The sequence below is a fragment of the Lampris incognitus genome, chromosome 2 (assembly GCF_029633865.1).
Source record: "Lampris incognitus isolate fLamInc1 chromosome 2, fLamInc1.hap2, whole genome shotgun sequence".
Classification (NCBI taxonomy): Eukaryota; Metazoa; Chordata; class Actinopteri; order Lampriformes; family Lampridae; genus Lampris; species Lampris incognitus.
The window spans coordinates 96,056,244-96,175,520 of NC_079212.1; the positions used below are offsets into that span (position 1 = coordinate 96,056,244).

At 44.4% G+C, this 119,277-nt stretch overlaps 4 protein-coding genes across 4 annotated transcripts; 2 read left to right on the top strand and 2 right to left on the bottom strand.

The window, feature by feature from the left end:
* Positions 1–2,722: 2,722 nt before the first annotated feature.
* On the bottom strand, positions 2,723–15,950 carry LOC130108226 (myosin heavy chain, fast skeletal muscle-like). Its single transcript, XM_056275088.1, has 39 exons — positions 15,747–15,950; positions 15,496–15,639; positions 14,007–14,163; positions 13,892–13,919; positions 13,701–13,809; positions 13,521–13,613; positions 13,354–13,417; positions 13,141–13,239; positions 12,135–12,238; positions 11,801–11,939; positions 11,591–11,709; positions 11,329–11,478; positions 10,982–11,152; positions 10,575–10,881; positions 10,321–10,391; positions 10,061–10,148; positions 9,860–9,977; positions 9,643–9,766; positions 9,391–9,527; positions 8,971–9,226; positions 8,636–8,878; positions 8,356–8,532; positions 8,130–8,275; positions 7,630–7,720; positions 7,120–7,509; positions 6,736–6,862; positions 6,325–6,443; positions 6,008–6,204; positions 5,737–5,920; positions 5,474–5,639; positions 4,902–5,026; positions 4,511–4,819; positions 4,215–4,418; positions 3,911–4,036; positions 3,561–3,731; positions 3,367–3,471; positions 3,165–3,260; positions 2,946–3,077; positions 2,723–2,862 (listed from the first exon to the last, which is right to left on the bottom strand). The coding sequence occupies exons 1-39, from the start codon at positions 15,948–15,950 to the stop codon at positions 2,842–2,844; spliced, it is 5,811 nt and encodes a 1,936-aa protein (XP_056131063.1). The 3' UTR covers positions 2,723–2,841.
* Positions 15,951–23,122: 7,172 nt separating this feature from the next.
* LOC130107337 (myosin heavy chain, fast skeletal muscle-like) lies at positions 23,123–44,357 on the top strand. The gene is made up of 41 exons (XM_056273881.1): positions 23,123–23,357; positions 28,080–28,117; positions 28,558–28,768; positions 28,889–29,032; positions 29,601–29,757; positions 29,845–29,872; positions 29,958–30,069; positions 30,207–30,299; positions 30,638–30,701; positions 30,791–30,889; positions 30,981–31,084; positions 31,360–31,498; positions 31,698–31,816; positions 31,919–32,068; positions 32,167–32,337; positions 32,430–32,739; positions 32,902–32,975; positions 34,479–34,566; positions 34,692–34,809; positions 34,905–35,028; positions 35,143–35,279; positions 36,254–36,509; positions 36,598–36,840; positions 36,946–37,122; positions 37,247–37,392; positions 37,506–37,596; positions 38,139–38,528; positions 38,664–38,790; positions 38,934–39,052; positions 39,187–39,383; positions 39,494–39,677; positions 39,775–39,940; positions 40,156–40,280; positions 40,483–40,791; positions 40,887–41,090; positions 41,190–41,315; positions 41,834–42,004; positions 42,107–42,211; positions 43,711–43,806; positions 43,927–44,058; positions 44,241–44,357. The coding sequence occupies exons 1-41, from the start codon at positions 23,346–23,348 to the stop codon at positions 44,259–44,261; spliced, it is 5,877 nt and encodes a 1,958-aa protein (XP_056129856.1). The 5' UTR covers positions 23,123–23,345; the 3' UTR covers positions 44,262–44,357.
* A 6,880-nt stretch (positions 44,358–51,237) lies between these two features.
* On the top strand, positions 51,238–65,623 carry LOC130107338 (myosin heavy chain, fast skeletal muscle-like). Its single transcript, XM_056273883.1, has 39 exons — positions 51,238–51,441; positions 51,934–52,077; positions 52,183–52,339; positions 52,530–52,557; positions 53,363–53,474; positions 53,667–53,759; positions 53,861–53,924; positions 54,032–54,130; positions 54,217–54,320; positions 54,430–54,568; positions 55,146–55,264; positions 55,466–55,615; positions 55,767–55,937; positions 56,035–56,341; positions 56,439–56,509; positions 56,623–56,710; positions 56,871–56,988; positions 57,098–57,221; positions 57,326–57,462; positions 57,617–57,872; positions 57,961–58,203; positions 58,282–58,458; positions 58,538–58,683; positions 58,763–58,853; positions 58,945–59,334; positions 59,418–59,544; positions 60,752–60,870; positions 60,961–61,157; positions 61,250–61,433; positions 61,517–61,682; positions 61,866–61,990; positions 62,348–62,656; positions 62,749–62,952; positions 63,042–63,167; positions 63,277–63,447; positions 63,535–63,639; positions 63,725–63,820; positions 64,169–64,300; positions 65,497–65,623. The coding sequence occupies exons 1-39, from the start codon at positions 51,238–51,240 to the stop codon at positions 65,515–65,517; spliced, it is 5,814 nt and encodes a 1,937-aa protein (XP_056129858.1). The 3' UTR covers positions 65,518–65,623.
* Positions 65,624–79,410: 13,787 nt separating this feature from the next.
* On the bottom strand, positions 79,411–117,282 carry LOC130106899 (voltage-dependent calcium channel subunit alpha-2/delta-2-like). Its single transcript, XM_056273209.1, has 38 exons — positions 117,167–117,282; positions 106,978–107,059; positions 98,993–99,109; positions 98,032–98,091; positions 94,909–94,953; positions 94,491–94,626; positions 94,216–94,347; positions 94,048–94,105; positions 93,894–93,944; positions 91,371–91,470; positions 91,042–91,203; positions 90,789–90,899; positions 90,136–90,214; positions 89,029–89,078; positions 88,748–88,837; positions 88,514–88,579; positions 87,937–88,011; positions 87,748–87,822; positions 87,266–87,337; positions 87,002–87,073; positions 86,714–86,775; positions 86,454–86,530; positions 86,269–86,329; positions 86,040–86,137; positions 85,587–85,677; positions 85,297–85,359; positions 85,038–85,141; positions 84,087–84,185; positions 83,809–83,900; positions 83,667–83,714; positions 82,519–82,590; positions 82,092–82,244; positions 81,884–81,936; positions 81,598–81,653; positions 81,322–81,445; positions 81,098–81,207; positions 79,846–79,928; positions 79,411–79,735 (listed from the first exon to the last, which is right to left on the bottom strand). The coding sequence occupies exons 1-38, from the start codon at positions 117,280–117,282 to the stop codon at positions 79,640–79,642; spliced, it is 3,291 nt and encodes a 1,096-aa protein (XP_056129184.1). The 3' UTR covers positions 79,411–79,639.
* Positions 117,283–119,277: the final 1,995 nt, after the last annotated feature.

A 119,277-nucleotide genomic window follows, 5' to 3' on the forward strand; every position in this document is an offset into this window, starting at 1 on the left:
CAAGGAAACGCTGTACACCCACAATTTAACCTGTCTAAGTTATCCACAATCAACATTAACGTTTTTAACTCAATCTTTGCTTGCTCCACGTTTGAGCATAGGATACTTCACCCCTTATCATGACTACAAACAAAACGAGCTCCTATATTGTAGTAATATGACTTTTACAAGTCTTACACATTAGCGCCACCTTCAGCTCTTGCACATTAGCGCCACCCTCAGGAAGATGACATATTTGACTCTGTCGTGATGTACTACTCAATGTAACCTTTTACCTGGGGTTCATTCTGATTCTTTGTCTCATCAAGCCTCAAATGCATCACAATTATAATACCAATAACGTATCCAAGGAGCAGAGGCAGACCTTGTAACCTAAAATTGTTAGGTTAGTCAACTTAAGGCTATTCTTTCCCTCACAATCATAATTTCAACCCCATGGTTCACTTTTTAGACGATTCATAAGTTCAAATTGAAGGTAGCTAACGTTAGCTTTGCTTCGCACCGAGTTGATAGTTGATTGTTTCCTTAGCAACGCAGCGGAAATCCGGCGTCCGTTCGCGGAAATCCGGCGTCCGTTCGCGAGATTTGGGACAGGGTACGGGATTTTGGCGAGGGCTATGTAGGGTTCATAATATCGCGTCCCGGTCACTACTCCACCCCCTCTGCCGACCTGACAGTGAGGAGTTTCGCCAGGGGGACGTAGCACGTGGGGGGGGGGGGATCACGCTATGCCTCCCAGTTCCCCTTCCCCTCCTGAACAGGCGCCCCGACCGACCAGAGGAGGCGCTAGTGCAGCGACCAGGACACAAACCCATTTCATTGTGGTTTGATGGAGCAGACACTGGAACGCCGAACTGGGTTTCGGACGCGTTTTTTTGTATTTCCGGTCCCGCCCCGTAACTTCCACAATACCTGACAGTGCATCAGGCTGGCGATTGGCTGATAATTGTCATGCCATGACACTCACATCCTGCTTCCCACCCGCAGACACGGCCAGTTGTGTCTGCAGGGACACCGACCAAGCCGGAGGTAACACGGGGGGATTCGAACAAGCGATCCCCGTGTTGGTAGGCAACGGAATAGACCGCTACGCTACCCGGACGCCTCCGGTTTGTCACGAGCAGTGTTGTGCACGCGCCGCCGGTAGACGTCGGCGGCGAAATGCAGCTTATGCTAAGCTAACACGTGTTTCTTAATATAGGAAGACTCTTTATTGATAGGCTGGCGATCATGCTATTTTGCATGATGTCGCTAGGAAACCATTTCAAAAATAGACGGACAGACCGATGACAGTGACAGTTCATCGACTAATCAAACCAGACAATTTGATGACGGAAACGGTTTAGTAAAGTTGATGACCAGGAAGATTGTTTCTCAAGGGGGCTTTCGTCATTCTTGACCAACAACAGCAGTTTTGGGCAACTGTTCACTAACGGACCTGTTGAAGAATATATCAGGACTGGATAACGTGATGTTCACTGGATTGGACCTGTAAGCTGAACAGGTTAGCAAATTTCCTTGCCTGCAGCCCAAAGCCCCGACGTGACTGCTTTAATTTGTCTCGGCAGAACTGTAGCGTTACTTTGTTAGCTGGCTAAAAATTGCTATAGCGATTTCACTGTCGTAAGAATATTTGCCAGAGTGGTAAAGAATGTACAGGACAGCAATTCTGTGTAGATTTGCGTGTGTATTTAAAAGGATTGACTACAAAAAAATTTTTTGTTTCACTTCCACTACTTTTCTCTGATCGGACAATTGCTTTCTGACCACAGCCCAGGCAAGTGGCGAGCTAATAACTGGAATTTTGTAACGTTATGTAAACTATTAACAAGACACATTATCCCCCTAGCTAACGGGTCTGACCCTTTAGTCAACGCCAATGTAACCGGTTATTTTCTTGCCCGGTGCGGGACTCGATATGGGGTGTACTGCACCGCAAGGCGACATCACTAACCGCTCGGCTAAAGGACCAGAGCCATTATTTAGGGACTAATGTGTGTTATTAGTAGATTACAGTTATAACCTTTTGAAGTTGAGTTATTATGGTAACCAAACAAGCTTCACACGCATTCTGGGTGCATGATCACATCAGGGACGAATGAAGGCCAGGAGGTTTATGAAGGGATACCATGTTCCTTACTGTAATCTGGAACTCGAACGGTTTCCCTGGTCTAATTCAACATTTCCCTATCAAGAAGTTACTTAGCATTTTCAGGGACTTGTATAATCATAGCTTTGAAAATGTTCTCTCTGACTAAGGTTTATTAACCGTTGAAAATTGTTTTCCCTGATGACCAAGGCTATTAAGTTTACTGGTGTAACTGGTTATTTTCTTGCCCGGTGCGGGATTCGATACGGGGGGTACTGAACTATACTAACCGCTCGGCTAAAGGGTCAGACCCGTTAGCTAGGGGCTAATGTGTCTTGTTAGTAGTTTACACTGGTAACGATTTTGACAAAACAAGAGCACAAATCCAACAATTTTTTTCTTCAGTTTCAACATTGTAGATAAGGATATTTGCATACTGATGATAATATATCAGACGTTTTGTTTTCTAATCAGCTTTCAATGATCAAACAACTTTCAATATTTTTTTCTATTTGCTAATATAAGCATATACTTGATGATGAGCTACTCGGATGATGATGTTTGGTTAAATTAATGTTCTGGTAGACTTTTTTGTACTTGTATGTAAAAATAAATGGTTTCACACACGTGACACTCAAAGTTGTGGTAAATTATATACTTTTATTTACTTCAAAATGCTTGACATGTTGTAGAGAAGCTGTAACAAGAAATTCATATTATATGACTACTTGTTACTGGCTCTTTTATGCTATTCACTCCTCTTCGTTCTTGCCCTAGAATGACAAAATAATGGCAGATAAATTTTTAACCAATACTATGTAATTTATTAGCAAGATTTGGTAGTATTTAATCTTACCTTTCCAATTTCACGACTCCTTGCCCTCAGCTTGTTAACCTGGGACTCAGCAATGTCAGCACGTTCCTCAGCTTCCTCCATCTCATGCTGAACCTTCCTGTACCTGGACAGGTGAGTGTTTGCCTGCTCTTCCTGTGTAGTAAGACAGGTTGAAGTTAAAACACATGGACTGAATGGGTATTTTATAGAATGTTCATTAATAGAATTTAGATTACTCACAGCCTCCTCAGAATGTCTCTTGTATGCCTTCATTTTCAGCTGTAGCTTGTCCACCAGATCCTGAAGTCTGTGAATATTCTTCTTGTCCTCCTCATTCTGTTGAAATTAGGAATGATCAGAGCATTGTAACAGGATACCAATAGGGCTAATAGGGCAACTGTTTATATTGACAATTCAGTTCTTAATCAAAATATCAAATTACCTGATAGGTGAGCTCCTTTACTTTTCTCTCATATTTCCGGACCCCCTTGATGGCTTCAGCTGCATGCCTCTGTTCATTATCAACTTCACTCTCCAATTCACGAACCTTTGAAAAAAAATACACGTGTTTAATTAGTAAAATTTAGTTGTGGCATGTAATGTACACATGAATGTTTAGGTTGTTATAACACATACTCTAGCCTCCAGTTTCTGGAGTTGCTTCTTGCCACCCTTCATGGCCAGGTTCTCTGCCTCATCCAGACGGTGCTGCAGGTCCTTGACTGAGATATCCAGGTTCTTCTTCATCCTCTCCAGGTGAGCACTGGTGTCCTGCTCCTTCTTCAACTCCTCAGCCATCATGGCAGCCTGGGGTGTTGCATATTTGTTCAATGTAAGGTTAGTGTAATATTCCAACCAGTATAACACTAGATTTGATGGAGACTCACTGTAATCCAACAGCATGTGCAATGTAATAACATAGAGGATTAGAATGCTTGTATTGTGATTTATTTTTAGCTTCATTATAATGCACTGTGAGCACTCACATCAGTGATGGCCTTCTTGGCTTTCTCCTCAGCATTTCTTGCTTCTTGCACAGTATCTTCCACCTCTCCTTGGAGCTGGACAAGGTCAGACTCCAGCTTCTTCTTGGTGTTGATAAGGCTGGTATTCTAAGGTTATTGTGAAAGAATATATTATTTTTTTATTTTGATATACTTTAATGATCCCCATAGGGAAATTACGCTCTGCATTTAACCCATCCTAGCTATTATCCTAGCTAGTATTAAGCTTTTGTATAATGTATAGTGGAATTTATATTAATTCTTGTTAATGAAATTAAGACAATACCTGAGAGTGCAGCAACCCAACACGCTCACTGGCATCAATCAGCTCTTGTTCAGCTATTTTGCGAGCCCTCTCTGTTTGTTCAAGGGCAGCTCTCAACTCCTCAATCTCAGCCAGCATCAAGTTGTTCCTGCGCTCCACCATGGCAACTTGCTCTTTCATGTCTTCTTGTCCTCTTATGGCCTCATCAAGGTGCAGTTGGGCATCCTAAGTTTAAAATATATATAGATATATCAACAAATGTCACAAGCTTCTTTCCATAGGGTCAAATGTCCTTCATAGTATAAAGTGGGATGTACCTTAAGCTGTCCCTGGACATTTCTCAGCTGTTTCTGGGCCTCAGAAGCCTGGCGGTTGGCATGGCTCAGCTGAATCTCCATCTCATTGAGGTCTCCCTCCATCTTCTTCTTGATTCTTATGGCATCATTCCGGCTCCTGACCTCGTTATCCAAAGTGGTCTGCATGGACTCAATCACTCTCTGGCTGTTCCTTTTGATCTGCTCTATCTCCTCATCTTTCTCTGCAATTTTTCGGTCAATTTCACTTTTGACCTGGGTGAGCTCCAGGTGAATACGGAGAATCTTGGATTCCTCATGCTCCAGTGTAGCCTTGATAAAAGATCATATGCTATTTAACCTCAAGATTAGTAAGAATAGTATTGCATAAGAAGTGTTATTTGTCAAACCATACCTCGACTTCCTCAAGTGAAGTCTGAAGTTCGGACTTTTCTGCCTCTACAGTCTTTTTCCCCTTTTCCAGTTCATGAATGGTTTTTCCACTTTCACCAATCTGCTCAGTCAGGTCAGAGATCTCCTCTTTAAGAAACAGAGCATCAGTGGGTATTTTACTAGTGGGAAGCTTAATTGATTATACATACGTGTATGGTGTTAACACTCAGAAATTCCAGTTTCACATGACTTCAATACAAGATGAATTTATCTTGATTTAACATGAAAATAAATGTTTACATATATTTCAAGTGTGTGCGGTGAAAGATTATGGACATACAGGCTGTTAGTCTTACTGACTGGCACTCACTTCTTTTAGCCCATTTCACTGTAGCCAAAAGTGTATGGTTCAATGTTTTGATAGGGTAATTTGTCTAATTAATAAAATGAAAATCTAACAATACTTTGAATTACCATACAGAGTAACCAACACGTGAATGCTTTATGATAAGGGTTAGGTAGAAATCCCTCTTGACCAGGAACCAGTCAACCAAATGGCTGCATGATACGTTCAGTACATTAAAGTTTGCATACGTTGCAGATTCTTGTTTTCTCTTTTCAGGGTTTCCAAATGGTCCAGAGCTTCTTCATATGAGTTCTTCATCTTGAACAGCTCAGTGCTGAGAGAACGAGCCTCTTTCTGAGCTACTTCTAGCTCAGCCTGGCTCTCCTCATACTTCTGCTTCCACTCTGCAAGAACCTGAAACCACAATGATCAAACGTCATTTATTTTTCTGCAGGACGTTTTTATTTTTTTATTTTTTTTAGCTTACTCAAAGCCCAGATGAAAACCGAACCTTGTCAAAGTTCCTCTGCTTCTTATCGAGGTTAGCAGCCAGAGCATTAGCTCTCTCCACATCAATCATCAGATCCTCCACCTCATTATTCAGTCTCTGTTTAGTCTTTTCCAGAGAGGCACATTTTGCATTCACTGCCTCGATGGATTCCTCAGCATCCTGGAGACGCTGGGCAAGCTTTTTCCTGTAAAAATTGGCAAAGTTGTGCTGGTTGATGTATATAGTCAATACATGTGATCATTTTATAGTTCAATTTCAATAATTTCCTTACTTTGCATCCTCCAGCTCCTCAGTCCGCTGAATGGCATCAGTCTCATATTTGCTCCTCCACTGAGCCACTTCACTGTTGGCCTTGGACATTCCACGTTGCAATTCATTCTTGGCCTCCTGCTCCTCCTCGTATTGCTCTCTGAGAAGGTCACAGTCATGACGAGATGACTGAACAGCATGGGCCAGGGCATTCTTGGCCTTTCAAAAAAAGATGCATACAAAACTGTTAAGCTGAAGACCGATCGAGATAAAGATTTGCTGAAACAGGGTTGTTTAACCATATAATACTACAATGTTGTGTTATTGCTGAGCACATACTTTAATCTCTTCTTCAATGTGCCTCTTCAGCTCCTCAATCTGCTGGGTGAAAGCCTGCTTGCCCCTTGTAAGCTGGGAAACAAGGGCTTCTCTTTCCTCCAGCTGACGACTCATTTCACCTTAAGGAGATGCATTTACTGATGTCTAATACTATTCAAACCTGCCCTGTTTTTCATTCTGAACATATTTTATTTGTGTCCATAACAGTTATAATGCATTTGTTGATTTTTGACCAGTTTTTGAGGAGAAACCTATACTTCATTAAACATTTCTAGAAGAATTTGACAGTAGTTTAAGGAAGCACAGCAATGTAGAGGAGAGTTTAATAAAGTGAAAAAATTTTGGATTTGGGAAGGTGATCTTTTTAGGTCAGTGTCAAAGGTCAGAGGGAAAGACAGTTATATATCTCACCATTTTCTGTTTGCAGTCTGGCTTTTTGCATCCCTACGTCCTGCAGTTGCCTCATATGCTCATCATTTTTGCTCTTGAGTTCACTTAATTGATCTTCAAGAGTACGGCACATTTTCTCCAGATTGATCTGAAATATAGAGATGCTCGTTTGAATTAAGGGTTGATTCAAGATGTTAAAAAGTAATCCTTGATGAATTCATTCAGTAGTGAGCTTAATGAAGGTAGAGGTGAAATAAATTACCTGCCAAAAAAAAATTTTTTTTTTATAAAAAGATGAGACTCAAAGACTTTTAACAGAAAATATTTTTTGAATTAAAGTATCATGTCACAGTACTGATGAAACATTTGGACTTTGACTCACTATAGTCAATGGTCTTAAATTACCTTAGATTTTGAGACAGTTTCCATGTTGCTGGTGAGGTCATCGATCTCCATCTTGAATTCACTCTTCTCTTTCTCCAACTTCTGTTTGACACGCTGAAGGTTGTCGACTTGTTCTCCCAGCTCTGCCACGCTGTCGGCATGCTTCTTGCGGAGAGCTGCAGCCGTGGCCTCATGCTGCAGGGTGGACTCTTCAAGATCACGGCGCATCTTCTGGAACTCAGCTTCACGCTTCTTGTTCATCTCGATCTGAACAGAGGTTGCCCCACCAGCCTCCTCAAGCCTCTCACTGATCTCCTCAAGTTCCCTGGAGAGATCAGACCTCTGCTTCTCCACTTTGGCCCGAGCAGCACGTTCAGCTTCAATCTCTTCCTCTAACTCCTCAATTCGAGCCTAAAATGTACAATTGTAAGAGTGGTAAATAGTATGGACCTTCAGTATTTCTGTTCATATTACTGGTGTTTACAAGTCCAGCTTGTAACTTTTCTCAGAACTGTTATTTGGTGAACCAACCTGAAGTTCTTTAATCTTTTTCTGAAGCTGGGTAGAAAGTGATTGCTCATCTTCAATCTTCCCAAGAAGCTGACTTGTTTCAAAGTCTTTTCTGTGTTTGGACAACAATTTTAAAACGTTTTCAGCACTGAATATTTATAACTTAGATTAAACAAAACAAGGAGAAAATAAGTTAAACTCAGTTAGTCTTATATTTTTACATCCCATCACTTAAGAATTCATCATCAGTGTGAAACCACTGTCAGGGTATTTTTTTAATTGGATAACTCAATATTATAGTGTTGTTCAAATTGATTCAAACTGTAAAGTGTTTTTCTTTAGCCACAGAGAACTTTAACAGTCTGTTTATCTCTAGTGGTTTGTTCAGTACATTATTTTTTCAGTTGTAGAGTTCAGCAAAAGGGGGATTTCACGCAGGTTTTCTAAGGCCAGAAGTGAAATTAGTTAGAGAGATAAAGGACTATGGCCAAGTATTCAGGTACTGGTTACCATTCACTTACTTTTTAAGTTTCTCCTCAGCCTGTTGCCTGTCATTTTCCAGATCCATTATAGATTCCTGGGCAAGTTTAAGATCTCCTTCAAGCTTTCTTTTGGATCGTTCAAGGTCCATTCGAAGCTTCCTCTCTTGTTCCAAAGAACCTTCCAGCTGTTTTAACAAAAATAGGCATTATTTCCTCATTTAATGTTAAGAGAACTGAATTCCCATCAAAATATTTTTGCTCATACATCATCCACTTGCTGCTCCAGCTTAGTTTTGGCCTTGGTCAGAGTGTTAACTTTGTCTTCCTCTGCCTGGAGATCATCGAGGGTCTGCTGTTGAGCCTCTTGGAGGGCTTTCTTCTCTTTAGTCAGCTTGACAATAGTCTCATCTTGAGATGCCATTTCCTCGACAAGGTTTTTGACCTATTTTTGATGGCATTGTGAAAATACGTTAGTATCATAAATAGAGTTGGTATCAGATGGTTGTACTAAAAATCAATGTTATATGCTATTAGGGTCTACCAACCTTGTTCTCAGTGGCATGTTTTTCTTTTTCAACTTTGGCTAGGGTCAGCTCCAAGTCATCAATGTCTTTCTTCAGCTCAGAGCATTCATCCTCCAGCTTTCTCTTTTTGGCAGTCAGCTCAGCATTGACTTCTTCTTCATCCTCCAGTCTCTCTGTTGTCTCTTTGAGTTTCCCCTCGAGCTGGATCTTACTTTTAATAAGCCCCTCACACCGTTCCTCTGCATCAGACAAGTTCTCACCTTCCTAGTTATAAATGCAGAAAGTTGAAGGAATCAAGTATCAGTTTGTAAGTATCTTGTTATTGAAATAATATTTTTCTCCCTTGATTAACTCACAGCTTGAACTTGTATCTGCAAGTCATTCTTTTCCTGTAGGAGTGTCACCATCTTCTCCTCCAGTTCTTTCTTCTTGGCCAAAGCCTTTGCCAGCTCCTCCTTTGTTTTTTCAAAGTCTTCCTTCATCTGGGCCATCTCCTTCTCGGTCTCTGCACTCTTTAGCAGAGGCTTAATCTTGAAGTAGAGCTTCATCCATGGCCAGGTCTTGACATTCATGAATGAGCGGATGTTGTACTGAATGGAATAAATGGCTTCTCTGGTAATGCGACACAGAAGAAGACAACATATTGATTTTGATTTGACTGGATGTTAACTATAAAGTTTTGATTAAAACAAAATATTTGGGTAATATTTGAAGTAATAGCAATCAAATGCAAACATTCACAGTTGTACTTCTGCCAATTGATACCACATTTGTACCTTCTCTCCATCATCTTGACAAACTCTCTCCTCATGAGATGACCTCTACAGAGAGCCTGAGTCATGGTCACTAGGATGGCAAGTTTCTCATCCCTCATCTCCTCCAAGAGACCCAGCAGTCCAGCTTTAAAGAACACCTAATCGACAATGTTGCAGGAAAATTGTTTTTTTTTGTGATCTCAAAGTATGAGCTGTTCAGTGTTTACAAAAAACACTCAATTCCCATGAGCTCATAAGTGAGAAACACATTACCTTTGTGTGTCCAAACTTGTATTGAGTGTGGTCGACATTAATGGAGCCTAAGAGTTTCTCTGAGGCCTTTTTGTTGTCAATGAATTGCCCCTCAGGAATGACACTAGCATTCAATACTTTGTATCTGTTTGGAGGATTAATTGATTTTTTATTAATAACTGATCATAAGCTTGTCATAAATGTTTGAGTAATCTTAGTAGGGTTTTAAAGTATTTACCTCTGCTTGAAGTCACCATAGAGGATTCTGCTGGGGAAACCCTTCCTACAAATTCTGATACCTTCCAATACCCCATTACACCTCAGCTGGTGGATGACCAGATGGTTCTCCATGAGACCTTGAAGATGAATGTTGAGTTCAATAATGAGCACTAAAAGATCTGTAAAAAAAACTTTATCATATTTTTGAAATTAGGCATACCTGGAGTCTTTGATTCATTTGGAATCAAGCAACGTACAAAGTGAGGATGTGTGCTCCTTAAGTTGGTCATCAACTTCCCCAAGTTCTCCTGAAGAATGGCAAAGACAAAATGATGAATGGTACAAAGAGCAAGGTCTAGTTCCCTGAACGTTACCCCTAATAACTTTTGGTTATTTGTTGGTACTAGTTAGAACTCCAGTATACACAGTTTGGGAGACAGTTTTGCTGTAGCAGAACACACAAGCTTTGGGTGTACTTACCCTGAACAGTGCAGAAACTGTTTGAAAAGAGCCACCCTTCCTCTTGCCGGCTTTCCTTCCACCACCTTCACCTATAATGACATTTATGATATTGAATTTGACCTCCTGATATGAAAAATGTCGTGACTTTGCATTTTAACAGTGTTCTCTACCTGAAACTATATAAGGTGTTTAACAAATGAATGGTTTGAAATAAGGAAAATCCGAGCAACATATTTACTTAAACATTTTATTCTCTAAGAAAATACATTTACCTTCAGCCCCAGGATGTGATGCATAGAGAAATGACAGCAGTTTGACTGAGGATTTCTGGTAGAGCTGAACAACTGAGTCATTCAGGGGGTCCTTATTCTTGTCAAGCCAGCCCGTGATGTTGTAGTCCACTGTGCCAGCATAGTGTACCAGGGCGAAATGAGCCTCAGGTTTGCCTTTGACAGGTTTTGGCTTTTGGAACGCTGCAGTTTTACCAATGTGCTGGTCGAACAGCTTGTTCTTGAAGGTAGTGTCTGTCGCTTTGGGGAACATGCACTCCTCTTCAAGAATGGAGAAGATACCCATGGGCTAAAATCACAGTATTACATTAATGTTAGTTTGACTTTTTTTTGTTTTGTTTGATGAGCATGATGTCTAAAAAGGCATTATTTACTGTAGAAGAGCATACCTTTTCTATTAACTCAATACAGGCAGCCAAGTCCATACCAAAGTCTATGAACTCCCACTCAATTCCCTCCTTCTTGTACTCCTCTTGCTCCAGGACAAACATGTGGTGGTTGAAAAACTGTTGCAGTTTTTCATTTGTGAAGTTGATACACAGCTGCTCCAAGCTGTTATACTAAAGCAGTTGATAAAAGGTTAGTTGGTTTATTCAGTGGCTGTCAGAGTATGAATGAAACTATTTGTATGCTTTTAGGTGAGTTTGCAGTTCATGGATTTTTTTTTTTTTTTTTTGCTGAGCTATTTCAATGAAATTTGCCAGGGCAATTGTAGTATTCATGAAAACAAACTTACATCAAAGATTTCAAAACCAGCAATGTCCAAGACACCAATGAAAAAGCTTCGGGCTTGCTTTGTATCCAGCATTTCATTGATTCTTATGACCATCCACAAGAACATTTTCTCATAGATAGACTTTGAGAGAGCCATAGTTGCATTGTGGACCTTAGAAAGTACACGGCAAGAGAAGCTGTTGTCAACAGGTGATCTTGCTAGTGGAAATTGAAAGAGGACTCTATACGTGTTCACTTGTTTCTTGGATTATGGTATACAATACCTGTGTTACAGTTTGGCCTTTAGTCACATACTCATTTCCAACCTTCACTCTGGGGTAGCATAGAGCTTTAAGTAAGTCTGCAGAGTTTAGACCCAGGAGATAGGCGATTTTATCTGCCACTGAAAATAAAAAAAATGCAATCAATTAAAATTCACGCTGTGTTTCTTCAGTGTTTTACATTGAAGGCCAGTAGTTGTGTGAACTCCATACCCTCAGTGCCGTCAGGCTCTGCCTGCTCCTCACGCTGCTTTTGCTTGAACTTCATGTTCCCGTGATGCATCACAGCTCCAGTCAGCTTGTACATGCTAATCTTCTCATCAGAAGTGAAGCCCAGGATGTCGATCGCAGTCTGTGAATAAAAGTGCAAATTGCCACAAAAGATTCAATCACCATAGTTTGTGTTATTCTGTAATTGTGACAGGTAAATAATTTTGCCTCTTTCACCAAAAAAAGAAAAGGATTTGCCTGTTTTTGATGAGAAATCTAAGGATACTATGAGCCTACATTTTGGTAGCGTTAATGATGAAATGTAAGGTAGGCTTACATCAGTGGCCATGAATTCTTCAATGTCATCGATGCTCTTGACTGTAATTTCACCCTGACTAACCATGGGGTAGTCAAAGGGATTGGTGGTGATCAGGAGAGCCTCTGAAAATATATCATTATTGATACTATTGTTAATTTACAGTAGGAAAGCATCGGCGTTGGCGATAAAATGATAGCAATATGTTCTCGTGGTAGACACTTCATTGATAGCAATAAGAAAATTGTTCAACAGAATGTTGAATAGTTTCACTTAAATACATTATATGTAAACTACCATGAAAGCACATAATGTTTTGTTTTTTATTTTGATATACTCTATTGATCCCCGTAGGGAAATTCCTCTCTGCATTTAACCCATCCTAGCTGTGTAGCTAGGAGCAGTAGGCAGCCGCCGTGCAGCACCCGGGACCAACTTCAGTTTGTCTTACCATGCCTCGGTCAGGGGCACATACAGGAGTACTAACCCTAACATGCCTGTCTTTTTTTTATGGTGGGGGAAACCGGAGCACCCGGAGAAAACCCGCCGCAGACACGGGGAGAACATGCAAACTCCGCACAGAAGACAACCGGGGATGACCCCCAAGGTTGGACAGCCCCGGGGTTCGAGGCCAGGACCTTCTTGCTGTGAGGCGACAGCGCTAACCACTGTGCCACCATGAGGCCCATGAACAAGCGTGCTCCGTCCCTGGCTCACAAACGTGGAGACGGTGAGGAAATTGTTGATAAAGAAAAGGCAAGTCAGCTCACCATTATGTCAGTTTTTTTTGGGGGGGGGGGTTTCCTTAAGTCTGACCGATATCAGAACACAGTGGTGGTTGAATTCAAGGTAAGGTGGTTAAATTAAACCCTTTTTCCTCCTGCTTTTTTTATTGTTGAAAATAAAAGTTTTCAATAATTATCAGTATCGACTGAAATGAAACATTTTATCGCGATACATTTTTCAGCTATATCACGCAGCCTTAGGAAAACTCACAAATTGATAACATCAGCAAGCTATCTCACACCTATTAACTCGGGCTTGTGGCCGGTCATCAGCTGATAGAAGATGTGGTAGCTTCTCTCAGCAGACAGCTGGAAGGTCACTCTGGACTTCTCCAGCAGATCTGTAAAGGATTTAGACCATGGGAAAAAAAATCCTCACGTAAGATTAATGAATATTATATGGTATTAGTGAAAACAGAATGAATGATGGACAGTTGGTGGCGGAAAAAACCTACATGTTTCAATATCAGCTGAGGCCAACTTTCCAGTTGATCCAAAGTGAATTCTGATAAATTTCCCCTATTAAGAAACACATTTGTATTAATTCAAAAGCAGTTATGGTGACATTTTATTTATTATATCTCAAATATTGTCAAATCAAAGAATTTAAAAAAAATCTTACAAAACGTGAAGAGTTGTCATTCCTCACAGTCTTGGCATTACCATAAGCCTCAAGCAGTGGATTGGCTGCGATGATTTGATCCTCCAGTGAGCCCTAAAATTAAACATATTCAGTCAGAGTTGCTGTGTACATAAGCTCTGTTGAATAAAGTTTTTAAGTGTTTGTCCACAATTTCCTAACCTTCATCTTGCCAGAGGTTTCAGCTTTCTTTCCTCCAGCTACTGCGATTGTCGCAAAGTACTGGATGACACGTTTTGTGTTGACAGTCTTCCCTGCACCGGATTCTCCACTGGGGGGGGGGGGGTCATGAAAACTCATTTAAATTCAGTTTTATTATGATATTGCAAATGTTCTTCCTCTGTGATACTTACGTGATCAGGATAGACTGGTTTTCTTTATCTGCAAGTGATCAGAATGGAGTTAATAAGCTTCGCTCTTCACAGGGCATAGCTGTATTAAAGGCAGGAAGAAGAAAAAGATGTATACCTGTGAGCATGAACTGATAGGCATTGTCAGAGATGGAGAAGATGTGGGGAGGCGCCTCAATCCTCTTTTTGCCTCTGTATCCTTCCACAACCACAGCATCATACACTGGGAGCCACTTGTAGGGGTTCACAGTGACGCAGAACAGCCCAGAGTAGGTCTGTAACCATATTAGATGTGTTTGCATGTTTAGTCTTTTATAATCCTTTACCTTATGCTGAGCCAAATGAGATTATTTTCAACATGAGAAGGTGGAAATACTGCAGCAAAAATCCTATCACAGTATACATGGTGGTCCATTTCATATTCAGCCTGACTGGAATGTTTTTGATTGCACTGTATTTACATGTTTTTGCTCCAACACAGTGGTGCATCACGGGCACAATTTGCCATTTGTACAAATTTACTATTTACAATACCACTGCATATGTCACCTTCCTATTGTACAGAAATTATCTACTGTAGCACACCGTCCATCAAAGTACATCCAAAGTCTGCAATGACTGGGTTTTTTTTGTACATATCCTGTTCTTGCACTTTGATTTCTCTAAGTACTTGTATCATTACTTCTATTTCCCACTCGTGTGTTGAGCCAGCAAAACAAACATTTCATTATGAGAGTTAGTGTAAACTTGCTTTCACATATGACAAATAAACTTGAAAAACTTGAAACAAATTATATTTGCAGATTGAGTTGATATATTAATCTTATTGTCAAATTGTTCGAGTGTATGATGTAATATTGTTGACCTCCCAAAGGAACAGCCAATTAAATTAAATTAGATTAAAACATTATTTAAATTAATTTAAAACATAATTAAAAAATAAAATTAAAAAATGATTGCATTGTTGACCTCCCAAAGGAGCAGCCAATTAAATTAAATTAGATTAAAATTTATTAAAATTAAATTAATTAAAATTAAATTAAAAATTATCATTGAAAAATATTAAAAATTATTAATAAATTACATTAAAAAGAATCGAAATCAAAAATCCAGAGCCTGTCTCAACCCATCCAAACCAAACCTTCCAACCACAACCCACAGGCCTCCGACCCTCCGCCCCCACGCACGGGGTCGACCCACCCTTGTTGCTGTGCATAACGTTACAAAACTACATTAGTGCCAAGTAACACCGACAGAAATTGTGCCCTCCATTGATTTGGGGGCAGAGCAGAAGAGATGGGGATCACTATCACTCCTCATTCACTACCAGCAGCCGAAGCGTAAATTGCAGCTTTCCCTCCATACTGGACAGCTGTTGTGATATGAATACATAGAAGGGATGCGCTCAAGCTGCAGTGGAGGATCTACAATATTTTGTAAACCAGAAAAATTCTTTGAGCAAAGGACAGGAAAATACCAAGTGGAAGAGGGGTTCATCCCTTTACGGTGTGTTTGGACCTATCGAGAAGATTGGTCGGCTAGACGAGGGGGCATCTTATACAGCCTGCCTTGTGACGATAATGGTAAAGTAACTATTGTAAACTCACATAGATCATCCATGCTGCATAGCGCTCTTTGAGGTTATACAGCACAGTGGGCTCATTGAGGTGGGTCATCATGGCCATGTCCTCAATCTTATCGAACTTAGGAGGGTTCATGGGGAAGATGTCATCCTCTTTCACGGTGAGGCTCTGTGGGGGAAAAAAAATCACAAACCATGAGATAAGGATTTATAGTAATCCCTTTATTTTATTAATGACATCAGGAAGGCAAGATGCTCTATAACTGGCCCACTTACAGTCCCTGATAGAGTTTTGACAGTAGCTTTGCCACCTTCTTTGCCCTGGAGAACACCTTTGACGTACATTTCCTTGGGCTCGCACACAAAGTAAGCTGTTTTGGCATCAAAGGGGAGGTTCTGGGCCTCGAGCCTTTCTCTCTCCGGTTTCCGGAGGTAGATGGACGCCGGCCCAAAACACTCCATATCTGGCTCTATACTCATGATGGCGCTTTACTGCAAATGGTGATGTAAGACAGTAGTTATAGTTTCATTTTTAAATCACGGCTACGCTGTCAAAAAGGGCTGAAGCAGTAGAGCAAGGCAGAGGAAGGATAAGTCAAAAGTTAGTGTAGGGACTTTTACAACTCCTTCAGCTATAGTATAATGGCATTTCCTAGTGTCCCACAATAAAAACTGTAGGTCGAAGGCATGTCAGCAGCATTTGCTATGCCGAGGCAAAGCTATAAAATTATATTCCTAGTAATTATATATTGTTTAAAATCTTAACACCATCTCTATTATTGTGAGAAGCTGTAGGCCAGATACATGTTTTCTGTTTACCTTGGAGGACACCAGTTGAGCAGAGAAAATTTTCTGGCAGGCTTTGTGCAGACTCCTACAAAAATAGGAATCATACTAATAAGTAAGGTTAAGATACTTTCATCTGTCTCAAGTCTAAAGTCTTCAACATATATATAAATAACTATTAAGATGTATTAATGATGCATGGAATAGATTCATTATTATGTTAAGCAACACTTTGCACAAGTGTTAATTAATAACTCACAATATTAATAATAATTAATTAGTAATCCATCCATCCCTCCATCCATTCGTTATCCAAACCACTTATCCTGCTCTCAGGCTTGCGGGGATGCTGGAGCCTATCCCAGCAGTCATTGCGCGGCAGGCGGGGAGACACCCTGGACAGGCCGCCAGACCATCACAGGGCCCACATACACACACGCGCACACACACCACACACACACACACACACACACACAGTGTAATATGTACTATCGTATCAGCCCATGCACCCAGGTTTGAAACGAATCAAAATCCGCATCCTTTACTTTCTTTAGTGTTTGCATGCTACTGTAATGAAAACTCAACTAGCCTGTGATTCTGTTAGCAATGCCAGTCGATCCTACATTGTTGTCCCACATTTTTAAGTATAATCTACGGTGGCTCTTAAGTGCAAAACACAAAAACAAAAACTTTCAGACCTGATGTGCAGATGCAACATGCAAATACAAATAGGTGTGATGGTCCTGAGGTGCAGATCCAACATGCCAAAACAAAAACGTGCAGCCCTGATGTGCAAAACACAAATACAAAAAGAAAATGCAAGGACAAAACTTGTAACCCTGGAGTGAAATACAGCATACAAAAACAAAAAGGAGCAGCCCTGAGGTACAGATGCAACCATTAATTAATAAATAACAACAACAACAATAATCATAATAATAAATATTAATTAATAATAATTAATTAATAGTAATGAGTAACTTACTTTTGCTGGGCATCTGTCTGCAGAGGGGACTCACTCTGCCCTTTATATAGAGGGATGGGAGCCCACTCCCCATGTCTTGCTCAATTTGGTCATGTTGCATGCCATTGTGCTGGTAGTTCTTACCTCTTGTTGTCGTCTTCCTTGTGGTGAATCTCATATCTTCCATGCTAGATCAGTGACAAATTTAGATAAAGGATGGGTGTCGACGCTTTGGCCTCCTTTTTAGGGTAAAATACTGATATATCTTTGTTATTTGGGGACATCTATTGTGAAATACTGTTTTCGGGAAGCAGTGGCTTTCTGACTAATTCGAGTAAAATGAGCTTTGAAAAATGTCGCCTTTTTATTTTCATCTGTTTTGAGGATGAGGACGGCCTTTCAAGGTATTTCTACCTCCGTTTTTATGCATTCTGGTGCTTAATGTGCAAGAACAACATGCAGATGTGAAGTTGGTTCTGTTTGTGTCGAAGGTTAAGTCGGTGATCAAAGGGATGCAGTCCAGAGTTGTGACTAATGCATTATATTAAAGCCCTCTGGCACAAGGGCAGATTCTTGCTTAGCTGTGTGAAAGCCTTGAAATGTCACTGCTATACAGTTGCAGAAACTTTACAAGTTAGGAATTGTTATAAAAAACAAAAAGTGCGCCAGTGAGGTTCAAGCAAAACAAAACATTGCCAAGAGATTATTTCTCAGGACAGTGCCAACAGCTGTACCCATAGCGGCACACCAGGGACACTGAGAAATGTGGACCGGATGAGTGATGGAGTCCAGCCAAAAAAAAATAATAATACACTTTTACTCGAAACTTACTCTTTTTTTTTGGTGCATTTTTTTCCCCACACAGTGTTGTAAGCAAGTCGTTCCAAATCTTTTGCTTTATTTTTCACTCGGTATAGCACTTGGTCATTGATGGGATAGGGAGACGGTGTTGCCCTACTTGCGAACAATGACTGCAGCCAAAAAGTTTCGGCAAGCATGTGGCAAAGAGTCCAGATGGTTTAAATTCAAGGATAGAGAGTCAGTGGGCGCTTTTTTCCATGGGAAACATGACCTTGTAGAAAAGACCATGGATAAGAAGGAGAAATACTCAACCGGTTAGCGACAAGATATAATGGTCTTCTATCTTCAGTGAAAAATATGATACCCGATATCTGCGCTGAAACACATCTTTCTTAATTAGGGCAAAATTCAAATATAGCCGCAGACTTGTTGATGTTCTTCCAAATACCAGACGCTCAAGAGGCTTTTTGGGTTTTTGGGGTCTTTGATCGCCCTCTGTCAGCTTCTTCATTCGCCAGGCGGCAACAACTGTGCTGAAGATGACAAACCAAGGTGAGTTGTAAGCACCATTCCGGTCAGCTAGTTGTCAACAGAAGGCACCTGATGTTGCATTTACAATAACTGAAACGTATAGATCTAATATTCTAAGTATGTGCACTTTGAATATGGTTGAGTGAATGTTAAATGCATTCAGGTGTTTAACTTATTTTTGCAGCAGAATTATGCTTTAGCACCATCGTACAGTTGGTTGAAGGTAAAGCTCAACCAGCAGTTTTGTGCATCTGTGTTTCAGCTGTGTGAGTACATATGAATAGCAAGACGTTGACGTTGGTCAAATATTCGTTTTTGCAGCTTGGATGCATGGCAGTTCTTGAGCAGTTTGAAAACGCAGTTGCAGTAGCTCAGGAGTGTTACATAGAAACCTGTAGGTATGCTCATCAAACCTTGCGGCAGTCGTACCCGAATACAGCAAAGAAAGGCTGCCTGATTCGTTATTTCTTTAACCTTATCATTATTCCTTAAGGAATTTCAGGAATATGTTCTATTCATAATGGAATAAATTTCTCCAGAAAGCACTGTTGAAACCTCAAGCGTCATACATATTTCATGCGGTCCTGAGTTGTAGCGTTGTTCAGTCTTATTGTCAACCGCTCGACCAACAGCCGTAGCCTTTAAGTAGATTTCAGGCTTTTAAACTATGTTGAAACAGTTTTAAAATGTGCCGCTCGAGGTGTAAAAGTTTGGAAGAGTCGCCTATATTTGGTAAAAATCAGGATTTAAGTCCGGGTTTTGGTCATGGCAGTTTGACGCTTCAGCTGAGAGATGCGATGGGAGGCTGGGAGGTCAGGAGTGGGATCTGTGCATTTCTGCAGACATGGTCTATCAGAACCTAAAGGTCTGGTTCTGATGAAAATCATGTGCTCTATATGAAGCATATTGTGATTGAGGTATCTCCTAAATCGAGGAAATTGAGTTGACTGGCCTCACTATAGCAGTTCCTTAAAAACTGAACACAAAATGATGATTGTCGGAAGAAGAGATGTTTGCGGTAATGCAGCATCTCCTGGTTGATGATGACAAAACTACCCCCACCGTCTCCCAAACCCTTTCCATTAACTTCTATTCATTTGCCACAGAATCAGCAATCCATAAGATGTTAACATGATGTGTTATCACCAGAAATATGTACCAGTCATTGTGTGCAAAGGGACCTACAGAATCTATCATATCCTCTGCAAGAGATTTTTGGTAACACTTTCTATTAAGCTTGCATCTGTAACGCCCTATAAGCATCTATAACGCCCTATAAGTGTAGCTGTAAGTCGTTGTAAGATTCATTATAACCATGTATATGCCCTCACAACACCTCATAACCACCTTTATGATACATTATGTCAATTTAAAAGGGATTTATGCATCATATATATGTCACCATTAGCCTGTTTTCTGTCAAATGTCATAATGCATCATAGCCAATTTGTTTTGCTGAAGTTTTGTAGCGATGCATAATGAGACTTAAGTGCTATTTCAGTCTTCAGCCATAGCCGGTAGTCATTGTAATACACATTATAGGAAAGTATGGGCGTTATAGATGCAATAGATGCTTATAGGGCGTTATAGATGCAAGCTTCATAGAAAGTGTTACCAGATTTTTTTCATTCAGGGTGTGCATGTAGTAGCTGCCTCATAGACAGATGCCGTATTCAAGTTGCTTGAAAAATGATTTTAGTGATCGAATTAAGTTATTTCATGCTGAATTAAGGGGGATTAGCTCATATGGTAGAGCGCTCGCTTAGCATGCGAGAGGTAGCGGGATATCGATGCCCACATCCTCCAAATATCGACGTTTACCCAATTTCCCCTCGGGGATGAATAAAGTATTTCCGATTTCTGAATCACCAAAGTGTCCTGCCATAAATTAAGCAGGTTTTAAGAAATATTTGCTGTGTCAGCTGTTGTGTTGATGAGATGTCATTGCTGTGGTGTCCTGGTTGTGTTTTTGTTGTTGTTGTCATTGTTGCTGTTGTTTTTTCTGGCAGTAGGTCTGCTGTTGGTCATGCTGATATTTTTATCCTCTTATGACAGTTTCTTGTGCTTGTAGCTCTGGTTTAGAAATTGCATCTGAGATCAGGCCAGTAGGCGGCTAGTATTAGGTACAGATATTTGCACATATTTTTCATTTTGTCTCTGGTGACTTAATTTTGACTGCTTATCTTAAATCACTTGAGTTAGATGACACTGTTGTCTCTGTCTTTTGGTGTCTGCTTTGCTTTGGCTGAGGGTGTGACGTGTATTCCAGTTCATGTGCACACACCACAGCAGGAAACAATGAGTGCAGGAGAGCTTAGTCTATCTCTTCAGTTTTTAATAAATCACACATGTCTGGAGCTCTAATTGGATAAAATCCAGCTAGAAAAATAAGTGATGTGTGTTTGTTGAGGTATTCCTAGTCATTATGATGTAACTAAGGCTCTGTGGGGATAGTGAATCAGGAAGTGCGGTGGATTAGCAAGGAGGAAGGGAGGGCAGCTATGAAGAGGATGAAGAGTGGAAAGGTGGTTGGCCCTGATGACATACCTGTGGAGGCATGGAGGTGTTTAGGAGAGATGGCAGTGGAGTTTTTAACTAGTCTTGGAAAGTGAGAGGATGCCTGAGGAGTGGAGAAGAAGCATACTGGTACCAATGTTCAAGAATAAGGGCGATGTGCAGAGCTGCAGCAACTACAGAGGTATAAAGTTGATCAGCCACAGCATGAAGATCTGGGAAAGAGTAATAGAAGCTAGGTTAAGAGGAGAGGTGACGATCAGCGAGCAGCAGTATGGTTTCATGCCAGGAAAGAGCACCACAGATGTGATGTTTGCTTTGAGAATGTTGATGGAGAAGTATAGAGAAGGCCAGAAGGAGGTACACTGTGTCTTTGTGGATTTAGAGAAAGCATATGACAGGGTGCCGAGAGAGAGGAGGTGTGATATTGTATGAGGAAGTTGGGAGTGGCAGACAAGTATGTAGGAGTGGTGCAGGATATATATGAGGGAAGTGTGTTAGTGGTGAGGTGTGTGGTAGCAATGACAGATGGGTTCAAGGTGGAGGTGGATTACATCAAGGATCGGCTCTGAGCCCTTTCTTGTTTGCAATGGTGATGGACAGGTTGACGGAGGAGATCAGGCAGGAGTCTCTGTGGACTATGATGTTCGTGGATGGCATTGTGATCTGTCACAACAATCTTCAGATATATACACAAGGATTGACTTTAAACAGGTGAAATAAGAGGTGATAAAGTGCAATGATGCAGAGAATATATCAGAGATGCTGAAATAGATGTTAGCAGGTTACTTACACACACGCCTGAGGTAGATGGACATGACAGAGCGTACCAGTATATGTATAATGTACAGTACAGTATATACAAAATGGTTGGATTTATTGACAGTGCTAAACGTTCATTTGAATGACAGCCTGCGGAAAGAAACTTTTTATATCTGGTTGTTTTGGGGTACAGTGCTCTGTAGCGCCTGCCAGAGGGGAGGAGTTGGAACAGGTTGTGACCAGGGTGTATGGGTCTGCAGTGATGTAGCCTGCCCGTTTCTGAGTCTGGAGGTGTAAAAGTCCTGAATGGAGGACAGGTTGCCACCAGTGATTTTTCTCTGCAGACCTAACTGTCCGTTGTAGTCTGTCCCTGTCCTGTTTGGTGGCTGAACCAAACCAGACAGTGATGGATGTGCAGAGGACAGACTGGATTATTGCAGTGAAGAACTGAATCAGCAGTTCCTGAGGCAGGCTGAATTTCTTGAGCAGGCGGGGAAAGTACATCCTCTGCTGGGCATTTTTGATGATTGTGTCTGTATGGGATGCCCACCTTAGGTCCTGGGAGATTGTGGAACCCAGAAATCTGTAGGTTTTCACTGCAGACACCATGCTGTTGGGTATGGTGAGGGAGGGCAGTGTTGGTGCCCCGGTGTCCTCCCACAGTCCAAAGACATGTAGGTCAGGTGAATCAGCCATACTAAATTGTCCCTAGGTGTGAATGTATCGGCCCTGATGGACTGGCAGCCTGTCCAGGGTGTTTCCCCCACCTGTCGCCCAATGACTGCTGGGATAGGCTCCAGCATCCCATGACTCTAATTAGGATAAGCGGCTTGGATAATGGATGGAATTTAGGCTATAATGCAAAGGCCTAACATGTAAATTAATTTCCATCCATTATCCAAACCGCTTATCCTGCGCTCAGGGTCGCGGGGATGCTGGAGCCTATCCCAGCAGTCATTAGGCGGCAGGCGGGGAGACACCCTGGACAGGCCACCAGGTCATCACAGGGCTTAAATTAATTTCAGTTTGAATTTATATTATAGCTTGTTTGATTAATCTGTCTGAGTTAAAGATTGTCATCATCATCATCGTCGGTCACTCGGGGTCGAGTATGACCATCCTCCCTCTGGGTCCTTCTGTTTTCTCAGGTGGGTGTAGAGGCCGATCCTGGAGCCGCATAATGGGTGGATGCCTGCGTGTGACAGCTTTTTATGTGGAGTGGCTGATGCACCTGCAGCCACCACACGGTCCTTGGCAGGGGGTGGCCAAAGTCCAATGGCATGGAGAACCGAGATTATTGGAGACCACCCTCTGTTGCAGCCTTCATCCGCCTTCACTGCCATTGTGACCTGGAGACATCTTCCACCAGTTCCGCCTTTGAGGTCTTTGTTGGGTCGCGGTTCATCTGGAACCTTCCCCTTGACCTACCCGCCTTGGGTGACCCTACCAGAAGCCAAGCTCCAGACAGCATCACTTTTGGGCTCATTGGTACACGCAAGCTTCTCCACCACCACAACATGGCGTTCCAGGTAAAGAGTGATCTAAGTACACTTTACACTAAGTTCATACCCTCCCTTGTTGTCTATACTGTAATACGTGTGGGTCACATTTGGTCAGAGTCGTTTCAGTGTTCCCAGCTTCGTGGCTACAGTGAATTTTCTGCTAAAAAGCTTGCAGGTAGTTGTGTGGAATATTACATTTTCTTCACTTTCACGCCACATCGGTGCAGCTGAGCATGAATTGTTGGGTCTGTTTTCATGAAGGTTATTTTGTAGTAATATGTAAAGTGTGCATGGAAGACATGGCTGATGACAAATCACTGATGACCAAATTTATTAAACAAATCCATAGCATCCATGTTACATCTATGGGATTCACTCTGCTGACCTTTAACTGCATTTGCAATAAACCCAACAACAGCAAAGCCCCCTGATGTGGATTTCTTTACCAAAGCTAGATGGAGAGTCTAGGTTGGAAAGTGAATATATACTACTATATGTGTGTGTGTGTGTGTGTGTGCGCGCGCGTGCGTGCGTTTGTGTCTGTACGTGTATGTGTGTGTATTTGCATGTGTATATGTGTGTGGTTGTGTGCATGCGTTTGTGTTTATGTGTGTGTGCATGTGCATGCATGTGTATGTGCATGCGTTTGTGTGTGTGTGCATTTGTGTGTATGTGTGTGCGTGCGTTTTTGTGTGATGTGTGTATTTGCATGTGTATGTGTGTCTGCATGCATTTGTGTGTGTATATGTGCATGCGTTTGTGTGTGCGTGCGTGCGTGTGTTTTTGTGTGTGTGTGCATGTGCGTGTGTGTGCATTTGCATGTGTATGTGTGTGTGGTATGTGTGCACGCGCGCGTGTGTGCATTTGCATATGTTTGTGTATCTGCATGCATGTGTGTGTGTGTGTGTGTCCATGAATTGTTGTGGGTGTATCCAAGAGTTGTTGGTTGGGCAGCGTGTACTGCTGCTGTGTGAGTGCCAGGGTAGATTTGTTGTGGTATTCAGGAGGTTTTGGTCAGCATGCCACTACAGGAGAGGCTGCTGGGTCTATATTTGTTAGGGATCTTTTCTATTAGACGCAAAGTGATCGCCAGCAATGTTCCCCAATAACCTTGCTGGTGCCAGGTCAGATTTGTAGTTGCAGTTTATTTCATTTTATTTTAAATCCAGTGTGGGGGCGTCTCTCTCTCTGCTGCTTTAGCAGCAGCTCTGCCTGACATTAATGCCGCATGTTGTTTGGGGGATTGGAAACAGCAAGTAGGCTGCAAGATTTTCACTTTGCAGACCGTGTTGTAAATTCATGCTTTGCATGATCTTCGTATTTGGTTGGATATGTCAGAGGACTGTAGATGTTGCTGCATTTCAACATCCAAGTAAATAAAACACACAACCGCCCTGAAGCTGTTTGGGTGAATGGGGGCTTCGATACAAGGAATTCTACATGACAACAATGGGCTGAAATGTACAACACCCTTCCTCAGCATGCAGCAGTAACAGTTACAGTTACAGTAACAGTTACATTTACAGTAACAGTTACAGTAACTAACTATACAGCACATAATGCTGACAAAGTTAAAAGGACAGGACTGTGAACGTGTGAACAAACAGGTTGTTTGAGGATATTTGCTGTAAATAGCAGCTTCTGAAAAACGTTGCATAACCATTATAGATCATTGAAATCAGAATCAGAATACTTTTTTCATCCCTGAGGGGAAATTGGATCTCAGAAAATAGACATAAATAGAAATAAAATAGAAATAAGTAGAAATAGAAGATAAAATAAGAATAAAAAAACGACCACAGACGGCAAAACAGCAACCCGCTACGATCACAGTGACCATTTCACCTTTTAAATGTCCATATTAAACAGAAACCCAGATGGTGACAGGGTACATTTATAAAGTGAAGTAAAAAAATATATAACTTACTTCTTGATGTTTTCAGCATTTCATGTGTAAATGCAAAGAAAAAGATCACTCCCACTTTCTTCCCCTCGTTCACTTCCCCTCTCTCTCTCTCTCTCTCTCTCTCTCTCTCTCTCTCTCTCTCTCTCTCTCTCTCTCTCTCTCTCTCTCCCCCGCTCTCGCTCTCGCTCTCCCCTCACATCGGAAACTTCCACTCCCTCATATAAGGCATAAACAACGTTATACACATGCTTATGCATCCATACATGCACACATGCATGCACACACACACACTGACATGCGTGCACACACACACTGACATGAGTGCACACACACACACTGACATGCGTGCACACACACACAGACACACACAGACACACACAGACACACACACACACACACTGACATGAGTGCACGCACGCACACACACTGACATGAGTGCACGCACACACACACTAATAGTGCATGCACACACTGACATGAGCGCACAGACGCACACACTGGCATGCCTCCACACACAAACACTCACACACACACAAACACACACACACACTGACATGAGTGCACGCGCGCGTGCACACACTGACATGAGCACACACGCACACACACACTGATAGTGCATGCACACACTGACATGAGCGCACAGACGCACACACTGGCATGCCTGCACACACAAACACACACACACACACACACACACACACACACACACACTATTCTCTGTGTGCTGACACTTGCTCAGAGGTGACAAGTTCATTGCACACTAGGGACACTGGCTCAAATTAAAAACCTTTGTTTTGGATTCATAGAGATTTGTGATCACCCCCACTGATGCTGGCGGCAAACCAACGTTTTACTGAGAATAATAACCTAAACCTTCCTACCCCCTATGCAGCAGTTTACACTTCTTATGGTTACTGTCATCTACTTTTTGTAAAGAATTACCTGTTGTTAACAGCAATGATAATAATAATAATAATAATAATAATAATAATGTTGTATTTCCAACTGAACAGGACTGTCTGTGCAGTCTACTTCCATAATCTGTCCAAGTCACAAAATGAAGGATCCTGAGGGAATTATGTGTACGTTAACTTAGCTTGTAGCACGTCTGAAAGTCTTGTCCTACCCGTAGCCATTTCCCTCTGTTGATCACTTCGTACAACAAACTGCACTTTATTCATGTTACATACGAGACAACTGACACCGTTCTGCAGAAACCGGGGCGTAAGGATGCAGGTGGAACACTGCGCTGAGATTTATACATCACGGAGACCTTTTAGTGCCGAAGAATGGCACGTTTATTGCCTTTCCACCCCATCTGCATGCGTAGAGAAGGACCGTCCGCAGACTGTGGATGTGCCGCCCGCGTTTCCCGGTGGTCACATCCGTTTTACTAAACTGACGTGGTAGCTGTGGAAGAATCTCTGGAGAGTAATAGTGTGGCGATGACGGCGAATGACATGAAAATCTTCATTCATATCACATCTTCGTAGGTATGGCGGGTGCTGGCTAAAATGGCACATCAGTTCATTTAATCCGTTCAGTGACCGTTTAGCTCGCGGTGGGGAACCGACATGGTTGAGCCCTGACTAAAAAAAATGTTAAAAAAAAAACCCAAACTCATAAACCATGAATACACTTACTATGTTAGAATGGCTCTTTCATCCAAACCGTATGAACGGACACGGTTTTGGCGTCGGAGACCCTCAGCAAAGAGCTTAAACGCTGAGCTGTGGAGGAACGGAGAGACTGCACAGACTGCACAGATTTTTACTGACCAAGTAAGGAACAAAAGCCTAACCGGCGTGAACCGATTATGGGCTCATAAGTCGGTCACAAGGATAGCCGGCACCAGAAATAACTGGCTTTTAAGCCAAGAATTTATTTGTTTGAGATGCTCGGTAACTAGATGCTGAAAGGCATCTGACATTTAATTCAGCCGAAGGGCTCGATGCATTTGTAAGAAGTTGGGTATGGATGAGCCGGAGTCTATATTTGTTTTCGGTCCAACTAAGACCATAAAGAAAGGCCAAACATATTGAATATCCCCTTTTATTGCAACTTAATCATGCCACAAGAGAATACATTTAGCCCGCCACCTTAAGTGTCATCTTACGTTTGGAAAAAGAGAACGCACAAGAGCCTAATGAGTCATAATGGGGTCCTAAATTAGCTTCAGCAGAACACTTGTCTCTGTTCTCGAGAGATGTCTGAACAATTGTTCCTGCCGCATGTCCGCTAGATGGTTTCGTGTTGACTCGTATGTGCATGGGGAACGCACAACACGCGAAACGCCTTAGAAGTTGCAGTTCTTAAACTAAAAATTCCCGTAGTCCCTTAAAGTCCACACCCATTACTCCCCCAGAATACAGAACATTCTGATTCTTCTGGTCTGAAGAACGGTTTTGGGGGGGGACATCCTCACGGTGGTCCACTCGACGCTTACTTGTGTTGACAGGGGGCCTCGGGTTGTGTATAGGGTTTCACCTTGCGTTTGTTGTCATTATACAGTAGAAGCTGACACCATTTTAGATGGCCGGATAGACCAGCTCTATCTATGACCAAAAGTTCATCCAAGATAAACCCAATGACCAAAACAGGAAGTCTGCGTCTGCTGGGAGGCTGGGGGTCCCTCTATATAAGAGGTATCCCCAAACCGTGCAATAGGTTTGGACTGAAAGGCTGCCAGCAAAGGTGAGGAGGCTGCTAGTTTACTTCACAGAGGCAAAACAATTCTGTTGCAAGACTTATGTAACTATTGATTGATTGATCGATTGATTGACTGATTGATTGATGCTTCCGATTATTATTTTTCCTTCTGATCAATGATTCTTTTGTTTCAGTCGCCACAGAACAACTGCATCAGTCGGTGTCAGAAAAAGTAAGTATGAAACACATTAAACTGTTCATCTTATGTAAGTATTAAATGAGCGGGGACTCTTGGTGCAGTGGAAACCGATTACTGTGTGTAAGTTTTTTTTGTACGGAAGTCGAGACGTTTTGTTGAAATTATTTTTGTGGAATTTTCCTTTACAATTTATGGAGAGTACATTGTTTTCGTGTATCTTGCAGGCAAAATTAATCAAAAAGCATGCATTAGGTAGTAGGTATGTGTAGTCAAAAGGGGAAAACTGAAATCAAAGTTACATCAGGTAATGTACCTTAGTTTGAGTAAAGATCTTTTCTTGGCATGCTGTACAGAAAATACCAAACATGTACCCGAGGATGTCATTTCAGACAGCCATGGGCTCCGGAGTCTTAATTAAAATGATGAGTCATCTTTCCTTGATAATTAGTTTTGTTTTTTTTTACTTTGCACAGAGCCATCATGAGTGGGGATCCAGAGATGGAATGTTTTGGTCCGGCAGCCATTTACCTCCGCAAATCTGAAAAGGAGCGAATGGAGGCACAAAACACCCCCTTTGATGCCAAAACGGCATACTACGTGTCCGAACCCAGTGAAATGTATCTGAAGGGGGTGCTACAGAGCAGGGAGGGCAGCAAAGCCACAGTAAAAACGCTCTCTGGGAAGGTATGTGGTTCGTTTTACTCAGTTTTGCCTACTGCATCAAATTCAAAATGTCGCGGCTATTATAACATGGATTGACACAACAGTTGAAAAAAAATTGTGCTTTTCTGCCTCTTGGTGCAGATTATCACCGTAAAAGACGATGACATCTTCCCCATGAACCCCCCAAAGTATGATAAGATTGAAGACATGGCCATGATGACCCACCTCAGCGAGCCCGCTGTGCTGTATAACCTCAAAGAGCGCTACGCAGCATGGATGATCTACGTAAGTCCGAGCGAAACGTTGAATCAATTTTCCTGTTGATAGAAATCATGACAGCCGGGGGGGCGTCCGGGTGGCGTGGCAGTCTATTCCGTTGCCTACCAACACGGGGATCTCTGATTCAAACGTCCGTGTTACCTCCGGCTTGGTCGGGCGTCCCTACAGACAATTGGCTGTGTCTGGGGGTGAGAAGCCGGATGTGTGTGTCCAGGTTGCTGTACTGGCGCCTCCTCTGGTCAGTCGGGGCGCCTGTTCAGGAGGGAGGGGAACTGGGGGGAATAGCGTGACCCTCCCACATGCTACGTCCTCTGGCGAAACTCTTCACTGTCAGGTGAAGAAGAAGTGGCTGGCGACTCCACACGTATCGGAGGAGGCAGGTGGTAGTCTGCAGCCCTCCCCGGATCGACAGAGGGGGTTGAGCAGTGACCGGGACGGCTCGGAAGAGTGGGGTAGTTTGCCGGGTACAACTGGGGAGAAAAATGGGGGGGGGAAACCAAAAAAAAAGAAGAATTCATGACAGACCCAGCAAGATGACCACATGGGTGTAAACAACGCCGTTTTATGGTTACAGACCTACTCTGGGTTGTTCTGCGTCACTGTGAACCCCTACAAGTGGCTCCCAGTGTATGATGCTGTGGTTGTGGCAGGATACAGAGGCAAAAAGAGGATTGAGGCCCCTCCCCACATCTTCTCCATCTCTGACAATGCCTATCAGTTCATGCTCACTGGTAAGGACAATTATGTGTGTGTGTATATATATTTATGAGTGTATTTCTAGTAATAAAACTAATTCTGATTTTAATTCCAATTAACAGATCGGGAGAACCAGTCTATCCTGATTACGTAAGTTAAATCTAAAGAGGGTTGATTTTATTTGACGCCCCTCTCTCAGCCTAAACCCTATGTCTTACAATGATTTATTTTCTAGTGGAGAATCCGGTGCAGGAAAGACTGTGAACACCAAGCGTGTCATCCAGTACTTTGCGACGATCGCAGTAGCTGGAGGAAAGAAAGCTGAACAAGTTTCTGGAAAAATGCAGGTATAATGAATGTCATGTGATGCATGGTTGTATGTATAGATGTATGGATAGATAGATAGATAGCTAGATAGATAGATAGATTCTATTTGAAGATATTTTGTGAATTGCCGACAGTTGTCATCTAACATCCTCTCAAGGGGTCGCTGGAGGATCAAATCATCGCAGCTAATCCCCTCCTCGAGGCTTATGGGAATGCCAAGACTGTGAGGAATGACAACTCCTCCCGCTTTGTAAGTCTTATTTTACCAAGTGAGACAGGCATTCCACTACCTTAGTTGTATTTTACTTTTAGTATAAATATGGTACTTTAATGCAAGTATCCAAATGCATGGAATGTTAGTGTCTATATTTCAGTATTGCCCGAAGTTATTTACTGCTTTAGCTGTGTCAGAAAGTTACAGACATAAAGGAAAGTGTGAAGAAAAAGAAAAGATGACAGCCCGTTGTGAACAGCATGCTGGGATTAGAGCCTATTTTCCTGTAAAATGCGGAAGTACATGTCATGTGCATTAGCCGACCGAGATACAAATATTTCCACATACTGACTGACAATTAAATCTGTTCATAGGGTAAATTCATCAGAATCCACTTTGGATCGACTGGAAAGTTGGCTTCAGCTGATATCGAAACATGTCAGTATCCGGCCTTATTTCTAAACAAAGTGGACTGATGCAGGAAGGGGTCCCGTGAACTGTTGAAAACTCAATTCCTCTTGTTGCAGATCTGCTGGAGAAGTCCAGAGTGACCTTCCAGCTCTCCGCTGAGAGAAGCTACCACATCTTCTATCAGCTGATGACAGGCCACAAGGCCGAGCTTCTAGGTGAGAGTTTACTGAAGACATAGATCTCACTTTTGTGTATACTATTTGATACACTGACACTCAATGTTGTGTTGCAAAAAACATCTTTCAGAGGCTCTCCTGATTTCAACCAACCCTTATGACTATCCCATGATCAGTCAGGGGGAAATTACAGTCAAGAGCATCAATGATGTTGAGGAGTTCATTGCCACTGATGTAAGTTTGCATTCTGTCAAACACTGAACATAAACAACATATAATTTGTAAAGGATGTGTAACTCTAGTGTTATCTTGGAGTTTCCCAAAATTCAGCAGTCGGTTCACAGAGGTAACAATTACAGGTATCATGTGCCATTTCTAACTATTTTTGGGGGGGTTTACAAAACGTATCATCGTTAAAGACAGATTGTAAGTAATTGACTTAGAATATATGGAGTAAAGATATTTGAACAACTTAAAGAAATCAGTGATTTTGGTTCACTGCTTGCCAGGCCGCCATTGACATCCTGGGCTTCACTGCGGAGGAGAAGATGAGCATGTTCAAGCTGACTGGAGCTGTGATCCACCACGGAAACATGAAGTTCAAGCAGAAGCAGCGTGAGGAGCAGGCTGAGCCTGACGGCACTGAGGGTAAATACTGTCCAGTTTGCCAAAACAAAAGATTTGAAATACTATATTCTTTCTCAACCACATACTTCCAATCAACAAACTAGTCTCATAAGAATTGATTACAAATTACTGCATTTTATAAACACTCTTACTTTCGGTTTATTGCCTTTTTATTTGCACAGCTTTGTAAATTATTCAACATTTGTTATCTTTCCCTCAGAGGCTGATAAAATCGCATACCTCATGGGCCTGAACTCTGCTGATATGCTTAAGGCTTTATGTTATCCAAGAGTCAAGGTTGGGAATGAAATGGTGACCAAAGGTCAAACTGTGCCTCAGGTAAATTGCATAAAAATGTTTGCCCTTAAAACATAGCCGAATCTGGCCAAAATGACCCTCTGGATACTATAATCAGGTCTTCATTCAATTCTTTGAATCTAGGTTCATAATGCAACCATGGCTCTTAGCAAGTCTGTGTATGAGAAAATGTTCTTGTGGATGGTCATCAGAATCAATGAGATGCTGGACACAAAGCAGCCTAGAAGCTTCTTCATCGGCGTGCTGGACATTGCTGGGTTTGAAATCTTTGACGTAAGCAAACAGCACTAAGCACTGTTGTAATTTACTCAGAATGGTTAAGAAGGCACAAGGAAAACCAATAATTGATTATTTCCCTTTCTTCACCCAAGTACAACAGCTTGGAGCAGTTGTGCATCAACTTCACAAATGAGAAACTGCAACAGTTTTTCAACCACCACATGTTTGTCCTGGAGCAAGAGGAGTACAAGAAGGAGGGGATTGAATGGGAGTTCATAGACTTTGGCATGGACTTGGCTGCTTGCATTGAACTGATTGAGAAGGTACTTTAGAGGGACATTTGAAGACACTTTTCATGTTTAACCTGACCAACTGTGCATAAATGCAGAATTTCACGTTGTGTTATTGTTAACAGCCCATGGGAATTTTCTCCATCCTTGAAGAGGAGTGTATGTTCCCCAAAGCATCAGATACTACCTTCAAGAACAAGCTTAATGACCAGCATCTTGGTAAAACCAAGGCGTTTGAGAAACCTAAACCTGGGAAGGGCAAAGCTGAGGCTCACTTTGCTCTGGTGCACTATGCTGGCACCGTGGACTACAATGTCACAGGCTGGCTGGATAAGAACAAGGACCCCCTGAATGATTCTGTGGTCCAGCTCTATCAGAAGTCTTCAGTGAAGTTGTTGGCAATGCTGTATGCATCTCATAGCTCCACAGGAGAAGGTAGCGTAGTGGTTCTTCAAGTTCCAGCAGATCAACAGCTGTGTGTGCCAGTGTCCTTGTACATGAAACAGTAGCACAAAATGAATGGTTGTCACGATGATGTTTGCACACAATCACAAACTGACAACTGTTGAAAATAAAACTGTAAAATGCATTTTGTAGATGCTGCAAAAGGTGCAAAGAAGGGTGGCAAGAGGAAGGGTGGCTCCTTCCAGACAGTTTCTGCTCTCTTCAGGGTAAATATGTGAACCTTACTGAGCATGTCTAAACACTGTGCAAGTTTGTTGTTAGGTCAAGACTAATTTCGTGTAGCCAGACCTCTGCAGTGTCAAGGTCACAGAGGTCTGGCTGGGGCCTTTTCTAACACAGAGGTTGGCTAGAAAAGGGCAGCGACAGGCGTCTGGGTAGCGTAGCAGTGTATTCTGTTGCCTACCAATATGGGGATCACCAGTTCGAAGCCCCGTGTTACCTCCGGCTTGGTCGGGTGTCTCTACAGACACAATTGGCCATGTCTGCGGGAGGGAAGCCGGATGTGGGTATGCGTCCTGGTCGCTGCACTAGCACCTCTTCTGGTCGGTCGGGGCGCCTGTTCAGGGGGAAGGGGAACTGGGGGGAATAGCATAATCCTCCCATGCGCTACATCCCCTTGGCGAAACTCCTCACTGTCAGGTGAAAAGAAGCGGCTGGCAACTCCACATGTATCGGAGGAGGCATGTGGTAGTCTGCAGCCCTCCCCGGATTGGCAGAGGGGGTGGAGCAGCGACCGGGATGGCTCGGAAGAGTGGGGTAATTGGCCGGATACAATTGGGCAGAAAAGGGGGGGGGGACACAGTGGGAAGACTTAGGGTGGATCCTGGCACTGGTACTCAACTGTGTATGGTCCTGTGAACAATAATTTATTTGTTCCATGATAGCAAACCTTTGGTTTGGGGAAGATATCTCATGTAGCTAAGACAAAGAAGGAAAATTGTTTCTGCCTAAACAGGAAAACTAACCAGAGGTGCCTTTTCTGGAGGTGAGTGTTATCAAACTCACAGCCAGTCTATTGGCTGCCCCAGGATTTCTGCGGTCTCATCATCCCAATTTTTTTGGCAACATTTTCCCCAGACCCTCCGTTAGCATGAACAGATGGAGGTCTGGCTATGTGAGATCAGACAAAGACGATTGTCCGAAAACCTACTTTTATAACCATAAAATCTACATGTCTTTTCCTTGTGTTCAAATTTTGCAGAGAAAAAGACGACCTTTAAAGAAAAATACATTTCCTCTGTATGCTTTATTTAGTCCAATAGCTCCGGCATCAGTAGTGACAATTATTCAATATTTCTTAAATCTGATTTTCCAACTATTGATTATATCTCGCATAAAAAACTCAACCCATAGTGATACATGGTAGAACTTGGTTATTTTGTCTCTATCTAATTTTTTTTGTCAAATTTTATTTTTGAAATAGTCACATTTTGCCCTTACATTACCCAGGCTGGGCAGTTTGTGTAATTGCCATAATGTTAAGGAAATTACGGTTCCCCCGCAAAGGACAATGGGTATTTATGGACTAATAGAATTTTGACAAAAGACGATTTAAAGAGAAATTTAATTATTGGTTAATGTCTTGGGCCTAAATCCATTCTGGGGTGGAAAAGTCAAGAATAAAATATTTTCATAACCTGATGAGCTATTCATTTCCCTTTCATAGCGTATCACTGTTTAAACCGTGATATCTTTCAATCCCTTAACAGGAAAACCTGGGGAAGCTGATGACCAATTTAAGAAGCACTCATCCACATTTTGTGCGCTGTTTGATTCCCAATGAATCAAAAACTCCTGGTATGTACTCAGAGACAAATATACAACAAATGGATGAATGTGAAACGTTCTAGTTAGTTTTTGTGTGTGTGTGTGTCATATTCCTCTCACGCTGTCATGCCGGTATTTTTCCTGTATTTGCCAAGGTCTCATGGAGAACCATCTGGTCATCCACCAGCTGAGGTGTAATGGCGTACTGGAAGGTATCAGAATCTGCAGGAAGGGCTTCCCCAGCAGAATCCTCTATGGTGACTTCAAGCAGAGGTAACTTTTACCCCTCAGTCCATATATCAACGAGACAATCTAACGTAAAAGCTTCAGTTAAGTGTGCGGCTGTGCGCCCCTTACAATCTTTCCAGATACAAAGTGTTGAATGCGAGTGTCATCCCCGAGGGGCAGTTCATCGACAACAAGAAGGCCTCAGAGAAGCTGCTAGGATCAATAGATGTGGACAAGTCCCAGTATAGGTTTGGCCATACCAAGGTAAGGCAGCGCCGTTATTGTGTACATATAACTTATCATTTCTACCTAACAAAAACATGGAATTCAAAAAAATATAGATAAACCTTAGTATTGATGGAATCAATATTTCAATAGGTATTCTTCAAAGCGGGCCTGTTGGGGGTGCTGGAGGAAATGAGGGATGAGAAACTGGTGGAGTTGGTAACCATGACTCAAGCTCTCTGTAGAGGTTCTCTAATGAGAAGGGAATTCGTCAAGATGATGGAGAGGAGGTTAGTTTGCCTTTTTTTTTAAACTCCAAATATAATGTATTTGTTGTCTGCTAACCTACTGCTGAAGGAATATTTGATGATCAGATGTGTTTTGGTAAATTGCTACAGCGTGACAAAGTAAAAAACAGAGAAAAAAAGTTAAATGTTGTACATTTAAGGCATCTCGACAGCATTTTCACCTGTGACCCAGTTTGTCAACACAGAGCTCCTATGCCAATGCATTTGGTGTGTAGTGATTTCAGCTGTTTTAAAGTTTTCATCAGGAGCAAATATACATGATAGCAGCAAAATTGTGCTTTTTCTTTCTTAGCAAGTTTAAAAAACACTAAGTAAAGTCCAAGATGAAACACTTATGGATCAGAATCCTTATACAGCAATGTGAAAGGCTGGCAATCTCTCAGAAGAAAGAAAATGAAAAATTGAACTCTCATCATTAAGTAGTAATTTCCCTGCTAATACTGGTATTGGTTCCTCATCCCTTCTGGTAAATCCCACAAGATTATGATGATTTTTGTTTTGCTGTAGACTTAAGAGATCTGTAGATCTTATAACAAGTCTTTTGTCAAAAGCAGAATATTACATATTCATCTTTAAGGTTAGAGGGTAAATTTTTCAGTTGTTATGACAACACATGACTAGTACCATGCGTTCAGTGAAGTTTGTGAATTTTCGTTAAGTTTACGACCCATCATTATTGTCAAAAGTGTTGATATTTTAAGAACGTTAAGAAATTGCTCCTAGAAAAAGTTGACCAGAAATGTAAAGTGCTTTGAGTGGCTGTTGCAGCTAGAAACGTGCTATATAAAATGCATTTTGATTGATTGATTGATTGCTTGCTCGATTGATTGGTTGGTTGGTTGGTTGGTTGGTTGGTTGGTTGGTTGGTTGGTTGATATATGCCTTTGAGCTGAATTGCATCCAGTGTTTAGTGAGCACGTGGGTAAAAAAAATGCTTTTTTTTTATACATCACCAGGGAGTCCATTTATTCCATTCAGTACAATATCCGCTCATTCATGAATGTCAAGACCTGGCCATGGATGAAGCTCTACTTCAAGATTAAGCCTCTGCTGAAGAGTGCAGAGACCGAGAAGGAGATGGCCCAGATGAAGGAAGACTTTGAAAAAACAAAGGAGGAGCTGGCAAAGGCTTTGGCCAAGAAGAAAGAACTGGAGGAGAAGATGGTGACACTCCTACAGGAAAAGAACGACTTGCAGATACAAGTTCAATCTGTGAGTTCAACCTGAGCAAAGGGTTTCTTAATTCACTAACTAGCTATTTACAAGGCATTACTATAACTCTCTTTCACTATGACTTTAGGAAGGTGAGAACTTGTCTGATGCAGAGGAACGGTGTGAGGGGCTTATTAAAAGTAAGATCCAGCTCGAGGGGAAACTCAAAGAGACAGCAGAGAGACTGGAGGATGAGGAAGAAGTCAATGCTGAGCTGACTGCCAAAAAGAGAAAGCTGGAGGATGAATGCTCTGAGCTGAAGAAAGACATTGATGACTTGGAGCTGACCCTAGCCAAAGTTGAAAAAGAAAAACATGCCACTGAGAACAAGGTTGGCAGACCCTAATAGCATATAACATTGTTTTTTTTAGTACAACCATCTGATACCAATTCTATTTATGATACTAACTTATTTTCACAAAACCATCTAAAATAGGTCAAAAACCTTGTCGAGGAAATGGCATCTCAAGATGAGACTATTGTCAAGCTGACTAAAGAGAAGAAAGCCCTCCAAGAGGCTCACCAGCAGACCCTCGATGATCTCCAGGCAGAGGAAGACAAAGTTAACACTCTGACCAAGGCCAAAACTAAGCTGGAGCAGCAAGTGGATGATGTATGAGCAAAAATATTTTGATGGGAATGACAACCAGAGTGCTTCCAAATCATACAAAATAACATTAATTCCTGATTGACTTTGTTTTGTTTTGGGGTTTTTTTTTAACCTGTGAATGTACTAGATTGAGGGATCCTTGGAGCAAGAGAGAAAGCTCCGTATGGACCTCGAGCGAGCCAAAAGGAAGCTTGAAGGAGATCTTAAACTGGCCCACGAATCCATAATGGATCTGGAGAATGACAAGCAGCAGACTGAGGAAAAACTCAAGAAGTATGTCATCATTCATCCAGGGGTATTCAACCTGGCTCCTTTACATAAATTTTCTACACTTGAAATATACATCTTTGTAATATTTTATCTTTGTGGACGAAACAAAATTAAAGGAAGGATTTTGAGACCAGCCAGCTCCTTAACAGCATAGAAGATGAACAGGCACTGGGAATTCAGCTTCAGAAGAAAATCAAGGAACTGCAGGTAATGTGTGAGTGTGTGTGTGTCTGTGTCTGTGTGTAAATACACAGTTCTTATGTGAACATACTCAGTTCACAGACAGGAATCAAAGTGTTATCAAGCCATCTGACTTTGCTCAGTTCATTTCCCAACATGATGGAGAGTGTTTGGACAGGGTCTAGCTCACATTAAATGGCAGTTTTTTTCAAGGATGTTTCCCTTTGATTTTACTCTTTATTATTAAAGTATCATACGAAATCAGGCTGAATCCTCTGATTGGCAATACTGGAAAGCAAAATATCTGTTACCATTTATTTTAACTTTTCGAACAGTTTCACATCTGTAAATGTCTGAAGCAAAGTTTAATTTGTGTAGTTTTTTTGCCCAAGGTTTTAGCATTAAGACACATTGAATAATGCTGGTTCTAAATGTTGCTATAATTCATATGACCTTATTTTTCCCACTCGATATCATAATTTTGATATTATGAGAAATAAAAGAGCAACACTATGCATGATGAGCAGCCTGTAAAGCATAAGCGTGGTCATATAAATTGTAAATCTTAGGCTCGCATTGAGGAGTTAGAGGAAGAGATCGAAGCTGAACGTGCTGCTCGGGCCAAAGTGGAGAAGCAGAGGTCTGATCTCTCCAGGGAACTTGAGGAGATCAGCGAGAGGCTTGAGGAGGCCGGTGGGGCAACCTCTGTTCAGATCGAGATGAACAAGAAGCGTGAGGCTGAGTTCCAGAAGATGCGGCGCGATCTCGAAGAGTCCACCCTGCAGCACGAGGCCACGGCTGCGGCTCTCCGCAAGAAGCATGCCGACACCTTGGCAGAACTGGGGGAACAGATTGACAACCTTCAGCGTGTCAAACAGAAGTTGGAGAAGGAGAAGAGCGAATTCAAGATGGAGATTGACGACCTCGCCAGCAACATGGAAGCTGTGGCCAAATCAAAGGTACATTTTACAAATGCGTGACTGTTTTATTCACTGACCCCAGTCCGAAAAAATGAGCAGGATATAGCTTTGTTTTAATAATACAAGGAGTGGATGAATACAGAATTATGATATGGCCATGATTTTTACTTTCAGGGCAACTTGGAGAAAATGTGCCGCTCTCTTGAGGATCAACTAAGCGAATTTAAGGCCAAGAATGACGAGCATTTGCGTCAGCTTAATGACATGAACGTTCAGAGAGCAAGGCTGATGACTGAAAACGGTTAGTGTCAAATGTTTGCATGAAATCATAGAAACCACAAAAGTTTAATTGTAATATGAGAAGATGCCAGTAATGACAACAATGTGCATAAAGTATTTGCTCACGGTATTAAAATTGAGAGGTATTTCCCTCTGTTGAATCAGGAGAATTTGGTCGTCAACTCGAGGAAAAGGAATCTCTGGTTTCCCAGTTGACAAGGGGAAAACAGGCATACCTTCAGCAGATTGAGGAGCTCAAGAGGCAACTTGAGGAGGAAGTGAAGGTATCTCATCATCTGCCGTTCTTGAGTCCAGTTGAAATGAACGCCGTTTTCATTTATGTACCAACTTCAACAATATGCAGAGGAATGTGTGCTTTGGATTTAATGGAATTTTCTTTTTGCCGTGTTTTAACAAGGCCAAGAATGCCCTGGCCCATTCTCTCCAGTCATCTCGTCATGACTGTGACCTTCTCAGAGAGCAATACGAGGAGGAGCAGGAGGCCAAGAATGAACTGCAACGTGCGATGTCCAAGGCCAACAGTGAAGTGGCTCAGTGGAGGACCAAATATGAGACTGATGCCATTCAGCGCACTGAGGAGCTGGAGGAGGCAAAGTACTGATGCAAACACTTTTTTTTTTTTACACAGGAATATTATCATACAGGGACATAAATTCACTACGTCTCAAAGAAAACACCACTGATTTAAACTTTTACTGTTGTAGGAAAAAGCTTGCCCAGCGTCTCCAGGATGCTGAGGAATCCATCGAGGCAGTGAATGCAAAATGTGCCTCTCTGGAAAAGACTAAACAGAGACTGCAGAATGAGGTGGAGGATCTGATGATTGACGCGGAGAGAGCTAATGCTCTTGCTGCTAACCTCGACAAGAAGCAGAGGAACTTTGACAAGGTATTTGGTCCACTGTCAAGAAGAAAAGTTTATAGTTGATATGTATATTTTTTCGTGTGGCCCTCTTTCTCATTGCGGAAAATGACTGCGTTTCAAGGTGTTGGCAGAGTGGAAGCAGAAGTATGAGGAGAGCCAGGCAGAGCTGGAGGGAGCTCAGAAAGAGGCTCGCGCTCTCAGCACTGAGATCTTCAAGATGAAGAACTCCTATGAAGAAGCTCTGGACCATCTGGAGACCCTGAAAAGGGAGAACAAGAACCTGCAACGTATGAGAATCCAACCTAGTTGAATTCGTAATCCTGGTTTGACCTTCAAATATTTCATCTTTTCATATTACACAAATTCACATAATTGTAAATAATACTTTTTTTTACATGTTTCAGATCATATTGTTACGGGGTATTTTATCGTCACTGTAATATTTGTCTAATATACTAATATGTGTATAAGTACAGATATACTATTTTGCTTCTCTCAACAGAGGAAATTGCTGATCTGACTGAACATATTGGGGAATCAGGAAAAACAATCCATGAACTAGAAAAAGGAAAGAAGGCAGTGGAGAATGAAAGGGCGGAAATCCAAACAGCCCTAGAAGAAGCAGAGGTATGCAAAAAGGCTTATACAGAAAATAACACAATTCAAATAGTAACTCTGGATTGAAAAGTTTCATTTCCGTCAGATTACACTTTTTATCAGGACTACATGTGTAAATAAGCAAAAACTATAATTTCAGTTGCAGTCATTTCAAAAGACTGCCTTTGATAATGGTTTAATTTTCAGTCTTCCTCTCCTATATTTTGTATAGGCCACCCTGGAACATGAAGAATCCAAGATTATCCGTGTTCAGCTGGAGCTCACACAAGTCAAAGGTGAAGTCGACAGGAAAATTGCGGAGAAGGACGAGGAGATAGAGCAGATCAAGAGGAACAGCCAGAGAGTGATTGAGTCCATGCAGACTACTTTGGATGCCGAGATCAGGAGCAGAAATGATGCTGTAAGAATCAAGAAGAAGATGGAGGGAGACCTCAATGAGATGGAGATTCAGCTGAGCCATGCCAACCGCCAGGCTGCTGAGGCCCAGAAACAGCTGAGAAATGTCCAGGGACAGCTTAAGGTATGGCGCTAAACTCTTCAATGCACTTCAGATATGCAGGTACAGGAAATAAAATATACATTCTCACAAATGCGATGCATTGTCCTTAAATATAGGATGCCCAACTGCATCTTGATGATGCCCTTAGAGGACAGGCTGACATGAGAGAGCAAGTTGCCATGGTGGAGCGCAGGAACAACTTGATGCTGGCTGAGATTGAGGAGTTGAGAGCTGCCCTTGAGCAAACAGAGAGGGCTCGCAAAATAGCTGAACAAGAGCTGGTCGATGCCAGTGAGCGTGTGGGGCTGCTACACTCTCAGGTAATACTGATTTATTTTGCATAATGTCAACTACGAGACATATGCCACCTTTCACATGTTCAGCAAATAAAAGTCTTGCACTGCTTTTTTTTCTTTCAGAATACAAACCTCATTAACACCAAGAAGAAGCTGGAGGCCGACCTTGTCCAGATCCAAGGGGAAATGGAAGATACTGTACAGGAAGCAAGAAACGCTGAGGAGAAGGCCAAGAAGGCCATCACTGATGTGAGTCTCAGTTTGGGTGCCCGGTATCATGCTAAATAAATGTCCACACGCCGTGTCAATTTAGTGACCTGATTATTTCCCATTTATTTCAAAACCACAGAAACCATCTCGCTGTTTCAAAGCATCCATCTATTTACCAGTTTAACAATGGTGTGAATAGGCAGACATTTTAGGTGAACTGGAAACAGCAAGACCAAAAGAAGATACGATTCAAAGACCATGTTTTTGCTAGCTCCAACATTGAATGAAGGCATGAAATAATGTAAAATCCTCACTAAATGTATTTATATCTATTCGCTCATACCAATTTATCGCAGCTTATACCTGAACAAAGCAAAGGATGAATGATAGTCTGTCAAATGTCAAGAGCAGAACATTTCTCAGTGTCTCTCTCGCTTTCTGTGGTGGAGCTACCCTTTTGTCATTGGGATAACCGATTAGGTATCTTTTATATAGTACGCTGTATTGCGCTGTCTAACAGAAAGGCGTCCACCATCTATAAATGAGCTCATGTGTAGGCTGCCATGATGGCCGAGGAGTTGAAGAAGGAGCAGGACACCAGCTCTCACCTGGAGAGGATGAAGAAGAACCTGGAGCTCACGGTCAAGGACCTGCAGCACCGCCTGGACGAGGCAGAGAACTTGGCCTTGAAGGGCGGCAAGAAACAGCTCCAGAAACTGGAAGCTAGGGTATGTACACTGTTAAGAGAAGGTTTTTTTAAATTTCATTTTGTTTACATCACGTGGGTGAGATATCGCCGCTTGTTAAAATCTGGTCTTCTAACTTTCAAGGTTCGTGAGCTGGAGTCTGAAATTGAAGCTGAGCAAAGGCGGGGTGCCGAAGCTGTGAAAGGCGTCCGCAAATATGAACGCAGAGTGAAGGAGCTCACGTACCAGGTACAAACAAAACAACAACAAAAAACGAAACATGTAAATAAACAACAACAACGAACAAACACGCAAAACAAACGGAAAATATAACGGAAAGCTGGAACTTGACTAGTTGAAGACCAAACATATGCAGCATGTGTTTCAGACCCCTAGAGGGCACGTCTCGCCACCATGTGGAGTTTAGGCCTCAGCGGTGGTTTGACACAACAGGGCAAAGCTAAAAATAAACATTCTGCCACATGCCATAGTAATTCTATATAGACTGACTTGAAACTGATTATGAGTATGCTAAATGTGTGAGAATTATAGGGGGCGGTTGCGCATTTTCACTCTTGAGCGCGGAAACGAGGAACTCCTCAAGTATTCATGTACCACACCACCGACACACAATCTGACTGAGACCGAACAAGATGTGTAAATATTGATTTACACCTCCACGTTTTCCCCTCCAGGCACCCTGCAGTTAATCAAGTGAAGATATGTTAAATAGTTTTGTAGGGGTCGCACCATTTCGGGGCTTCCAACACGTTTAGCTAAATGAGCCCCTGCATCCACTCAGCCTCCTATTTGAGCTCCTTCCTTTCAGGAGGAAGACTTATACAGAAGTATAAGTATACAGGGCCGTCGGGGTGGCGTGGCGGTCTATTCCATTGCCTACCAACACGGGGATCGCCGATTCGAATCCCCGTGTTACCCCCGGCTTGGTTGGGCATCCCTACAGACACAATCGGCCATGTCTGCAGGTGGGAAACCGGATGTGTGTATGTGTCCAGGTCGCTGCACTAGTGCGTCCTCTGGTCAGTTGGGGGCGCCTGTTCGGGTGAGGAGGGGGAATAGCGTGATCCTCCCATGCGCTACGTCCCCCCGGTGAAACTCCTCGCTGTCAGGTGAAAAGAAGCAGCTGCTGACTCCACATGTATCGGAGGTAGTCTGCAGCCCTCCCCGGATTGGCAGAGGGGGGTGGAGCAGCGACTGGGACGGCTCAGGAGAGTGGGGTAATTGGCCGGGTGCAATTGGGGAGAAAAAAAAAGGGGGGGGTCCAAAAAAAAAGAAAAAAGTAAGTATACAAGTAAGTATATAAGTATACAAATCCAGAACATGTATTTTAGAAACAGTATTTGTAGATGCCTGAATAAAGACTGAAAATCACTTCACATCATCATGCATTTTTAGCAGACTGGCTTTGTCTGCCTGTACCGTACTGCACTCTTCCACTGTAACGCCTTATGTGTGATGCAGCATCCCTGCTACCATGCGATGGTCAGCACACACGCATGCATCACTGATTTCATCCTACTTCATGTTTCTAGGATATCACGGGAGGAGTTTTTGTATCAATGTGATGAATGTCTTGTATATTTTATTTCACCGAGACCTATTCCCAGCAACTGCAAGTTTCCATGGCGATTAAGTATTTATTTGTTATATCATTCATTCATGAGGATGTGAGTTCTCATTCTGTTTATTGTCGGTCTAAAGAGGATTACGCTGTGCACTTCCCACAGACTGAGGAGGACAAGAAGAACATCACGAGACTCCAGGATCTGGTGGACAAGCTGCAGCTGAAAATGAAGGCGTACAAGAGGCAGGCTGAAGAGGCTGTGAGTGTTTTTTCATGCCTTATCGGTGCTCACGGTACATGCAGCATATAGTGTCGTTACTACTCGCCACCTTACAACCTTTTAGTTGTGACAGCATACTTCCTATACGATGCTTAACAGGAAGAGCAGGCCAACGGTCACCTGTCCAGGTACAGGAAGGTTCAGCATGAGCTGGAGGAAGCGGAGGAACGCGCCGATATTGCCGAGTCCCAGGTCAACAAGCTGAGGTCAAAGAGCCGGGAACTTGTCAGGGTACAGTTTATTTGAATTTTTTTTTTCAATATTAATTTCTTACATCTTGAATGATTAAACAGTGAGTTGTTCCAAAACTTCTAAACTCTAAAGTCGTGTTCTTATGCATGGCTGTCGTCTAAGTTTCACCACTCCACAGAGCTGCTCCTCCATCACTGACTTGTCTTTTTATCCACTTAAAGGGGAAAGACGCTGAGGAGTGAGCGCCGCAGGCTGTGGCTGAGACACGGAAATCATACAATATGATTTGTTTTGGTCAAAGGTATCCTCTAGTGTGCAAAATGTAATAAATCTTCAAGCCAATTTGATGTGAAGTCTTTTTATTATTTTGTCCCCAAAAATGCTGATGACTGAACACATGAAATGTTCCTTCCAGATGTTTTGATTTGTATAGAGCAAACATCTTTCTACCAGTCTTACTAAGTGACACACATGGGCGGCACGGTGGCCCAGTGGTCAGCGCTGTCACCGCACAGCAAGAAAGTCCTGGGTTCGAACCCCGGGGTTGTCCAACCTTGGGGGGGGGGGTCATACCAGGTCGTCCTCCGTGTGGAGTTTGCGTGTTCTGCCCGTGTCTATGGTGGGTTTTCTGCAGGTGCTCCGGTTTCCTCCCACCATCAAAAAGACATGCATGTTAGGGTTAATACTCCTGTCTGTGCCCCCGGGTGCTGCATGGCGGCTGCCCACTGCTCCTAGCTACACAGCTATGATGGGTTAAATGCAGAGAGGTTTACCCACAGGGGTTAATATAGTATATCCATCCATCCATCCATCCATCCATTATCTGAACCGCTTATCCTGCTCTCAGGGTCGTGGGGATGCTGGAGCCTATCCCAGCAGTCATTGGGCGGCAGGCGGGGAGACACCCAGGACAGGCCGCCCGGCCATCGCAGAGCCGACACACACACACACACACACACACACACACACACACACACACACACACACACACACACACACACACATTCATACCTAGGGACAATTTAGTATGGCAGATTCACCTGACCTACGTGTCTTTGGACTGTGGGAGGAAACCGGAGCCCCTGGAGGAAACCCACACAGACACAGGCAGAACATGCAAACTCCACACAGAGGATGACCCGGGATGACCCACCAAGGTTGGACTACCCCGGGGCTCGAACCCAGGACCTTCTTGCTGTAAAGTGACAGCGCTAACCACTGGGCCACAAGAGTAGAGACATCAGATGAAAACCCCTTTGGGCTCATTTAAAGTGTATGTAGTGCAAGTCTGCAGCGCACAACATCTGAGCGTTACTGGTCACTCACCGAGATCACTCAGTCTCAGCTCCTGATTGTGTACAACTTACACACAGAGTCAAATCATGTGGACCAAAGCCGCTCAGTGCTCCTCCCCAAAATACCTATCAGTTCATTTCCATGCTAATGCAGAAGAGAACTGGACACTTGGCATTTAAAGAAAGGTCACGTTTTTGAGTTAGATGTAAAACAGTAACATCTCTTCTTGTGTTTTCTTTTCAACATGGCACAAACAAGTCATTCAAAAGAAACACGTCTGTCACTTCTGATGAAGCGAACCGTCCGATGTCCACTATCAGCACATCTGTTTGGTCATAAAAACACCGATTTCCCTTTCAATGTGTGTTAGTGCGATAGTTTAACCATTCAAAATAACCCTCTGAGCTCTTGTTATCACCCACAAGCCGTTAGTGTTACATTAGCTGCAAATCTTTCAGTAATGGTGATAATGATGCTGACCCTGTGGTGACCTTAGCGCAGTTTGCATATATGTCTCAGGAAACCTTGTTGCCCTCTGCTAAGTCAGGGGTCAGGGACGGAAATAGATTTGGCGAAGAAACATGAAACACAACACATCGTTCCGGCACTAGTTTATTCGTACTGTTAATTAACACGTAAATTTGTCGGCTGTATACATTATACACATTTTCAAAAGTGCAAAGGCCGCTGAGTGTGATAGAAAATGCTGAGCATCGCGTTAAGTACCGCAGGCTGCGAGTCAGCATGTGGCGAGCTCGTCTTTTATAAGGTGCAAATTTGCAACAGGGTAAATTACATTATGACATAATTAACTGTTAGTCTGATAGCTGGGTTTTGGGGTTTTTTTGTAATTATCAAAAATGAACAAGTTCTGCAAAGATGTGACTTTTTTCGAGCAGCGTTTTCATCGCAGAAACATTTCACCGGTCTCACGGCTGTTCAGGAGGGGCCCCCTTTACCAAAACTGTACCAAATGACAACAGTTACAATTTTCTACTTTGTACACCTCTGTATCAACTTAAGATGCTGATTTTTAGGCTAATCCTTGATCAAAAACAACACCGGTCCTTCTTTAATAGAGTCGACTGGGAACTTACCATAAACACGATGAGTAAAAGACTTATCGGCTGTACCTGCAGAAAGTAAGCTCATAGTTAGTGTTCGGCATGAGGGTTATAAGAGAAAATATTAGTGCAACATAAATAACACTATTTATTCATTCACCTATACCTGTTTTATCTGTTGCAATGGCGTCAAAAGTGTGGCTAACAGTATGCCTGTGCCAAACTGGGTGTAAGAACAGCAGAGGAGAAGAAGAAGACAGTTTTATACCAGATGTTGTTCCACAATAAGGCATGAGGCAAAGTGACAAATGGCAGAGCCCTAAGAGCATCGCTGAGGAGGCGGCTATATTTGTATTCTATCCAAATAAGAGCACATTGGAGGCTAAGAGATCAAGTATCACATTTTATTGAATATATATGCCCATTTAGTAACGTGTGAAGTCCTTAGTATTTAGTTCATAATGCCTTCTGTTCTCTGCCAGTGTAGTGTCATCTTTCAAGAAGGAAAGAATGCAAACTACCACACATCATATAACATGATCCGCTCCTTACTGCGTATTGGGAACAAACGCTCGACTTGGGCGAAGGTCAAGCTGCAAGGTTAGCCTTGTTTTCAGTTCATCTGTTAAGGACATGGAGCGGGACCAGACCATTAAAAGGACTGGTTCAAAAATACATACGCACCCTTGAGACAACACAAGGGCCCGTTTCAAACCTGTAAACATGGATCTGTGCAACACCTGTTCTCAATGGATTTGACATCTGACGATGAGAATGCTGAAAGGAAGTGCATTATCTTCAAATCGAACCCGGGGAAATTCATCTGGCTGTTTTTAGAACCCAGACTGGCTTTAGAGGACTAGCTGCCTCCCCGTGAGCCAAGTGAAGGGAGCAAACCAAGTTTTGCTGTCAAGTCGACTTGTTTTTTTTTTCTTTTTCTAGTTTTTATGCTGCAGAGAAGTCCTGCAACCCAACAAGCCAGTTTCCACAGTATTTCTATTACTAGCAGTTGTGTGTCATGCTACCTGACGTGGACAATCGTGCCAACAGAAATCAATCATGCTTGTTGTGTCAGCTACTGACATTTATATTTCAGAAAAACTCCTTTACCTGCTCACATTATCACACAGATGCAGTTGGGTGCAGTGGAAACCGGAGTCATCAATACACACCTAAAACTGTTTTTCATGTAAGCTCACCTACATTGACTTAAATAGGGCAGGTTTTCTAGACTCATCTGTGGAAAAGGGTTGAGAAGAATTTAAAAAATGGCATAAGAAAGTGCTGTCTTGTAGTATCAGGGTGCTGTGAGAAGCGTGTTGTTGGAATTCGAACACCTTACACAGCCAGAGACTTGGGGTGGGTGGGGGGGGGGACGATTTGTGCAATAATGATTTGAATTGGTAAATGAGGCAAATGATGCACAGCTACTCGCTTTTGCATTTTTCTCATTTTTATTGTCAACACCAGAGAAATTAAGAGTTATCACAATTCCCTTTTTTATGCTAAACATTACTGAGCATATAGACCTGGAATAGTCATACAAAGTAAACTTGGTCAGTGATGCTGAAGTCAAGGATGTCCTCTGTCATCACTGGTTTCATTTATTGGGTAGCCCAAAACAATGGTTTTATCATTCTAGCTATCTCTCTATCTCTCTCTCAGATATCTAGCTAGCTAGCTAGCTAGCTAGCTAGCTATCTGAGAGGGAGATACAGTGGAGACAGAGAGATGCAAGTTTTGAAAATGATGCTGAATTCATTTGCAGCAGCTTTCGTATGAGACCCTCTGAGAGGATATACTAATAATACTACAGCAGAAGAACATCAAACCACATGGCTGTGTTTGTTACCCAGTTGGTGTTTCTGATGACAGCAGTGTGATATTTCATTGGTAGAGTAATGCAGTAATTTATTATTTTTGCTCAAAGGCAGCTTTGGAGGGGGAGTGGTTCCGAGAGGTTAGGTTAAGGTTGCACTGTTAAGTCTTCTTAAGATGTTGTAAACCCAACTCATCCAAAGGAGAAAGGAGATCTTCAATGACATGTCAGCGCTCACACAGTCAACCCCGTAACAGCTTGCAGTGAATAACGTTATCCATAGGATGGGCCAGGAGATTCTTGGTGGCCTTGTAACTCCTGTGGTATCCACTGACAGGTTAGTACGGTGTCTGAGCACATGGGTTAGTAGATGGACTTGTATGACTCTGTAGGACTGCTCACACTGGCACGGAGATTATTACATCAAATCCCATGTATAGGTCAGTATCACCCACGCCATTTGATAAAAAGTCCAACGGTCACACAAATCAATCTGGCATCCCACATCACACACACGTGTGTGTGTGTGTGTGGGGGGGGGGTGTGTGTGCGCACATCATTTGTGAAAATCATTTATTTCATAACATCATTATTGGTGCCACTCACTGTCCAGCTAGCATTGTCTCGGTAAATGTAAATATAGCGTCATTATAGAATAATGGTATAGCGAGTTTCACAGTGTACACATAACTTTAATTAAAATTTTCCAAACACATAATGAACGGTCATGTACTGTAGTTATGAATATGTCTTACCTCTGCCTTCCTTGAGAATAAACCTAATTAGATTTGGAGAATTTATGAAAAACAGGCCTCCACATGTGTCGGCTATCATGTGGTGTCATCGTTCTCACAAGTTCTTAGACAGACAAATGCTAGGCCCGATTCTGCTCCTTTGTCACACAAAAGACTTGCCAGGCTTCTGCAGCAGCATGCCAGTGACATCTGAGAGCTTCTCGACAGCTAAACTGGGATCCTCAATAGTGCCAAGGTGCATTAAGGAGATTAGTCCAAACATAAGACCAGAACAATGTCTGAACTTCAGTAACCGATATGACTTCCAGAACAACATTTACACAAGGTTAAGAAACGCTGTAAGCCAGGTGTGTTGATATATTTATAACCTGTGACATTCAATCCCTCGTTTCGCCATCTCCGTTTGTCGGCCGTTGTGTGGAACCATTATTTTTACAGCATAATAAACTAATGTAAGTTACAGGTCTGTGAATATTCTCATTCATCCACATCATGGTTATCCAAAGGAGTTGAAACAAGAGCAGCTGGACTTGGTATATATATCCGATATATACCAAGTCCAGTTGCACTTGATTCAACTCCTTTGGATAATGTAAGTTACGTATGTATGTGCGGTCTATTTTAAAGCCCCTGCAGAACTGATACGGAACTAAGTGAATAATTAAATCAATACATTCAATTACACTACTTCTCAATTAGCGACGGGAATAAACATGAAAAAGCCAGGGTTGTCTTAAGTGTAAGTTCTCTCTGTAGGCGAGAGATAGGAGATGCAAGTTAACCAATTAAAGGCAAAACTAACTCGCTTTGTGGTGTAAAAGTGTGTGTCCAAGGAGAGTAAGTCGTGTATTTTTTTTTTTTTTGTGGAGTGAACATTCATTATGAGGAACTAATTGGATAATGATGGATGAATAAATTGTGCGTTGCTATATTTCTGAAGCAGTCATCCAACACAGTAGGGGCCGTGCTGTCTGTCTTGTGTGCCATACTTGGTAAGGCCCAAGTTGGTTTGCGAGTTGGCTGGCAAGATAAGTTAATTAAATTAACTATTAAAAAAAAAATCACAAGCGCTTAAACTTTTCCATTGTCAACCTCTAAAATTCAGCAATTACCATAAGCGCGTGTGTTAATGGGGGGCGGGCTGTAATAAATATAAACCCTTGATGCGGACAAATAGATGCGAGATACAAGATTAGATGCAAACAATACATGGGTAAATAGTAAGAAAAGTACATGACCAAATACAGCAGGTGATTTCTGCTGAGCACACAGTCATCTCTCTATATAAGAAGCAGCAGTGCCCACCCACAAGGACTGACAGGCCACCAGTCAAGGTAAGTGAGTTACAGTCTTTTATTAGCATAGGAAAAGCCAACGGTTTAATGAACAATGCCGGGCATGGGCACTTATTGCCAAGACTCTTTCATACACAACAAACGGAACGCAGGAATGTGTTGGAAGTGTGGCGTGACTGCACACAAAAGAATGACACTGAAGTAATTACGGCTTTAAACTTCCTCAGATCATCACCAAGTTCTCAGACCATCGCCATAACTGTTCTTCTAGGGGGGAGGAATAAGGTAAATACAACCAACGACGTACAACTTGTGTGAGAAATGTTACTTGATTGTGTGAAACTGTTTCTGTGATGTATGTCTTTATTTATTCATTCGTTGAGGGACATATTAATTATGGGATGCTTATCAAAAATCTGTTTTGATTATTACATATCGATAACATCACAACTTGATTGATTGATGATTATTCACAATGAATGGAAAATGTTTAATGGTTCACAATGAATGGAACATTTTGGATAATTCAATTCAATTCAATTATGCACAATGAATGGGAATTTTTTGATTATGCACAATGAATTAAAATTTTTCATCATTCAATTCAATTCAATTATGCACAATGAATGGGAATTTTTTGATTATGCACAATGAATTAAAAATTTTCATCGTTCAATTCAATTATGCACAATGAATTGAAAATGTCTGATGATGCACAATGAAGGGAAATTTTTACGATGATGTCGCTCTGTTGCAACGTTAATTGGAAATACATCATTATACCCGAATTAGCATTTCGCTGCTAATATACTTGTGAGATAAGGATGTGATCAGTAAACATGAACTTGCAGCTGAATTGGCGACAGGTCCGCAGTTGAATGAGATTGTCATGTCCACATTGCTCTGTTGTGCATGTCAATGTACATGTTCATTGACCGTGACATACTTTCCTTCCTCCTTCTTCTCCGATCCCAGTATAAGGTGCCATCATGAGCACGGACGCAGAGATGGAGTGTTTTGGCCCGGCGTCTGTTTTCCTCCGGAAGCCAGAGAGAGAGAGGATCGAAGCTCAGAACACGCCATTTGACGCTAAAACGGCTTACTTTGTGTCTGAGCCCCACGAGATGTACCTGAAGGGGAAACTCGTGAAGAGAGATGGTGGCAAAGTCACCGTTGAGACTCTGTGTGGAAAGGTGAGATGAAGGACCACGGACTTTAAGACGCTTTTTTTTTTTGGCCTGTAATTTAAACCGTAGTTTAGATCACAGTGATATATGCAGAAGTGATGGCGCTCAAACTGAGACGTTACAGTCAACAGAAATCCTAAAGCCTTGGCGGCTGTGCGCTTGTCGATTGGAATTGGCTACTCCATAGGAAAACTGTCTATTCTCTTATGAAACACCAGAATAGCTCAAAGTTAAACTTTAGTTAGACGTCTTTTTTTTTCTTCACAAAAATATATCACAAACAAAATCAACACATTAAGCTGTGCTGGACCAAAATGTACTGAGCACTGTTTTTACTTTTTAACCTGAAAAAAATAGCGCCGCGTCGTGCTGCTTTTTCTCCGTGGCCTGATGTGTTGTGACTACTCAATAGAATAAGAAGGATAATAATACAGGCATCTCCAGGACACCTTCTTTTTAACCAAACTGACCTCTGTGCCTTATCTGTGTCTATGAAAGAGCCTCACCGTGAAAGAGGATGACATCTTCCCCATGAACCCTCCTAAGTTCGATAAGATTGAGGACATGGCCATGATGACCCACCTCAACGAGCCCGCTGTGCTGTATAACCTCAAAGAGCGCTACGCAGCATGGATGATCTACGTGAGTCTGGCTGATGAGTTGAACCAATTTTCCTGTCGGTGGAATCCGTGACAGCCCCAGTAAGGTGACCACACGGGTGTAAACAATGCTGTTTTATGGTTACAGACCTACTCTGGGCTGTTCTGCGTCACCGTGAACCCCTACAAGTGGCTCCCGGTGTATGATGCTGTGGTTGTGGCAGGATACAGAGGCAAAAAGAGGATTGAGGCCCCTCCCCACATCTTCTCCATCTCTGACAACGCCTATCAGTTCATGCTGACTGGTAAGGACAAACACAGAGCATCTTCTCAAAACGTGTCTTGGTCGGAAAACAGGGGAGATTTTCATTTCATCAGAACTTAGGTATAACTTCATTTTTGATAATCCATGTACTAAAAAAACCCGCATAAGGAACATGATATGACCCGTACTGAGGAAAAAGACATGTACGTACTGTGTTTGTTTTTCCACAGACCGTGAAAATCAGTCCATCCTCATCACGTAAGTTTGCATCTCTTGTTCCGTGACCTTATCTAAAGGCGCCCAGTATTTTCAACTCCATTTGATCCTATGAGCGTAGTGATGTGTGACATACATAGCTGAGTCACCACAACATCTGAGTCAAGATCTGGTTTTGTACTCATTCAGATTCAGATCCCTTGTGCGTGCATGGGTGTCGAACCTACGTAGTATACCATTATAGCCACAATTCTTAAGATTATCCTTTAATTCACTATTATAAATGTTATCATAATGGGGCATCCGGGTGGCGTGGCGGTCTATACTGTTGCCTACCAACAGGGGGATCGCTGGTTTGAATCCCTGCATTGCCTCCGGCTTGGTCAGGCATCCCGACAGACACAATTGGCCATGTCTGCGGGTGAGAAGCCAGATGCGGGTATGTGTCCTGGTCACTGCACTAGCGCCTCCTCTGGTCGGTTGGGCTGCCTGTTCGGGGGGGGGACTGGGGGGAATAGCGTGATCCTCCCACGCACTATGTCTCCCTGATGAAACGCCTCACTGTCAGGTGAAAAGAAGCGGCTGGCAACTCCATATGTATTGGAGGAGACATGTGGTAGTCTGCAGCCGCTCCCCCCCCCGGATCGACAGAGGGGGTGGAGCAGTGACCGGGACGGCTTGGAAGAGTGGGGTAATTGGCCAAATACAACTTGGGAGAAAAAAAGGGGGGGATCAAAAAAAATATGGCTGAACTTGGGTTTTATCTGTTGATGTCGTAGCATCTTGTGGTTGACCGAGTAAAACTGAACGATGCCAGAGTCTAACTGCCTCGCTTTTGCATCCACAGTGGAGAATCCGGTGCAGGAAAGACTGTGAACACCAAGCGTGTCATCCAGTACTTTGCAACAATTGCAGTAGCTGGAGGAAAGAAAAGTGAACAAGTTTCTGGAAAAATGCAGGTATGGTAGGATATACCCCAGTACAAAAAAGATCGAACTCTAAACAAAGCCACACATGACAATTTTACGCACAATCATCTGTCATCTAAGTGTTGGTAGCCTGATTCAGAGCAACACAGCCCAGCGACGACAAGCGATTCATTCTCGATCATAGAGACCTTTACGCGGGCCGATGTTTTCTTCTAAATCAAGGGGTCACTGGAGGATCAAATCATTGCAGCCAATCCCCTGCTGGAGGCCTACGGCAATGCTAAGACTGTGAGGAATGACAACTCCTCCCGCTTTGTGAGTGCTGACGCTGCCCTCGAAGGGAAATCAGAATGCAGGTAGAAATATCGTGGTATAGATTGAATTAAAGCTCTGAACAACGGTCTGTTTTCCATTAGGGAAAATTCATCCGAATTCATTTTGGGACCACCGGGAAACTGGCCTCAGCAGACATTGAAACATGTAAGGCCACAAAGTCAGCTATACCACACACAGCATGGTCCACACTGGACGCACAGTGAGCACATGTCAGTGTTTGGGTGTAATGCTGTTTGTTACCTGAACAACAGATCTGCTGGAGAAGTCCAGAGTGACGTTCCAGCTGTCTGCCGAGAGAAGCTACCACATCTTCTATCAGCTGATGACCGGCCACAAACCGGAGTTGCTGGGTATGACATGACGTCTGAATGTTAAAGGGTGTTTACCCATGACGGTGTATTTTCGTACAAGAATTAATCACAATTGTTCCTTTCAGAGGCTCTCCTGATTACTACCAACCCTTATGACTATCCCATGGTCAGTCAGGGGGAAATCACGGTCAAGAGCATTGATGATATTGAGGAGTTCATCGCCACTGATGTAAGACTATGAACAATATCAGAGACCTGCAAAACTATTTTATAGATGCATCTGACAATATTTGCAGTATTTAATAAAAATGCAAATTATTCATCTGTGATACTTACAGACAGCCATTGACATCCTGGGCTTCACTGCAGAGGAGAAGATGGGCATCTACAAGCTGACTGGAGCTGTGATCCATCACGGGAACATGAAGTTCAAGCAGAAGCAGCGTGAGGAGCAGGCTGAGCCTGACGGCACTGAGGGTAAATACTCTGTATAATCTTACAGCAGTAATTCTGGAGAGCTTTTAAATGGTCAAGAGGGGGCGTCCAGGTAGCATAGCGGTCTATTCCGTTGCCTACCAACATGGGGATCGCTGGTTCGAATCCCTGTGTTATCTCCGGCTTGGTTGGGCGTCCCTACGACACAATTGGCCGTGCCTGCGGGTGGGAAGCCGGATGTGGGTATGTGTCGCGGTCACTGCACTAGCGCCTCCTCTGGTCAGTCGGGGTGCCTGTTCGGCGGGGGGGATGGGGGGAATAGTGTGATACCCCCACGCGCTACGTCCCCCTGGCAAAACTCCTCACAGTCAGGTGAAAAGAAGCAGCTGGTGAGTCCACATGTATGGGAGGAGACATGTGGTAGTCTGCAGCCCTCCCCGGATCGGCAGAGGGGGTGGAGCAGCGACCGGGATGGCTCAGAAAATAGGGTAATTGGCCAAGCACAACTGGGGAGAAAAAGAGGGAAAACTCCAAAAAAAAAAAAAAGGTCAACAAAGAGTCCATGGTATTGTCTCCACAAAGCATCAAACCTACTTATGATTTCTTTACTTTTTTTCAGTTGCTGATAAGATTGCGTACCTTATGGGCCTTAACTCCGCTGACTTATTGAAGGCACTGTGTTACCCAAGGGTGAAAGTCGGAAATGAGTATGTGACCAAGGGTCAGACTGTCCCACAGGTAAAAAAACACATTTTTCAACTGACAGCGCTGTACTTTTTCAGATCTAACTTGAACGACAGATTTATTGCCTGTCAGCGCTACACTGAAAGAAAGGTCGTAGGTCAATATAATTCAACATGAGACAGTAAGACAGTCAACAAATAGAGGAAATGGTTACATACCCAAGTGTTAATGTCATATCACCCATTTTCCAAACAGGTAAACAACTCTGTGATGGCTCTCAGCAAGTCTGTCTATGAGAAGATGTTCTTGTGGATGGTGGTTCGTATCAATGAGATGCTGGACACAAAACAGCCGAGGCAGTTTTTCATCGGTGTGCTCGACATTGCTGGATTCGAAATTTTCGACGTAAGTATTACAATTAAAACAACTCTGTTGTAAAACCTTCGTTTGCAAGGATAATCTTTCTATATTTTTCAGTCACCCCCCTGGGCTTTTTACTGAATCAACTCTGAATCTTTACATTCTTTTTTTTTTCTTTCTTTTTTTTGGAAATCAGTTCAACAGTTTGGAGCAGCTGTGCATCAACTTTACAAATGAGAAGCTGCAACAGTTTTTCAACCATCACATGTTTGTCCTGGAGCAAGAGGAGTACAAGAAAGAGGGAATTGAGTGGGAGTTCATTGACTTTGGTATGGACTTGGCTGCCTGTATTGAGCTTATTGAGAAGGTGGGTTGTAAGCTTTGTATTTAGAAAATGGGGGAAAAAAAAGAAAAATTGTTTATTAAGTAATTTCCTTTTTTAACAATCATTTTCACTTTGACAGCCAATGGGCATCTTCTCCATCCTTGAAGAGGAGTGCATGTTCCCCAAGGCCTCAGACACGACCTTCAAGAACAAGCTGCATGACCAGCACCTTGGCAAATCCAAGGCCTTCGAGAAACCAAAGCCAGCAAAGGGCAAAGCCGAAGCTCACTTTTCCCTGGTGCACTATGCTGGCACAGTGGACTACAACATTGTTGGATGGCTCGACAAGAATAAGGACCCCCTGAATGACTCTGTTGTTCAGCTCTACCAGAAGTCTGGAATGAAACTGCTGTCCTTCCTGTATGCCAGCCATGCCTCAGGAGATGGTACGGCCCCTTTGTCTATCTATACTTAATAAGAGCATTATTACACTGCCAATTCATCGCTTATATTCAGGTTAATGTATCAATTCCCTTTTGACAGCTGATGGTGGTGGAAAGAAGGCTGGTAAGAAGAAGGGTGGTTCCTTCCAGACAGTGTCAGCTCTCTTCAGGGTAGTGTATTATTGTTTTTGTTTGTTCATTTATTTAAAATTTTTACATTATAATCCGTGCATATTACATTTTATTTCCATGAACGTTGTAATTTCTTTCTCGTAACACCTTAGGAGAATTTGGGAAAGCTGATGACAAATTTGAGGAGCACACACCCGCATTTTGTACGCTGCTTGATTCCCAATGAATCCAAGACACCAGGTACATTACGTCCTCCATGCCTAAAATTGGATGGTTTCTAACATATCAGATATGGAGAGCAAAAAGCTAACCAAGCAAATTTTTCATATACATTGGATTCCTCTCTTGACACAGCAGTATTTGATGATTGGTTTCATAGTATCCTGATATAATCTTTAAGGTCTTATGGAGAACCACCTGGTCATCCACCAGCTGAGGTGTAACGGTGTACTGGAAGGTATCAGAATCTGCAGAAAGGGCTTCCCCAGCAGAATCATCTATGGTGACTTCAAGCAAAGGTGGTTGAAAATGACTTCTTAGCAAAATTACTGTGTTGAAGTATTTTGTAATGTTTGGATACTGTATATCACATGAAGTCATGTGTGTTTTGTCTTATGACTGTTTTAGATACAAAGTATTGAATGCAAGTGTCATCCCTGAGGGACAGTTCATTGACAACAAGAAGGCCTCAGAGAAACTGTTGGGTTCCATCAATGTGGATCACACTCAATACAAGTTTGGTCACACCAAGGTAGCGTAGGAGCCCCTTCTTCAAAAAAAAAACATTGTTTCATGTGTTATAACACATTTAGCCTTTACCAATATCAAACTATATCACTATTAACTCGCTCCTAGGTGTTCTTCAAAGCTGGCCTGCTGGGTACTCTAGAGGAGATGAGAGATGAGAAACTGGCTGAGCTAGTGACAATGACACAGGCTCTCTGCAGAGGATTCCTTATGAGGAAGGAGTTTGTCAAGATGATGGAAAGGAGGTTAACACTTACTGTTGTAGATATTTGACACACACAGCATGCTTTGTAAACTGCAAAATTAGAAATGTGAATAACTGAAAAAACATGAATTACTTTAGGTGCACTGTAAATATATCATCCCATCTAACAAAGATTTCTTTTTCTTTTTTCCAAGGGAGGCCATTTTCTCCATTCAGTACAATATCCGCTCATTCATGAATGTTAAGACCTGGCCATGGATGAAGCTCTACTTCAAGATTAAGCCTCTGCTGAAGAGTGCAGAGACCGAGAAGGAGATGGCTCAAATGAAGGAAGACTTTGAAAAAACAAAGGAGGAGCTGGCAAAGGCTTTGGCCAAGAAGAAAGAACTGGAGGAGAAGATGGTGACACTCCTACAGGAAAAGAACGACTTGCAGTTACAAGTTCAATCTGTGAGTTCAACCTGAGCAAAGGGTTTCTTAATTCACTAACTAGCTATTTACAAGGCATTACTATAACTCTCTTTCACTATGACTTTAGGAAGGTGAGAACTTGTCTGATGCAGAGGAACGGTGTGAGGGGCTTATTAAAAGTAAGATCCAGCTTGAGGCAAAACTCAAAGAGACAACAGAGAGACTGGAGGATGAGGAAGAAATCAATGCTGAGCTGACTGCCAAAAAGAGAAAGCTGGAGGATGAATGCTCTGAGCTGAAGAAAGACATTGATGACTTGGAGCTGACCCTAGCCAAAGTGGAAAAGGAGAAACATGCCACTGAGAACAAGGTGTTTTTTTAAGCTATCTTTTAATTATATGATTTTACAAAAATAGCCTGTTGACACTTATTGTACAAAATTGAATAGGTCAAAAACCTTGTCGAGGAAATGGCATCTCAAGATGAGGCTATTGCCAAACTGACTAAAGAGAAGAAAGCCCTCCAAGAGGCTCACCAGCAGACCCTCGATGATCTCCAGGCAGAGGAAGACAAAGTTAACACTCTGACCAAGGCCAAAACTAAGCTGGAGCAGCAAGTGGATGATGTGAGTCATTCACATTTGTTAACGGTTAAATTTTGTGTATGCATATAATATACGGTGTACTAATCTCTACCTATGACAGCTTGAAGGTTCTCTGGAGCAAGAGAAGAAGCTCCGTATGGACCTCGAGCGAGCCAAAAGGAAGCTTGAGGGAGATCTGAAACTGGCCCAGGAATCCATAATGGATTTGGAGAATGACAAGCAGCAGACTGATGAGAAACTTAAGAAGTAAGATAAGATAAGCCTAATTAAATATTTTGTGAAGAATCTAAAATTCAATAGATTAAATAATTTTATCTCCTTACAGAAAGGACTTTGAGACAAGCCAGCTCCTTAGTAAGATTGAGGATGAACAGACCCTTGCAATCCAGCTACAGAAAAAGATAAAAGAGCTTCAGGTATAATGTAGTCAACAATTACACACTGTCAGATGATAATATGTTTTGACAACAAATATTTCAAATAATTTGATGATTATCAAATGCCCAGGCTCGCATTGAAGAGTTAGAGGAAGAGATCGAAGCTGAACGTGCTGCTCGGGCCAAAGTGGAGAAGCAGAGGTCTGATCTCTCGAGGGAACTTGAGGAGATCAGTGAGAGGCTTGAGGAGGCCGGTGGAGCAACCGCAGCACAGATTGAGATGAACAAGAAGCGTGAGGCTGAGTTCCAGAAGATGCGGCGCGATCTCGAAGAGTCCACCCTGCAGCATGAGGCCACGGCTGCGGCTCTCCGCAAGAAGCAGGCTGACAGCGTGGCAGAGCTGGGAGAACAAATCGACAACCTTCAGCGTGTCAAACAGAAGTTGGAGAAAGAGAAGAGCGAGTTCAAGATGGAGATTGACGACCTCTCCAGCAATATGGAAGCTGTTTCAAAATCAAAGGTATGAGTGCCACATTTCCACAAGGAGCACACAATCAAAAACAACAATTAACCAAGATAATAATGCACATATCGTCTCAACAGGCAAATCTTGAAAAGATGTGCAGGACTTTAGAAGATCAACTAAGTGAGCTCAAAGCCAAGAATGATGAACATGTTCGTCAACTAAATGACATGAGCGCACAAAAAGCAAGACTCACAACTGAAAATGGTATGTAATCGGTACCTTGTACTTACATTAACATGAACTCATTTGGCAGATGCTGGCATCATAGGGCACTACACAAGATCATATTTTCACCAAGAGTACATGTCAAGTTAAACACATTTAGTGTAGGTGTGCCTTGGATCATCAAGACACTGTCAATAGGAGACTCAAAGTACAAAGTAGATGTACACTGCCACAAAACAGTAAAACAGACAAATTATCACCATAGGAGCATAAAACGTAAATTGCAAGCAGAAGAAGGCGCAATAGTAAACACCAATAATAATTGTTTTGAGTATGGCCACAATATTAACCAATGTGAATTCATATTAACTGCAATGTGCCACCAGAGACTATTCAAGGATTAAGGTAGGTCTTGAAGAGGAAATTTTTTTAGGCTTTTTGTGAAGGAAGAAAGTGAGCCTATACTCTACCCTGGTGGAGACTGGGAGTTTGTTCCACCATTTTGGTGCCAGGCAAGAGAAAAGTCTGAAGAGAAAACTTCAGATTGTGGCATGCCAGAGGTAGAATGAAGAGGGCAAACAGGTGTGTACATGTTGATATGGGTTTGCATGTAGGTCTATGTAGACCAACAAGATGCCACCAACAAGATTTTAAATGTAATGCAGGGAGCAACAGGTAGCCAGTGTAAGGGCAATGAGAGGGGTGACGTGGAATCGGAGCAGCTTGAAAAACAAGGGTCATTTGGGATTCTTTGGAGTTTTGGCCAGGAAAAGAAGCAACAAGCTAGGCAAATAGTTATAAGCCAAAGCAGGATCGAGTGATTCGCTTTTTTCAATAGCAGGATGATCCAAGCAAGCTTAAAGATGGAAGGAAAAACCCCAGATAAGAGAGAAGAGTTAAAAGTGTGGGTCAAATAGGAGAGGATGGAGGGGGTGATAAACTGGAAGAGGGGAGTTGAAATGGGGTGAAGGCCACATGTCGTGGGACGGTGAGAGAGCAGAAATTTGAAAACCTTGGTTTCAGGGAGGGGGAGGCAGCAGGGAATTGTGGAGGTCTCAAGGCTAATGAAATATGAAGAGACCGAGGGTGGAAGAGTGATTTGATCACTAAGGACTGCTGCTTTCTCATCAAAGTGGAGGGCAAAGTACTGTCCCCATATATAAACATTATTATTGGTAGATTATGTTAATTGTGTCATTCTCGCATTAATATATATGACTACAAAGTAAACAATGTCTTGGTTTAGGGGAATTTGGACGCCAACTTGAAGAGAAAGAAGCTCTTGTTTCTCAGCTGACAAGGGGCAAACAGGCTTTCACCCAGCAGATTGAGGAGTTGAAAAGGCACATTGAGGAGGAGGTCAAGGTAATGGTATAATCTCATCAAGAAAATCAGAAGAAAAAACCCATAAAACATATATTTAAAATGTTAATTAACTTCTCATTTGGATGGTAGGCCAAGAATGCCCTGGCCCATTCTGTTCAGTCATCTCGTCATGACTGTGACCTTCTAAGAGAGCAATACGAGGAGGAGCAGGAGGCCAAGAATGAACTGCAGCGTGGAATGTCCAAGGCTAACAGTGAAGTAGCACAGTGGAGGAGCAAATATGAGACTGATGCCATTCAGCGCACTGAGGAGCTGGAGGAGGCAAAGTAAGGAAATTATTGAAATTAAAACATAAAATTATCACATATATTGATTATGTAAATCAACCAGCACAAAACAACTTTGCCAATTTTTACAGGAAAAAGCTTGCCCAGCGTCTCCAGGATGCTGAGGAATCCATCGAGGCAGTGAATGCAAAATGTGCCTCTCTGGAAAAGACTAAACAGAGACTGCAGAATGAGGTGGAGGATCTGATGATTGACGTGGAGAGAGCTAATGCTCTGGCTGCTAACCTTGACAAGAAGCAGAGGAACTTTGACAAGGTATTTAATCCGCTATCAAGAAGAAAAGTTTATCATTAACCTGTGGCCCTCTTTCTCACTGAGGAAAATGACTGCATTTCAAGGTCTTGGCAGAGTGGAAGCAGAAGTATGAGGAGAGCCAAGCAGAACTGGAGGGAGCTCAGAAAGAAGCTCGCTCTCTCAGCACTGAGATCTTCAAGATGAAGAACTCCTATGAAGAAGCTCTGGACCATCTGGAGACCCTGAAAAGGGAGAACAAGAACCTGCAACGTAAGCCAACAAATTATTTGTTGTGGTTATTCGCCTCTATGAACTTAAAAAATGATAAAAGCCAAACCATTGAAAATACAATATTTACATTACCTTACATAATACACATAAAATAATCTGTAATTTTTCTCCATATTTTGTAATTATGGATTTTGTACAAATGTCTGTACACAAATCCAACAGAGGAAATCTCTGATTTGACTGAACAAATTGGAGAGACGGGTAAGACCATCCATGAGCTTGAGAAAGGAAAGAAGACAGTGGAGTGTGAAAAGACAGAAATCCAGACTGCTCTTGAGGAGGCAGAGGTAAAATTGAAATACATCGATCAATTTTAACAAAGACATAAGAGCTTTGCCCTGTAAACCTTTTGGAAATATCACTTATATGAGGTAACAATCTAAAAATGAAATGTTCTGGAACTTAAAAACAAATCTTTTTGAGAAAAACATTTTGGTTCATCCTGAAATACAGTACTGTGGTAAATATAGTGACTCATTGCCATCTTGGATATATGTTGTGGTCTAGTTGTTCAATGCAAAATATATTCAACCCCTCACACTGTAGACTGAACTACAGTGTGCCTGTGTGATTATTAAATATGCTTTTCTGTGTAATGCTTATGTTATTTAAAATCTCCTTGCTCATGGCTAACATTTTTACAGGCTACACTGGAACATGAAGAATCCAAGATTATCCGTATTCAGCTGGAGCTCACACAAGTCAAAGGTGAAGTCGACAGGAAAATTGCAGAGAAGGATGAGGAGATAGAGCAGATCAAGAGGAACAGCCAGAGAGTGATTGAGTCCATGCAGACTACTTTGGATAGCGAGGTCAGGAGCAGAAATGATGCCATAAGAATCAAGAAGAAGATGGAAGGAGACCTCAATGAGATGGAGATTCAGCTGAGCCATGCCAACCGCCAGGCTGCTGAGGCCCAGAAACAATTGAGAAATGTCCAGGGACAGCTTAAGGTACATCCCACTTTATACTGTGAAGGACATTTGACCCTATGGAAAGAAGCTTGTGGCGTTTGTTGATATATCTATATATTTTTTAAACTTAGGATGCCCAACTGCACCTTGATGAGGCCATAAGAGGACAAGAAGACATGAAAGAGCAAGTTGCCATGGTGGAGCGCAGGAACAACTTGATGCTGGCTGAGATTGAGGAGTTGAGAGCTGCCCTTGAACAAACAGAGAGGGCTCGCAAAATAGCCGAACAAGAGCTGGTTGATGCCAGTGAGCGTGTTGGGTTGCTGCACTCTCAGGTATTGTCTGAGGTTCATTAACAAGAATTAATATAAATTTCATTATGCATTATACAAAACCTTAATACATTCTTTCACAATACCCTTAGAATACCAGCCTTATCAACACCAAGAAGAAGCTGGAGGCTGACCTTGTCCAGGTCCAAGGTGAGGTGGACGATACTGTACAGGAAGCAAGAAATGCTGAGGAGAAAGCCAAGAAGGCCATCACTGATGTGAGTCCAAACAAATTTAAGTATATAATTTTACTTATTTGCAGTTTGTAGAGCTGGAATAATCTAGGGCTGGAGAAACAAATGCTTTTACATGGTTTTCATATTTTAGGCTGCCATGATGGCTGAGGAGTTGAAGAAAGAACAGGACACCAGCGCTCACCTGGAGAGGATGAAGAAGAACCTGGAGATCACAGTCAAGGACCTGCAGCACCGTCTGGATGAGGCAGAGAACCTGGCCATGAAGGGTGGCAAGAAACAGCTCCAGAAACTGGAATCTAGGGTACACTCAAAATTACATTCACTTGTCAACTTTATTTCCACTTGTACTTTGATATGTATATCCATGACAGAATTGGTCATATTTCAGGTGCGTGAGCTTGAAAGTGAAGTTGAAGCTGAGCAGCGGCGTGGTGCAGATGCTATCAAAGGTGTCCGTAAATATGAGAGAAGAGTGAAGGAGCTGACCTACCAGGTAAGTACTTCACGGAATTGCTAAAGTAATTTGTCTAAAGGTGCATCATAAAAAACCTTAATCACTGAACTCCTATCAACCACAGACTGAGGAGGACAAGAAGAACATGACAAGACTCCAAGATCTCGTGGACAAGCTGCAGCTAAAACTGAAGGCATACAAGAGACAGGCTGAAGAGGCTGTGAGTTATTTTTCTGGCCTTGGCTTTAAAAAAAAAAATCTATATTCATCCACCCTTGCTCTGTTACGCCCACCTTCTTCTTGGAGCTTCACAATCTAATAACAGTCTTCCACTGTTGGCTACCATACAGCCCTCTTTGCTCACAGGGCACCTTCACCAGTGTTGTAAGGGGAAATAGTTCCTCTTTTTATACTGTTTTCAACAGCAATCTGTTTTTCTTCACTTTCATGTAATACAAATTGTCTCTTACAATACAGTGGAGTCAGATGGCTGATACATTAGCTGAGTTATTCTATCTTATTATAGCTCCATATTTTTTTAAAATTGTATTGTTCCATCCCCTCACAGGAAGAGCAGGCCAACAGTCACCTGTCCAGATACAGGAAGGTTCAGCATGAGATGGAGGAAGCTCAGGAACGCGCCGACATTGCAGAGTCCCAGGTCAACAAGCTGAGGGCAAGGAGTCGCGAAATTGGCAAAGTGAGTTGAAATATACTTTCAGTTTTGGCCATGCAATGCACACACAAAGCTATTTCCAAGTACAGATTGTCAATTATTGATAAAAACATAATGTAAGTTAGCAACTAATGTACCAGGAAACTAACACATAGCGTCGACCTCTAAATCGTAGTCATTAAGGACTACAGCTGGAGCCATTCATTTTTTTTACCTACGGCAGAAAGAATGGGATCCATCTTATCAATCCTTCAGCTTTTAAAATGTTATCAGTAGTATAAGAAGGAAAGACATGATAAGGTTACTGCATATTTTAATGTTAGTGAATTTCAAGCATTATTTTGCTAACAGCCATAGTGTGAATATAGGCTGTGAGAGTGATCACCTGAAGTGTTGTGCACATGCAACTGCTAAACACCAGGGGCATCAAGGGTAAGCTTATGCTAACAATAGCTTGTAATTTCTTAATGCATCTTCAAAACTGATCAAAATCCACTTCAACCAATCTAGAAATGGACAGAAGAGTAATCCTCAAAAGTGAAAGGGGTCAATAATAGCGCTGGACACAGTTAAAGGCAATGATTTTACATCCCTTCGCGTTTTTACACTGGACTGAAACAGGACTGAGTGCGGAATCCCTTATTTGGGCACAAAATAGACGTCATGCTTTAGAGATCTGTCCCTAAAGTGGATGCCGACTGGCAACTGACACAGCTGTCCATCAACCAATCAATTATTAGCACTCCCTAATACTTTGAGCTCTGGCAGCCCACCAAGAGCAACACAGAGCACTTTTTATGCACCATACAGTAATTAATGCCCGCTTGGTTGAAGCTGAGGCTCAGCTAAGGCTCAGCTAAGGCTAATGAAAATGGTAAAAAGGTGTTGTCGGGGAACATGTACAATAGAATCATGCCAATCTGTTAATTAATAATCAGTTAGCCTACTTGTAGTAATTTGCAGAGCTGGATAGTATCTGAGCTCATCTTGAGAGACTGTCAGACATAATAGATATAAGGAAGGTGCACTTCCACCTTACCCAAAATAAATATGTTTTGCTCACGTGATGTCTTAGCATGCACTTGCATGTCGTTTTTAGTGCACACTGATTTGAACTCAAATGGCAAGTAAAATGACGCTAGTGAATGTTATCTGTTGGTCCCAAATTTTTCGGTTAAGCATAATGTTCCTGTTATTCATTCTGTTTCTATCCATTATAGGGAAAAGAGGCTGAAGAATAAGCTGCCAACTTAACCAGAGATGTCAATGGGATTCATAAAATATGAGTTTTCACTGAACTTCTCTCACTGAACGATGTAAGCTTACATTCAATAAACTCTAACATCAATCTACTGCCTTTGAAAGTGTTTTTTTTGTGTATACTATAAATTAAAGGACTATTTTACACTTGGCCCCAGATGTGAAGGGAAAATACTCTGTATTCAGCACTTTTATACCCTTCACAGGAACCCAGCTGTAAGAAAGTACATTGTGGGCATCCGGGTAGGGTGGCAGTCTATTCCGTTGCCTACCAACACAGGGATCACTGGTTTGAATCCCCGTGTTACCTCTGGCTTGGTCCCTACAGACACAATTGGCCGTGTCTGTGGGTGGGAAGCTGGATGTGGGCATGTGTCCTGGTCGCTGCACTAGCGCCTCATTTGGTCGGTCGGGGCGCCTGTTCGGGGGGGGGGGTAGCGTAATCCTCCCACACACTACGTCCCCCTGGCGAAACTCCTCACTGTCAGTTGAAAAGGAGCGGCTGGCGACTCCACATGTATCGGAGGAGACATGTGGTAGTGTGCAGCCCTCCCTGGATCGGCAGAGGAGGTGGAGCAGAGATTGGGACGGCTCGGAAGAGTGGGGGTAATTGGCCGGATACAACAAGGGAGAAAAAGGGGGGGGAAATACAACAACAACAACAACAACAACAACAAAGAATAAGAAAGCACCTTGTATGTTATCCAGTTAAAGTTTTATGGTCGCAGGACAGAATTAGATTTTAAGAGCTGGGGATGGTTTACCAACTGAGACATATGAATTTGCCACCACTCTAAATCAGGGGTTTGATAAAAGAGCCCATTTCTATTTGTCTTTCTTGTCTTCATTTACATTCTAGCCATGCATGCAACATTTTGTAGCTGTATGGTAGAAAAATCACATATAGCACGGGAACTCCCAATATGCAGCCTATACAAACCCCTTCCCATAAAGAGGACTCATCTATTTCAAGAGAGAATTCAGCTTTTAGCTACACCTCGAGGGCGGTAAACAGGAAATATGAAAAGCTACATAATATAAGCAAACAATAGTCTCAGCTTGTTAAACCGGACTCGAACCATTTACAACACACAGGTGCTACTTCATACGCCCTCTGAGAACAGAACCGTTAAAGTTCAACCTTGTGTGACTTTGTGCCACACCGAAGTCGGTGCCATGCCCTGCCCACGGCATCTATGCAGCTGTCCTGCATTTTTGGAGGCTTTTGTGACCGCCGCCTTCTCAATAAGCATGCAAAAAAAAAATTTTCTCCGCAAAATTCTGCCTAAATATGCGACATTCACCTCTGTGTTAACGTTTGTCCTCAATGCAACCCCAATGTCTCCTCTTCTTGCCAGTATTGGACCCCCCCCCCATACCCCAAAAGAGGAAGAAGGTGCAAGTTTCCAAAAAGGTTCAAGAGATTTTGAGAAGTAAAGAAACAAATAAGCAAAATGCACAACAACGCTTAGCATATCCATTATGATGGTGGCTTGTTTAACCGCAGATTAAACTTTACTAAGCTGTTTTGAAGCAATTTTACATTCACACCATGTAGAGACACCAGCCTGTGTCTGCCTCTCACACGGTCCCGTTTACACATCCACCGAAAACAACAACAACCCCTCATAGCTCCATTTCTATCAGGGTATTAATGGTACAACTACGTACATAATAACTGATCATGGCCTCGAAAACACTACCTATGTTCACTCATCCAATAGCTCAAAAATACTTTAACTTAAAGTTAACCTTAATATCTTAACTCATCTTAATTTGTTCGATGACATAAAGCAATACGATGACATTCTGCTGTATTTCTGATAAACATCTAACCAAGTCAACACCACATCATTACATAATAACCACTGTTTAAAGCTACATAGGCTAGCTTTTTCTCGTAGATAAGGTATAATCAGAGGCAGTTTTACCCAGTAAGGATAGCACAGTCTGAGCTGCAGACTTGGATGAATCCTGCCGCTTCCTTTTGTGTTCGGGGCCGATTGTGTGGAGGTGAGCCCCCGAGGTCGACTGGCTATGCCTCGCACGGCATTCTGCAGCTATCTAACAATAATGTTAAAACTCCCTAACCAAACATCAGTAGTGTGATATCATAGCTAAATAGGAGAGGGTATTTGTCTGTAAGCCACATAAGAGGGCACTGCAGTTTATCCAAATAAGAGATGGCAGCTGGGCCGCAGAACTGCCCCAATTATTGAATCAAGGAGCCCAAAACATCCCGCGAACCCTTTCAATACTTTTATTATCTGTTGAGCGAGCCAACAAACCATCATCTTCCTGGTAAAGACCGCGGCCAACCTTTCGTGATATGCTCATTGATTGACATGACGAACAAATGCACACGAGGACTATGTAAGCCCCTGGACTCATGGGGCTCTTCTCTGCTCCCCCGTGTCCCTGCAATGCATACTTTAATCCTCGACAGCTGACATGAGAACACGACATGTTTTCGATAGATGACGCTAACCTACTCTTTGGAGTATGCTTAGTATGTAAAAAACAGATTAGTTTCACTTTCAGTCCAACGCAATATATATATATAGCGCTCTTATTGTGTGTGTTGTTCCCACAATATCTGGTTGGCTTGATGCAAATTTATCCTTCTGGTAATTAACCAGGCCACGTTTCCATACACGCTGCAACCCTAAGGCCGAACCCAGCCTGCACCAAACAGATACTTCTCCTGGTGTGCACACAGGAAATAAAGAGCGCAGAGGAAAAGATCCTTTAAACGGTCTAATAAGTGAACTGACAGAGATGAAATTGGAATAAACAGTATTCACGCGTTCATATTTGTGACGTTAACATGCCATGAGGGCAGAAGATAAACCATGCACATGACAAACTGCTCAGCTGAAAAGACGAAGTAGTCTCCCGTCTGGACATACGTCTACATGTCTGTCAGGCTAAGCACCGGGCTATGATGGGCGGCAAGACTTAGCTAATGTTCATAAGGGTCGTTTATTTTGGAGGTAAGCAAATTTTAGTAGACATATCCAGTTCATGGACAGATAACTATTGCTAGGAGAGGTAATCAATACCATTCACTGTTTTTTGAGCCATTATTTCAAGACTAAAATGGTGATATATATATATATATATATATGACTTTGTTAAAAGAAACACTCAACAGTAGGGAAAGTGCTCAACAAATAAAGAGCAAAATAATCCAGTGAGTCAAGTAAATAAATTCTTTATGAGACAGTACAAGCCTGTTTCATGCCATAAGCAATCATCAGCTGTCCATATACACTCACCGGCCACTTTATTAGGCACACCTGTCCAACTGCTTGTTAATGCAAATTTCTAATCAGCCAATCACATGGCAGCAACTCAATGCATTTAGGCATGTAGACATGGTCAAGACGATCTGCTGCAGTTCAAACCGAGCATCAGAATGGAGAAGAAAGGTGATTTAATTGACTTTGAATGTGGCATGGTTGTTGGTGCCAGACGGGCTGGTCTGAGTATTTCAGAAACTGCTGATCTACTGGGATTTTCACGCACAACCATCTCTAGGGTTTACAGAGAATGGTCCGAAAAAGAGAAAATATCCAATGAGCGGCAGTTCTGTGGGCGAAAATGCCTTGTTGATGCCAGAGGTCAGAGGAGAATGGCCAGACTGGTTCGAGCTGACAGAAAGGCAACAGTAACTCAAATAACCACTCATTACAACCGAGGTATGCAGAAGAGCATCTCTGAACGCACAACACGTCGAACCTTGAGGCAGATGGGCTACAGCAGCAGAAGACCACAACGGGTGCCACTCCTGTCAGCTAAGAACAGGAAACTGAGGCTACAATTCGCACAGGCTCACCAAAATTGGACAATAGAAGATTGGAAAAACGTTGCCTGGTCTGATGAGTCTAGATTTCTGCTGCGACATTCGGATGGTAGGGTCAGAATTTGGCGTCAACAACATGAAAGCATGGATCCATCCTGCCTTGTATCAACGGTTCAGGCTGGTGGTGGTGGTGTAATGGTGTGGGGGATATTTTCTTGGTACACTTTGGGCCCCTTAGTACCAATTGAGCATCGTGTCAATGCCACAGCCTACCTGAGTATTGTTGCTGACCATGTCCATCCCTTTATGACCACAGTGTTCCCATCTTCTGATGGCTACTTCCAGCAGGATAACGCGCCATGTCATAAAGTTCGAATCATCTCAGACTGGTTTCTTGAACATGACAATGAGTTCACTGTACTCAAATGGCCTCCACAGTCACCAGATCTCAATCCAATAGAGCAACTTTGGGATGTTGGTGGACCGGGAGATTCGCATCATGGATGTGCAGCCGACAAATCTGCAGCAACTGCGTGATGCTATCATGTCAATATGGACCAAACTCTCTGAGGAATGTTTCCAGTACCTTGTTGAATCTATGCCACGAAGGATTAAGGCAGTTCTGAAGGCAAAAGGGGGTCCAACCCGGGACTAGCAAGGTGTACCTAATCAAGTGGCCAGTGAGTGTATATGGCTTGTACTGTCTCATAAAGAATTTATTTGACTCACTGGATTTTATGTATATATATATATATATCCATCCATCCATCCATTATCCAAACCACTTATCCTGCTCTCAGGGTCGCGGGGATGCTGGAGCCTATTCCAGCAGTCATTGGGCGGCAGGCGGGGAGACACCCTGGACAGGCTGCCAGGCCATCACAGAGGGTATATATATACACACACATATACATACACCGATCAGCCATAACATTAAAACCACTGACAGGTAAGTGAATAACATTGATTGTCTTGTTACAATTGCACCTTTCAAGGGGTGGGATATATTAGGCAGCAAATGAACAGTCGGTTCTTGAAATTGATGTGTTGGAAGCAGGAAAAAATGGGAAGCGTAAGGATCTGAGCAGCTTTGACAAGGGCCCAACTGTGATGGCTAGATGACTGCATCAGAGCATCTCCAAAGTGGCAGGTCTTGTGGGTTGTTCCCGGTATGTATTGGTCGGTACCTAGCAAAAGTGGTCCAAGGAAAGACAACTGGTGAACTGGCGAAAGGGTCATGGGCGCCCAAGGCTCACTGATGTGTGTGGGGAGCGAAGGCTAGCCCATCTGCTCTGATCCCACAGAAGAGCTACTGTAGCTCAAACTGCTGAATAACTTAATGCTGGCTATGACATATGTAATGAATGAAAGGTCACGTGTTTAACTTGACCTACTCACGGGTGTACGTGCAGTGCGTGTGACGTATACAGGAAGTGAGAAGCGCATGTTATGAAGGTTGTATGTCGGATGAACGCTAGTAAAAGCTACACAGTTAAGAACCTACGAAGTCGGCTCGTTCTTGAATTATTCTTATGTCAGTAAGACAAGGCGTCTACGGACATTACATGGTGTCAGAATAGTCTGTGTATCTGAACACGAGCGGTCATGCCGAAGTTTAATCCGCCGAGTGAATTCAAGTTTGACTGCCCCGTTGAATGGCCGGAGTGGAAACAACGGTTTTCGCGCTTCAGGCTCGCGACAAAGCTGGATAAAGACGACGGGGAGATTCAAGTGAGTTCGCTGATTTATGCAATGGGAAGCGAGGCTGAAAAGATATTCAGCTCGTTTGACTTCGCGGCGGAGGGTGATAAAGTGGACTATGATATCGTACTGAAAAGGTTCGACGACTACTTTATTCCCCGCCGTAACATCATACATGAGAGGGCGTGCTTCTATCAACGTAGCCAGCAGCCAGGAGAGACAGCGGAGATGTACATCCGGACATTGTATGAGCTGTGTGAACACTGTGAGTTTGGGGACAAGAGGGATGAACATATCAGAGATCGTCTGGTAGTGGGCATAAAAGATAAGGTGCTCTCCCGTCAGTTCCAGCTCACAGCGGACCTTACTCTGGTGAAAGTCATTGAACAAGTGCGCCAGGCGGAGGCAATAACAAAGCAGCTCAGCCTCCAAGCTAACCAACCAGAGGCCCAGCTGGCTAACGTCAACGTTGTCCGACGGCGGGACGGACGCCAAAACAAAAAGGGCGGACAGCGTCATGGTGGCAGCAGACCTACAACCAACAAAGTAGATGAATGCGGGAGGTGCGGCAAGACGCAGCACACCGATGAGCGGAAGTGTCCTGCAACGAACAGTAAGTGCAACAAGTGTCATAAAAAGGGACATTGGGAGCGTGTATGTCACTCTAAAGCGGTGAGAGAAGTCACTGAAGAGGTTAAACAGCTGTACTTTCTGGGAGAAGTTGGCAAAGAGAGCAGTCAGGAAGATTGGACTGTTAGTTTAACAATAAGTGATGTACCAATAACCTTTAAAATTGACACGGGGGCTGACGCTACTGTTATCAACCAAGGGACATTTAAAAAGCTGAAGCCAAACATAAAACTGGGACCTCCTGACACATGCTTCATAAGCCCAGGTGGAAACATCAGCTGCATAGGACAGTTTCAAGCCACAACCAACTACAAGGAGAAACAATACTCCTTTCCAGTGTATGTGATCAAGGGGAGAGGCAGCTGTCTGCTGAGTCGTCCAGAGGCAGTGGAGATGGGTCTAGTGAAGCGGATGAATGAGGTCAGTGGAGTTTTCGGTTCAAGTGGACTGCTGAAAACAGACCCAGTGAAAATAGCTCTGGTGGAGGGTGCCCAGCCATACGCGGTGCATACAGCCAGACGGATACCGCTGCCACTTGTACCACTGGTTAAGAAAGAACTGCAGCGCATGGAAAATGAGGGCATTATTGAAAAAGTGACTCAGCCCACAGAATGGTGCGCCGCTATGGTGCCGGTGCTGAAACCGAACAAGAAAGAGGTTCGCTGCTGTGCTGACCTCAGGAGGCTGAATCGAGCGGTGAAACGTGAGAAATACGTGCTGCCCACTATGGAGGAAATAATGCCAAGGCTCGCAGGGTCAAAGTTCTTCACAACGTTGGATGCAGCAAGTGGGTTTTACCAGATCCCCTTGCATGAAGACAGCAGGGGGCTCACCACTTTCATCACCCCATTTGGCAGGTATGCTTTCTGCTGCCTTCCATTTGGTATAACGAGTGCTCCAGAGATTTTCCAGAGAAAGATGGCGGAAACTCTGACCGGGCTAGAGGGAACAGAGGTGTACATGGATGACATCCTTATACATGGAGAGACTGAGGAAATCCATGACCGGCGCCTAGCAGAGGCGCTGGGGGTCATTGAAACAGCAGGTCTCAAACTGAACCAAGCGAAATGCAAGTTCAAACAGAAACAAGTCCGCTTCCTTGGTCATATCATCAACGAGGCAGGCATCAGACCTGACCCGGACAAAGTGGCCGGAATAGAGAACTTTCCTCAGCCCCAGAACGTGACGGAACTCAAGAGGTTCCTCGGGATGGTGAACTATTTGGCAAAATACGTCCCAGAGCTGTCCACTGTAGGTCAGCCGCTTTATGGACTGCTTAAAGCAACGACAGAGTGGCAGTGGGGACCTGCACAGAACACAGCATTCCAAGACCTTAAAGCAGCACTCGCCACCGCCCCGGTACTCACCTTTTACGACGTCACTAAGGCTACGGTGGTGTCAGCAGATGCCAGCAGCTACGGGCTGGGAGGCGTTCTGCTCCAGCAGCACGGGGAACACTGGAAGCCCGTGGCCTACTGCTCCCGACGGCTGAGTGACGCAGAGACAAGGTACGCACAGATCGAGAAAGAGTGCTTAGCCAGCGTCTGGGCATGTGAAAGGTTCGAGAAGTACTTGTTTGGGCTTGACAATTTCAGACTTGTCACCGATCATAAACCACTAGTGCCTCTCATGAACAGCAAAGACTTGGATAATGTGCCCATTAGGTGCCAGAGACTGTTAATGAGGCTGATGCGTTTCAATGCAGTGGCTGAATACGCACCAGGCAAAACTTTAGCTGTGGCTGACGCACTCTCCAGAGGCCCAGAGCAGTGCTACGGAGATGGTGCTTCTCATGATGATGTTGCAGCGCACATTGATGCCATCGTGTGCCAGGTGCCTGCCACACCTCAAAGGATGCAGGAGATAAAACAGAGCACGGATGTGGATCTGCAGCTCCAGACAGTGTTGGGCTTCATCAGACACGGCTGGCCTGAGTATGTCGATAAAGTGCCGGACACAGTCAGAGACTTTTATCAGGTGAGAGGGGAGTTATCTGCGGTAGATGGTTTAGTCATCAGAGGCAGTCGTATCGTCATTCCCACAGAGATGAGGGAGGTGATCTTAGACAGAATACACGACGGGCACCAGGGGATAGTTAAGTGCAGAGAGAGAGCTAGCCAGTCAGTGTGGTGGCCCAAAATGACAGAGCACATTACAACAAAGATACAGCAATGTCAATTCTGCAGAGAACACAAGAACACACAGAGAAAAGAGCCTTTAATGTCAAGTGAGCTCCCATCCAGACCATGGCAGAAAGTTGGCATAGACCTGTGTGAGTACAAAAAGCAAAACTACTTGATAGTGTCTGACTATTATTCCAGGTTTTTGGAGATCCTAAATCTACCAACAACTACTAGCAGTCAGGTTGTAGCTAGGCTGAAGGCTACATTTGCACGTTTTGGTATCCCTGAAATTGTAGTTAGCGATAATGGGCCACAGCTAGTTTCAGAAGAGATGAGGAGGTTCAGTGAGGATTATGATTTCATCCATGTGACTTCAAGCCCACACTACCCCCAGAGTAATGGACAGGCAGAGAGGGCTGTTCAGAGAGCCAAAAGCATATTAAGGCAGGAAGACCCTCTCCTCGCCCTGTTGACATACAGAGCTACACCCTCTTCTTCCACTGGAGCCAGTCCAGCAGAATTGCTCATGGGTAGGAGACTCAGAACCACCTTACCCACATTGCAGCATAACCTGAAACCGGCCTGGCCTAAAGAGGAACTGATCAAAACCGCTGACGCCGCAGCCAAATCGAGGCAGGCTTTCTACTACAACCGCAGGAACGGCGTGCGGACACTGCGCCCACTGAACTCGGGTGACGCAGTACTCACCAAACTTGATGGACAGAAAACATGGACAATGCCAGCAGTTGTTCACAGTCAGAGCTCCACTCCCAGATCCTACATAGTGGAGACAGCTCAAGGTGAACATTACAGAAGGAACAGGCGCCACCTGTTGGCCACACCTAAAACACTCACCTTTGTCAGCAGGGATCCTGACCATGTCACTCCAGGGGAGAGTGGAAACACGGATGAGTCCCGAGCAGCAGAAATGCCAACTTCCACACCATATGTTACTCGCTCTGGCAGGGTGAGCAAGCCTGCAATCCGGCTGGATTTGTGAGGCGTATGGACTTGTGTACTGTGGGAGATTTTTTATTTTTTTGTGAAAAGGGGGGTGATATACAGGTTAAAATTGTTGGCAGTAAATGTTCAGAGAAATGTTTAGAAAATCATCTTAGAGGGGGAGATGTAATGAATGAAAGGTCACGTGTTTAACTTGACCTACTCACGGGTGTACGTGCAGTGCGTGTGACGTATACAGGAAGTGAGAAGCGCATGTTATGAAGGTTGTATGTCGGATGAACGCTAGTAAAAGCTACACAGTTAAGAACCTACGAAGTCGGCTCGTTCTTGAATTATTCTTATGTCAGTAAGACAAGGCGTCTACGGACATTACAACATACACGTGTCACAACACACAGGGCATCACAGCTTGCTGAGTATGGGGCCGCGTAGCTGCAGACCAGTCAGAGTGCCCATGATGACCCCTGTCCATTGCTGAAAGCACCTAGAATGGGCACGTGACTGTCAGAACTGGACCATGGAGCAATGGAAGTAGGTGGCCTGGTCTGATGAATCACGTTTTCTCTTACTTCATGTGGACTGCTGGGTCCATCGTGTGCATCGTTTACCCAGGGAAGAGATGGCATCAGGATGCACTATGGGAAGAAGGCAAGCCAGCGGAGGCAGTGTGAGGCTCTTGGCAATAATCTGCTGGGAAACCTTGGGTCCTGGCATTCATGTGGATGTTACTTTGACATACATGTGCCACCTTCCTAAACATTATTTCAGACCAAGTACACCCTTAAAGGCAACAGTATTCCCTGATGGCAGTGGCCTCATGTGGGTTTCATGTTTTGGCGTCTGTGTGTGTATATAAATATTTATACACACAATTTGCTTATATATTACACCATTTTAGTTTTAAAATACCATCTCATATTTGCCCATCCTGTATGTATGACTGCTATATTGACATTACTTTACATTATTGTATTACAGTGTTAATCTTAACAGATAACCAGCTGAGGGCCTCGCTTGGCTCTAAATGACTCGGATGACACATGAAGCACATAACGGTCTCACTGATAACAAGCAAACGAGCCTCTGAGCTCCCACCCCAGCCGTCATGTCGTGGCTACAGTTTCACAGCTGCAACATGTGGTAAAGTGATTCCCGGCTGTAAACGGCAGCCACCGTCTTATACACCGTGAGCTTATGGAAACGTGCAGTAAAGCAGAAACTCTGGTCAGCATGCTAACTTAGATAACTTGTACTGGACGCCATCATCGCTGTCATTATTCAGTATGGTTGGTCTTTATATATGACGTATCCACTTTCACACCAGGCGTCATTGCCGAGGGTACTCACGGCAACAGGAAAAGACGAATACGATACTGAGCTGAAGTGAAAAATATCAATAGCATTTAATCACCAAATATCAGATATAAACATTTAGTCATCCTTTCTGTAATGTGGCAGACAAAATCTTTACAAAGTTAGCCTTCTTCTGCTGACTTTTGTACATCTGTACAAAAAATGAGGTGACATTGGAGACTGGCACAAATAGAGGAGACTCTCCCAGGTAAACAACAATATCAGCGAAACCAAAAGCAAAACTACAGCAAAACGTCAACATTCTGATCTTTTCATTACCCAGTAAATAAAACGACATGGACGGCTTTCGTGTCTAGCAAACTGTGCATAGCGTCCACCCGCAAACTCCAAAATCATTCAGTTTTCCATCGGTTCAATAAAAACACTGTTCACTTTACCCACCCCCACCCCCAAATAAATAAATAAGATAAAATAAAAAATAAAAAAACCCAGAGAGAAATAATAAAAATGTACAACAAAGGTTGTCTATTGAGGGACGTCTCTGACATTTTCCTCGTCCCTGCCTCCGTTATATCCCGCAAATACTACTCAAATATCTCTCATATGCCATGAATTTCCAATACGTGTCTATCAGGCAGTAGGTTGCTCATAATTTCAGACAAATCTGTGCTTTTAGTTAACGGGGAAGAAAAAAAAAAGAAGCTAATTTGTAAAATATTGCAAGTTAGGATTCACTGAAGTCAAACGTTTAACTTCATTCTCGAAAATACAGGGGGCACTGCTGAGCCCCGCGGCGGCCCCTGCACCAATCACCTACCTCCCTGCGGGGCTGGAGGGCTGCACATGAACAGGAATGCAAAATGATTCGGTCATTACTCTATGTACATTACGCTCTATGTTTTTTCCAAAATGTCATGCAGTTAGGTATTTTTTTAAATCAAACGATGCAAACCACAACACTGACCTCAACAATAGTAATACATTGTAGGCTATAAAGAGCTTCACAAAATGCCTTCCTTCAATGTACTGCAGTGTATTGAAGTTCTCTAAATAATGCAATACCCACTGGGGGGGGGAAGACCGCAAAATCTCAGATCGAATGCTTTTTTAAAAGCAATGTTTTTGCCGAGGTCATCAAACTGTCAAGCTTTGTCTGTTTTAACAACCCCCACCCGCCCCGCCCCCCCCACCCCATGCATGGGTTTAGCAGAGATGCACTGCCTGTTGACATTATACATAAACATTCACTCATTTCTATCAGTCATTGTGGAAAGTACGTATATCCGACAGGCCTCAGATCTATGGCTCACGGGGTTGATGTGTCCGTTGTGCAGACGGGACGGTGTAGAAACCCGTGAAAATGGAATGGACGTTGTTTGGTTGGGTTTGTTTTTTGATTCAAAGGCTGAACCACAGTGCTGAAAGAAACGACACTTAGCACGAGGGGCAACGGGGCGGTTTCTCTTCGCTCCACCGTGTACTCGGACTTCGCCCCGTGGAAAAAGACATGAAGGGCAGCCTGCTCAATGGAAGGGAGGCCAGTCAGTAAGCCTACTTCCGTCTCCGAGCTCATTAGTTCATGAGGAGCATCAAGATTTCCTCATTACACCCCCCCCATCCAGACGTCCATGCAGAGTTGTATCATTGCCACCTTCAATATTCAAATTTGCCTGTGCACATCAATGTCCACATCTAGATCCAAAGATCTGGTTTTCCTGCCATCCAAATGGAGTGCAACAAGGCACTACTGGATGGGACACCAGGCAGACAGAGGGAGAAAAAAAAATCTAACAAGTATTTTCTTAAAAGAGCTTTTTAAAAATATTCCTTTCTTAATACTCAAAGCAAAGGAAGAAAAAAATACGTAACACAGAACAACCCCCATGGGGAACTGAATCACCATGGTCAAATATTTTCACTGTAAATCACAATGGCCTTTATATCAGGTCATGAAACGTTCCTCCACTGGTGTGCTGGAGCTCTAGGGATCTAAAGTCACTCTTACTATCCAGTTTCTTTTCTGATTTTTCTTCCACTTGTATTCATTTTGCTAACTTTAGTCTTTAATTATACATGTAGCAAATACTGACTCTGTCTCCACGTTGTGTTTGCGTGCTTGGTTTGGCAGCTCAGTGTCAAGAATAGAGCCGGGAGCTTGGTTAAAATAGCCGGCGAGGTCAGACGCAGCTAGCTGAAAACCGCTGAGAGGTACACAGAGAAGAAGGGCCAGCGCTATTCCTGTCCATCCTGACCGCTCCCTTACAATTTTTTACTCGTAAAACAACTGTTTGCTGATGACTCACCTATTTATTTGCACCATACTGGGAACATGTCTCCGTAGAATACTCGCCTTGTCTGATCTGGTCTACTGTTGTTTGTCCAATTTAATGTGTTTTTACTTGAAGGCCAGCATGCAAACCAAATTTCCAATTTTTTTTTTTTGATACAACTAAAACTGTTTTTCTAATACTATCAAGACGAATGCGATTTTTCGGCAGTATCACCAACGTCGGAGAAATCTAAAGACAGTTTATACTGATACGGTTTGTGGCCCCATATAAAGGTGTACAGTGTATACTTAAACGCAAATAATCTACCAAAGTTACATATCATTTTTCAACTCCAAAGGAATATCAACAAAAGGGTCAAGATGCATCATGTAATGATAACACCAAAAGCTGCTCATAAGCTACATTCTCCATACAAAAGCGTACATAAGTGCATAACTTTAAATCTGACAAATAGTGGCAATTCGAGATACATGATGGGATTAAAAGCTTACCGTCTGCCCACTGATGTGAAACGTGGGATAGCGACGCTTAAAGAAACGTTGCCGCGCGTCAACTGCAGCTGATCTTTCATGTAAGAAGGCCAGAGAGACCACACCTTGTGTTTATCGCTTGAAATCATTGGATCAGAAATCAACGGCTGTCCAGCATTACCACAAAAATGAGATGCTGCTCCAGTAAACATAGCATTATTGCACTGTTAGAGATCAACTTCATGCAAAGTGTTACAAATACCTTAATGTTTTGCCATGGAACCAATTGAGCATGTAGCATCATATGTATTCGACAAAAATCACTGCAACGTTTGATTATTTTTGGCCTATTTCTCACCACTTAGCTTACTCATTTGACTCGTGGAAGCACTTTGAGATCCATACTCGACATTGATGGAAGCATTTCAATGACAGCTTTTCACTAAAGCACTCGTTTTTTTTTGACACCATAAATCAAAAAGGAGTGGTTTATGATGGGCAGAGGCGACGCTGACAGGGTGCACATCTGGCTGCAGGTCTAAAATTGGAATCGCACTCGAGATTTTTTTGAGCCGCTATCCCACGCAAATTTTCTACACCAAGTGCTCTATGAAAGCCTTTTTGGTAAAATGAAACCAACCCAGTCTTTCCAATTTGGGTAAGAGGGTAATTCTGAGTCATACGTGATGAGATTCCAGTAGTTGTCATGTCAGAGGTCACGGCTGGATTAGGAGACACTGATCACAACTAAATGGAAGTGGGCGGCAGGACGCGAGCGACCCGGATGTTGAGGTCTGTCCCGTGTGTCAGAGAGAAAAGAGGGTCAGGATGAGCTGGATAAAGAGAAGAAGCCCTATGGAGGACTGCAGAGAATACCCTCGGCCGCACTCCGACGTGTTCTCCTGCAACACAGGCCAGAAGGAAACACACGTTTCCAGAACGAGTGGCTGCATTAAGCCGAGAGAGGAAATCACAGAAACTACTTTAATGTCAGCACTGGACCTCTACTTACCCAGGCGCTGTAGTCAAAACAGGTAGTCGGGCCTTTGCGGTACCGTGCATTGCTCAGTACTTCACACGGGTTCTCCTCCTGAACTGTGTAACTCAGTTAAAGAGGCTATGTGTAACACTTTGGCTTGATATGCGTTGCTGAATGATCGTCCAAAGCAATCACACACACACATTAGAAAACACGGGTTTGAACAAAGGTTCTGGCTTGCATCTACAGCCCGTAGTGAACAACACAATCGTAGCAAACGCATATCTATTGAATGTGTTCAGAAAAGGCAGATGTCGCACGCCTGCTGGGTATTCACTGCCTCTCTTTTTGAATCTGCCTGCCTCGTCCGTGCTGGTTTGTGGCCGTTATCCCCAGATTTATCCCCAGATTCAGAGATTTAGAGCTCTGGCAGCAAGTCCACAAAGCCCCTTTAAAGGAACTAATGGTGACCCTTACTGCAACCCATGACAGCTGACATTTGGACATTTAGCGAACGTGAGAAGCACCCTGATGTGTTGGCGGGGTCATCTCTTCTTAGAAAATCATTTCCCAGGACGTTTCAAGGACATTTTCCATGAGTTTCCATGAGTCACAGAAGGCCATATTATTTATTTATTTTGGACCCCCTCCCCCCCTTTTTCTCCCCAATTGTACTTGGCCAATTACCCCAGTCTTCTGAGCCGTCCCGGTCGCTGCTCCACCCCCTCTGCCAACCCAGGGAGGGCTGCAGACTACCACATGCCTCCTCCGATACATGTGGAGTCGCCAGCCACTTCTTTTCACCTGACAGCACGGAGTTTTGTCAGGGGGGTGTAGAGCATGGGAGGCTCACGCTATTGCCCCCAGTTCTCCCCCCTGAACAGGCCCCCGGCAAACCAAAGGAGGCGCTAGTGCAGCGACCAGGACACATACCCACATCTGGCTTCCCACCCAAAGACACGGTCAACTGTGTCTGTAGGGATGCCCGACCAAGCCGGAGGTAACACGGGGATTCGAACTGGCGATCCCCGCATTGGTAGGCAATGGAATAGACTGCCACGCTACCCATGGACTGTGTAACTTTTAGCTGCTCACTGAACCACCCAAGCTTCAGGCACTGATGTACAGTCTGGGATTTTACAAACCAATTTTACAATTTTCCATGACCTCAATAATAGTTCCAGGACTTCTGATCACTTTAATAATTTTCCAGGTGTTTTGCATGACTGGAAAACTAGCCTGTGAATTTCCATGTGTGAAGCCTGGTGTGACTACGAAAGGATACACTCGGTCCTGAGCTGGGTCAGCCTCTCGATCTCACAGGAGCTGCAGGGCAGAGTCTCAGCAACCACAAACAGGAGGTTAGTGTTTTCTATCCTCTTTGCGTGAAACAGCCTGTGAAGAGGAGACAGGAAGTCAGCCCTCTCTGCATCTACACACCGGCTCCACAAGCTGGGCAAATCAATGCAATCGCAGCAAACACAATTTGGTCGACGTTTCGGCACTGGCCTTGAGCAGTTCCCACAGTCCTGCAGCACGTTGTATGAGTTGGTGGTGTTGGTGAAGTAGAATTGGCTCTGGATGGTCACGCAGCTACTCTGTTTGGTCTCCAACCCTTCCACTAGGGTGTCCCCTACAACCAAAACACACATCGATATGCAAATTCCACATAATGTTTGTGAAACACAAATGTATTGTGTGATAGCGCATGGATTTAATCTGTTTACAAGCTTCAACACAGACACTCATGCACGGACAGATATGTCTGACGGTTTACAAACTGACCTTGAAAGAACCAACTGTTGTAGGCCAGTCCGTACAATAACTGCTGGACCACAGACCTGAATAGTGATCAGATTACTCCTTGTGAGAGAGCAAGGCATATTCTGGCAACACCAGCAAATAACAGCAATAGCAGATTGAGGCTACAATAAGATGAGAGCAGTTGCCAAGCACTCGAAACCTGCCGTCCTGGTATCCCACTCCGGGTGTCACTTACAGTCTGGACACAATTAAAGGGCACTTCGCTCGCTCTTTGATACCATGTGACGTGTACTAAGAAGAGCCTCACCATGCCACCGCTGACGTCCACCAGGCCAGGTTCAGGATGTCCGAGACTGACGGCTTGAGTCACCGAGATAAAGAGGGAAGGGGGGGGGGGTTCAGAGATGAGTGTTTTCCATTAATGAAAGAGAATATGTTGATTTTCCAGCGTGAGTCTTCCTAAATTAGTCACAACTGCCCCACCCCACCCCACTTACAAACACACACACACTTACCACGAAGATGCCTCTGGAGGCAGCACCAGTGTGACTGCTGCTGACCGGCTCGCATGCCGACTGGTACTGGAAGGACTGACGCCGTGCATAGATGGAGTTGTTGTACAGTGCGTGCATCAGATAGGGGTCAACGTCACCAAAGAAAAGGCCAACCTGGGGTTAAAAGAAAGTACAGGAAGTCACAGGCTGGCTGGAAAACATACAGTTCAAGCATCAGCCCAACAGTACAACGGGGCAGGAGGGTCCCGTTTCGCTTCTGTTTTTCTTCCATGTTTTCCCGTTCCCCAGGTTGGAGTTGGGTGATGATCTCAGTTTGACTGATCAGTGATAGGAAGCAGTGACATAAGGGAACTGACTGAAGTGAAAGTCCACGATCTGAGCGACTGAGCCAGCACACAGATAGACAGAATCAGAATCAGAAACCTACCTTTTTCCAGTGGTCCCTCTGATTCGACATAACCAGGAAGCCGCCATCATCAATGAGATAGCAGAGGAGGTCCTACACACAACACGGCATAGTTAACCACCACATTCCCGACAGCAAATCCACTGTCTGTACTGGTTTTCAGCTCAACAACGCAAACTAGACACGAAATTCCTGTCTGGCATAAAGCCTGACACGATCGTACACAAATGGATCAGATCATGAAAACCTGCTTGCTGAAAGGGTAAAACCACATTATCCTCGTGACAAACAAGCGGTGTATTCACAGGCTGTTTTTTTTTTTAATGAAGTAAATAGTTTGTATTTGTTGCTAATTTTCTTTAGATTTTGGGAGCATGTTTAGGTCCAAATGAGTCCTGGAGGTGAGGCTAAGACTGATAACATGCCTGTCCATCTTTTTCTAAAAACAAAAAGGATTACCATTTAAATCACCTATTTTTACAGCTAGAGAAACATGTAACATGTCCCGCCCCCCCCCCTTTTTCTGCCCAATTGTATCCGTCCAATTACCCTACTCTTCCAAGTCATCCCGGTCGCTGCTCCACCCCCTCTGCCGATCCGGGGAAGGTTGCAGACTACCACATGCCTCCTCCGATACATGTGGAGTCGCCAGCTGCTTCTTGTCACCTGACAGTGAGGAGTTTCGCCAGAGGGATGTAGCACATGGGAGGATCATGCTATTCCCCCCAGTTCCCGTCCCCCCGGAACAGGCACCCTGACAAACCAGAGGAGGCGCTAGTGCAGCGACCGGGACACATACCCACATCCGGCCTCCCACCTGCAGACACGGCCAATTGCGTCTGTAGGGACGCCCGACCAAGCCGGAGGTAACACGGGGATTCGAACCGGCGATCCCCGTGTTGGTAGGCAACGGAATAGACCGCCACGTCACCCGGATGTTCACACATGTAACATGTTTTATATCATGTTTGTTACAATGTTCTTAATTTTCCTTTTTTTATGTCTGACCATTTGCTACAAGCAAACACAGTGGACTCATAAGAAGACTGGTCAGATTCATTAACTTCGTAAACCTAATTAGCATTAAGGAAGTATACCGACAAGCAAATTCGCCTCTGGTTAATGAGTCAACCGGTGTAAATGTTAAATGAAAGTAGAAAGATCCTTACATCAGTGTTCACTTCACAGTCCATTTCACAGCTTCTGGACGGCCCGCACTGTTCAGAGAGAACAACGTCCATCCTTATCCAGGTAAAGTCACACTTAACAACGAACAGTCTCGACCAAATAGTGGCGTGTTTTTCTGTATACCTTGTGTGAGCCCTGGCGACTGTCTGACACGTTGCTGGCCAGGATTTTGAACTTGTCCACCCATGCTTCGAAATCCAACTTAACTCCCACCACTGAGTTGGGATCAGATTCAAGGGATCAGACCAAAGTAAAGAGGGCAGAGACAGGAAGTCGACCGTTAGGAGGAAGTACAGGGATAACGTTCAGCCGGAGCTGTAATGTTACATAATTAGCGGCGGAGGATTGGATACCTCATCAACTTATTGTTCTTATTTAGAAAAAAAAATCACATTACATACCTGCAGGTTTGAGAAGCTTCCCTCCTAAATTAACCTCTACAGCTGAACTCACGAGAATACCAATTGTGCCATTTTCTACACCTGTCGGGTCGTCCACGGCTGTTCATTGGGAGAGAGTTAGGGAAACACATGTAAATCCCATAATGATGTTTTGTAAAATAAGATAAAATTAAATTAAATTTCAAAAATAAAATGGTGATAATAGTAACAGTAACATATTATAATAATAAAAGTGAAATAGGGATAAGAGTAATAAATAATATGAAATAGTGGTTATAATAGATATTTCATGTCAGGAGGTGATCATGGCCAGTTAAACGCCACAGAGACACTGCATCAGCTGCCTCTGAAGATGTGCTCTGATGGAGGCAACAGTCTAACTCTGTTGTACATCTGTTGTAACTTGTACATCAGGGAAACCAAACAGACGCTGGCCAAGAGGATGGCACAATACAGAAGAGCTAACACGTCAGGCCCGGACTCCCGCAGTCTACACCCATCTACAGGCCAGTGGCCACTCTTTCAAGGATGAGACTCTGCACATCCTTGATAGGGAGGAACGCTGGTTTGAACGCGGAGTCAAAGAGGCCATCTATGTGAAGAGGGAACGACCATCTCTGAACCGAGGGGAAGGCCTAAGAGTGCCTCTGTCACCATCTTACAATGCTGTGACTGCAACCATTCCTAAATCCTCTGTGAATATGGCCGTTACATGGCCATCGTAATTCTAGTTGATGGTCACGCCTATTTGCATATGAAACCGATCGTTGGTTTCGGTGGTTATGCCACCGTATTGTTTATAAGGGTGGGGATACCTGCAGTCCGTTGAGACTGAAGAGGTCACTTAGATGAGCGATGAAAAGTTTCTCTCAATAAACGTCATGTCCATATGAACTGATTCAGCTTTCTGTGACAGACTAACTCTGCAACACACCGCTGTCTGTTACTCACATGCTTTTGGTGGAGCCCTGAACATATAGCCGCCATTGTCTAGGCTGCGTCGGTAGAAATTGGAGTTGAAGGGTTCAGGATCCTCATCCCACAACTCAGCAGCCCTGTGAAACAGATGAGACAAATAATCACACACACACACGATGGGAGAGAGGTACTGCTTTTTTTTTTAGATGGCTATTGTGTCAGACTATGGAGTACTGCCCACTCCTAAAAACCTCTTCTGTACTATAAGAGTTTCTGTAAAAACCTTACTCACATGTTTGGAAACACTCGCGTTACTCCACCATCTGTAGATGCAAATACAGCCAGGAAGCCATACCTGGGACACAGGATGTCTCAGTCAGTAATCTACCAAAATCACTACTCAGTTCTGACGCCAAACATGCCGGACAGCAAATGGCTCCATCCTGTCACAGAACATTACCAGTCTTTTAATACTACATTATAATGAATGAATGTCTGGACTTATCTTTTCCTTTAGGGGAAATCATACAGAGTGCACTTTCAGTACTGTACATTGTATATCACCACAGTCTAATAACTCACGAATTTAGATCTTTGTTCTTCCATACTCGGGACGCAAGCTGCCCAATGATGCCAGAATCCAGTATCAGGTTGTGAATGAGACCTTGGTCACCTAAGACCCAAGCAAGTACACATGATGAAATGTAGTCACTCTTTCAGATCTGTGGAAATGGGTAGCGATTGTACCGAAAACGGCTTGTGTTCTATCATAACAGGTGTCTGAAATTCTGATTTGACCAGAAATGTAAAGCACTTTGAGTGGCTGTTGCAGCTAGAAAAGCGCTAAATAAAATGCAACTTGATTGATTGATTGATTGATTGATTGATTGATTGATTGGTTGGTTGGTTGGTTGGTTGGTTGGTTGGTTGGTTGGTTGGTTGGTTGGTTGGTTGGTTGGTTGATTGGTTGATGAACTGCCATCAGCCAAGCAATGTGGTGTAATTCATAAAAATCTGTTCGCACACGGTACTCACAGTCTTCAGATTCTGGTGTGATGTCCACCATGAGAGATAAGAAGTTCTCCAAAAACTGCGTGTTGTTGTCAGAAAGATGCAGACGCTTGCAGTATTCCCTAGAGGTGGAGGAAGATTAAGATAAGGATTTGCCCTTTCGTTACTTTTGTGGTTTAGAGAGAGAGAGAGAGAGAGAGAGAGAGAGAGAGAGAGAGAGAGAGAGAGAGAGAGAGAGAGAGAGAGAGATTACCTGGGAGCCAGAAAAACATGTCCTGATGACTCAAAGGAGCTGGGCAACAGAGATTGTAAATCTACAGGAGAGAAACAGAACGGGAGGCGGGGGGGGGGTTATGGGGGATTCATATCAAATCCCACCTCTGTGTAACTATGTACAATTGAACAGAGAGTGTGAAACCTCTGTGAACTGGTACTCACACTGGAGCTGCAGCATCACATCACTCAAGTCTGCCTGGATGTAGAATTCATTGTAAGGAGGTAATACCAAACCGAGACTGTAGATGGCAGCATCCCAAAATGGAAGTAGTTTGAGTTGGGATCATGAAGAGACAGGGACGTTACTTTGAAATACTATTGAGAATAAATCTAAATCTATCTTATCAATGCTAAACAGCCCATAGTCTCTTGCTATGGCTTGTAATTTCTACAGTTTGTAGTCCATTTCACCATACGCTCACCTGTAATCTGTGCCATTGATAGGGGTCCATGTGTAACCTCTGTAGGCCTCATCAATGTATTGCTGAAATAAGGAAAAAAAATCATATAGCTTCAAAGTTATAATTTATTAAAATTTATGATTATAATTTATTTATTATAATTTATAGATATGACCTTATTAGCAAATATTGTTGCCAAAAATGTATGTATAGCTGCCTTGGTTAACTTGTGTCATCATTGCAACATACATGTAAGTTAAGATCAGACTTAACAGCCAACTGCAAGTGAATCAGAGAGTAAGAACTCGCCTCATCATTTGACTTGATGAGTGTTTTAATCTGCATTTCGCCTGGTCTCCCGTCAATCATTTGTCGACGAATCTGGAGTGTGGAAGAACAGACAGTTTGTATTTGCTACGTGCCCATATGAACACCAGTGTTTGATACCTGCACGTCACAGCACATACAGGCTAGCGGATTGTCCGAAGGCACATGTTGCGGGTCGCTGATCCACTAACACTGACTGAGCTGTATGACAGTAAAGTACAGAAAAGGCCTGAAACCAGGGCCCACCTCCTCTTTATTGCTGTCCTCCACTTCTGCATCAAGGAAGTCCAGCGTCACAGGCTCCGGTAGGTCATTCGGCTGAGAGACATGAAGTAACATGAATTACAACAAACACATCAAATCAAATATTTACCACAGAAACCCAACTGGAAAAGCCCTGTAATCATAAAGGTTATCTACAAAAGATGTCCTTGCTATGTGGACTGTCCTATGAAGCCTACACTCCCACCACCCCCACTGCATAACTACCCAAACTAGAATTTGTTTTTTTGCATGTTCTACCTTTATTAAATAGCGACAGTGAAGAGGAAGACAAGAAATGGGCGAGAGATAGAGAGGGGTATGACATGCAACAAAGGTTGCCAGCTGGGATCGGACCGGCAACCATGCAACCATGTGGTATGCGCTGTAACCATTCAGCTACGGGGGTGCCCCCCCCCAAAGTAGACAATTAATGGGGGGGGGTTTCAGGTTGCGGTATGCATCACCTTTGGTTGGAGATTAGGGTGTAAAAGAAGATATCCATTTGGATCAATAGCGAATATGTATCCATTGGCTCCAAGCTGTGAAAGACAAGAGTGCAACAAAATAAGAGGTATGATTAGGGCATTTTTACTATGTGTGTGTGTGTGTGTGTGTGTATTAGAAACAAGCAAGTGAGATGGTTATACACTCACATTGTACCGTGGCGTCAGTCTCTTTATCTCATCGAGATGTACATCAACGCCCATGACACCTAATATGAGCTGATTCTGGTAAGACAAGAGTAATCGGGTGATTAATTTAGTCCGAGGCTGATGGCCTCGGTTTCATCTTTCTGGCTGAAGAGGTAGTGGTGCAAATAAAGTTAGAGATTCAAATGGACACGATAAGCTCAAAGAGACAAGTTGATAATAAAAAAAATCTGTAGATTTGGAGAAAGCTGTATAATGTTCTTTGAGAGGAGTCATGTGATCTGACATACCCATCTAGCCTATATCAGTCAGCTGCTGGAGTGCACTGATATCTAGTTCAATTAGGGTTTAACACTGATAACTACGAAAACGGTTATTTACCTACTTGGACTGATAATGGAAACCTCATTTGCCAGGATTGGTGTGATAATTACCTGAATGGTTATTTAGCAGGTCTGATCTGACCTGGAAATGACTGAACTGTCATCTACAAGGAGAATATCTCACGGCTGCCAGTTCAGCCATTTCTCCATCGGCCCTGTAATACTTGTAGCAATAAATGCCTTTAATGGCACTGCACCTGGGAATTTCCATCCATGGTGAGATTAAATACCGGCAAAGTCCCAGTAACCACCATCCCGAGACCCTACAAAGACCAAATGCAAAAGTCAAAACCACGTAAACAGACAATAAATCCCATTTTCATTATGCATGCATATTGCTTTTCATTAGCGTGTTACTACGTATATGTCACAAAGTCCCTTGCATATAGCTTGAAATTTTAATTTGCAAAAATGGGGTCACGCATTCTCACCAAGGCATCCTGATAGACATTGGTCCACTGAACCTGCTTGGCAATGCTCCCTGCCAGAACCATGGGGCGACCCAGCACGTCAAGGTACTCCTGAAAACACAGGAATACGAAATTGGCTGCAGCTTTAAAACAGCTGACAACTACAGCTTGCAGGAGATTCAGCTGCGCTAATGTGTGGCATTAGATGTTTTCACAGAAACCAAATTTCAGCAGTCAGTGCCAGAAGGAAAACTAGAGAGTGGATGGGCATCAGCTGTGAGAGGGGCACTAGACAAACCCACCTGGGTGTTAATCCTTATCGCACAGATGGACCGGATCTCAAAATAGTAACCTGGCAGCAGAAGGGTGACAGAACACAAACAGAGAGAATGAGAGAGACAAAGACAGAGAGAGAGAGGGAGAGAGAGCAAGAGAGAAAGAGAGACAGCATAAGAGAGAGAGCGAGAGAGAGAGGGAGTGAGGGGGAGAGAGACAGAGAGAGTAAGAGAGAGAGAGAGAGAGGAGGGGAGGGTGGGAGTGAGGCAGAGAAAGAGACAGAGCGAAAGAGAGAGTAAGCATGAAAGAGAGTGAAAGAGAGGGAGAGAGAGCGAGAGAGAGAAAGAGAGACAGCATAAGAGAGAGCGAGAGAGCGAGAGGTAGAGAGAGCAAGAGAGAAAGCGAGAGAGAGCATAAGAGAGAGAGAGTGAGGGAGAGAGGGAGTGAGGGAGAGAGAGAGTAAGAGAGGGGGAGTGAGAGGGAGAGAGAGAGGGAGTGAGAGAGTAAGAGCAAGAAAGAGAGGGAGTGAGGGCGAGCGAGAGAGAGAGAGAGAAAGAATGAGAGAGAAAACAAAGAGAGAGAGAGGGAGAGAGAGAGAGAGAGAGAGAGAGAGAGAGAGAGAGAGAGAGAGAGAGAGAGAGAGAGAGAGAGAGAGAGAGAGAGAGAGAGATTGATTTTCACAGAAACCGAGCTCGTCCATATGCCAGACAGTACTAAATGTTACTGGAGCCATGAATTGGCCCCTCAAACCCAGCAGATGGAAATCTTTTAGGGAAACGGCGTTCAGTTTCAAAACTCATGCTGCTCCACTGAAAAACAGCGCGCATCGAGACCTCTGTGGATCCTGTGCAAAGACCCGCTAGCCCAAAACCTACAAACCAGCCCTTCATTTCACTCTGGTGTTGCATCATTATTTACTGCAGCTAGTCGGTTATTCTCTAACCAGCGTTTAATAATTAATCAGTGAAATCCAATTGTAACATCTGACTACAGGGCTGGAAAGGCGGGGGTAATAGCACAGAATACAGCCTTGTGATTAATACACCTGCATGAACGTTGTTATGTCGGGGAGGGGGCGGTATAGAATGACCACGAGCAGGACGAACACACCACCATACAAAAACCCGACTCACCTTTGTTTGTGCATGCGATCCACTGCAAGGGCGTCACGTCGTAATTGTGCTGACCCACAGAGAAGGTGAACACTCGGACCTTGGAGGAGGGATAATGAACAATTTAATCTCGGTTAACAAAAGGCGGCGAAACCACAGGGAGGCAAACTTGATTGAGGGATTTACAGATGCAGATCTGGAACTGAAGTGTGGGTTAAAAGGGGCGTCCGGGTGGCATGGCGGTCTACTCCGTTGCCTACCAACACGGGGATCACCGGTTCGAATCCCCGTGTTAACCTCTGGCTTGGTTGGGCGTCCCTACAGACACAATTGGCCGTGTGTCTGCGGACGAGAAGCCGGATGAGGGTATGTGTCCTGGTCGCTGCACTAGCGCCTCCTCTGGTCGGTTGGGGCGCCAGTTTGGAGGGGGGGGGGATAGCGTGATCCTCCCACGTGCTATGCCCCCCCCCGGTGAAACTCCCCACTGTCAGGTGAAAAGAAGCGGCTGGCGACTCCACATGTATCGGAGGAGGCACGTGGTAGTCTGCAGCCCTCCCCGGATCGGCAGAGGGGGATGGAGCAGCGACCGGGACAGCTCGGAAGAGTGGCTGGGTACAATTGGGGAGAAAAAAAGGAGGGGGGGTGTGGATTAAAAACAATTAGGAGAAACTGACCGTTTTGTTAGGCCAGTTGTACTGCACGAAGACGTCCTGTGCCCTGTCCTCCCCGCCGTCGGTGAACAGCATGATTATCTTATTGCAGTTGGCCCGGGGGACATTCGTTTTCTGAGAAAGAGACAGCGAAATGGAGGGGGACAAGAGATGAGACTCGGCATTGCTTCTAACGAGGAAGGATTGTGCCGCATGTGACAGCGGAGTCGGTCAGTAGGTGAGCAGCAGTGTGGCTCTGAAGCGTTGCCTCATTTACATTTAATAGCTGGTTGAAGGCGAAGTGGAAGCCCGACTTGTAGTCCGTGGTGCCCTTCGCTTGCATTTGCTGCACGGCATCTTTGAAGATCTTTTTGTTGCGCACGTTGGCCTGGACCAGGTGTCTGAAGCAAGGGACCACAGCCTCCGCCTTCTCGTTAAACTGCAACAAGAGGAGGAGGATGGCAGCGGGGGCCGGCTATGAAAACAATTAACGACACCAAAAAAAAAACAAAGAAAGGCAAAGAGGGCAAGACGAGGGAGGACGGCGCGGGGGAGACAGCAGTAGAATATCAATGAGATGAATCGATTAGTGTAGCAGATACTGACCCTGGCCACGTTGACATAGTCATCATCGGACAACGTGTCCAGCATCTCCATCACTGATGCCTTGATCAACTTCAGGGTGAGCCCGCTGACACTGCCACTCCTGAGGAGCACCAGGTGTAAGCATCAGCCCCGAGAACAAGGGTATACTGTACACACTAGTAGTATAACGCCTCACGCTCACAGAGCAACTGCATGCACGTGCACATACACTACGGGGGGGGGGGGTCTGTGTGTGTGTGTGAAACCACGTGACAGTGTTGCCAAGCAACCCCACCGAGTCAAACTCCTCGTATGTGAAAACCGACTTGGCTTATAAAATCAATTCTGATTTTTGCTCCGTTTTTATCCGGATCCTTTCCTCACGAGTTGAGCGTCCATATATGTAAATGATGATGTGCCATAAAAAATTATGTCTTATATAAGAAATTATATGAAATGTATATGAAATTGCAGTCATTAATGAGGTGCAAATATATTTCGAATTGTTTAAGCAACAAAACGACGATGTCATGCCACCACAGACCAGGAAGTTGACCTTTTATTGTGAAAATCTCGTTCGGCTCATAATCTGGTTCCGGTCTCTAGACAACGTGAAATACGCAGTTGCCTCAGTGAGTTATTTGATATCCAAGTTATGAGGAAGCAATTCAGCCTTTGCTATCATGCTACAGTGCTCCATGTTGCTGACAGGCCATTCACGAGTGCTGCATTGTAAAGCTGCTTTCCTCATGCATAAAACAAATAAGTGCCAAAGAATGACTCGTTAATGACCCATTATCCCATTTGAATCATTCCATTCCATTTTCCAAGCCGCTTATCCTAATTAGGGTCGCGGGATGCTGGAGCCTATCCCAGCATCGGGGAGGCGGGGAGACGCCCTGGACAGGTCGCCGGTCCATCGCAGGGTACAACACCTATGGACAATTTAGTATGGCCGATACACCTGGCCTCCATGTCTTTGGACCGTGGGGGGAAACCGGAGCACCCGGAGGAAACCCACGCAAACACGGGGCGAACACGCAAACTCCACACAGAGGACGACCCGGGATGACACCCCCAAGGTTGGACTGCCCCGGGGTTCGAACCCAAGACCTTCTTGCTGTGAGGCGACCGCGCTAACCACTGCGCCACCGTGCCACCCCCCAGTGAATCATGACAAACAACGCTGGCTGCTTTCATTTCTGGACTTGGAGTGAGCAGCAGTCACCATACAGAACAGATGCCAGCTCATGGACGGAGGTATTTTGAAAATACAAAATCTGGTCGCAAGATTGTTTTTTTTTAATTTATTTATGGTATTTTTTTCACCTTTATAAGAAAGTGGTAGTGAAAGGCAGGCAGGAAAATGGGAGTGAGAGCGAGAGAGGGGGGTATGACATGCAACAGATGTCGGTGTCGGGTGTGGCCATGTGGTATGAGCTGCACCTTGGCCATGTGGTATGAGCTGCACCCTGGCCATGTGGTATGAGCTGCACCCTGGCCATGTGGTATGAGCTGCACGCATTCGGCTACGGAGGCGCCCCAAGACTCGTGTTCATGTGATGACAATGTATTGCATCCTTCTTTGCGGTTCCTTATTGCGTTGTTTCAGTGCATGTAATGTATCTTTCACATGCCTGAAGCCACAATCCTGAAGGTCGTCCTCTTTTTGTTTTGTTTACCACCACCCATGGCAATACTGGTAATTGTGTTGGTTTTTGACCACCCCACTCCGAAAAATCAAATCAATCCATTAAATGAACACCTACAGAAGTGCCTATAATTTAGACGTCTATTTCAGTTATTTATTCATTCATTCATTCGTCATCAGCCGCTTTTCCGGGGGTGGGGTCGCAGGGGCAGCAAGCTAAGCAGGGCACTCCAGACGTCCCTCTCCCCCCAGCAACGCCCTCCGGCTCCTCCTGGGTGGGGTCCAAAGGCGTTCCCAGGCCAGATCGGACATGTAGTCCCTCCAGCGAGTTCTGGGTCTACCCCGGGGTCTCTTCTCATTATTTATTTATTTATTATTGTAAATATCTGTTTATTTATTCTTTATTTATCTATTTACTACTTTATCGATCCCCGTGGGGCAATTCTTTCTCTGCATTTAACCCCTCCTAGCTGTGTAGCTAGGAGCAGTGGGCAAACACTAGTGCAGCACCAGGGGACCAACTCCAGTTCATCTTGCCATGCCTTGCTCAGGGGCACAGACAGGAGTACTAACCCTAACATGCATGTCTTTTTGATGGTGGGGGAAACCGGAGCACCTGGAGAAAACAGGCCGCAGACTCGGGGGAGAACATACAAAGGCCTGGGATGACCCTCAAGGTTGGATGACCCCGGGGTTCGAACCCAGGACCTTCTTGCTGTGAGGCGACGGCGCTAACTACAGGGCTGCAGTGCCTTAAAAAAAACGCCGGTGATAGAAGTGATCAAAACGCACATTTGTTTGCACGTGAATCTCCAGGATTGTAGCTTTAAACACCGTGTGCTAAACCTGTCGGGTCACAACCAACGTGTTTGCAACAAAATTCGAAAACTCACACATCCACGAGAATGACCATATCTTTGGGGGACGACGCACCCTGGATGTACCTGCAGCACAGAAAAAGACAACGCGTGATCTTCCAACCCTATGTGTAACTGTGAGTGAGCTGTGCATATGTATCATGGGTGGTAGCAGAGAGGTATGTTGTACCAGGGCCTTCTCCTAACATCATAGAGGTCTATCTTATCCGGCGCCCTCCAAGGCGTGGCTGTAGGAATACGAGGGAACAATCATTTAGTTTGCTTTACACATGTTCGTTTGATTCAAAATTGTCTCAAACTGTGTCTTCACGCCGCTTGGCAGGACTGGTGACCTTACCTGGGTAGTAGCGGGTGACCCCCGTGGCGCTCCCGAACGCTTGCCATAGCAGCGAGGGATCCTCACGGCTGTTCTCCATGAACACCTTCTCCAGCGCCTGCGTCCAGTTCAGCTCGTTCAAAATGACCGGCGCTGATGGACAAAGAGTAGAAAACTCATAGACGCACACGTACGCTATAACCCCACAGAAGGACGCGTACGACTGGGTCACAGGTATTTGACCTCATTTCTGTGACCTGTAAAAAAAAAAATACGTGGCAGAAAAAGGCACTTACCTCCTTTGTAAATGTCCGTGGGGATCTGAACAGCCGTGTAGGAGTAGTTTACGTTGTTTTTGAAGTTGGGGTCGTATACAAACTCCAACTTGATATGGGAGGGATTTTCTATCTCCCCGTCTCCATCCATGGAATACTAAGGAATGAAATAAAAGGCATGGGCATCAAACAAATTTTCCTTCTTTTTTTTTTAGTCAGAGTATTATTAACATACTTCTTGGGATAATCAATTAAAACTGCACCTTGAAGTACCCCAGAGCTCAACGATGCTAACTTAAATAATATAATAATATAATAAATATTCTGCATTGGGTCAAGCGGACAGGAGAACCAGTCCCCAAGACCCTGAACTGGATCAAGCAGATATTGACAAGGGCTGGACAGATGGAAAACATCCCTTCATCTGTGCCCGACTCACATAATCCAGCTCTGCCTTTGAGTCGTAGTACGCCATGTCCAACTCCTGAAAAAAAAAAAGAAAACATGTGGCTAACACCGCTGAAAAACCTCGAAACGATCCTGTATGAGAACTCAGTGATACCTACATGCCCCCTTTTGGCCGTATAGAGTAGGGGGTACTCCATTCATATTGATTATGTTTCATTATTTCCTGTGTTTCTAAAGAGATACCAAGCTTCCTATCCAGTGCAGGACTACTTTCAACGTTTTTGCAATCAAAATATCATAAATTGAACTGTAACTCATCTAAAAATGTTGTCCTGTATATAGTGTGCATGCTAGTTTAATGACCTTGACTCTATACAGGCGCTATTTGCATTGCTGTCGACATTTGGGAAAATTACCATGTGTTAAAAGCAGCCGTATCACTTCTTGGAGATAATACCGATGCCAGAAGTTTGGGATTTTTGTTGACTCTGTGTGTCCACGTGGACAAAAGCGGTGGTGTTTTGCAGAAGAACGTCCTCCGCCTCTTGTCACACAGATCTACATCCACCTTCTGGCGGCATGGGTTTTGGAGGGAGGAGTGTGAGATGTAGCGGTGTTTTACAGAAACTGTTTGTAAGATGTACCAGTGATGAGTGACGATCTACGTTATGTCTCACTCGTTTGCTTATGTCAGTCATCTAGAGGCGTCAAGATTAATCTCATTTGCTTATGTCAGTCATCTAGAGGCGTCAGCATTAAACAGACTGATCAGTGAAAACCCCTCATGGCAGCTTTAAGTTGGCAGAGGTCTACATGATCAGGTGATATTTCTCTTTCACAGGAAACGTCATTGTGGCACCTCTGCTGGTGTATGTGTGTGTATGTGTGTGTGTGGAGGGACACAGGGGTCCGGCTCGTGAAGCAAAGCGCTGCCTGCGGGGCAGATGAGGTGGTGTGGGTGGATGCGGGTTGAGGCAACAGGCCCCGGTCCTGCTTCACTGGGCTAATGAGCCAGTCCAAGTGGAAAAGCGGAATGCCAATGTCTGTAGGACTCAACACGGAGGCCCCTAAGCTGAGCGTGCTCACACCGTCTTTTTTTTTCTTCTTCCACCAACCCCAACACAATAGGACCAGCTCATCCTTCAGCTCCACTGGTTTTACTTCTCATGCCATCCCATTTGGACTTAAACCTGCCTGGGGCCTACGTATGTGGACGTTGGTATTGTCAGCACTGACTTTCACTGAAAATACACAACTGGTTTAAATGTGAGTAGATAACTTGTGGTCTCCATTGTTTCAGGATAGCATTGTTAACACAGGAAATCCAAAACCTAGCTTTGGTTGCAAAGCATTTCATGTGAGAGCACCTAACTCCCTTTAGCAGTAGTAAACTCAGAGAACTTGGCTGTATAAGGATCTTAATCCATCAATAACTGCAGTAATGACAGAAATCAGCGAAAAACTGTTCGTCTCCATTTTCGTTACATACCGTTCAACATGACGTACTTTTTTTCTTAGATTTCCTGTAAAATGCAAAAGTTGCTGTGTGCAAAATCTTTATGGTACTGCATAAACAACCCATGTTGCTAAAATCCCCAAGTGTTGTTGGCATTGATTGTGCAGTCACATATATGGTTAGTTTACCCACCCTATACATACACTCAGAACCATAGCATGGGCTGTGCAGTGTGCAACTGCACAGGGCCTCGCACCTAGCCTGCAATCCTGCAGTTTTATATATATATATAGATAGATAGATAGATAGATAGATAGATAGATAGATAGATAGATAGATAGATAGATAGATAGATAGATAGATAGATAGATAGATAGATAGATAGATAGATAGATAGATAGATAGATGGATAGATATAGATATATATATATATATATATATGACTGTTCTTGACCCAACATGCTTCTAAAATGAAATTCATGTGTGTCAACTCCATTATTCATGGTCAAGGTCACATGAAAAAAAAAATCTAACAAATTATTCAGTTTTATTTTTTCTTTTTCGATATGGCGGTGTGACATAGTGTGTGCTCCATCTCGCTGCTCACTGCAAGAGAGAAGGAGAAGAAGAAACAATGTCGGCTGCACGAGAGCTCGACCGATTTCATGAACACGAGTCGGACGCCGAGAAAAGGAATAAAACTAAAAAGAAAGGAAAATTTCATAAGTCACTGCGAGGCTCGCCGGATAAGTTTGTCAACATTTCCAGAGATGTGGTGGCTGGGCAGGTGCCCAAAGCTATGCTCTAAAATCTGAATGAAATGTAGACTATAGACCTGAAATATTGAATTTTTAACATAGTCATACTTCAGCATGCCAAAATAAAGTGACAGCTGAGCTGAGTTGATGATGTAAAGCCAATAGTTGTACAGTTGTTTTTTGTTTTTTTGTTTTGTTTTGTTTTTTGCCTTTGAATGACTATAATAGTAAAATGTCATAGCTGACACCATGTGCAGGATGTTGCTGTGTTATTCCATTCATTCCATTCCATTATCCAAGCCGCTTAGCCGAAGTCAGGTCGCGGGGCTGCTGGAGCCTATCCCAGCAGTCATTGGACGGCAGGCGGGGAGACACCCTGGACAGGCCGCCAGTCCATCACAGCGCCGACACATTCACACCTAGGGACGATTTAGTATGGCCGATTCACCTGACCTACATGTCTTTGGACTGTGGGAGGAAACCGGAGCACCCGGAGGAAACCCACGCAGACACGGGGAGAACATGCAAACTCCACACAGAGGACGACCTGGGATGACCCCCCAAGGTTGGACAACCCCGGGGTTTGAACCCAGGACCTTCCTGTTGTGAGGCCACCGTGCCGCTGTATTATCCTACCTGTTACAAATGTATTGCACCGAGATTACACATGCAGTAGAACTAGAATAGCGATGTGCACATGACTGGGATTTATGCACAAGCATGTCAATGAGCAGGGCCTCGCATGTCAAGCCCCCCCGTGATGGCCCTGCACACACTATACACAATAGTCAGTCTCAATAACGCTACACAAAGGATGGTCAAAAATGTCGCCAACAAAGAGGAGAATGTGTCCGCACAACCACGAGATGTCACACGTTCATGCTCTTGTTCATCTGAATCAAGAGGGCGTGTGTTGTGTAGTTTGTGTGTAGGGATTTACCTTGATTCCATCCTGCCACAGATACTCCCGCTGCAGACGCTCCGCCTCATTGGCTAACCTCTGAGTATTAAAACGACAGACATGTTCAGATTAGTGGAGGGGAAAAAAAATAACATGGGACATTTTATCACTCGTACCGACGGGGGAAAGAACTGTACAACAGCCGGGTTCAGAGATCACCGGGGTTTACTTTGACTTAGACTCGAGTGGATCTGCAAATATTCCCTCACATCTGTTTAAAAGGATGAATGCGGGTTTACTCCATCTGGACAATTCGAATGCTGTTGTTAAAATTTTTAACTTTGTATAATACAAGGGTTTTAAAATAAATGATCAAACTTATCTGAACTGTGTGGCAGTCATAGTATTGTATAGTGCTGCATAGAAACCCTGCGTAGCTGTATCAGTGCATACATGGCTTTAACCTGCATATATTCACACAAATAATTGAAAATGTTATTTAACCTACACCAAGGTTCCTAGCTGATATGTGTATGTAGTTAGTGGTGCTGAATTTGTGCTGATTTATTTGCTAACGGCAGGCTTTTTATAAGTTGTGACCGTAAACAAGTCAGTTTTAAAGGCCAATGGTGAGATGAACAAGGTCTTCATCAATAACCAATCATCAATGATGTGAAATTGATTTCTATGTTGTTTGACTCTATTGGTATAAACTTTAATTTTGTTTTGGTTGATGGGTTAGACAGTCATGAGTAACTAAAAGCCAAAGACAGAAAAACAGGAAGTACTTTGTTATGGACGTCTGTCTAAACAGACATTTATCGTAAGCCACTGTCAGAAAATTCAGTCGGTGAGGAAAAGGGTCTCATAAGAACATCAGATGGCCCGTCTTCTCTGTGTTTCATAATCATCTAAATCATCAAGAAATGCTCTTTTAAAAATGGTGATAAAAGATAAATGAAATTATTTATAGAGGGAAAAAATAAATAAACAGACTTACATCAAGCGCTTTGCGTTTCTTAGCCAGAAGCTTCTCTATGTCGGAGGCCACCTTCTCCACGATCTCCCGGGGCTGATTCTTCACCAGACTGAACTGCCTTCTTTTTTCATTGTAGATCTGTAAGGTTTCGATACACAACATTAGAAGAACGCAGCACACTTTATTCATATATTAATGTCCGTTCCTGCTGACTTCTCCTCGGCTGAGACCGGTGAAATGTGCTTTCCACAAAACGTCAATGGTCAATTTGTACCACGTCTGCAAGTGGCGTGCATGCCATCTGTTATGCTGGTGTGTAAGACCGGCTTGTTTTCTCGATAAATAACAAGCAGTGCTGGAAAAGGTCTGCATGGGCATATTAATTAGTTAAATAGTGTGGCTAGCTATGCAGAAATCAGAAGATAGCATAAATATTTGAGATTTTAAGAAGGTTTTTTTCCTCAATGTTGCTTGTTATTCATTGAGAAAACAGCAGTCCTACCTACCAAGATAAACACATGACAGGGATGCTACCTGCAGACATGATGAGAAATGGGGGGGACCCCCCCCTTTTCAAAGTCAAAAGTCAAAGTAAAAAAATTCAAAAGTCCAAAGTTTGGCTGAGTTCAATTGTATTTGGCCAATTAGCCCACTGTTCCGAGCCGTCCTGGTCACTACTCCACCCCCTCTGCCGATCCAGGGAGGGCTGCAGACTACCACATGCCTCCTCCGATACATGTGGAGTCGCCAGCCGCTTCTTTTCTCCTGACAGTGAGGAGTTTCACCAGGGGGACGTAGCACGTGGGAGGATCACACTATTCCCCCCAGTTCCCCCTCCCCGCCAAACAGGCTGGGAGACGCTAGTGCAGCGACCAGGATACATATACCCACATCCAGCTTCCCAGCCGCAGACACAGCCAATTGTGTCTGTAGGGACGCCCGTCCAAGCCGGAGGTAATTTGAACCGGCGACCCCCGTGTTGGTAGGCAACGGAACAGTGTCCACCATGCCACCCAGACAAAATCTGTTTTTTTTTTTATGTCATATCAAGTCGGCTAGACATTCTGCCGATGTCAGATCCTACACATACAGTCATGTCAACATGGTAAAGCTGGATGAAACAGAAAGGCAGGAAAATAGGTCCAAATTCTCAGAGGTTATGGAGGATATGAGCACCTATACTGGCACTGATTATATATACATACACACACACACACACATATATATATAATATTCAATATAATTCAATATTCAATATAACGTTCTATATCAGAGGCCACCTTCTCCACGATCTCACGGGGCTGATTTGATTTTGTACTGTATATACACTACCGTTCAAAAGTTTGGGATTACCCAAACAATTTTGTGTTTTCCATGAAAAGTCACACTTATTCACCACCATATGTTGTGAAATGAATAGAAAATAGAGTCAAGACATTGACAAGGTTAGAAATAATGATTTGTATTTGAAATAAGATTTTTTTTACATCAAACTTTGCTTTCGTCAAAGAATCCTCCATTTGCAGCAATTACAGCATTGCAGACCTTTGGCATTCTAGCTGTTAATTTGTTGAGGTAATCTGGAGAAATTGCACCCCACGCTTCCAGAAGCAGCTCCCACAAGTTGGATTGGTTGGATGGGCACTTCTTGCGTACCATACGGTCAAGCTGCTCCCACAACAGCTCAATGGGGTTCAGATCTGGTGACTGCGCTGGCCACTCCATTACCGATAGAATACCAGCTGCCTGCTTCTGCTCTAAATAGTTCTTGCACAATTTGGAGGTGTGTTTAGGGTCATTGTCCTGTTGTAGGATGAAATTGGCTCCAATCAAGCGCTGTCCACTGGGTATGGCATGGCGTTGCAAAATGGAGTGATAGCCTTCCTTATTCAGAATCCCTTTTACCCTGTACAAATCTCCCACCTTACCAGCACCAAAGCAACCCCAGACCATCACATTACCTCCACCATGCTTAACAGATGGCGTCAGGCATTCTTCCAGCATCTTTTCATTTGTTCTGCGTCTCACAAACGTTCTTCTTTGTGATCCACACACCTCAAACTTGGATTCATCCGTCCACAACACTTTTTTCCAGTCTTCCTCTGTCCAATGTCTGTGTTCTTTTGCCCATCTTAATCTTTTTCTTTTATTGGTCAGTCTCAGATATGGCTTTTTCTTTGCCACTCTGCCCTGAAGCCCAGAATCCCGCAGCCGCCTCTTCACTGTAGATGTTGACACTGGTGTTTTGCGGGTACTATTTAATGAAGATGCCAGTTGGGGACCTGTGAGGCGTCTGTTTCTCAAACTAGAGACTCTAATGTACTTATCTTCTTGCTCAGTTGTGCAACGCGGCCTCCCACTTCTTTTTCTACTCTGGTTAGAGCCTGTTTGTGCTGTCCTCTGAAGGGAGTAGTACACACCGGTGTAGGAAATCTTCAATTTCTTAGCAATTTCTCGCATGGAATAGCCTTCATTTCTAAGAACAAGAATAGACTGTCGAGTTTCAGATGAAAGTTCTCTTTTTCTGGCCATTTTGAGCGTTTAATTGACCCCACAAATGTGATGCTCCAGAAACTCAATCTGCTCAAAGGAAGGTCAGTTTTGTAGCTTCTGTAACGAGCTAAACTGTTTTCAGATGTGTGAACATGATTGCACAAGGGTTTTCTAATCATCAATTAGCCTTCTGAGCCAATGAGCAAACACATTGTACCATTAGAACACTGGAGTGATAGTTGCTTGAAATGGGCCTCTATACACCTATGTAGATATTGCACCAAAAACCAGACATTTGCAGCTAGAATAGTCATTTACCACATTAGCAATGTATAGAGTGTATTTCTTTAAAGTTAAGACTAGTTTAAAGTTATCTTCATTGAAAAGTACAGTGCTTTTCCTTCAAAAATATGGACATTTCAATGTGATCCCAAACTTTTGAACGGTAGTGTATGTTGTCTTGTAGTCCTTTGCATTGTCTTTGTTGAGGGGCACTGATATAAAAACTTCCATTTTAACTATTTGACCTTCCTGGATCAACCTGTATTACATGCTGCATGTGTCCATTCCTCCATTCACAGGCTCAGAATGCATCATAGCATGCATTCTGCAGGGTTTCGGGACTCACAACACCAACTGACCTTCACCTCAGGCGGATTTGAAGAAACAACAAACGAGTCCAAATGGCTCTTTTTCTGCCAGTTCTGACTTGACTACGAACTTTTTTTCTATTTGCATGTTGCTCCCTGTAGAAAACCGATGACTGCATGTAGCAGAGGCGTTCCCCTTTCAGGCAGCTTTTCTTCATGTGTTTTCGTGCATGCATTCTTCAATTTGTCCTCGTTGGGTGGTCTGTCGTTAAATATAAGGGAAATTGCTGTCCAGCTAAGTAGGATCTGCATCAAAAATGCAACAACACTTCTCTATATTTTTGTGCTTTGCACTGTTGGAACGATTAATCGCGTACAATTTCCTTAAGAAACCAACCATTACCCACCCACAGCCACCATACATCTGCCTCTGTGATAGCTGCCTGCCTTTTAATTCATCAACCGAAGCGGGAGTTACTCCGGGTACGAATAAAACATAAAATCCTCTTGGAGTGTGTCAGATGTGCTCCTCTGAGACTAATTTATCAAACAGGGAAATTTCCCTCATATGCCATTTGCAGCTGATTAGCTTTATCACACCAGCACTTCTCCAGTAGTGTGAAAGACCAGTCAGTGGGAGGTGGCTCATCATTTCATCCTCCCAGCATTTTATCTCCGTTATCGCCCCACATGCTGCTTCGCACCACTACACTAACAATAAGTTGGATGTTTGCACATTTCACTTTGCCAATAATAATACCTCAAATCACAGGCCATTCATTACACAGAAACAGCCAATCTATGTGTAAATAGATGTATTTGAACTATGATGACCGCTCACTTCCGAACAATATATGAGGAAAACGGGGGCTTTTGTATATCTTCAGTTTGCTTCCTTGTCATTATAATGTGATATAATCTACACCAAACTCTGTCTCACGTTGTGCCAAACACAAGTATTTTAAATCATTTAGCCGTTAAACTTGAATATAAGAGGACTTTTGCATGTCATTAAGGATAACACAACATTTGATATTTACCTTATATTCACATTCAGCAGCCAGTTACTATTTATTCCTGTGACACCAAGGATTCAGACATAAATATCTGGTGGTGTGATTTGTGGCTTTATCCCAAACAGTGTCTGATGTAGGTTATATCAACAACACATTATAATGGCAAGGAAGCAAACTGGAGATATAGAAAAGCCCCTATTTTACTCATATATTACTCAGAAATTACCAGTCAATATAGTTCAATCTAGAAATACAGTTACATTGTAATTTACTTTTTACTTTATTTTATTTTTTTTACTTTATTTTCCTGCTGAGATAGGCGCCAGCATCCTGCGACCCTACATAGGATAAGCGGCTTGGATAATGGATGGATGGATGGACGGGTGTATTTTACTTTCTGTGTAATGAACGTGCTGCGATCCAGAGGGTTACCAGCACCTCACAGTGAGGTTAAACAGCGTCCTGTCCTCCAAACTCACTATGACCTTGTGTCCAAAATCAAGAAGCCAAAACCGACTGGCACTGAAACAACCACCTCCGTCCAGATAATGGTATTAAAGCCCTTTGGGGTCATTCGTCTGCTAGCCATGGATATGGCTAGAGCACAGGAGAAGAAGGAATTACAGTTACCCTTCAGAGATATTCAAATATGACCTCCTTCTGGCCACACAACAAGTTTTTTTTTTCATTTTTTCCCATTTTCAGAAGTCACGTTGGTTGGGTTGTGGGACATCTCCTGTAATATGGAGACCTCCAGACGGAGGAGACGGGAAGGCAAGCAGCCCCATCAGCGCCACTGTAACCTATTCAACTGCGGCTGACTCCGTCGTCTGTTTACCTTGCCTTCTGATGGTCTATTTATGATGCTTACAGGAGCAAATGAACTAGCCGCTGTAGGGAATACTCATTTCATAATGCTTCTTTGCACTACGGGTTGATACATAAATGATGAAGTTTAATATTGGTTTTCACGTATTCTTACATTCTTATGGTTCTAATGTCAGGGAAAGTGATTCAATGACAAGTCATCAGTGTTTTGAGTCATGATATAAATGTTAAAAATAACCTTGTGACTCTGGTAAACAACATACAGCACTAGGTGATGCCATTCTTATTGCCTCATCCTTTCCGTCATACTATACTCACTTCCTCCTTCACTTTAATGTTCGCGCCCACACAGGGCATCTTTCCTTTGCTAGTAAACAAATTAGAAAATCAGATTTGTTTTCATAACTACCAAATTCTGCATGGTTTATACTTGTACATAAGTCCCTCAATCCATAAACTACTATCTAAACATTGGATTTTGGGAATGAGCTTTAATAACATTATCAGTACATAACAAGATGTTTTCTGTACCAGAGCTCTCAAATTTGTGTAATGCAGGGCGCCCGGGCGGTGTGGCGGTCTATTCTGTTGCCTATCGACACGGGGATCGCCGGTTTGAATCCCCGGGTTACCTCCAGCTTGATCAGGCGTCCCTACAGACACAATTGGCCGTGTCTGCAGGTGGGAAGTCGGATGTGGGTATGTGTCCTGGTCGCTGCACTAGCGCCTCCTCTGGTTGGTCAGGGGGGGGTAGCGTGATCCTCCCACGCGCTACGTCCCCCTGATGAAACTCCTCACTGTCAGGTGAAAAGAAGGGGCTGGTGACTCCACATATATCGGAGGAGGCATGTGGTAGTCTGCAGCCCTCCCCGGATCGGCAGAGAGAGTGGAGCAGCCCCCGGGACGGCTCGGAAGAGTGGGGTAATTGGCCAAGTGCAATTGGGGAGAAAGGGGGGGGGGATTTTTGTGTAATGCACATGCCGTGCAGGCCTTGTGAGGTGGTACCAAAGGGGGGGGGGACCTGTATATGCACAAGATGGTAAAGAACTAAGAACTAAAGGTTTTTGACTGATTGGTGTCTTTTGTCCCGTCATTCTCACAAGAAAACCTTCAGTAAGGATCTGGGTGGTCTCGCTGGCTGGAGTCCCACTGTGCAGAACAGAGTGAGAGTCGTGGCTTTTGACGACAGCGCAGTGCAAAATGAACTTTGCTTGTAATTACTTGTGACACCTGAGAAGAGGAAGCATTCATCAAAAAACGCCTCACGGTGAGATACTGACAATGAACGATGGTCCTCTTGTCCCAACCTGGGACAGCTCGACGTCAGCGCTGCGGCTTTAGCGAGCAGGCCTTCGCGCGCCAAACGACGCCGTTTCAGGTCAGAAGTGAGAAAAGCGAGCAGCACCAGACTGAACCCATAATGCGTAGTTACCGCATCGGCGAGGCCCAAATAAATCTGCAAAACCCTGATTTTAACATTATTTTCTCTGCCATGGAGGACTGGTGCTGTTTGATCTTGGTCGGCAGGACGCCTCTGCGGCCTTCTAGCCTGCGCATTTGAGATGGAGCGGGGCGATCCCTCAGCAGGATAGAGCCTGTTTGAAGCGCACGGAAGGGAGTATTATTAGTGAATGAATGAGACCGCGAGCGTCGCGCCCGAAGCTCTCCCTCCCGCAGACCGCCCGGCCATCTGCTCCGCCGCGACGCCGACCGAGAGGGCACGTGCCACGCCGCACAGCCACGCCCCCCACACATCCTCCCCGCAGACGCACGGCGCTGCCCCCTGCAGACGACCTCCGGATCTGCCACTTGGCTCGTCCACGTCGAGGGGACATCCGCTTTAACTGCCTGCCTCCCCCGCTACAGGCAGGGCAGGGGGGCTCTCCGAATGGCCGCTTACGGAGCAAGGGGGGGGGGGTAAGCGGAGACGCTTGCGTGATCTCAGGTGTCAAGATGAACGACGGCGTCATAATCACGACCGGCGCCGCGGCTGAAAAACGACGTCATAAACGTTTCGCTTGCCTACTCCAAACCCGCCGTTGCTCGGGGGTCTTTGTGTGTGCTGTTTTTGTTTGTGTGACATCATAGACGCGCTGTTTCGCTGCTGTGGCGCAAATGAGCATTTTGGAGACCAACGCTTGATGGAAGCTGACAGGAGGGCTGCGTTAGTATTCATGAGCGAACCAACCCGTTCCGAGTGTTTTAAACGTGGCGTTAACTGGGGTGCGGCGAGCGAAGTGCCCTTGGGCACAAAACAAAAGTGCTGCTCGTGCACAGTGGCGCCCCCAAGGGGTGGCCACGGGCACCCTGATACTATCCCTGGCCCCCACGCTGCCCCCCCTCAGCCTAGCCACGAGTCGCATATGCAGAATATGCTTCTGATTTTGCATAATATACTTCTATCTGATATCTTACATTAGGTGCTGTTCATTTAAATCAATAATGTATATTTTTCTTAACTCTCATATTGACGGTTTTCAACTAGCCTATACAGTACACTACAACAGCAGCATAGAATTCCCGAAATTCAGTCAAGGCCTTTTGGTTTTGGTGTGCACCCCAAGATTTTCAGTGGCCCCATTTGGCCACCCCGATGAAAAATTTCTGGGGGCGCCCTCCGAGGTTTCCCTTTCGGGGTTTATAGAGAACTCGTGACTGCAGCGGGTGCGTGAGACAACGGAGAGAAAGGACACACGAAGGGCCCGGGAAAATCCCGCAGCGGCGGCAGCATCCACACAAAAGGGCACACGTCCTCCAAAAGCTGGCAACGAGAAAAGCTGCGAGCGGAGCTGGTATCCATCCGGGGAAACAAAGTGCCGTGTAATTTGGGGTTTTTTGGTGGTTCCCCAAGGAGCCCAAGTACTGTGTGTATCACGATAATTTAAAAAAAAGGGAACAATAAAAACTGAGATGTTTTCACACGGAGCACGACGCTTGTTTTCTCGTCCTCTGTCGCTACCGAGCTGGCGTGATTTAGAGCGCCGGTATAAACTCTCCGCACACAGGGCGTCCCCGCCCCACCCCGTGCGGCCTTAACTGTGATGACGACTCCGGCGCGCGTGCTGCGAACAACACTCACCCCTCTCAGCTGCTGGACTCCGGTGATGTGCTGAAAGACCCTGTCGATCTCCAGCTCGATGCGCCGGGCCCAGTGCATTATCCTGAGGACACACAACACAGGAGGCTTTTCAGAGAGCAGGCTACATGGATAACAACGAGATTATCGCACCGTGAGCGGTTGCGCTGCAAAGAAAATGGACTTGTAGGTATCCATGGGGTGAAATGCGAACCGAAACACTGTCCAAAAATCAATGGCCGTGACGTTGTGTGTTTAACGCAAACAGTAGTAATGATGGAGGGGTAGGTTTGTTTTGCACGGTGGAGGATTACTGGCTTTGTAAGCGGAGAAAGCTGTTGCTTCAACAGGTGATAACTCCAAGGCAACCCCATGAGTATGCATGTATGGTTCCGGCATGACTTATCCATTACCGACCATATCACGAGCACGCCTGGCATCACGAGCACGCCTGGCAGTGCTCGTGAGCGGGTATTTCGCAGGAGAATATCCCCCTTTTTTTATTTAACTTGAGACCGATATCATTCACAGATACAGGTTGCCGGGTCTAACAATTCTTGCTATACTTGATGACGTCAGGGTTGACTTTAACGCGGTGTTCTTGGCACAAAGCCGCCCTTTACACTTTGCCACATGGGTAACTGCACTCAGCTGCACAACGTGACTGTAATGGCATGGGAAGGATACCGTTAGTCAGTCGGACCTTGAGACGGGCCAGATAGCGGGTTTGCAAAGGATGCACAAGTCACGGCGCTGTGCAGCAGCCGCAATCCAGTCTTTGTGAATTCGCCTGTCGATACCGAGTTGAGTCTGAGGAAAACGAGACACGTCCGCAGGTAGAAACAGATGAAAGAGGAGGGAGAGTTCACTTTTTTTTACCCGAGCGTAGCTTAACCATGTCATGTGATACGCTACTTCAGTGCACTTTAACAACACATTTTACCGGGAACACAACAGAAAATTGCAGATGAACATTTTGTAATGTCCGTAGACGCCTTGTCTTACTGACATAAGAATAATTCAAGAACGAGCCGACTTCGTAGGTTCTTAACTGTGTAGCTTTTACTAGCGTTCATCCGACATACAACCTTCATAACATGCGCTTCTCACTTCCTGTATACGTCACACGCACTGCACGTACACCCGTGAGTAGGTCAAGTTAAACACGTGACCTTTCATTCATTACATCTCCCCCTCTAAGATGATTTTCTAACCTGTATATCACCCCCCTTTTCACAAAAAAAATAAAAAATCCCCCACAGTACACAAGTCCATACGCCTCACAAATCCAGCCGGATTGCAGGCTTGCTCACCCTGCCAGAGCGAGTAACATATGGTGTGGAAGTTGGCATTTCTGCTGCTCGGGACTCATCCGTGTTTCCACTCTCCCCTGGAGTGACATGGTCAGGATCCCTGCTGACAAAGGTGAGTGTTTTAGGTGTGGCCAACAGGTGGCGCCTGTTCCTTCTGTAATGTTCACCTTGAGCTGTCTCCACTATGTAGGATCTGGGAGTGGAGCTCTGACTGTGAACAACTGCTGGCATTGTCCATGTTTTCTGTCCATCAAGTTTGGTGAGTACTGCGTCACCCGAGTTCAGTGGGCGCAGTGTCCGCACGCCGTTCCTGCGGTCGTAGTAGAAAGCCTGCCTCGATTTGGCTGCGGCGTCAGCGGTTTTGATCAGCTCGTCTTTAGGCCAGGCCGGTTTCAGGTTATGCTGCAATGTGGGTAAGGTGGTTCTGAGTCTCCTACCCATGAGCAATTCCGCTGGACTGGCTCCAGTGGAAGAAGAGGGTGTAGCTCTGTATGTCAACAGGGCGAGGAGAGGGTCTTCCTGCCTTAATATGCTTTTGGCTATCTGAACAGCCCTCTCTGCCTGTCCATTACTCTGGGGGTAGTGTGGGCTTGAAGTCACATGGATGAAATCATAATCCTCACTGAACCTCCTCATCTCTTCTGAAACTAGCTGTGGCCCATTATCGCTAACTACAATTTCAGGGATACCAAAACGTGCAAATGTAGCCTTCAGCCTAGCTACAACCTGACTGCTAGTAGTTGTTGGTAGATTTAGGATCTCCAAAAACCTGGAATAATAGTCAGACACTATCAAGTAGTTTTGCTTTTTGTACTCACACAGGTCTATGCCAACTTTCTGCCATGGTCTGGATGGGAGCTCACTTGACATTAAAGGCTCTTTTCTCTGTGTGTTCTTGTGTTCTCTGCAGAATTGACATTGCTGTATCTTTGTTGTAATGTGCTCTGTCATTTTGGGCCACCACACTGACTGGCTAGCTCTCTCTCTGCACTTAACTATCCCCTGGTGCCCGTCGTGTATTCTGTCTAAGATCACCTCCCTCATCTCTGTGGGAATGACGATACGACTGCCTCTGATGACTAAACCATCTACCTCAGATAACTCCCCTCTCACCTGATAAAAGTCTCTGACTGTCTCCGGCACTTTATCGACATACTCAGGCCAGCCGTGTCTGATGAAGCCCAACACTGTCTGGAGCTGCAGATCCCCATCCGTGCTCTGTTTTATCTCCTGCATCCTTTGAGGTGTGGCAGGCACCTGGCACACGATGGCATCAATGTGCGCTGCAACATCATCATGAGAAGCACCATCTCCGTAGCGCTGCTCTGGGCCTCTGGAGAGTGCATCAGCTACAGCTAAAGTTTTGCCTGGTGCGTATTCAGCCACTGCATTGAAACGCATCAGCCTCATTAACAGTCTCTGGCACCTAATGGGCACATTATCCAAGTCTTTGCTGTTCATGAGAGGCACTAGTGGTTTATGATCGGTGACAAGTCTGAAATTGTCAAGCCCAAACAAGTACTTCTCGAACCTTTCACATGCCCAGACGCTGGCTAAGCACTCTTTCTCGATCTGTGCGTACCTTGTCTCTGCGTCACTCAGCCGTCGGGAACAGTAGGCCACGGGCTTCCAGTGTTCCCCGTGCTGCTGGAGCAGAACGCCCCCCAGCCCGTAGCTGCTGGCATCTGCTGACACCACCGTAGCCTTAGTGACGTCATAAAAGGTGAGTACCGGGGCGGTGGCGAGTGCTGCTTTAAGGTCTTGGAATGCTGTGTTCTGTGCAGGTCCCCACAGCCACTCTGTCGTTGCTTTAAGCAGTCCATAAAGCGGCTGACCTACAGTGGACAGCTCTGGGACGTATTTTGCCAAATAGTTCACCATCCCGAGGAACCTCCTGAGTTCCGTCACGTTCTGGGGCTGAGGAAAGTTCTCTATTCCGGCCACTTTGTCCGGGTCAGGTCTGATGCCTGCCTCGTTGATGATATGACCAAGGAAGCGGACTTGTTTCTGTTTGAACTTGCATTTCGCTTGGTTCAGTTTGAGACCTGCTGTTTCAATGACCCCCAGCGCCTCTGCTAGGCGCCGGTCATGGATTTCCTCAGTCTCTCCATGTATAAGGATGTCATCCATGTACACCTCTGTGCCCTCTAGCCCGGTCAGAGTTTCCGCCATCTTTCTCTGGAAAATCTCTGGAGCACTCGTTATACCAAATGGAAGGCGGCAGAAAGCATACCTCCCAAATGGGGTGATGAAAGTGGTGAGCCCCCTGCTGTCTTCATGCAAGGGGATCTGGTAAAACCCACTTGCTGCATCCAACGTTGTGAAGAACTTTGACCCTGCGAGCCTTGGCATTATTTCCTCCATAGTGGGCAGCACGTATTTCTCACGTTTCACCGCTCGATTCAGCCTCCTGAGGTCAGCGCAGCAGCGAACCTCTTTCTTGTTCGGTTTCAGCACCGGCACCATAGCGGCGCACCATTCTGTGGGCTGAGTCACTTTTTCAATAATGCCCTCATTTTCCATGCGCTGCAGTTCTTTCTTAACCAGTGGTACAAGTGGCAGTGGTATCCGTCTGGCTGTATGCACCGCGTATGGCTGGGCACCCTCCACCAGAGCTATTTTCACTGGGTCTGTTTTCAGCAATCCACTTGAACCGAAAACTCCACTGACCTCATTCATCCGCTTCACTAGACCCATCTCCACTGCCTCTAGACGACTCAGCAGACAGCTGCCTCTCCCCTTGATCACATACACTGGAAAGGAGTATTGTTTCTCCTTGTAGTTGGTTGTGGCTTGAAACTGTCCTATGCAGCTGATGTTTCCACCTGGGCTTATGAAGCATGTGTCAGGAGGTCCCAGTTTTATGTTTGGCTTCAGCTTTTTAAATGTCCCTTGGTTGATAACAGTAGCGTCAGCCCCCGTGTCAATTTTAAAGGTTATTGGTACATCACTTATTGTTAAACTAACAGTCCAATCTTCCTGACTGCTCTCTTTGCCAACTTCTCCCAGAAAGTACAGCTGTTTAACCTCTTCAGTGACTTCTCTCACCGCTTTAGAGTGACATACACGCTCCCAATGTCCCTTTTTATGACACTTGTTGCACTTACTGTTCGTTGCAGGACACTTCCGCTCATCGGTGTGCTGCGTCTTGCCGCACCTCCCGCATTCATCTACTTTGTTGGTTGCCGGACTGCCGCCACCATGACGCTGTCCGCCCTTTTTGTTTTGGCGTTCGTCCCGCCATCGGACAACATTGACGTTAGCCAGCAGGGCCTCTGGTTGGTTAGCTTGGAGGCTGAGCTGCTTTGTTATTGCCTCCGCCTGGCGCACTTGTTCAATGACTTTCACCAGAGTAAGGTCCGCTGTGAGCTGGAACTGACGGGAGAGCACTTTGTCTTTTATGCCCACTACCAGACGATCTCTGATATGTTCATCCCTCTTGTCCCCAAACTCACAGTGTTCAGACAGCTCATACAATGTCCGGATGTACATCTCCGCTGTCTCTCCTGGCTGCTGGCTACGTTGATAGAAGCACGCCCTCTCATGTATGATGTTACGGCGGGGAATAAAGTAGTCGTCAAACTTTTTCAGTACGATATCATAGTCCACTTTATCACCCTCCGCCGCGAAGTCAAACGAGCTGAATATCTTTTCAGCCTCGCTGCCCATTGCATAAATCAGCGAACTCACTTGAATCTCCCCGTCGTCTTTATCCAGCTTTGTCGCGAGCCTGAAGCGCGAAAACCTTTGTTTCCACTCCGGCCATTCAACGGGGCCGTCAAACTTGAATTCACTCGGCGGATTAAACTTCGGCATGACCGCTCGTGTTCAGATACACAGACTATTCTGACACCATGTAATGTCCGTAGACGCCTTGTCTTACTGACATAAGAATAATTCAAGAACGAGCCGACTTCGTAGGTTCTTAACTGTGTAGCTTTTACTAGCGTTCATCCGACATACAACCTTCATAACATGCGCTTCTCACTTCCTGTATACGTCACACGCACTGCACGTACACCCGTGAGTAGGTCAAGTTAAACACGTGACCTTTCATTCATTACACATTTGATATCCAGGAATTCACGTTATAAACACTACCACTGACCATCCTTGTAACAAACTGGCCACAATTTCCAACGTTGACCATCCCCTAGATTTGGACCCGGTCTGGTTTCTGTGTTTTTCTTTAGTAGCGAATCTGTGGATGTGTTGATATGGAAAATACTGATTCATCATTCTGAACGAATTTCCAATTCAGAGTAAATACGAAGTCCCCAAATGAACAGCAACCCCCCCCCCCTCACTGGCTTAACCAGTCATGTGACTCTGGCTGTGAAGATTCCCTACACAGCTGTTTTATCCTACTGAAGCCAGCTGCGGTCTTATCCCACAGCGCGCGCTGCCCGATAAAGATGGAGAACACGAAAAAGAGCTCAAAGTTGCACCACAATCCAATCTACGACTTTAAAGCAGCAAACATTTACTTTACAAAAGTCTCAATAACTTGGCGTCCGGGCAGCGTAGCGGTCTATTCCGTTGCCTACCAACACGGGGATCGCCGGTTCGAATCCCCGTGTTGCCTCCGGCTTGGTCGGGCGTCCCTGCAGACACAATTGGCCGTGCCTACGGGTGGGGAGCCGGATGTGGGTATGTGTCCCGGTCGCTGCACTAGCGCCTTCTCTGGTCGGTCGGGGCGCCTGTTCGGGGGGATAGCGTGATCCTCCCACACGCTACGTCCCCCTGGCAAAACTCCTCCCTGTCAGGTGAAAAGAAGCGGCTGGCGACTCCCCAGATCAGCAGAAGGGGTGGAACAGAGACCGGGAGAGCTTGGAAGAGTGGGGAAATTGGCCGGATACAATTGGGGATAAAACAGGGGGGCTCAATAACAACCCCGTGCTTTGAAGCGTTCACGGTGTGCTATAGAAAAGTGCTCTTTCCTTTAAATTTTGAGGGAATGTTTGAAATGTGGGGAGTTTTTTGTCGAGACTACATTTTTTTCGGCAGTCTCGTGGCATCCCTCTTATGCCCAGACTTGTCCATCATATCCTCAGTGAGTCAACACTGATCTTTATACAGAACGGATGTGACGTGAGCGAGTGTCACCCCTCCCTGCCTGACTTAGCAAGCTTCCGCCATTTCTTCTGCTTGCCGTCCAGCTTCAAGCTTACACAGGTTGCTGTTCTCCGCCGATGCAGAACATCCGGGTGACCCATTTGTCTGGGTCTTTTTTTTTTTTCAATGTCCATCCATTCCATCCATCCATTATCCAAACTGCTTATCCTGCTCTCAGGGTCGCGGGGATGCTGGAGCCTATCCCAGCAGTCATTGGGCGGCAGGCGGCGAGACACCCTGGACAGGCTGCCAGGCCATAATTTGAAAAGAGAAAATCCATCAACTCTCCTACAGGATCTCCCTGGGTAGCACCCAAAGGAGTCAGTGTCCTATTCATAATCAATGAAGCCGTCTCGTAGACAGATCCTTCTTCGCAACACCAGCCACCACAGTCCAACCAATCCGGTCTCTAGTTTTAGGAGACACTCGCTCACATCTCAACTCAACACCGGCACTGTGGAACTTAACGTGAATTCGGTTCAATATCAATTTTTCACTCAAACTGACAAATATTCGCAAATAAATTCTTATTCCGCCTTTGTCTTGATTATTAGTTGGCACGGGAAGGACAGACCTCACAAAAACAAGGAGGTCTATGTGTTAGAATTGGACTTGTGCCCTGCTCCGTTCCGAACGCTTTTAGACTCACCAGGCCGACGTTGCTTCGCGCCATTAGGCGCGCTGAGACGTCACTTCCTCCCACGTTTCCTGCGTAAGAATTTGTCGCGTCACACCCGACAGTCGCCGGTAGGTGGACGAAGGCGAATTGGCGCTCACTTTGAAAAGCTTGTGGCGCCAACCTCGCCTTAAGCGCGACAAAAACTAAAACTGGCTCGACCGGGACGCTCCTCTCCCCGGTAGAAGAGCGCCGGCCTCAGCCCCCCCCCCCCGTCTATCTTCCTTCTGAAGGCCCCGTCTAAGATGTGATTTAATGGCTGCCAAAGGAACACTGACAAGCAAGACAAGTTGTAATATTTTCAACTTAAAAGCTGCCGGGGCGGCCGCAGGGAAGCCGTAGTCTGCCTGTCATTGGGCGCAGCGCTTTTTGTTGTATAGCTACGATTTTGTTTCTCCCCCTTTTAGATGTGAACCAAAAGGTGTCAGCCCTCGGGGAAAGAAGGCGAGAAATAACGAGCTGTTACACAACTAGTTGGTGTGTCTGTGTGCTGACTTTCCTGTCAGACTGTGTCCTTCCAGCGCAATATTGGTCATAGATAGCAGCTCATTTGTTCTCCGCTGTGAACTCTGCAGGCAGCCGCGTAGTCAAGGCCGGGTTCGTCCAATCCGGTCTCCGAGATGCTATATTCATGAAAACAAAGCTCAGCGGTGCTTTTCTGCTACGCGGGGCCACTTTTCTGAATAGCGTAGAGCATATTGTAAACTACTAATAACACACGTTAGTCCCTAGCTAACGGATTTGACCCTTTAGCCGAGCGGTTAGTGATGTCGTCTTGTGGTGCAGTACACTCCGTATCGAATCCCGCACCGGGCAAGGAAATAACCGGTTACAATATTATACAGAGCGGCGGAGAGTCAGCATTCTGCTATTTCCAATTCTTACATTTATTCATCTTTTTTTCTGAGCTAAAAACACAAGAAATATAAAAAAGCAACACCCGAGAGAAGACAGAAACACAAAAAAAACCGGGGCTGACTTCTAACCAGCAATCGTCACATCTGACAACGAACAAATCCAGATAAGCTATTTTATCTGGCTTAAAGCTCGTCATCCATTGTCGGTCTATCACACCCCCACCCCTACCCCTACCACCCCCGCCTTTCGAAATAGTCTCACCAATCAATTTTCCTCGTCCTCCACAATTTTTTGCGAGGAGGTCCACGGGACATTTATTACACACTACTGCGTTATTTCCACGCGCCCTGTGATACGGATCGATTGTGGAACCGCGCGGTTTTACATTTCTATGCTCAGATCGCCCGGGATGTTCTGCGAGAAACATCGAAAGCAATCCGGCAAAGAAAACAGCATAGAGTTAATCGGCTTCCCAAAACCCAGTTGTATCACAGCATCACGTGGGGGCAGTCTTGCTAGGCATTGTAGGCCGCCGGTGCATGACTAAACAGGGTTTGTTACATGACTACAGCCCACAGACCTGCAGAGCGGCTCAAACTGTGTGACTCAGAGCAGCACAAGCACAAGTTTTTCCTGAGTGTGCTCCATTTCCCTCCCCTCCCAAGGCCTACGGGCCGTCGGAAAACTGTACACTCGCAACGAGCGAGCCCTCGTCTGCCTTTACTCTGTTACCTGCCATACATACACACCCCTGGGACGAGAGAGCGAGAGAGAGGGGGGGGGCACTTCACGCTGTGTGACCCATATACACTTGCAGAGATGAGAGAGAGATAGAGGTTGAGAGGGTGGAGTACCAGGGAGGAAGGATGGAGCGAACGGGGCAGACAGAGGGAGTGGAGAGAGATCGAGAGGCGGGAGGGAGAGGGAGGGAGGGAGCAAGCGGTGGGGGGGGGCGTAGTGAGAAAAGAGGAGATAAATCCCGACTGCTGCAGTATTAATTCTTAATTGGAATGAGATGCTGCTCTTCAGCGTGGCCATTCTGCTTCATGTAGCTTACATGAACGGACCCGGGGCAGAGGGGAGCGTCGCCTTTTTTAAAGCACTCAGCAGAAAAATAAAACATTGGAGCGGAGGAGAGGAGAGGAGAGGGGGGGGGAGGCGCTACCCTCTTTGCAAGAACCTAATTCATCATACATACGTGGGGACACATACATAGATACGCACAAGCACTTCCTGGAGTCATGCATCCTTCTCTAATTGGCCATCCAGCTGTGGATGGCCAGCTTTCCCCCCCTCATTTTGTCCTAGAGGTTCCTGTACCATCTGGTGAGTCCCCCCCCACCCCCACCCCTCCAGCGCAGCCTGATTGCAGAGTGGTCTCAAATCAAGTGCCAGCTGTACTTAAGAAAAGCGGGTTTAAAGGTTAGGGAAGGAAGAACTGTGCGTAGGATCGCTACAGAACAAGGAAAAAGAGAGAGAGAGAGAGAGAAAATATCTAAGTTGCCGCTGGAGTCTCCAGCCCGGCTCGGGATATGGATCTGACTCGTCTTCCTGCAGTGATACGCAACGTTATCTCCTGCTGAACGTCAGGGGTTGTAAGGGGCTTGCAGAAACATATCTTTTTTAGTGCGTGTGCATATATTAGAAAGGAGTCTACTTATTTCACGCAACAAAAAAGAGGGGGCGAGGAGAACACCAAAACGAGCCTTTCCAGTTTGACCACAACAAAAAAAAACAAAACGAAATATTACAGGGATTTAGCGAACCCTGCCGCACTCACATTCACCCGGGGTGTTTGCACGAAGCAAAAGTAGCATTAAACAGCGGTTAGCGGCAACGCAAGTGCTGGTGGTGGGGGGGGCGGTGTACGAAATCTCGAACAGGCGCAAAGAGAGGTCTTGGAAAAGGCATCCTGCTGAGGTAAAACCGTTTCAGCGTCGTCTCGAGCTGGTTCGGCTGGGATACTGGACGCCGACTATCTCTGGTCGTGTGTGTCCACGTCGTACACACCCGCACGGTGCACCGTACATGTTGGGGAGCTCTGCGAGAAACGAACGCACCCTGTCAGTTGTAATCGCACCCCTGTCCAATTACATAACACGGAGGCAAAGAACCCACCAAAGGTGTTCCAGGGCAGCACCTGGGGGGGCTGGACAGTCAGGTTGTCCCCCCACCACCACCACCTCCACCCCAATATACTGCAGATATACACGGTTGTGTGCCGACTTACGTGTATTGCTGTGGGAAGGTTAGAGCCTGCGCTCCGGGCCACGGTGCGCTGAAGACCAGCATCATCTGGACGGACACCAGGCAGACGATGCTGCGAGACGGCGCGCCTCTCGCCATTTTCCATTTAAAGAGGGAAATAATAATACTTGTACTAATACCACTGATAACAATAATAGAAACAATAGAGTCACGGAAAGGAGGAGGAGGAGGAGGGGGCGGGGGTTAGCGAAGAGCCGCCGACTAGAGCTGCGTCCGGATTTCGAAAACGGCTCCAGTGTCCGTTACAGCGATCATGTCAGTTTCCCCACCGTCGCGTCGACGCACAGGAGAGAGAGAGAGAGCGAGAGACACCGGCCGGGCGCCATGATGCACCGGCGTCGGGAGATGCCCTCACACTAATGCAGCAGCCCCCCAAACCGAACACACCGCAGAGTCCGCCCGCCCGCGCGCCCGCCCGCGCACCCACACCGCCGCCGTAACCGGCGGGCACACTCCCGCTCGCGTTCACCGGGCGGCCGGCTGTGCTCGAGCCGCGTCTCTCTCATACACACGCGCGCGTGCGCGCGCACACACACGTATATACACGCTGGCGCACACGCACGAACAGACACGCGCGCACAGGTGGTGTTTTCATCGACACACCGCTGAGGGTTTAAGGTTATTAACTTAAAGAAGGAAACAAAATCAAAACCACGCTGTGTGACGGAGCTCGGAATCAAACACAAGCAGGGGGGGGGGACAACAGCCCGCTAATTGGCCCTGGATCATAATGATGGGGGGGGGGTGACAGTGACAGTTCCTTGGGAGTTTTAGTCATTTCACCGAGTGATTATTTCGGGGGGGGGGCGGGGGAGACATAGACCGACAGGCAGACTGTTCTATTTCCCATTCATTTTCTCTTGCTCCGCAAATCCACCAGTGCCGATTCACCGTGAGATTGGAATCAAAACGGATAACTATTGCGAACTACCAGCTAGTTTACCTGGGCCATATTTAACGAAGTCTCGCTATAACGAGTACAATTACCAAAAAACAAAACATAACACAGCTGTGGTTTACCTGGTGCTGGGCATTAAATACTGTAGCGAATTCAGGGGGGGGCAGTCCGGGAGACCGTCGCCACAGCCGGGGCGCGAACCCGTGTCTCCCGCTCCATGAGCGACAACGTTAACCAATCCACTAAAGGGTCTAACTCATTAGTTAAAGACCAACGTGTCTACTTATCCATGCACGTTACACTACCCCCCTCCTTCGTGAACATATCAGCTCCCTCACGGCTCTGGGGGCACGCGCTTCCAATGGCCTTACGGTCCCACCATCCCACTTCTGACACCATTGTAGCGATTCGGGGGACAGTCTGGGAACCGCCACAGTCGGGACGCGAACCCGTATCTCCCGCTCCGCAAGCGACAACGTTAACCAGTCGACTAATGGGTCACACCCGTTAGTCAAGGACCAACGTGTCTACTTATCCATGCACGTCACAATACCCTGATAACCATGATAATATACAACACCCATATACAAAAACTCCAAACGAGGTTCATCACATTCAACTGTTTGGTGGTGTATCAAACCTAAACTAGCTCGCAAATAAGTTCTCAAATATTTCAGACCTCACTTTGTGCATCATCATGAAAGCAACACGGTGGCCCAGTGGTTAGCACTGTTGCCTCGCAGCAAGAAGGTCCTGGGTTCGAACCCCAGGCCGCCCCAGGTCCTTTCTGTGTGGAGTTTGCATGTTCTCCCCGTGTCTGCGTGGGTTTCCTCCGGGTGCTCCGGTTTCCTCCCACCATCAAAAAGACATGCATGTTAGGGTTAACACTCCTGCCTGTGCCCCTGAGCAAGGCAATGGAAAGAAGAACTGGAGTTGGTCCCCGGATGCTGCAGCTGCCCGCTGCTCCTATACAACAGGATGGGTTAAATGCAGAAGACTTCCCCACCTGGATTAATAAAGCCCTAAGATGATCCCATATACCAGGAGACCACTTAAAAGGAGAATACCACATCCTGAGGCCATTCACCCTGCCATTATATGTGAAAAGGCAGCTCTCTCTCTCTCTCAAAAGAAAAAAATAGAAAGATTTGAACATATAAAGATTAAAAATCTAC

Bases quoted from the DNA above. Each gene is read 5' to 3' on its own strand.
- LOC130108226 (XM_056275088.1), bottom strand. From the start codon at position 15,950: ATGAGTATAGAGCCAGATATGGAGTGTTTTGGGCCGGCGTCCATCTAC. The intron at 3,732-3,910 runs GTGAGTGCTCAC...GCAACACCCCAG, and splicing joins CCAAGAAGGCCATCACTGAT to GCTGCCATGATGGCTGAGGA. The intron at 3,078-3,164 runs GTGAGTAATCTA...CTTACTACACAG, and splicing joins AGAGACATTCTGAGGAGGCT to GAAGAGCAGGCAAACACTCA.
- LOC130107337 (XM_056273881.1), top strand. The intron at 28,769-28,888 runs GTATGTGGTTCG...CTCTTGGTGCAG, and splicing joins TAAAAACGCTCTCTGGGAAG to ATTATCACCGTAAAAGACGA. The intron at 39,053-39,186 runs GTATCTCATCAT...TGTTTTAACAAG, and splicing joins AACTTGAGGAGGAAGTGAAG to GCCAAGAATGCCCTGGCCCA.
- LOC130107338 (XM_056273883.1), top strand. From the start codon at position 51,238: ATGAGCACGGACGCAGAGATGGAGTGTTTTGGCCCGGCGTCTGTTTTC. The intron at 53,760-53,860 runs GTGAGTGCTGAC...GTTTTCCATTAG, and splicing joins ATGACAACTCCTCCCGCTTT to GGAAAATTCATCCGAATTCA. The intron at 62,657-62,748 runs GTACATCCCACT...TTTTAAACTTAG, and splicing joins ATGTCCAGGGACAGCTTAAG to GATGCCCAACTGCACCTTGA.
- LOC130106899 (XM_056273209.1), bottom strand. From the start codon at position 117,282: ATGGCGAGAGGCGCGCCGTCTCGCAGCATCGTCTGCCTGGTGTCCGTC. The intron at 85,360-85,586 runs GTGAGTTATTAG...CCTGTGTCCCAG, and splicing joins AAGAACAAAGATCTAAATTC to GTATGGCTTCCTGGCTGTAT. The intron at 79,929-81,097 runs GTATCCTTTCGT...TGAGTTACACAG, and splicing joins GACCCAGCTCAGGACCGAGT to TTCAGGAGGAGAACCCGTGT.